Consider the following 118,113-nt stretch of genomic DNA (forward strand, 5'->3'; position numbering starts at 1 on the left):
ATATCCTACTTTAGTCATCACAGACCAATACTTTCAGTAACCGATATGTAATTAATATTAATAAAATAAAAACATCGTTATATTATTCAGTGCTATTGGCTCTTGTAACCTTTTGAAAGATAAAACTGTTTCTCGTCTTTATTACTAATAACGGGGACAGGCAATGCGTAATATTATTCATGAATTTTATTAATATCTGTAAATTAAAATATTTTTAACGCCTGCCACTGACTCTTAAAAGGCATTTTTGTTATTATTTTCTAAGTGAAAGTTTATTTGTTAAATATTATTCATTAGGAAAATATTACTTAATTTTAAAATAAAATTCGGTGTCTTATAATAAAAATATAATAATTCTTTAACTGTAATATTTTATTTAATATGATATAATATGTTAATTATGATACAATATGGACATGGTACCACGTGTTGCTATTATTGATGTAGAAGAATTTGCACAATAGCCATATTATTCCTTCAAGTTATTATTTTATAAGATTTTAGATGAGCATTCTGATCAGAAATGAGACATACTACCTTTTTTATTGTCTCTAGTACAAATTCTGTACTTATCAGCAATAAAGAATTTATTTTTTAGGAAGGTGAAGAATAGATTTTCTAGATTTTTTTCATTTTTCATTATATACTTCAGTGCTATTGGCTCTTGTAACCTTTTGAAAGATAAAACTTTCTCGTCTTTATTACTAATAACGGGGACAGGCAATGAGTAATAAAAAAAATCGATGCGTGCTCTAACAAGAACTATTTCTCGTCTTATTTTACTGATGCTGGAAGTCCATATGGATGGCTGAGTCTTAATTTCCATACGCGTGCTGTTAGTATGTTCTTGCCATATATTTTGACATATGAAGTTATGGACTTATCGTAGAATGGTGCTGAAGTCTTGAACAGGGGTATTAATATCAACTACATTTGAATTTATTGGTGGTTTTGCTAACTGATCTGCGTTTTTCATTTTCGATTATTCCAGACTAGGTTGAGATCTATCAGAATACCACAGTATGCTGCCTGCATGACTCAATTTTCATCTGATATTTTCCAACAAGGGATGATAATTGGGTGTTTCATTCTTCACTCATCTGATCGAGCTTAAAGAGTGTGAATAGATGATATGCTGTGTGCCGCTTTGAAAATCTAAGTGCTTAAGAGCTAGATAGACGGCAAAAGTTCTGCAGAGAAATTACTAAACCCTGTTGGTAGAGAGGCAGAAAGAGTGAAAGCAGTCAAGATTACAGAAGTAATCACAGAAGCACCTACTGTAAATATCTCCAGGATTGTATTTCAAAATCCATTATCTGGTGAACAAATGATCTTATCTAAATAAAAATGACTTACCACATTTTTTAATTGGGGAAAGTGAACTTGATATCATCCAATTAATTTTCCATATAAAATAATTCCCTTTTCACATCTCGAATAATTACTGATAGCGATCGACATCGGGCCGTCTGGATTTGATAATATCTTGTGATGATTTTTAAAAAACAGTTTTACGTATAAAATATATAGGAACATGCTATATTGATCATTGATTTGGTAATAAAATTTGAGAGTATACTTTTTTTTTTCTTTGCAGTAACCTTTTCCTTTTTCTCTTTAAGTTAACTTGGATTCTTCACATGCGCTCATCGATACGAAAAGTACTGCGAAGCTTAGGTACAGCCATTAAGAACAAGTGTACAGCACGCCTGCTCATAAAGGACATCATCTTTCTTCGTGACAGTGGTCATTCGCATGCAGGAAATGTGAGCAGGACTACGTTACACGCAATGCAATTGAAAGGCGTCGAGCATAAAATGTTCTGTTTATATTAAAGATCGACCAAATAGAACAATTTACAGTTAACATTCTGGTAATGAATACAACATTATTATAATCATGTTTAGGGCTTGAACCACGTCCAACTCAAACACATGGGTTGCTGCACTCTGAGTTGACCGCTCGGCTATGTCAGGCATATGACCACGGTATAAGAGTAATATCATCAGAGCTATTTACTGAAATAAATTAAAAACCTTGACTGTGACAAAACAATTGCTTAGAAAATAACATGGTGAATATGTATAATAACATTGTATTACTTCTCAGAGATGTTAAAAGAGAATAAAAAACAAAAAAAAAGTTTGAACTGAACTGAGCAGGTTTAAACAAAAAACCTCAAAATAAACGGAGATTGACTTATGAAATGTATATGGTTAAAACAGAAAAGATTTCTTCATTGGAATATTAGCTAAATATCAAACAAACACGAAAGGCCACCAATAGAGATCATAGTGACCCACTCAATGTTTTGAAATGCGGAATCCCTTTAGGACTGAAAATAAAATCTTTAATGCTTTTTAACAGCATATACAGATGGATTGAGACGTAGAATTTAACAGGTTACTAAGAGGATATAAAAATGAAACAGAGAATACGTCATATGAAATAAAAAGGGTTATTAAGACAGAAAACTGAATTGGCTAAGTCAGGTTTCCAGAAAGTTGATAGAAGGGAAGATGAAATACTAATTTTTGATGGTACTCAGTGGAGAATTTCCTGTCAAAGACAACCGACAGTGAATATCCAAAACAAATAGCAAGTAAAAGGAGCAATGTTCAGTGAGCTACCCCACATAGAATGAACCCTTAAATCGATGCACTTCTACAGGGTGTCTCAAAAATATTGGTACAAACGTTTAGGGGAGGTAGGTACCATCTAAAGGAATGTTACCTACCTGTTCAAATGGTCACGAGCACACCTATGGAAGGTGTGTTCGTGACCATTTGAACAGGCGTTTTGGGCGTCGATGGATTGGCCGTGGTGCACCCGTTGCCTGGCCCCCACGCTCACCAGATTTATCGAGCCTTGATTTCTTTCTGTGGGGGCCTCTCAAATCTATCGTGTATGAATCGCCTGTGGAGACAGAAATGGATCTCGTGGCGAGACTCGTCTGCGCTGCTGCTGCTACTGTCAAAGAAACTCCAGGTGTGTTCGACCGTGTCCGCCAATCCATTCTGCGTCGATGTGACGCATGCATCGCGTCTCATGGTGGAACCTTCGAGCATCTGTTGTAACATCATGAAATGCATCCATCTCGTACTCCATTGTTAATATTATGTCAAATAAATGTTTGCCACTAATTACTGTCTTGTGTCATTTCTGTTTCTTGTGCCTCTGCTACTACTTTCCCGTGACGTTTCCGGTTATGGGTTCCTATGCGATTCACATTCCTTTAGATGTTACCTACCTACCCTAAACGTTTGTACCAATATTTTTGAGACACTCTGTATAATAGGACATCATATGGAAAACTGAATGCCACTCGAAACCCAGGTTTCCTCATAGTCCCTAAATCCGAAATGTTATTGTAATTTTGAAGTGTTACTACTGGCTTGTAATATTGTGCTGTAGACATGAGAGTTTAATTTTCTATTTATTCTTTCTGATTACAAACAAACTTTTAGAAAATAATGGTGAACTTATAACAAATCTTAGATTTGCTAATAGATCTGACAGACTGTTATTGCTGCAACTCTTGAACTGAGATTGTCACTTTTAGGTTACATTTTATGCAGGATATTTAAATGGCGCAGGATAAAGTTACTCTCGTTTAAGCAGAGTGGTCGTTCGAAAAGTCAGAGACAGTTCCCAAGGAAGAGAGTGGAGCAAGCTGTCCTCCGTACGGCTAACACAATTGAAGGGCAAGACCATCTAGCCCCACCACCTGGAAGTGGTTCTTGCGCATCTGCGCTAGTGACCACCCAGGAAGGAAGAAAACGCTAACGCATGAAAAAAAAAAAAAAATCGAAAAAGTGGCTTCATCGAACCTACCTCCTCAAGGTCGAAGTGACGGCTGAGGCAGAGAATGGCGCCATCTGCTGTCGCTCCCAATAATTATCATCCACCACTGGATGCCAAAGCTAAACAGGTCCACCTCTGTAACTGGATGAAGATGAGAAGTAGAAATATTGCATTGAATGTGGCGCAGGATAAAGCGGCTCCGGTTCAGGCCTTAGGCAGAGGAGACGGTTCGAAGAGTCAAGACAGTCTGCTGAGGACGACAGTGGAGCAAGTAGCGCTACCCTCCGTACAACTAACACAACTGAAGGGCAAGACCACTAACCAACTGTGTGTGTGTGTGTGTGTGTGTGTGTGTGTGTGTGTGTGTGTGTGTGTGTGTGTGTGTGTGTGTGTGTGTGTGTGTGTGTGTGTGCGTGCCAGAGTGGCTCCTAGGCAATTGCCCATCTCCACCTCGAATATCCCTGTAAAGATAAGATCAATTGTAAAAGGCCTGAAAAAAGGTTAAAAATTGTTTGTGTGTAAATAATGTATGTTCTGTTGTTTGTGTCAGGCCACTTTGCTACCAGGGAGCAGCTAATACCTGGGCAGCTGGTGCCCATCCCTGGCACGTCCTGGGTCTACTTTCACAATAATAGCGCAATTTGCGCTAAAAATTAGCATCCTCCGGAGCAAGTGTAATACCGATGGATGCCTACAGAAATGCCATACCCAGGTTGCTCAGGCCTGGGTGCAAGCAAAAAAGTTAATGACCATCCTGGAAGGAAGAAAAATCCCTGGCGAGGCAAACCCTGGAGTCACCCGAGCTTTGGGAGGGCTAATAAAAAAAAAGGGAAGTAGAAAGTGGGAGAGCAGTGCAAAGTGGGGTGGAACAGAGGTTAAAAAATGGTCGGGGATGTAGAAGAAGGCATCCGCCACCAAATAAGTGGCATTCTCCACAATTCAAATTATTATGTTAAGGCCACCCATAATTTCTTACATTTGCCCGTATATGTATTTTTCCCCCAGTTTCTGGGGGGGGGGAAACCTTGCTATCTACGCCTGACCGACAAAGCCCATTAAAAAGCCCATTAAAGTTCCTCGCGTCATCGACGGGGTTCGAACCCGGGCCTTTTCCACCCGGTGTGGTGAGGACGGTGATGATACCACTGTGCTACCCACGCAGACTGGAAATGTGGACATGTGTTTTTGTAATGGGCGGCACCTGGAACGTTAGTTCATCTCTGCCTCGTATCTCTGTGAAGAATAGTACCACTGTAGAAGGGCCAGAAATGAGTAATATATGTTTGTGTGTGTTCTGTTGTTGTGTCTGACCGCTTGGCTACCCAGAAGCATCAGTCACCTGGACAGATGATTCTGGTTACTCGTCCACACCAAGGGAAGGTGGGCCAGTCTCAATACGAGACTCTGACCCACCTGATGTTGGCAAAAGATGGGCCAGTTTCCTCTGGGGGCCCACTCCAGAGGAAGAAAAAAAAATAATAATAAATAAAATAAAATAAGAGATGAAGTGAAAAAAAAGGGTAGAGGAAGAAGGGAAAAAAAGAAGAGGAAGAAAGTAAAAAAAAATAATAAGAAGAATAATAAAATAAAATAAAAATATGAAGAGAGGGAAAATATTTATCTGTATAATAATAGATAAATAAAAGATAGAAGAAGGGGGGAAAACGTTCTAATAGTGCATTTATATATATATATATATATATATATATATATATATATATATATATAAAGAAAGAAACGAAGAAAGAGAGGTTTAGTTGGAGTTAGTTTATTGATGGTTTGCAATCAGTGACTTCCGCCGGGCAAAGACGTCTGCGGCGAATGCTTGGAAGGCAGCGAGGTTAGTTGAGGTGCTGATAAGTTGATGGACCTGGTCTGGGGAGAAATCAGGGTTCTTGCTCTTGAGGCGGTCTCTGTATTCTTGATACTGGACACATTCAAATATTAAGTGGTGCCAATTTTCGCTCTGTCCACAGTAGCATAAGTTAGTATTTATAAGCCCAAATTGATGAAGTTTTTCATTACGTGATCCATTCCCAGTTAAAAGGAACGAGCATTGAAGACTGAGGGAGAACCAGATCCTATTCCTTTTGGGCATCACAAAGGTCACATCTGGTAGAAAATTTCTGGTCACCACCCCCACAGCTGAGGTGTCCCATCTGGTCTGCCACGAGTTAATATGCTCATTTAAGCATCGAGCTTTCTCTCTTTTAACGTCTGTATTTAAGGAGAGTTCTATGTCAAGGATAAAGGCAGGAATGCCTTTCCTGAGTCGGTAGCAAAGACTTCTATAAATTATGTATAAGTCTAATGGAAGTGTGCCTGCTATTACTTGGATCGCAGCTGTGGAGACTACGACAGACCCGATGGGTTGCCAAAAGCATTCCTCTCTGAATTGAATTGAGTTTCTCTCTCATTTTGATGATAGGAACCCGATGAAACCAAGTCCAAGCTTCGAAGGAGACAATTGGGAGAAAAACAGCCTTGTAGTAGAGCAGCAGAGTATGCCTTGATAGTCCCCACTCTCTCCTGGATATTTTTACAATGAGGGCTGTGAACTTCTTTTGGTCTTTTTACTGAGATGCTAGAGATGTGGGAGGAATGATAGCCGGTGGTCGGCTATCATTTTACCTCAGAAATCAACCCACCGCAATCCATCTACATGTGTGGGTGCGTGAGAGAGTATGTGCGCAGGCGTCCTGGCTGTTGTTAACAGGAAGGCAGTTTGTGGAAGCATGTTACGGTATTTAGTTCAGTCATTCAAGAAGTCTGTGTAATACTGTATGCATGATTAGCCTCGCAAAATGGGATAAACTCTAAACGTGACAGTTAACTTAAATTGTGCTTTACAACAGTTCACTGACGTTTTTCTGTAACTGATTTTAAACACACGATTCAAATAAACAGTTTTTAGCGCTAGATCATAGTACTATTTAAATTTTTTTTTTTTTTTTTTTTAACTACTTCCCAGCTAAGCAGAAAGCTCGTTTCGAATATGTGACCTCAGTGACTGCTAATTACTACAACAGTCAAATTGTTTATAATCCTTACTCATGTAATAGCTTTTAGTTGAATCGCTTTGGTACCCTCATCCATATGATTAAGATTTTTTAGTGTAATTTAGCTCCAGAAAAAAAATGATTAAATGTAAAGGGGGAGGGACCTCAACTGTGATATAACACGGCGTTTTTGTAAAGAATGTCGGTATTTCAGCTTTAAACATTTATTGAATGCTATAATAGACAACAACAAAATAAATTGTTATTTGTAAATATAATCTGTGACGTTGAAATTGCAGCACTCTGAAGGAATAAGAATTCAGAGAGGATACTTTGAGTGATGATAGAGGAGTTAAGGAGCACATTATAAAAGTTGCAACGGTAATGTGTGTGTGAACACATTTTAATGATACAAAATGCTATTTCAATGGACAAGTTACAAGAGGCGGCAGTAAGAAATCAAGATGGCGGCAATTGCTTATATAATAACAATTTCAAGATAAATTCATGATATAATTTCAAGTAAATTACATAATAAGCAGTTTGGTTAATGTGTTCACATTAGGAGACCATGTGCATCTTGCCAGGTTGCAATTTTTGTTCCAAACGCTTGATGCGAGGTGTGTGGACACGCAACTGTCATCATTCCACATTGTGGAAAGCCTTGCAGGCAGCATAGCTGCGGATCCCTACGGTCTTCTTCAGACGTCTAGTAGAGCCAATGCCTAGGCGAATAGAGGCTGTTATCTGTGCGAACGGTGGTCCAACACGGTATTAGGTAAGTGGTCATTATTCAGTGATCTGATTTTTCCTCCATGGAGAAGATGCTGAAGTGTTAGATCACGTTACTTGGGAACATTCCTTTTAAGAAGTCCAGGTTAGTGAGCTTCATCCTAAGTGGAGGGTGCTGGCTCTAGGCTTTTGGGAGTGAGATAATGTCTTTTCTGTCGATGGCGCGTCAATCTAGCCGGTTAGCAGCTTAGCGAGTGTGGACAGATTTTTTTTTTTTTTTTTTTTTTTTTGAGAACAGTGAGCTTCCAGGGGGGGGGGGTCATGCCTAGATTGACTAGAAGAATAGATTTCAATGTGGTGAACGGGTTCCCTCCCAGACGGTTCAGCCCCCGCAGAATTCAATATTCCATTGTTAGCAATCTGTTACACTGAGAGGCAGGTGCGGAGGACCAGATTTCAGAGGCATAATTAAGTGATCACTCAGTGTAAATGAACTGACATGCTAGTCACCCCTCCCCCCATGCTGTCGCATATGTATGCTACTAGATCTCATCTGCCTATAATAATATTAACTCAAGAAATCAGTTGGCTATTTATAAAACAATTATGTTAATCATCTAGAACTTGAAGTATTGTTAGTTTCTCATTAAATCGTTTAGCAATGGTTCCAATACTCACCTCAAAATCAGTATTAAAAAAATGAACTCATAGAAGGTGAAAAGAGTTGAAACTCTTTTTACTTTTCACCTTCTATGAGTGCAAAAGAGTTGAAACTCATTTCACTTTCTATAAGTTCATTTTTTAATACGGATTTTGAGGTGAGTACTGCAACCATAAGCCATTGCTAAACAATTTAACAATTATTTATAAAGCATAAACAGACCCTTAACTTTGGGTAAACTGAAATGAAAAGTAAAATAAAATAAAAGATTCAATTAGAGAGCGACCTTCAGCTTCGTGGGGGGACGGGGCATCATATTCCGTACGAGTTTCCGTCCGCGCCACCAAGAGATAGATCACTACTATCCATGCTCCCGAATCAAATAAAATTAAGCTTAATCTTTCCTACACTTGTGATGGATCACATACAGTTCTTGATTAATTCACTACAGCATTCGGGAAACCTCAATCCTACATGGTGAGTGAAGCCCTCCAGGCACTGCGTTAGCATCACATTCAGCGCCAATCAGCATACTCAGGTCATGGGCAGCGGTCAAAAAAAAAATAAATAAAATAAAATAAAACTATAATATTAGGATCACCTGGAAAGTTACTTTCAATTACTTATGTGTATTGCGTCCGTAAATACTCAGTTTTTCAGGGGAAAATAACGTTACTGTCTACTCCTGAGCCCTACTAACTCATCCATGAAATTAAAAAAGCCCATAAAAGTTCCTCGAATACGGGATTCGAACCCGGGCCTTTTCCACCCAGTATGGAGAGGACTGTGCTACCTGCGCAGACAAGAGCATCGTATCAAACTATTTATTAGGATCTCCACGAAAGTTATTTCATCTACCCGCGTTTATTGCGTCAGTAAGATTGCGTGTGTTCTCTGGTCGATTTACCTGCTTTGCTGACGTAAAACCTCGGGTTCCGGGGAAAAGGGCAGTGGACAGAGGTAATAGGCGTATGCTTTGACCCTTCTGCCAATCGGCGTGCAATGATTAGACTGGTGATGTGGTGACCGTCAGATAATAGATAATAGCATAGCTTGTTGGATGGTTGTCAGCTTGGATGTAGGTGTGGTGTAAATTTGTTGACCGATAAGACGATATTCCGTTCTCTAGTCTTCCTTCGTGCTCCACTACCAATTTGATGAGCAGTTCTACCTTTCCAAGCCACCGTACTGTTCCACTACATGGCGAAGCGACTATCCAATCTCTCGAAGGGCGATAATGTGCCTTCTGTCGAAGTCGCTGGTTTTCTGATATCGGTGTCGAATGTGACATCTCGGCATTCTTTGATTTCATCTGCTGATTTCATGCACTTCCATCATTCCTTCTGGGTGCTGTAGTTTCACTGTCACAGTGTGTATATAAACTCATGAGCCAAAACATTGAGACCACCCATGTCTCCAAGAGTGGACCCATCCCAAAGCACCTAGAAGTGACGTCCCATCTAAAAGTTTGGAATGACTTTTCATTTTTCTTAATTTTCAAAGTTTTTATTAAAATGGGACCAAATTGTTTACCAATTTTTAATAAAATATTTTCTATTATGTATAAAAACCAAAAAACTGAAATAATATCTAAGAAATATTTACTCTGATTTCTAGACAAGATTACATATCTCTATTGGGAATTAACCTGACTTCTAATCTCGCTTGACACAATGACCCCCCCCCCTCCTGTTGTTTACTTGCAAGAAAGTCTCTGCACAGCTTTAGCTCATTGAAGTCGCCTGACTTCAACTCAATAGAACTTTTATGCGATCATCCAGATAATGAAGTCTGAAGTCTGCCCGTCTTCAAAAAGTTTATGGGAAACCTTGTAGATCGCTTGAAATGACGTCAGTCAAGAAACTATTATAAAATTTATCTCCAGAATGCCACGTCTGTGTAATGCAGTGATAAAATCGCGTGGAGTATATTTTTATGAAAATTGAGTGGTTGTTAATATTAATCATTTTTGCTGAAAATTTTCAAATGCTTAATAAAAATCTTAAAATACTTTGTAGTGTGTTGTATTTTTATATTAAACCTTACATTGTCATAGCTAACTTCAAAAACTTAACGAAAACTGTTGTCATACGTAATGATTACAAATATTTAGACTGGAGTATATATATATATATATATATATATATATATAATGATGGCACGATAGCGCCTGTCAGTCATCAGCATGAAGCCCTTGCAATTGGCAAAGGGAAGGACCTGACGTAGTTTGCTAGCACCCACCGGTGCAGCACTACTTCGAGTGTGTGTGTGTGCGGGCTTCGTCCTTTTCGGGCAGACAGATTGTAATAGCCTACCTCCTGATCGTTAGGGATATACTTAGTTGTGGCCTACCTCCCCATGGTATGGGCGGACACCGGGCAGACTTCCCCAAGATATCAATTTTCCTACCCACCTTTCACTGCCTCCATAGCAAATATTTTTGCGCCCCTTCTATTTCAATATATTCTATGTCTACATAAACAGTCTCTCCTGTTAAAAAGCACAGACTGCGCTCCGAAAAATTCTACCCTATGAGCCTTGCACAGTTTCTCCAGAGCCGAATTGATTGACAAGTCTCTCAACATGTAACTCCCTCCTATCGTATCTGAGTAGGATTGCACACAGTTTCATATTTAATCCTGAATCGCTACATTTCCATGTATTTGTTAATTCCTCAGACCACCTACTGTTAAACTAATTAGTGCAAATATGTACAACGTGTACAATTTAAATTCAGAAAGGATGTTTGCTAGAAATTTTCTTTCAGTCAGCATGTAGTTGATTGTTGAAACAAACTTCCATCTAGTGTTGAAGCGGGTTGTTCGAATAAATTTAACGCAGAACTAGTAGAAAAATTATTATTAGAGGCGATGGACAGGTGATGTGAGAAGTGTTTTATTTTATTTATTTTTGGCTGATGCCATATAAATTTGCTTCCTTGCATCATTTGCTACTAATGCTAATCCTATACTTCGTTGGTCTCCTGGAAAGGTTTTAAGCCTTCAAAAATTTTAAGTTTGGAAAGTTTTGACGTGGTAAAATTTTGATAAACATTTCTTGAGCTTGAGTATGAGTCTAGTAGTTTTTAATCCACAAGGTGCGTAATTTGGCAATTAAACCCACTGAAATATTAGCGATGCCTAAAATTTTACCACACTTGTGTCAGAGGTTTTGAAAAATTTGTTAATAGCCAATATTATCAGCTATTAATAGTTTATTATATTATTACAATAAACCCTAGTACTTTTTTTTTTGTTTAATTTAAAAATATTATAACCTAATATACAATACTATGAATTTTAAAAATATTATACCCTACTATACTATACTATACTATACTATTAAATTGAAAATATTATATGTTTTCAATTTAAAATTAGAAAATAAACTGCAATCTCGGACAAGGTGACATACACATGTCTTACACAAGTGTGTTACTTACATTACACTATAGTGTAAGTAACACACAGTGAGGGTGTTATCCACACTACACTACGCTATAGTTTGAGTGTTAGTCATACAATATTATACCATAGTGTTTTGCTGCCCTATTGGGCATCACAATGGTTATAATCCACTACTCCGTCCTGCGGCGTAAAAGGCCTCAGTATGAATTCTTCAATGACATCGGAATACATTTATGAATTATTATTTTTTTAACAATAACTGATTTTCGATGGTCTCGAGCAAAGGGGTTCGAATGATTTTTTATCCCCAGAAACTTAGATTATTTGTTCAGTAAACAGGAAACTGACAAAAGGATTCACACAATAAATAAATAAATGTACATTACGTCTATCACCTCCAAGGAGTGGTCAACAACAAAAAATACAGAAAGCGAATCCTGGCTGAACGGAAAATTTAGAACTGTGCCTTGCCTTCCAGTAGTCTGGATATACTGTATATTATGTAACATATCCATCGATTACTGAAGGGGTCTCAGGTCTACAAACTCAATGTCGCCCTTCATAAGTTTGCATACGTGTTATCCTCACAACGCCAACAGTCGTACTAGCGATGTCTTGTCAGTGTTTTTCCGGACTCGCAAACCTCGCTGGATTACAACTCTTTGTTAAATAGATGAGTGTATTTCAATCTGAAGAGCGGACAGTCTGTTTTCATTCATTGCTCTTCAATCCCCTTTGTTCTATATTTAAATATTAGCCATTTTGTATATTGCTTTTGTAAATACCCTTTATCTTTTCATTTATTATTCAAATTCATTGATCCCTGAACATGTAAACCCCTGGCCCGTGGCCGTGACGGATAGGTTGCAACATAAACTGTATTTTGTACATCTTATTATTATTATTGTTTCAATAAAGATTCTCTCTTCTGTTAAACTTCATGGGCACTTTGGAAACGGCATGGTAAACGCCATGGCTGGAACTGTCAAGCACTGCATGAGAATTCTGGGAAATGTAACCAGTTTCCTTAGAAATGTTGCTTAGAAAGCCAAACCTAATATATGTTAAATTAAATCAGCGAAGAGGCAGGCCAGTTCAAATAAAATGAAATAAAGTGGACCAACAGATAAAAATAACGAAATTCCAGTAAATAAATCTATACTGTTAAGGAACGTAAGGAATGTAGTTTAAATGGATGCAGCCAGTAATTCCACTGCTTGATTTTTCAGATTTACGGTTATTACCTAACCTTTATATATCCAAACATTCACATCGAAAATCTGTTTATATTGAAGTAACCAAAGGTACTTTAAATGAACAATGAGGAAAGTTCCACTAAATCAACAACGAAGATGATATATGGTTACCCTTTGATATTGGTAGAGTGCAGTCTGAAATTCTGGTTGACATGGAAAACGCAGTGTTGCTGCATTGATCCATTCCGAGAGAAGTTTCACATATATGCATGTTAAATGTTCAGTGATATATCAAATAATAGGAAATAAATTACTAATAATTTGGCATACGCGAGTGCTTTCGAATTGGTTATCATTCTTATCACTGTTATTTATATTATACAAAGTGTATGAGGATTTTCCTAATGTGTTAGTCATGGAGTGACGTATTAGTCATTAGGGCAGTCGAGAAAATCTGAATTGAGCGAGATTAGATTATACACTGGTCTGCAAAAAAAGAAAACATTTTTTTTCTCTCTCTCTCTCTCTGTTAAAATTCAGGGTGATTCTCGTATGTTGGACGTTGCTGAATTTTAATATGGCAACCATATTGCTGTTACACCCACAAATTTTAAGGGAGAAGGGATTAAAGTCAAAAACCAAGTTTCTACTAAAAAAAGATTTCATATATTTTAAGAAAATGTTACATACAGTACTAAATATTGAACAATGGGTTCATTAACCTTTTTTTCTATTTACAAAATATTTATCTGATAACAAAACACTTATTTTGTCGTTTTTTGCCCTTTTATAACTGTCCATTGGTGTCTTCACGTACGAGATTCCAAGCAGTCCGCCAACATATTTGGACTCCATATAATATCTTTTTTTTTTTCATTTGATAAACATCTTGGTGAAGCTTTTCACAGTGTTCATCGAAAATCACACCCAAGTTTTCAGGAAAAGAGTCTAAATGGGGATGTAGGAAATGAAGCTTTAATGACATGTTGCATCCCAACTTTCTGTACACTAAAACTGCTTTCAAACTGACCTTGAATGAAGCAATGAGAAGCCTCCACTGCTCGGGAACATGCTCTAGATATAACCCTTTCATTAATTCTTGGACTTTGTTACAATAAACCAAAGCACCATCCATGGAGCACCATCCATTGTCGTTAAGTTAGATTGCCCCTTTCTATAAAGAGATACCTTGACATCCTTTCGATTCCACTGCTGAAGCCGTGATTCTAGTAATTGAGCCTTGGTTTTGGAGAGGTCTAAATTGTTGATCAAATCGTTCAATTCTGCCTAAGTGATTAGATGTGGCTTTGCAGTATCAAGAGTTGAAAAGTCTGGATCTGTATTTCTAACTCTTCCCCCCCCCAGCTTTCAGGCTCCCCCCACTCTATCTATATGCCAGCGAACACCCTACACGTCCAAATTTAACTACACCCAAATTGCTTCGCCCACAAAACCTTCTACCCCTCATTAGGTGGCATAACCTGCCAGAGTGGCTATCTTAAACTACCGTACTGGTATACTTGGTCTGCCTCCACGAGGCGAAGTGCGAGCAACGTCGGGCCTCAGCAGGAATCTGGCGGCTAAATGACCAGAGGAACAACGATACACAACACTACATATAAACAATACCCATATACTTTTAATTCTCTGGCCTTTACAGTGTTCTGCATCACAGGACAATATATACCACGCGGAGATGGGGGAGATCCCTAGTGTCGTTTGACCCTAAACACCCTTCACACTTTTCACTTTACACTTATCAGAGTCATTAATATCACACCAGGCTGACTTACGCTGGCAACCTGGGCTTGCCAAAGTTAACCAAAACTTTGGCAAAGTTAACCAAAACTTTGGCAAAGTTAACCAAACTCCTTAACCAAAAAGCCCAGGCTGGGCTTTTTGGTTAAGAAGCTGGGTGTGCTTCTTAACCAAAAAGGCAATTCGCTCTCCTCCTCCTGTGATGTCTGTCTTTTCCGTACACGTTACAATCGCCAGATTCAAAAATTTCATTCCTACTATCAGAGTTTGATACTATTTTCAGTTGTTCATACATTATCGGCATGTGATGACTTAACCAATACTTCGAATTCATAAAATATATTCACTACACTCCTATCGTTAGTGTATAAGCAAGTAAATGCCTGCCTGTTCGTGTTTTTAGCAATCCATACACTGGCCAGGTAATTGTTAGTTCGTATATTCCATGCAGGCACTGTCATGAGTTTCAGGCATGTCGCAATAGAGGAAATGCAAGGATCAATTCTACCTTTGCTTATGGCTGTCATTAAAGTATTAGGCTGTGTATCCCCCAAATTATTTACCCAAAACGAACTGGGAACACAACATTTGCGAAAATAAACTTGTGTTGAGTACTTGTGAATTTGGATCTCTAATTCAAAGCAATCATTTTAGTATTGCTCTCGATAATGAGCATCAGAAGTAGAGAGTAAGTTTTAGTTTTACGAACTTACCTATAAAGAGAGTTGCTATAGTCTCTTTATAGTCATTAATGATTTACTATGGGAAATGCAGGAAATACCAGCGAGTTAAAGAGCTATGCTCTTCAGGGTCCATGCAATGAAAAAAATGGAGCTGACACGGGTATCTGAGCAAAATGTGTAAAGACCATCTATTTTCGCGAATAATAAAAAAAAAAATCAGAAGTAACTAATGTAAAGAAGTCAGAAGAAAGGAGCAGCTCTCCACTTCAAAATATTTAAAACTCAAGAAGACAATGGCAAAATCCGAATGCAGCTACAGAAAGTTTTCTTGGGAACCACTGGTCTGTGATCATTGGTTATCAGCTGGAAAACCGCACCGATAATCGCACCATTCTAGGTGCGAAAAAGATATCTGACAATCGGATCTTAACGATTTATTTCCCGTAGAGTAAGAAAGTATCAAAAAACGACACTGTTAAAATCAAGGATACGTTCAATGCTTCATTACACTGAATTTCATCATTACACTGAATTTCACAATTCTCTCGTGTTTGTACAGGCCATATCCATTTTCAGTAGTACTGTAAGCAGCGATAGATTCCAGGAAAATCTTGGTTTGCTGAATGTACTCGACATCTTCTGCCCCTCTCACATAATCCCTGGTTTGGATGCAATCTAGAATCTGTGGGATCATTTGGAATGGAGTATCAAAAATATATGGAAAAATTAAAAGAGCATACTCTTACAGCTAACACATCCAAGGACATTGTGCACACCTTGTACAATGAATGTCAGGAAGAATTGTTGCTGGGATCGTTGCTAGAAGGAATGACCATATCTTGTCATTAACTGTCTCTCTCTCTCTCTAATATTTCGTTATGGCGGTGCGGTGTATTATTCTTTGAAATAGAAGTTCAGACCATAAGGGTTGCTTATTTACTTCACAAATAACGTAGTTTCCACGAAGACCCAAGAATAAATACGGAACAACGATTTATTCAGCATTTCCGTCTTACTAAGAAAGAAAGGCGGATTGCATCACGTTGTCTAAACACTGTTGGTAAATAAAGAAATAAATAAACGTGTGGTTGACGTGTTCATTTACACACTTTCTATAGAAATGTTGTAGAAAAATAGCAGTTTTTTCTTTTGATTTAATACTTTAGATACTAATATATTATCTTGCGAGGAAAACTTCGCTATTTTAAAAGTTTAATTTCTTTTAATAAACATAAGAAGCCATTGGTTTACACAGTGACAAATAAAAGTTATTTAAGAAGTCGCTTCTTATGTTTTATAATTGAAGACAACCAGAAAAGCTACCCTGACTAGTACAGCATCGTGTGAAATGCTCCAATAACGATAATGATTGTCGTATGGTTAAGGTACAAAAAAAATGCATAATTGTCTAATGGTGATAATACTTTTCAAACTTCTTCAACTACAAATCGAAAATTTATTTCCTCATCTATTTTGTCTGGATCCATGCACTTAGGTGGAGGGAACAATAATTTAAAATATTGAGTGCAATACTTTGATTGATTGGAGTAACAACGAAATTCAGTTCCAGTTTTTAATTTTCTTCATTTTACATCTCTTCCAGAAGCTTTAAAACTCTTCCTTGTGCCTATTCAGAGAGAGAGAGAGAGGGAGAGAGAAAAGAAAGGAACTGTCATGGGCTTTTTCCACAGTGTTAATTAATTAATTGATATCCGATGAGGGTTACAAGTTTTTCACTTTCGGAAACTCAAGTTTTTCATCCTACCTTGAAACAGGCAAATCGAACAAAAAATGGGCACACTTTACAAACGCTATAAACTGACGCCTCATAGTCTTAGATGTCTGGGTGTTAAGACAACAAAGCGTGCATAAAGCATGAATAAGGATAAAGGATGAAACATCACGAATGAGCATAAAGCATGAAAAAGTATGAATGAAAATAATGCATAAAAGCATTAATGAGCATAATACATGAAGAAGCATGAATGAGCATAAGGCATAGAAAAATATGAATGAACGTAATGTATAAAAAGCATGAATTAGCACAATTCAAGAAAAAGCATGAATAAGCACCAATACGTAATAAAGTATGAAAGAAGCATGAATAAGCATAAGGCATTGAAAAGTATGAATTTTCATTTAATTATGCCATCATTTTCATTAAGTGTAGAGTAAAGTAAAGTGTGCCCATTTCCATTTAAATTATGCCATCATTTTAGAATGTGAAATATCATTTTCGACGTTATTTCGTTCAAAATGAAGAATCAAACATATACCTGTACAGCAGTATCCAATAGAGGACAAATCATTTCGCAACATACTCGTTTAAGTCTCCAAAACACTACAATGAAAGTGTAACGCCAATAAGAATAAAATTCTGCGTTTTAAACAGCCTAAAATAAAATTCGTTCTCGACCTACAATTCATCATTAGCCCCTGTGACGTCGTAATACGTCATAAGTCGATTCAGTCTTCAGTATCGATGCTGCTCTGTGACAAATCATCCGGAGTGTTCGACACTTATCTGACATTTCTTAAGCGATCTACTCTCGTAAGTTTCCTCTTATTCCTTTCTTGCCTTCCCAGACGTCACCGCAGCCTTCGAGCAGCATATCTCCTTCCCCTATATAAATGGAGAGGTAGCGCAGATCTTGACAGGAGAACAAAACCGGGCGAGACGCTAGAGCACGCAAGAGAAAGTCTATCAACTTCCTTAGCATCTGAAACAGTACAACCGTTAAACCATGAAGGTGGCCTATATTTTGTCCATTGTGTTCGTTATCGGTAAGTAATGAAAGCTAGCATATTCGAATAGAATGAATATTATAGCTCAAGCAGCGAATTTTGCTTATATAGACAATATTAAAGATTGCTTCGCGTTTGTTTGTTTTTTTAACTGTTTCGTGTTTAAGCATTGAATTTTATCCAAATCATTCGAAAGAATGAGTTAATTTTAAAGATACCACATATTGAAATTCTACTTTTGATTTATACGGTATTTCAGTATCAATTTCCATTCTCAATAGAGAACTTCCCAAAATAATCGGGTTTTCTATTAATATATATTCAACGCATGACAGTTCCAGTGGGTGGGAAGAGACGGACACCTATATTGCTTAAACCAATACGTCGACATGTTAGTTGATGTTAGACCCACTTCGTTTTGTTTGCTCTTTGTTACGGTTGTGTATTTTATATTCCGTATTTCAAACAGACGGTGCTGATAAAGATTCAATTTTTAACTATCGAAGGGCAAGAACCAAAATAAATCCGTGGTAAAAAATCCTGACTGCACGCAATATGCACAAGCGCACAGTCCAGATTTGTAACCAATGTGACATTAATGTTTTAAAATGACGTTGTTTTAATTTGGATTGTAAAGTCAAAACAAGTATCTAAGAATGGCTCCATAAAAAGCTGACAGAGGTTTTTGAAGAAGGAATATATAGATTGCCGAAGCAATGGAACGCATGTCTAAATACCGAAGGTGACTTTAATTTTTTTAATAATTTTTTAAAAGCCTTAAATGTGCTTTAGTAGAATAGTCCTCACATATTACAATTATTATTGCTTGCACTTTTGCACGAAGATATCTGTTTGTTTTAAAAGGTTTCAGAACTACCTTTTTTAATCTGCGTTTAGAGAAATTTCTTCTTTTTCGTTTCCTCCTTCAGTATTTTTTGCGTTGACCGATGTAGTAATCATGGAATCAAAAGTTAAGCATGCTTTCTATTATCTGTATTCTCTGTCCAGATATTAATGTGAAAATACTCGTGGCTTTCTTAAGTCCTAAGAGTAATTCCTGGGACGCCAACGAGGAAAATGTTTTTTAGATCACTGGCAAGTAATTGAGGTCTTTGGAGATAATGTGGCTGTTGCTGTTATCCACACGGCTTTTAGATTCGCCCAGTAGGTATCCATGACGTTTAAAAGAGTTACAAAGTAAGCCTCAGCTACCAACTGCCCTCATTGCAAAACAATCAGTGAAAAGATACTTTCTCAGCAACTGACCATGATAACGGAACCAGAAGAAGGACACAAATTTCCTGGAACGAAAGAACCACCTTTTTACTTGTGGTATGCTGTGATACGGAAATTTTAATAAGCATAAAAGATTGTGACATTTCTCAAATCGGAAGCGAGCTTAGAAATTACCAATATCATCATTTATTTGTTAATTCTGTAATAATAATAAAAAAAATTCTTTTATTTTAGAACACGTCTATTCCTGAGGTTTTTGAACCATTTTTAGGGAGTACCTGAAAATTTATAAAGGATAATAAGGAACATATAGTAAGTGATACAACTTGCGAATGATATCACAATTTTCACTTTGGAGTAAATAGGCGATAAATTGGATATTAGCTAACAGTTTGGTTAGCTAATATCCAATTTAAAAAGCATAATTCATAATTATGGTTTATAAATTGGAAAAGCATAATTCATAATTCCTTAGCAATTGGAGTAATCGTGCATCAGGACAATGCTTGCTTCCACATTAATAGATAAACAGTGGAATGCATTTAGAAGATGAAATTTGAAACTCTAAAACACCCGCCATACAGTTCTGACCGTTCACTTTCTTATAGTCAATTCATTTTTGAAGCATATTGCTAGAGAGGCTTCACATTTCGGCTCACCATATGACAACATTTACAGTTTAAATTACTACGCAAATTTTAGATAATTACGTTTCATGTTTAATTTCTATAGCATATAATGGTCTTTACTGCATGAATGTACGAGTATAAAAAAAAATTCATTATACACACAAGCAGTTTCCCACTTACGCCAGGGGTATAGAAACATGGTGTTTTATTGTACCAACGACTGGAACTCCCACATCTAGATTTTAGTATTCTAGGTAAATTTCAAATTTTAATACTACTAATAATCGTTGCGGATATTATTACTATTGCTCTTATATTATTTCTCCCTGATTGGGGGTTCCACCTCGTGACGGGTATTGCTACCAAGTACACAGGGTGGTGGTTGTTATGTCTGGTGTTACTCTTGGTCGAGGAACTCGCTGACCATCGTACAGGTGTTCAGGATTGCGACTTTCTGGAGTCCTTGTAGGTGTTCGCTGGGAGACCTATTGCTGCTAGGCTGTTATGTAGGGTCTTTGGCACCATACCTGTGGTTGACACGATGATCGGGATTGTTGTTACTTTTTGCATATGCCACATCTCTATGATCTCCTGTCTTAGGTTCGTGCACTTCCTGATTTTTTTCCCCATAGGTTTTCTGTAGGTTGCCAGTGTTGGGTACCGCTATGCCAATCAGATAGGTAGCTTTTTCCTTCTTGTCCACAAGCATTATGTCCGGTCTGTTGTGCGGGATTTTCATATTTGTTATTATGGCGCGGTTCCAGTACAGCTTGTGGGTTGGGATCTCTAGTACTGCCTGGGGTTCGTACTTGTAGTACGGTACACTTTCTTCGATCAACTGGTATTATTATTATTATTTCTCCCTGATGGAGGTTCCATCCTGTGACGGATACTGGTACCAAGTGCACAGGGTGGTTGTTATGTCCATGGTTAATATTATGATTATTATTTAATTAATATGGATAAACATAGGCGTAAACAAAGTGTGGCAAAAAGTTCCAGGAATATCCCCGGTAAGGTGCTGTTGCCATAATAAACCATAACAGTGCCTTACATAGTACCTTAAGTTAGTTCAGTTTTTTCATTGTTTGCTTCAAAAAATTTGAAAAATTTACAGGACATGCCCGAAAGTGAAATTTATGGTTAATTTGAAGAAAATTCCAACCGAAATTTATGAATTGATATCGAAAGGACAAGTGAGTTTTCTCAAGATATATAGATGACGATTTGGACCCAGCCGTCTGACAACAGCGAAACTTATGAAAATGTTGAAAGGTGTGGAAACTTGTTCGTACTAATCGAAAGATCACACCAAATCTTTATCCATCCCCAATTGTTCTGCTATCACCAGAATGACAGCAGAACAATTGGGAATGGATAAAGACAGTGTTCGTCAAATCTTAATCATGAATCGGGAAATGAAGAAGGTATGTACGAAGGTGGTGTTAAAAAAGTTGAACCATGACGAATGACTGAGGCGAGAAGAGGCTTTCCTCTACCTTCTAGACAAAATTCAAGCAGAACCGAACTTTTTGAATCATAGGGAACAAAACATAAATATTTTATAATATAACTCCAAGACGAAACACAGCAAATAATAGAAGACTGAGTTCACCGCCAAAAAAATCACATCAAGATGCTCATGGTTTTCTTTAATAAAAAATATATACTGTCCACTCAAAGTTCATACCCAGATGGGAAACTATCAATGAAACAGCATTTGAAGGAAAAGGTTACCAAAAAAAAACAAGAAAAAGAAAGGAGTGGAGCGAATTGTAGCCAAAAAAGTGGGTGTTGTGACACAACAATGCGTCTGTTCACTCTACGTTATGGGTGAGGAAACTTCTGATGGAAAAATGGATCCTTCAGACAGAGCATCCGCCCAATCCCTTCCGAGTTTGTCTCCATCTGACGCCTATCTATTTCCCTCTCAGCGAAAATAACTTCGCTAAGAAGGACATGTTTTTGGTCTTTAGAGGAAGTTCAACAGAGTACGTCGAGACGCTAAAATGTCGATTAGTAAATGAGTTCCAGCAATGCTTCCAGTATTGACAAAGAATGGCTTCATATAATGCCGTCCAAGGAATTTACTCTGAAGAGGACAAAAACAAGTTCAGTTTTAACGAACTTATTGAATCATTCCTGAAACTTTCTAGCCACATTTCGTGTACATTTAAAATAGATACATCAATACGATAAAAAGATAAGTTTACATTAGATATATTTCATCAGATAGATAAATTAGTTCGTATTTCAAATAATTCAGTGCGTGAAAAATAAGGGAATAGGAGAGTAATTAAAGTGGCAATTATTTATTATGATAATCAGACTGAGGATCTATCGTGAGGTTAGATATTGTTTTGTATATCATTGATATATAAAAGAAATAGAATACATTTAAAAATGTAGTGCATCTATCAGTTACTTGTAGCAAATTACTAGCATAATATTAGTTTCTCTCTATATAACTAAATGGTTTTTTTTTTCATCGCTTTGAAAAGATGTTGACTGATAGCTATTGCAGGTCGCCTCGCTCTGTTGGTTTAGGACAGACGTTCCAGTTGTTCTACCATCCACCCCATTTGTAGATGAATGGGGAGGGAGGATTTGAATATGTAAATTAGGGGGAAAGAATATTTTTCTTCACTACAACCGCTCAAGATAAATGGGAAGTATCAACTGGCCTAGTTCGTAGTCCTTTAAAAGCAATTTTAACTGGGCTACAGATGTGCAAATCAGCATGGTTTGCTACTTAACTTTAAGAAATATTAATTAAAAATTGAAAAATACTTATCTAGAGAAGCTTTTGAGAAAAAATAAAATAAAGCCACAGATTCCTCTTGCTGTAAAGAAACCACCCGTAGTTTGTATTGTTAAAGACCAGTCTGTAAAACAGGACAGGGATTTCCCAGGGATTTTTTAGCCCTTCGAGCTGAATGGAAGGCTCTGTGGGACCTCGGTTATTAAGGACAAAATACTGCGGAAGACAGAAATATATTAGTCAATTCATTAACATATATTGGTCAGGCCTAAGGCACCTGATTTCCGAGTCTTCTATTTCTTTTTATTACAATATTTTATATATCCAGCACATAGTATCCTCACAAATTTTTATTATTATAATTTTGTTAAAATGGTTTCAGTTACAATACAGCAGAAGTCATAATGATTCTAGTTTTTAACGATATTGGCGATTTAGTGACTGAATAAACTTATTAAGTTTAGTCTGTTGTGTATGCACGAATTATACTGTTATTTAGTCAGGAAATAAGACATATCCGGTTGTAGATATTTTTTATCGCTCTCTTTATGTTTCAGATGGTCACGTAGGGGCAGAGGAGTTTAAAATTACACTGCAACAACTTACAAATATTTTAGGAGTACCATATTTTGTGACACGCGTATTCGATCAATGTCTTATATAATTCCATACCCGTACTCAAGGCTTCATTACGATAGTGTAACTTAGGTTGAACTATGTTGTACAATCTAGCATACCGGTTAAAGTTGCTCTCTTGCTCGACTCCAGTACATTATTTTTTCTCATTTTTTTTTTTATCATTTCTGCAAAACAGCCAAACTAGCCATGGAGTACACACAGTTTATAGACAATATACTAATGGATATGAGTTGGAGCTCGCATACCGCACGAATAGTTCAGCTTAGATTTATTTATCCATTTATTTATATTCTCATCTATTTTTTTAAAATATCGCAATTCGGGTTTAACAATGTATTAATAAGCCATGTATTGCAAGGAAGCCAATGGCTTTTTTATAAATAAATAAATTAATTAACAAATAATAATAATAATCGGACACAACCAACCACCCCTTGGACTTGGTACCAGTACCCGTCAAAGGGCGGAAAAAATCTCTTATAAAAAAGGAGAAAAAATATTTTTTTATAATAATAACAAATAAATGAAAAAATAATAAAAATATAATGGATGATATACAAAAAATAAAAGATATATAAAAATAGACTAATTATGTAATTCCATTCTTACGTTGGTAACTATCCAGTTGACCTTTAATTTGAACTTAAAATTTACCTTAAATTTCTTCAAACTGTCGGCCTCGACTACCTGCTGACTCAAGTTTTCCAGTAACTAACAACTATCGGATATAATGAGAATAATATGTAATATGATGGCTATCATTAAAGCAAGTTTCAGCTAATATTTATATATAGTATGCAAAACTTTAAATACTGGGTAGTATTTAATACAAATTATTAAAACGATGTAACAAAAAATTGTGCAACTGTTAAAAACATGCCATATGAGAAAGCAGGCTGCCTTGCTTTTTTCACAATGCAGTTCTGCCCTTGACTCTAGATTTCTAAGACTAAAGGAACGTATCTTTTCAATGCAACCTCCAGTTTTCCAGCTGCAACCTGAAAACGAACAAAGTCAACGTTCTTACGACCGATCAGTCACCTGAACTTACTTCCCGTAATGTGTAAGCGAAATTGGAAATTCACCTGAATCTCTGTACGAAGTAGGACATATGCCACAGAGGTTGCCGTCACCATGATAGCTGTATCCTAGTTATGGCACAGGTTCTTGTTGTACGCTGCTATTTCTCTCTCTTTTTTTTTTTTCGTTGTCTCTCTTTCCACTTCGTTTTCTCTCCCTCTCTCTCTCTAGATAAATCAAATATTAGTTTTTTCTTCTCCTTTTCTCGAAAAACCGGTAGATATTTTATACGTAGCAACAAGAAGAGCTAAATATAACTTTAAAATAGGACACCGGAAGAATATTGCAGTTTAATAGGGCCACAGAAAAGTGAGAAAACGGATCAGTGCAGTTGGACAGCTTCACTCTGTTTCCTTTAACCAGGAAAACAAATGTTTAAGAAAGCACGTAAGGGGAAATTTTCCATTATCCATTTCTCTTCCCCCAAAGAAAACAAAGCTATTTTCACAGGTAAATTTTTAATTTTTTTAAGCGAAATATTCTCCCAAAAGAAAGAACAAATTAATTTCCTCTAAGAAGATGGGATTGGTCAATAGTACGGGTATCATCCAAATCCTATAAAAAATTGAATGTGTGTTAATTCCTTGGAACTTTTGTCCTGCACTTCGATATATAACATGTGGAAGATGCAAAGATCACGGGTCGAATTGCACCAGCTACAGATCCAAGCAAATATTCTCGACTCCTTTATTTGCGTTTTTGAAATGCAGTGTCATAAGTATGTTATAAGGTCGATCTGTCTGCAAACAAACAGAAAGAAAAACTCGTTATGATAACTCTGTGCCCCTCACTGATTAACGGGGAAAAGTTCTCAGTCCTCACAGCATTAGGGAAAATTCATGCTCATTAAACAAGAGAGCTATTTTTAGTATAAACGTATATAATTGGTGTCAACGATGTAACCTACTACATATCTTCAATGTGTACCGTTTCAAGCTCATTCGTAAGGTTGATGATGATCCAACTGGAAATACAATAAGAATGGAACAGTTTGTTTTTTTTTATTAACTACCACATCATGCTTATATGTTGAGAAAGTTATATGAACAGTTTCATCAGGAATTCATTGTACGGTGATGAAAGTGTAACCCCCCTTATTGTAATTTCGACCAGTACTGTGATTATGTTAAACTAGTCATGATTAACTTTCATATTCTATCAGATTTCTTATCTCTGTAACTTAAATTAATGTGAGCAAGGACATATATTGGAGTTTCCATCGAGACAAGAGAAAGGATAAATCATCTCATCATTTATCATGTATTTCCCAAAAAAAAATTATATCTAGGGCGTATGAAAGTTTTACTACAGGAAATGTATGCATTTTTCACAGGAAGAACCAGTGACAGCAACAAATTGATGTTAATAGCAAACTGGACAAAATTAACGGCTATCGAAGGATGGTTCTTCCGATGTGGATTATTCAGTAGTTAGAATGTCTGTCTACACAATGCAAGAGAATGAGAATGCTCAACTGTAATACTGCATATTGCTTCTCGACCCTTGCGAGAGGCCTAGTAATTCTGTCTGCGCTATCTCCAAAACCCAGAGCCAAGCCACACATTCGTTGGCAATTTATTACGATATTAAGGATATTGGAAACGTTGGAGAGTCTCTCGCTGAATGTCTTGGAACATCCACAGAAGATTAATGGCCGCTCCACCGGAGAAGCCATTAATCTGTTCCGAAAGTAGCTCAAAAGGCAGTAGAAGGATAGAGACGCTCTCGAAGTCCTGATTTGCCACGCCGTTGATTTCTTTATGTGGAGATATTTGAAGCTGATTGTTTAACAAAACAAACCTAGGACAATCCACGAATTAAATCCACTAAAACAATCCACGAATTAAAAGATAACGTTCTAGATTCCATTCAAAAGAGGGAAGTTAGGTTAATTAATGACTCATCCTTCTCCACTGTTCCACTCTCTGTTTCATAGAACTAGGCACCTATGAAACAGAGAGTGGACTTTTTCTATACATATTACCACGAGTACTGTTCTTGTGAATTTCTAATTCTATTGCTATCTTCCAAACCAGTCCGAATACGTGCCGCAAGCAGTCAGCATCCATTCATCGTCCAAATTCACAGAACTTTTTTTTTCCCGTTTCTCATTTATTCTTTCTAATTCTCTTCTCTGGAGCAATCTTCCTTCACACGTATTTACTGGAATCTACTGAAATTCATTTCTAATGTCGATCAAATATCTTCTGTTTGTTTAACCTTCAACTCGTGCATGGTACTAAGTCCCATAATCCTGATAACTTCGTGTTTGAGGTTTTTATAAAAAAATATGAATAGGACTAGAAATAAGATATAGGAATAGTACTTATACGGAACAAGAGTAGGTATAAGGAGAAGCAGATTCCTACTACTTATAAATAGGAGTAGGTACACTGAAAAGTAGGAAAGGGCTAGCTACAATAAGAAGTAGGAATAGGACTATATGAAATAAGAAACTGCGATACGATTTGATATACAGCATATAAGAAACTGGAATAAATATATGAAGTATAGAGTGTTTTCAAGCCGAACTGCAAATACCCTTTTCACAATGGAATTGGTTTTTCGTTCTGTGAAGCTATAACAACGACTTTCTTCAATATTTCATCACTAATAAATATTTTTCTAAAGTGAAGCATATTTCTATTTGTTTATAATGCACTTCTCATGCAATGTTTTCGATAGTTATTCTTATTTCATCGCTGGATACCAAGCACCACAGCACTTGATAGCTCTTTTGCCCTATATTGCTATGAAGGCTTAATACGCTCTCTGATTGGCAATACACTTCTCGACAAAAGTAACAGAACACGAAGAAAACGTGGTGTAACTCGTGTTGCTTTCGATGAAGCGGGACAAAATTTGGTGTGGTGGTGGTGTACCATAGAATAACGATGAAATGAAGAGACAGTGAGAAACTTCGGACAGGTATAAGGGACATTTATTGGGTTTGTATAGGAATTATCAAAAAGGTCACATTTCAGAAGTCGATACAACATGCTCGGAAATATGGTCACATGATTTCAGGACGGCGTATAATCCCTTCCAACAGCTAAACAAGCCTGACAGCGGTGAACCATGCTCGATATAACGATGTCTACAAGATTCTGTGGCAACAAATCCCATTCTTCCACCAGCGCAGTTCGGTCTCACCAAGTAACCGAGGGTGGCTGCGCGGTTAGCACAGTGGTATCGTCACCGTCCTCCCAACATCGGGTGGAAGAGGCCGGCGTTCAAAAGCAGTCGATGACGCGAGAAACTTTAATGAGCTTTTTTTCAGTCCGTGACAGAGTTAGTCGGTCTCAAGCGTAGATAGCAAAGTTTTTTCCTCCAGAAACTGGGTTTTTTGCCGTCCAGCAAAACAGGCAAATCGACCAGAGAACACATGCAATTTACACACATAAATACTGGTATATGTAAGAAATTACCGGGTTACTCTAATATAATATAGTTTTTATAGCTTTTTAAGTAACCGAGGAGTTAACTGTCAGCGTGCAATGCGACCCCATATGGTGCAAGGAAGCCTGAGGCTTATGCTGCACCAGCCAAAAAAATTCACAAGTTACCCTGAGAGAGAGAGAGAGAGAGAGAGAGAGAGCCCAAAGTAGAAAGGAATCACCAAGAAAGAGAAGAATGATGATATCCAGCTCAGGATTCTAGGTGTGCCAAGCCCATACTCACCAGATATTCAATCGGATTTAAGTCTGGTGATCGTGTTAGCCACGGCAGTCGTTAGATATCTTTAGTTTGAAGATATTCCTCCACCACTTTGAACTCTATGTGCAGTGCCGTTGTCGTGCATGAAAAAAATGGACCAACCACACTTCTAAAAAGTGGCACATAAAGTTCGAGGATCTGCTCTCATTACCTCTGCGGAGTTACGGAACCCCTATCAAAAACATGAAGAGGGGTGCACCCGTTGATCATTATTACGCCCCAAACGTGAACACTGCCGCCACCATAAGTGTCCCTTTCTCTGATGGTGGAGGGATGGTATCGCATTCCTCGTTGTCTCCAGATGAAATAACGTCCGGAATCAGTTTATAGGCTAAAACAAGACCCATCAGGGATCAGATGTGTACCCCATTTGTCAGGGCTCCAAGTCACATGTTCATGGCACCATTTTCGAAGAGGTCTGCCGTGTTTTGGGGTTAATGGGATGGAAACCACTGGCTCCCTTGCGTAGAGTCTACTTGAATTTAGCCTTAACACGGTCCGGTTGGAAATGTTTTCACCTGTGGCCGCAGTAACCTCAAGAGACGGTTGATGGCAGGACATCGTAGGGTTCGGTCTTGCTGTTAGAGCCAAAAAGCGGTTTGTTCTGGTTGACGTAGCCCTCGGGCGACCTTGGCCAGCTCTTCTTGTAATGGTCCCTGTCTCCTGAAACTGCTTTAGTGCCGAGACGACGCTGCTGACACATTAAGACCTTAAGCCTGCGAATGCCCGGCTTCAAGTCCTCCAACGGTCCGCCATGTTGAAGAATCATCTAAACGACGATGACTTGCCATCCTGAGTACTGGAGTTGTGGCTATCCCACCAAAAAACGGGAATGAAATGATATGGTCTCAACTCGTGCTTTTATAGGCATGACTAATTTGCATAATGTACGGCTCTATGGGTTGGTTGATCGATTTCTATTGGATACTCGGAATTTGCATGCCAGGATGCCTATTATATCGAATATTCGCTTTCTGTGACACTGTTGACACTATCATGAGATGAGAGATGTCAGACTGGAAACGAAACGAAAATAATAATATAAAAATGCTTGTTACAAGCTTCAAATATTTGTTATCTGATATCAATTATCTTCTTTTGTAAGGCTGAACTGCTGTTGGTATTTAAAATCCACACAGGCTGCGGAAATTCAAATGACCCTCGATTCTAAACGATAACAGAATAGGATATATTCTGAAAAAATAGGGATAACAATTGCCATCATTTCCTTTCCAAGGAGGAGGAAACAACGACAAAGAATAAATAAATAAATAAATAAATAGAACTTTCACTCATATCTCCAGGAATTCCTCACACAGTTCTCTTTTTGCCATTGGTCATGCTTCATCAAGCAAAACACGTGGCAAAAGAACTAAATACAGTACTGTAAATTTTATTAATTTGCCCCGTATTGTACTAATGGGTTAATCCGCTCTCTGACGAGTTGGAAATGCTGTTGAAATAACAGTAATAGTAGTGATAGTAGTAATGGTAGTGTGCCATATCCCTAACATAATTCGTTAGGGATATGGCACACTATGCCTCTTTTTAGAGAAGGGTTTTTCGTTCACAGTAAACTAAACCTCGGTTTGCTTGGTTCATTATAAAACTAGAGAGAGAGAGAGAGAGAGAGAGAGAGAGAGAGAGAGAGAGAAAAACTACTAACTGTGCTACCCACGAGGGCTATAAAACCAGATTTTTTTTTAATTCAGAAAGAAAATAATTCTGCTATCTAAATTAATTTTATGGATGTGAAATCTCTTAGCAGCTTCTTTCTTTTAAATGGTAAAAGAATATATCGCAGAGCACACGAAGTGATATCCTCTGATGAAGTGTATGTGTGTGTGTGTGAGAGAGAGAGAGAGAGAGAGAGAGAGAGAGAGAGAGAGAGAGATGCTCGAAAGCTAATATAACTATCAGTACTCTGTAGAAAACGTAATATTATCCACTAATAATGGAGCTCAGTAATTTATCCTTCATTTTCTTGAGTCACAGACACTAAGAAAGAATATGCAGCATTTTGCGGATGGTGCTGCAGTTTTATAAACCACTGTAGTTACAGTAGACGCTTCTCACAGGTGTTATGCTATAATGTACGAAGTTGCTGATGCTATGATTATAAATCGGAGGATACTGAAAGGACAGAATTCGTGGGATACCTGGTTCCTGGGCAACGCGACGCTGTCACCCCTCTCGCTAGTGGACGAACCCACCGCTTGGCAGGTACATAGGACAGAATTACCGTGTACTGCAACTGACTTTGAAAGAGGGATGATAGTGGGTGCCCAACGCATGGATGACTCTATCGCGGATGTGGTACACTATCCTCGTTCAACATTATCATGAGTGTATCGGGAATACGACATTTCCGGAATACCATCTCATCGTGGACACCGCTGTGGGCGGAGAAAGGTGATGGATGAACGTGGCCGTCGACGTCTGTCTCGCATTGTTTCAGCCAACCGAAGAGCTACAGTGACACAAATCACCGCAGACTTCAACGAGGAAGGTGTCAGAAACGTCTCCACCAAGACCATCAGGCGATCATAAGCCACAATAGAATATGGGAGTCGCCGACCCACCAGAGTCACATTGCTAACACCATAACACAGGACTCTGCACTTCAACTGGGCGAAAGAACATCAGCACTGGACCTTGGATGATTGGAGACGAGCGGGTATCCTTGTCTGATGAGTCCCGTTTCCAGTAATTTCAAGCGGATGGGAAGGTGCGTATCTGGCGGAAACAGCACAAATTATGCACCCATCAAGTCAACAAGGAACTGTTTAGGCAGGTGGGCGGTCGGTAATAGTCTTGGGCATGTTCAACTGGCACACGTTGGGACCTCTGGTACGTCTAGACGCATCTCTGAACTGTCCAGGTTATGTGTCCATCCTTGCAGACCATCTGCATCGGCGCCTCCGTAGCCTGGTAGGCAGGAGTAGCACTGCATAGCACACGCTTCTTGATTAGACCGGGGTTCGAGCCCGTGGCCACCAAATACGGAGGATGAGGAAAGGTCAGAGATTGACCACCGCATATCCCAGGAGCAATATGGCCTTAGTTGCTCCCGGGATGCTCCTAAAAGCATCCCGGGAGCAACCTAAATAACAACAACAACAACCATCTGCATCCCTTCATGTACATCGTACACCCACAAGACAATTGACTCTTCCAGTAATGCGGACAGTGCGCTCCCCACAGAGGCGTGGTGAACATAGTTCGAAGAGCATTCCGCAGATTTTACCACCATGGAATGGCCTCCCCCATTCATCCGACGTGAACCCTGTGGAGTATCTCTGGGATGCTGTGGAAAGTTTCGTTCGAGCTTTGGATCCTCCACCCAGGAATGCGAAGGAATTATGGACAGCGGTGCAGCAAGCATTGACAGGAAATACCTGTGGGACGCTTTCGTGAACTAGTGGACTCAATGCCTCGCCATGTGACTGCCCTTATCCTGGCGAAAGGTAGGTATCCCATGATTTCAGTCCACTCAGACAACAAGTATAAACTAATCTGTCATTAAGTTACGAAAGGTTGGGTTGATAAGTAGCTAAGGCAAATTATGTGACTTTTGGTTCAGAAGGCAAAGAAAAGGATTTCTTTACTAAAGTTAATTAACTCTGGAAGGTTGGTCCACATTACATTCACACAGTAAGACATTTTTTTGGAACGGGGAATACTAGAAGGAGAGTTTATATAGCTGGGTGTTAAATGATCTCATGATAACTAACAGGATGTTGCAATAGATATTGTTAACACTAAAAGTAAATACAGCAGATGGGGCTAATTGAATCTGTCCAATTATAGTAAAAGACGCAGCAAAAAACTTTTAGCTACAATAAACAGAGCATCCTTGGATTCAGGGGATATTCCTGAATAAGATGTGCAAAGATCTCTCCTATTCGTAAAATGGAGGGATAAAAGAGCGAAGTGAGTATTTACACGTCTCTAAGTTTGAATTCTATAACAATAATAAAATCAACAGTTAGAGTAATACAGGATCATCTTAGGAGGAACAGTTAAACGGAAATCACAGCATGGATTTGTAAGATTTGTAATTTTTAATGTTGATCTTAGCTGACCAATCTGATTAACTACTATGATGCAGTAACAAAGGAACTTAATGCAAAATGTAATTTTGACATTATATACTTAGATTTCAGCAAAGCTTTTGTCACTGTTCCACAAGAAAGACTGCTGGATAAATTGGAGCATGTGGTAATTGGAGGCCAGCAATTTCTGTGGATAAGGGAAAGGTTCAGTTGTAGGAGACACAGTGTGGTTATTACCATACTCTGTCTCCTAAAGACCACTACTCTTCACGGATTAATGATATTGGTGGGGTCCCGCAGAGTTCGGTGCTGACCCCTAAGTGGTTTTAATATTTATTAACGATATTGATATAGATATATCAAGTTTAATGTCTGAGTTTTTTGATGGAACAAACGTGTACTACCAACAAACATTAAGGTCTTCAAAAGAATCAGAATAAATTATTCAAATGGGCTGGAAAACAGTAATTGAGGTTCCATATTGATTAATGTATCGACTAGTAAGCATACTGTAAACAGGTTTTGAAGCCGCATCTTGAATACTACAAACAGGTTTGGGTTCTGTAAATTATAGTGTCTGGAAATTAATAAACCTGATTAAACACTTTAATCAGATTTCTGTTAGGAGATTGAAGCGTTTAAGACTTTAAATGGTTATTTATATATGTATCTTGTATGTGTTAAGTACCAAAGCAATAAGGATATGAGATGTCACTATATTGCTTCTGCAAATATTTGCCTGCTCAATTTGCCGGTTTGCTGGACAAAAAATAAAAAAATAAAAAAAAAACATAAAAATTCCTCCTTTGATAGGATTCAAACTAGGGCTTTTTCCACCCTGTAAGGGAAGAACAGTGATTATATCCACTTGCCACCCGCAAGGACCCTTAAGACATCTTTACTCGTTTTCAGATAACACACAAGGGATATAAAATTAAACTGAGGAAGGAATGTTACAAAAGAGATCTGTGGAAACTTGTTTTCACTCAGAGAGTAACTGATTGTTGGAATAAACCTCAAGCTGATATTATGGAGATGTGTAGTTCAAAGAAGGATTATTAGAAGGGATTGGCAAACGAAATATGTATCTTTTTGATTTTTATGGTGGTGCTATTTGAGCTGCTTCTTTACATCGTTTTACAACTATTAACACTAATACTAGCAGTAAGTTATTAATGTTATTCCTTTTCCATTCAGGGAACCAGATAAAGAGAATGATGCGTAATTACATTACCTATAGATTGAACGAGTTACTTTGAAAAAACAAACATATCCGTTGAAAGAAACAGTTATTGTTGATATTCAGGCGTATCATAAAGTTTAGGCCATGTTGAGCCAACTTGCTGAACAAAATGATACTTGTTTATATGTTTTGGCCATTGTTATCCATTGCACCCATAGCTACAGGATGCACTGTGTCAATTTATGTGGATTTTATTTTATTTTCTAATTTATCTTACTTGCTTTTGAACTGTTTTATCTTTTTTTTTTGTTTGTTTTTTGTAACTGTTCGTAAATTCGTCTAGCGCCGTGTCCGGTCTCTCGTAGAGCAGCGTATGGAGAATCGGAGGACGATTATGGATGAATTAGTTTTACTTCAAAAAATTTTAATGTCGTTCCCTCCCCTTTTTGTATTTTGCAACTCGAATGTATTTTCATTTAATTTTATATTTTTCGCGTTAGTAAATGTAAAATAAGACTTATCCTCATTGAGATGACTAAATAAGGGTATACACAAAATTTTTGATAAAACCTTCAAAAATGGAAACAAAAAATTTCCGGGGAGAGGAATTGGGGATTTTAGCAAATCTAAAGGGGTGGGAGATGAGGCGAAAACAGTTAAGAACTACTAGTTTAAAATTGAAGTATTTGCTTTACTGTCAACAAATTTCAGATTGCTCCAGCAGCGAGTGTTATTTTCAGTTCGAAACACGGGGCTTCACCAAGGGACAGCAAAATATAATGGAGTTCCATTACATTAAAACAATATTACAAATTTATTGACAAATTGTGACATGTATATAAGAACTTTGATTAATATCCTTATCGGTGTACATTGTACGACCAAATCCAATTAGTTAAATTCTGAAATAGGCAATTGTAAACAAAAACACTGACGGTATCAAAGCACACAGTCTAAACATTCAATATAGTTAAAGTGAAGGGTAGCTCGATCCAAGGCCCCACTACTTACGAGAACTATTCCAAGAGGCAGACCTCTATTTTTATGGACGAGACCTGGATGTGACCGTGGATGGCTGTGGAGTTCCCTTAACATATCAGGTGACTTGCGTTTGAATTCCAATAATACTATTCCTTTTCCCATCAGAAGAGTTGGACGAAGGAGATGTTGGTCAAGATGCTGATCTGCATCTTCTGTCCGAAAAAGCTTTTTGGGATCAATTTGCAGGTGGTTGTATAAAAAATGTTATGTTAGGACTATTCTAGAATTACTTCATCTACTGTGTGTATTATGTCTATAAATTGCTTTTGTTCTCTGTTCAGTTTGCCTGTTTTGTTAGACTACAAAACTGAGTTTCCGCGGATAAAACCTCGCTGTCCGCTCCTGAGACCGACTAATTCAGCCACGGAGTGAAAAAAGCCCATAAAAGTTCATTGGACCATTGGTAGGATTCGAACCTGGACCTTTTCCAGGTTCTTTTGGTGGTGGGTTTAGATCCTTTAAACAGAAATTTACAGATCTGAATAGTGTAAGAGAAACTCCGCGCCATCGAACTTTCCATTATGGATAATGAGTATGAGACTTCAAAGGATTAAAAGGAAAAAGTAATCCCAAGTGGGTCACGGAAAGAAATGTTAGCAGCGGCGTCGAAATGGAGCGTTGGAAGTCAATCGTGGTATCGTTAGCAAATAGACATTAAATTTTAGGGCTTTGAAACCTGAATTCTCAGAAATTTTCTGATGGTGAATAACTGTTTCCGTATCTTAATTGGTGCACGCGAGTTGTCCAACTGTTTCAAATTTAATTTATACTGTAGGAAGTAGGAAGAAGTAAGTGATGTTAAAAAAAAAATTAAGAGGAATGTGTGTGAGATTTCTCTTCCTTTGGTTTATGGCTCGTGTAATTAAAGGCTATAATCATCACTGTAGATGTTTTTCTCCTCATCCAAAATAGGAAGTTACTAGAAATGATTCCCAATAATAAAATCGTTTCCCACATCATTATGTGAATCATTAAACTTTCCGACATTAATTGGGCTGCATTTTCTATACGATTATGTGAAATGAAAATAGTTCATTACACATGGGTATTTGTTTTGAATAAGTGTTCATGCTTAATTTTCACAGAATTATTAATAACATATACATAAGAAAGCTGTTTTACTCTTCACATACTCAAATGTCGTAAAACTCAGATAATTAATACGCGATAGATGGATTAATAGATATTACTCTTTGTACAAATCTAAAAATAAGTATAAATAAGCATGTAATAGGATGCAGTTTAAAATATTAGTATTAGTAATGGCTATATGGTACAAGGAAGCCTAAGGCTTATGCTGCACCAGTCTAAAAAAAAAAAAGAGAGTAAAATAATAACAATAATAAAATTAAATTAAATAAATACTTAATAAATAATAAAATAAAAGGAAAAAGACAACCTATGGATTTCCCTCCGCCGTAGGTAACTATCCAGCTGACCTTTGAATTTCTCCAAACTTTCGACCCTTTTGCAGATCTCACCAGACGAGTTACCCATCTTTGGACCCTGTGTGATTTCTTCTTCTTTCCACGTCTGAAGAAAGCTCTGAAAGGCAAGCGTTTCGCGTCCGACACAACGATGAGCAGGGCCACAACAGAAGCATTTCGCAGTCTTTCGAAAAATGGCTTGCAAGACGCATTTAATGCGTGAGTACAACAGTGACGAAAGTGTATAAAGTTCAAGAGAAAATATTTCGAGAAGGAGAAATCCACAGAAGATTCAGATGATGACAAGATAAGATCTTGCACCAGTCCGCGAATTAAGTGATCACCCTAGTATAAAACTTGTGAAATTCTGTACCTCCCACCTAGCAGAAGTTTTCTGATTTTTGGTCCGTCGAAAACCCCAATGTGGATTAGCATCATTTGTCTTAGATAATATTCACGTTATATCGAAAAAGCCATCCTCTTCCTCTTTATCTATGGCCATAACAAGCTGTTCCTGTTTCATTAGTCACAAATTTACATTTAGAAGTGGCAGAAACACTTTGCATAGAGACATAAGTGCTCATTGATGACATTTTTATTACAGGTGTGAGATTAGTTCATTTTGTTTGTTTCAAATTCATATTTGAAATCCAGAAAAGTTTGTCTGAAATCCACGTCTTTCTAATCCCATTTGAATATGGATTTAAATTTGATTATTACACTATAGCTTTGTTTTTGTAATATTCAAATTGCAAGAATAGCAATCCAATGTGTGGGCTGTGAATTCATACCACACCAAATTCAAAGGACTTTTGTCTTCAATCCACTGTCTCACATTGTCAACATACGTATGTGAGATATGAATTTTTTTAGTCACTAAAACAAGTACTATACCCTTTCTTGTAGAAGTCAGTGATTCTTCTCAGGAGCATAAAAATGAACATCATGGAACCTTTCCACATAATTGGGCTGCAGAAAAATGAATGCGGTATTAGTGGGACCTTTACTTGTAGTAGGGAGGTACAGAATATAATTCTGCATCTTAGTTAGATGCAGAATTATACAATTCTGCATCTAACTCTCCATTCGTATTGCTACCAGACTCAAGGGCCGAATTCAAACATAGGTAACTGCTTCCGGAATCAAATAAGTTCATGCTTTTCCAGCTGTGATTTTGTAATTAATGTTGTACTTTAAATTTATATATATAAAGCTGAAACTGAACACTATCATCATCAGGAGCCTGCAACCTGAGAAACTAGTACTAATTTTTGGCACCACCACTGCAAATACATTTCAGAAATCTCCACTCACCCTGAGTGGAGATGAATAAAATAAAAGCAGGCAGTTCCTTTACTTTCAAAATTCACCATAGACTTTACATCAGAATGAATCATATACCTAAACCTCTGCACAATAAGGAACCTGCCGCTCCATCCCTGAAAGATTCCCTTCATGATGTGAGGAATTTTTGTGGACTTTTTCAACGTGGCTGAGTTAGTCGGTCTCAGGCGAGGGTAGCAAGGTTTTTCTCTTCGAAATTCAGGTTTTTTGTCCAGCAAATACACGAAGAATACACGCAGTTACAGAGACAACATACTGACTCCTCATGATCTTAGTTGTTTTGGCACACACTTAACTTAATTTAACATAACTCTCTGATCGCCAGTAATGAATGCGGGAAAAAAAGGGCAATTCCTTCCACTTCCATACTGCAAAGGAATGCATTTAGAGATAGTTTGAGAATATTATCTTATGTTGGAAAATATTTTAAGAATATTTTTTCATTTTGGAGTATAATTTGAGAACATTTTCTGCTCGAAAGACTAGGAGCACCATTAGTTGACGGCTCTCAGTAGTTTGTAAACCCCTAACCACCAGAGATTCATAAGCCCCATCTGCGGAGCAAGTTTTATTTTAACTACGTCGATAGCCTTATCTGAAACAACGTTTTATCGGTTCTTACGTTCCTCATTTCGTTGAATATACTCAAAGGGATGTGCTCTCTTCTAACAAATCATGTAACTAAGCCAGTATATGCCCACATCCACTTAAATACAGAAGTCAGTGACAATATTTATGCCGACCGGGCTAGCCGAGTGGGTAAAGTACCTGCCCGGCAACCCAAAGGTCGCGGGTTCGATTCCCGCCTCGGGCTTGGATCAAAGTACTGCAAAAACCTTGGGAGGTGCAATATGGCCACAGAAGCCGATGCGCCAACAACTACCAAATCAAAAAAAAATCAAAAAAAAAAAGACAATATTTATTATGCGTAGGAAACTTAAAATGCAGAGAGGACTGTTAGCTTAAATATATAAAGGAAAGAAGGTGAAAAAAATAATAAACGATAACAGTAAACACATTTGATCTCGTTGCTGCAAACATACTACTGCTATAAGAAAATGTATCCGCATAGAATACTTTTTCTGTTGCCGTTGTTAGCGGAAAATAAATGATGCCCCAAATGATAGGAAGAGGTCAATGACTGTGCATTAAACAAACATTACCGTCAGTGAGAAAAGTAGGTAATGGGTGTGATCTTGCCTAGTCTTTCAATAACCTGTTACAGTTTACGAATGCATAACAGCTTGCTGAGGAAGTGGGCTTTGCATTTTTATTTACCAATTCGTTGTTGATTGTACAGCACACTAACTTTTACTCCACAAAAGAAGAGCATCAGTAATGATTAGAAGAAGATAGTTTTAAACGATAAGTTCTCATTCAGGAGCTAAAAATGGAAGCAATTCTTAACAAAAGAATCATCTAATCTAAATTTATCCTTAAAAGAAAACCTTCTAAGGATAAATTTTGTGTTCGTTTTCTTTAAGGCTTTCGATGCCATCACAATTAGGTCATTGTTTTTCCTTCTGAGATTTGCATACATCTGTACTGCTCGATTTAAAAGCCACCTCTTCAAAATTACATTGCAGTATCTAATTAAACAATTTAAAGGGTGAAAATAACTTAAAGATGCCAAAAATAATTTATTTTTTTTAATTTGACCAAAAACAGTAAGAATGTCCACAGGATAATGCGCGAACGTTCTGAATAATAGAAGGCAACTATAAAAAACATATAGAAGTAAGTGGAAATGAAATGAGAAAAATTATCTAGTATTTGTTTCTATTTTCAAAATAATAAATGCATTCTTTGCCCTTCATTTCGTTCTGAGGCGAGCACAAATTTCGTGTAGCATTTTTTTTTTTTTTTTTTCGATATTAAAATTTTGACAAAAATTATGTTGAAGCCATTGTAGATTGTAGCCATTGCGATTATCCATTAATGCACTTCGAAAGTACAGGTGACAATGAATCAGATGATCTCCAGAAAGCGTGAAGCGCGGTTCTGTAAAATAGGGAAAAGCAACAAAAAAGACATCTGCTCCAATTACAGTTATTTGAGAATACTGTATTTACTTTTTTGAGTATAAACTGAACATAAACAAGCAACCTGTAAGATACACAGGCATTCGGAGAGGAGAGGGTGAGTAAACGTACGTCCCAAAACGGTTCAAAAAATTTAAACCAGGTAAGGAATCACTTGATGACGCGCCTTATAAGGGAAGATCGATGGAATTGAAGATCGCCATTGAGTAGGATTCAAGCCAAACATACCAGGTGCTTGCAGAATGATTCAATGTGAGTGATGAAACCGTTTGTTTGCACTTGCAACGACTTGGGGAAGGTGCATAAATTGAGCAAATTACCATATAAACTCACAGTCGACAACGAAATCCAGAGATTGTCAATTTTCTTGTCGCTGCTTTCACTCCACATTATGAGCCATTTCTGGATGGGCTGTTCACATGCGACGAAAAATGGCTTACAACAACGGAAACACCAAACAACCGCATCATTGGTTACCATCTTGTGAAACCGCACTGTAAGTCTGGCGGAACACAACTCGTATTGTCCATTGCAAGCTTCTGACTCTGGCCAAACGGTCACAGAGGACAATGAACTGTTTTCATTCATTTTTTAACGTATGTTTTAATTCTGTCCTAAAAAGCTGCACGAACCATTTTGGTCACCTGGTAGTTTCTGGAAATATTTTACTGAAATAATTTAATAGTTAGATTTCCATATTTCTAGATATTCTCAAACTCGGGTGAAGGGCTGACTGCAAGGCCCCACTTACAGCCCTTTGACCGACTAATTCGATTATGGAGCGAAAATAGTCCGCAAAAGACTTCACAATACAATTATTTCGAGAGTAGAAGACAGACAACATAAGTGAACACAGAGGGGAAGAAATTTTTCAAATAAAATATGAGGGTTAAAAATATCTTGTTAAGTGGAACGCTTTGGGCTGACCTTCATATAGCCTTAACCTTGAATTCCGCATAACATATTTGTCATGTAAATAATAACTAATAAAAATTAGCTGGGACAGGAGAACGCAAGGAAAGAGGTAGAAAGGAAATGAATGAATATAAAGGAAACTGGACAGACATATGGAAGTAGAGCAGCAACTGCAGGGGTCCTAATTCAGTTGCGTTTTAGAGTGACTTCATTGTTGGCATGTCTACTGGAAGTATTTCTTATTTTTTTTAAAATCAGATTTAGGTGTATACCTTACCACAGAAACGGCCTGCAAGAGAGAAGGGTTTCTTTCTTATTCAAAAGGAGTGTAACATGAACTTATCTCAGTTCAGCTGCTTTCGCGCCACATTATGAGCCATTTCTGGATGGGCTGTTCACGTGCGACGAAAAATGGCTTACAGCAACGGAAACACCGAACAACCGCTCATTGGTTACCATCTTGTGAAACTGCACTGTAAGTCTGGTGGAACACAACTCGTATAGTCCATTACAAGCTTCTGGCCAATCAGCAATTACAATATTACATAAACGAATATAAAAAAATACATAAACAATCAAACATCCACATGTTTATTTAGGAAGAACCTTTCTTGTGCCCAATATCAATTGGTAGTTGTTTGGCAGGAGAATGTATACACGATGGACAATCTTGGTCTGGTGGCATTTTCTTTGCAAAATCGGTCACAGTCTATATCCAGGGTGAGGAACATTCCTATGGTGTTGGATGAGAACATCCGGTCTAGAGATTTTATCCTCTTCCTGGGTGGCTGCATTGTAGTTTGGCTATGGCGACGGAGTCTGCTAGAAGTTGGGTGGTGACAGGCTATCTCAGCAATACTTGGGATTTCTATCTTTTTGTTGATGAGTATTGAGAGGATGGATATGTTCGCTTTGATTAATATCAGTTGCCAGGGGATGCAACCAAGGTTTGCTTGAAGGATATTTCTAGAGGTGGTAAATGGTTTTCTCAGGTAACAGTTTAGCCACCTCAGACTCCAGTATTCCATAGTCGGGAACCTCCTGAGATTATCAGCAGATGCAGAAGCACATACATGGGAGACATATAGGGCAATGTGGAAACACGTCTCACCACATAGCGTGTGGTGAGACGAACCACATTAAGGAGTTCTAACCACATACGAGGTTAGAAATCCGTAACTCTGTTAGTTCCTGTTTAACACGCAACAGTGCCCAAGGGTTTTTTTCTTGCCTCTGCGAGATGAGACAAAGGTGAGTTTATCATACCCAGGTCTTTGCGTATGTGAACAGGATGCCCATATAGGCCAACACTGATGTTGATCGTCAGCCAGCCTTTTTATGAAAAGGACATATTGGAGGACATTTGAGCAATCTTGTTGCGTTCAGGGTGAGACCAATGTCTTTTAAATATGGGGCTGTCTTCGAATTGTCTGGAAGCATCCTTTGAAATTAATTGTGGGTTATGATCATTGCCGGAGGGAATGAACATCTTCATTAGTATTAGTAATGGCCATATGGTGCAAGGAAGTCCAAGGCTTATGCTGCTCCAGCCAAAAAAGAAAGGAAAAAAAAAAGAGTAATATAATAATAACAGTAAAATAAATAATAAAATAAAAATAAATAGACAAACTATGCATTTCCATCCTCCTGTAGGTAACTGTAAATCTGACCTTTGAATTTCCCCAAGCTGTCAGCCTCTACCACCCATAGGTAAATTATTCAAGTAATTTATAACTCGCTGGTTAAATGTTGGGAATTTAAAATCGCGCAAAATAAGACCAAGTAAATCATGACACTGTATAAGCTGAGCTATAATGGGACCTTCTTTATAACGTAAGTAAATGCATTATCTCAGACTTTATAGATGTTTTACATATTAATAAGAGGCAAAATTTATTTGGCTGATGTTAATTTAAACAAATATGTAAAAATCATTGTTTTTATTTTTACATGAAATATGCATTTTACAATTCATTTTAATTTTGCATCCATCAGAATCCTATTAATGAATGGGATTAGAGTTTTGCAAGATATAAAACTTAATTTCTTCAGTTACGCTGATAATTTTATTTTAAAGAAAAGGGATTGGCCGTGAAATAAAATGAATAAATAATAGTAATGTACACAAAGTTCTGGGAATCCCATTGTCGATTTTGAACTTGTGTATTTTGAACTTTAATTAGTTTTATGATCAGTTAGTAAACTATTTCCTGTCTACTGTCAATAAACACTAAAAAAGCGAAGTTTCGTCCAAATGCGAACAATGGCCTCTATTGGAAAAGTTTGGGTGAATGGCAAATGGAATTGAACAGCTCTGCCATTCATACCAATTGTCACATAATATTTTCCCCCGTGGTAGCACAGTTGGTATAATCACAGTCCTTCCCACACCGGGTGGAAAAGATCTGAGTTCGAATCGCGTCAATTGTGTTAATCCCCTCAATGACGCGATGAATTTTTGTCGGCTTTTACACATCGTGGATGAGTTAGTTGGTCTCAGGAGAGAGTTGTATAGTTTTCCTCCCTGAAACTCGGATTTTTCGTCCAGCAAAATAGCAAATCGACCACAGAAAACAACGCAGTTTAGAGACATGTTATATATGGCGCAATATGACCTAATTTGCTAATGTGCCTAAAAACCCTAAAACAACCAACCAACCACAAAACATATTATTGTCCAGATCACCATATTTATAGACAAAGTGGTCTGCACAAAGTGGAAGACATGTTCAGAGAAAGTAAGAAGGGGAGAAACCACGGAGAAATAACACGAGGTAAGAATATGGGTAATCTTTTTGAATATTATGAGACAAAACAGGATATTTTAGTATACAATACATACAATAGGTGTTCTACATAGTATGAAAGTTTTGAGACTGACTTTATTAAACTCTGATACTTTATGCTAATTAATGGAAGGGAAGAAACCATTTATGCAGAGTACCTTTATTGCTTGTGTATTAATTAGAACAATACTTCTTTAATTTCCAGTATATCATATTTGCATATATGTATTTTATTTAATTTCTCATATTACAGCTGTCCATCAAGTGTCTTCACAGTCTTGTCATTTACGTGAGCTAGATTTATGCGCAGCAACTTTAGTGTTGTTTAATCAGAACCCCACTGGTGTCGCAACAACAGAGACAGAACTTAACAGGCAGTGCACGTAAGAAAGTTTTTTAAGTGATTTGTAATATAGGCCTATCTAGAGTAAGACTTGATTAACCTGAATTTTGATGAACTTTTTGTATTATGTTAGGTAAAAGTTGTAATATCAATTTTCCAATAATTGCTGACACGATAAAATATCACTAAAATGTTTTGTAACTGTTCTAATTATTTTTCTTCACCCACGCCCACTTATTCAATATCGTTGGAAGAAAGATTTAGCAAGTGATAACGTTTGAGACCTGTTTTTTTTTTTTTTTTTTTATAAATAAATAAAAATAGACCTCAAACATTCAGACACTCTTGGCTGTGCAGATTTTTAGGTGATTTTTCCGGTTACTCGATTTTTCCTAAAGATCCTATACACTCAATCCTTTTCATCTAAAAGAAGAACAAATTTGTATTGTATTGTATTATTATGTCTAAGGTGGCACCTAGACTTCCGTCTATCTCCACCTGATAAACTGAATTTGTGCAGAGCCTCTGCGAAACAGACCTGTATGGCAGGCCTCTTCGCCACCAGGGAGCAGCTGGCACCTGGACAGCTATTCCCTAATGGCCGCCCATAGTCACTTGGTACTGGGCTTGGTCTACTATTTTAACAGTGCCTCATGCAGAAAAATCCCGCACCCACCGGAAGTAGTGCTATACCGGTGGGTGCCAGCAATCCCGCTCCAAGGCTGCCCACACCTGAGAGCCAGCAAAAAAAAAAAAAAAAAATTATATACATATACACACACATATACATACAATATAAACAAACTAAAAAAACAAACAAACAGATAATCAAAGTGTATATAACCAAATCTTAATTAGTAAGCATTAGATTATTCCAATGTCTTTTCTGTTGAAAAACAGTTACACAGAACTCTTGCAGTGCTTGAAATTTATCCTGATTAGCAATAAGATCACTTTCACAGCGTCTAACTTAATTACCAACTTCACTTTTAGCCTTTCTCTATGTTCAACATACAAACTACAATCATATAATAAATGACTCCAAGTTTCAGGCTGACCGCAAGTGCATAAAGGAGAGCTGACTAGACCAAAGTAATGTAGTTTAAAATTTAATGACCCATGGCCAGTTAAAATAAACGATGTTATCATAGAAGGAAAAAACCATTTGTTGTTACTATCATAAGTAAATGTAGCCGTTGAAATGATCAATCTAGTCACCTCCCGAGTTATACTAAGATCCCATCTCTGTTGCCACATACCAATCAACTGTGTTAGAACATTTTTCTTAGCTTTAGCTATCTCTATAATGACATCAGATGTAATATTCATGAAAGAAACCACTATGCCTTTTTTTAAGTAATAACAAAAGGCCCGATACACAATGTGCAAGTCTAGAGGCAAATGCCCGGCCAAAACCTGCACAGCATTCGTTGAGACTGTTCTGCACAAATTAGAAATAACATAAAGCATTGAGCGCTGAATCGATAACAATTTCTGTTTAAATTTAACGTTAGTAACTCTGAAGTACCATGCTGATGCTTCGTACGCAACTATGGGTAAGAAGACTGCCTTGTAGTATAAATTTAAAACTCTCCTTTTCAACTGGGTCAATCTGACCTAGTTAATCGAATTATTGTTGCACTAAAATTTTTAACTTTTTCGTGTAAGTAATTTAAATGTGGAAAAAACGATAATCTATCATCAATTCTTATACCTAGATATTTCACCTCAGATACTAGGGGAATCTGCCTCCCCTTAATTAAAGCTTTTGGCTGTCGCGCATAATTTAGTTTCCCCTTAAGAAGCATCATAACAGTTTTAGTTGTAGATATCAATAGTTTATGCAGATCAGCCCATAACACTAGACTTTCTAATACTCTTATTTCAAGCACAGACCTGGATTTACCAGTAACACATAAAACCAAATCATCCGCATACAAGTGCATTTCGTTGCGTCCATGCTAGATGTCTCGTTTCAACGCGCATGCTCCGGGACGGGTCGCCCGTCCTTAGTGTCGTTCATTCGTCCGTTTTTTTTTTTTTTTTTTTATGAGAACCCCAAACACGAGAGGTATTAAACCTATAGTACTTAGTACCGTGCTTGGGTTGGAGGTTGAGAAGACGAAAGAAGATATTTGTTGATATTGGACTTGAACTTCTGTAGATTGTAATTTTCAGGAAATACGTATGAAGGAAGGTTGTTCCAGAAAACGGCAGTTGAATGAATAAATGAGGAAGATGAAAAGTTGGTTCTGTGGGTTTGAAGTTGGACAGTAAATGGATGTTGGCTGGTGGCGGCACGTGTTCGGACTGTTTTGAAAGAGAGAGCGGGAATTATAGAAGCCAATTCAGAAGAACAGTGCCCATGGAAGTATCTGTAGAAGAGGCATGCAGCAGAAACAGTGCGTCTATGAGACAGCGAGTGGAGAGACTCTGTTAGAGATGAATCATTAATTAACCGAACTGCCCTCTTCTGAATGGAATCAAGAAGCCTGAGAGAGGTTTTGGGGGCACCACCCCAGATGTGGGAACAATATTCCATGGCAGGGCGGATTTGCGATTTATACAGAGTGAGCAGCTGTTTGGGAGAAAAGTAACGCCGAGAGCGAAAGAGAAAACCAAGTTTTTTAGATGCAGAGGAAGCAATATTTGTAATGTGCTTGTGCCAAGAGAGATTAGAAGTCAGGGTAATCCCCAAAAGAGATATATCATTTTGCCTAGAAATCGGAGTGTCACTAAAGATAAGCATAGGAGCAGAAGAATCCTTTTTGCGAGATATAAGACAAGATTGAGTTTTAGAAGGGTTGAAATCAACTAAGTTGTCTTTGCCCCACTGGAGAATTACCTGAAGATCGGCATTTAAGGAATTGGCAGCAGATTATCGAGAACTTAAAGCTGATTGAGCTGGACAAGGTTTCTCAAAATGGAAAGTGGAATGCAATGTGCTATCATCGGCAAAACTATGGATAGGATTTCCAGTCAATGGAAGAAGGTCATTGATATACAAGAGGAAAAGAGTGGGGGAAAGAACTGAACCTTGGGGGATACCGGCATTAGTGGAGAAGTTAGAAGACAGAGAGCCATCTACCATCACCCTCAGTGAGCGATCAGAGAGAAAACTGGATAACCAATTACTAAAAACAGTTGGCAAACCATAAGATGGAAGCTTGTTTAGAAGACCTTTATGCCAAACACGATCAAAAGCCTTTGAGATGTCAAGAGCAACTACTTGTGTTTCACCGAACCTTTCCATTGAATTAGTCCATAAATGGGTAACATAAGCCAGAATATCACCAGTGGATCGACACTGACGGAATCCATACTGGCGATCGTTGATCAGACGTAAAGTTTCTAGGTAGTTTAAGAGTTGGCGGTTAATTGATTTCTCCATTACTTTAGAAAGAGTAGAAGTAATTGCAATGGGACGATAATTGGATGGGAGGGATTTGTCACCCTTTTTAGGAACTGGCTGGATATGAGCAAATTTCCAAGCAGAAGGAAAAACACCTTTGGAATAAGAAAGTGAAAAAAGGCGGCAAAGAATAGGAGTAAGTTCAGGAGCACAGGTTTTGAGAACAAGTGGAGAAATACCATCAGGACCTGGAGCTTTCTTAGCATCAAGATTCATCAAAATCCTTCTGATATCCTTTTGACGGAAGACCACAGGAGGCATTGAATGGAGCGTGTTAGGAATGGTGGGAGGTGTTTTACCAAGATCATTAATACATGAACTCAAAGAAAAATGGGATGCTAGCAGGTCAGCTTTATCCTTGGCTGAAGTGACAACAGAACCATCTGGTTTGGACAGAGGTGGGAGCAGAGATGGGCAAAAGTTGCGGCCAATAGCTTTGGCAAGAGACCAGAATGCTCGGCTACCATTAGGGCAAGAAGCAAGTTTTCTACTCTTAGCCTGTTCAAACTCTAGTTTGGACTGATTAATAACTGCTTTACAATTGTTGCGAGCTTTGGTGTAGGCAGAAAATGAAACTGAAGAATTAGAAACAAGCCAATTACGATATGCAACGTTCTTCTCTTGGACAGCCTTAGCACATTTATTGGAAAACCAAGGTTTAGATAAAGGACGAGATTTTAAAGTGGAGTGTGGGATAAAGGATTCCATTCCTGCAAGAATAATTTCACTGACACGATCTGAGCAAACGTTGACATCAGAAGTTTTGAAACAGTAATCAGACCAAGGAAAAGAAGAAAAGAAGTCTCGCAGGTCATCCCATTTTGCATTCTTGTAATGCCAAACAATATGAGGTTGGGAATAGCCATGAGATAAAGGTTCCATTGGAGAAGAGGCAATCACCAAGTTGTGATCTGAAGTGCCTAAAGGACCTCTCACTTCAACCTTGTACTTAGAAGGGTTGTTTGTGAGAAAAAGATCAAGCGTATTGGCTGTATGATTAGGATTGTCCGGTATTCTTGTAGGTAAATGAACAATCTGTGCTAGGTCATTAGTAATTGCAAAAGCCTCAGCACCTCGACCTGCTGGGTAGGTGTGACTAGAAAACGGAAGCCAGCTGGAGTTGTGAACGTTAAAATCACCAAGGAAAATTACCTCACTGTTAGGAAAGTTGGACTGGAGAAAGTCAAGTTGCAAAGAGAGGAAGTCAAAGAGCTCCAAGTGATTAGTGGAGTTGGGAGAACGGTAGAGACAACAGATGAATTTTACACAATGAGGTAGGGAGATTTTAAGCCAGAGAAGATCAAAGAGAGGAGATTCCAAATTGCCAAGTCTCTGACAGGGAATATCAGAACGGACATATGCACAAGTACCACCTTTGAGGCGAAAGGAATCATACAGCAAATAATTTGGACATCTGAGATGAGCAGTAGTTGAATCAACTGATAACTGAGATTCAGTCAGAAAAAGTACTTGGGGTTTGGAAGACTGCAAGTGGAAATGGACATCGTTGAGATTAGAATTGAGACCACGTATATTTGTGAAATGAATTAGGAAGTCCTTGGGAGGTTTAGATCTTTACGCAGATAAGCTTGCTCTATTATTTTGACAATTCATGGTGTATTCAATAGTAAGAAAAAGTGGGTGGGACATGCTGTATGAAGTAATGAAATTTTTGGATATGGCGTACATGTGGTAAGAATATACCCAGATCCTTGACATAACGTGGCCTCGACAATGCTCCCCGCATACACACTACTCGGACTCCCTCCAGTCACTATCTGGCAGAGTAGAGGTAGCAAGATTATACACTAGCTGATCCGGAAGCTTCCTAGGGAGTTACCAATAGGTTCAGTCCGGTGTACTAACTAGCGGCCGGCCTGCGAACACCGTTTTAGAGCTGTACCCTCGAAATGTAAGGAATATTGGATCTCGCCACGACATTCATCATAACCTCAAAAATCATCAATCATACTGCATGATGGAAGAGATAGGGAAGGGTTGGCCGGAACTTAGCTCTAGAGACTAAACATGGGTTCCACCACTTCAAGCCTCCAATAAGCAAAGTGGTGGTATTTCACCGGTTGATGAGAGTCATCTACCACCTAGTACTGCCTGGTAACATAGAGGGGCGGCGTTCCTCCATGTGGTGTGGGCGCCACACCTCGACCCCTGCTTACGTTGGTTCACACCTGGGTGGTCACCCACCATGTACTTGTGCATGAAGGTTATACCCAGGATTACTAACAGTCCCACCATCGTGAAGGTGCAAGCAGAGGATTTGGCTGTCATAGACCGTCCGGACTTCGCCGAAATTGGGTCCACTTTGACTTGAGTGTCACCCGAATATCAGTTCCATCAGCGTTTTAGACTCACAGGTAGCAAGAACAGCTTGTCTGGCATATCTGAGAGAATGTCTGTGACAGCCTCAAGGACCGTTTACCAAGGTTGTGTCACCGGGGTTCACCAAATTACTAAATGCGATTCATTTTCGTGTTATCTTCAATAAACTTCACTTCTACTTAATAAATTACTACTTATCGTCGAACAACCATGTCACAAGAAAAGAAAAATTGAAGAAGAAAAGAGAGTGTATCAAAGACAATGGGAATCAGGCTATTTGATTACAAACAACAAGAATAAAATTCAATGTCTTGTTTGCATGCAAGTTTTGTCAGTGCCTAAAGAGTATAATGTGAAACGACATTACACAGTAAAAGATTTGAGATGTATATTGGGAATCAAGAAGCACCATTATTGTGGAATATGAGAAGAAATTGATACATCAAACGAATTTTTTTGCTAAACTTAGCATTGCACAAAGTTCTAGCCTTGACGCTTCGTACAAAGTACCATTGGAGTTTGCGAAAACAAAAAAAGGCTTTTAGTCACAGTGTGACTGTGAAGAAATGTGCAATTGAAATGGCAAAACAATCTAATGCGCCGAAATTAGCCGAGAAGTTCGAAACAGTGGCATTATCTCATCAGACCGTCTCAAGACGTTAGAACACATGGATCATTACGTTTCAAAAAAGCTGTGTGATTCAATTGCAAAATGTGGGTACTTTTCATTGTGTCTGGACGAAAGCACTGATCAAGTAGACGTAAGTCAACTTTTAATTTTTGTTCGAACTATTCAGGAGGACTTTACTTTTAATGAAGAACTGCTCAGTCTTATATCTTTGCATGGGACTACTAAAGGTACTGATATTTTCGAAGCAGTTCAAAACTCTGTTATAAACTATGGAGGATTCGATAAATGTTCTTGCATTGCCACTGATGGGGCCAAAGCTATGACAGGTACTGGAATCGGGTTTTGTGGACTATTGGAACAAAATAATATTAACTGCCCTACTATTCATTGCATCATTCATCAAGAAGAACTCTGCGGCAAATCTATACGTCAAGTCAATGCCATGAAAGTAGCTGTAAAAGTAACCAATATTATACGAGGAGGTTATAGATCTCTGACCCATCGTAAGTTTCGCGATTTCTTGAGCGAAATGGATGCTGCATATGGCGATTTGCTCCTCCATTCTGATATTCGCTGATTAAGTGCCGGAAAATGTCTGGAGCGTTTTTTTGCCATTCGGAAAGAAATACCCATATTTCTTAAAAACGAAGTAAAGTCTAACACAACAGAACTTGAAAATCGAATGCAACATCCCACCTTTTTATCTGCCCTTGCATTTTTAACAGATATGACCAACCATTTGATTGAGTTGAACTTAAAGCTGCATGGCAAACAACAGAATACTGCAAAGTTATATGATCATTCGAATGGTTTTAAAAGTAAATTGAAGCTTTTGAAATCAACATTGGCCAATAATCTTTTTACTTTTTTTTTCCTAATTGCAAAAAATAATTTGAAGAAATGAAGAATTTTAAGAGAACATCATTTTCAGCTCATATAAAGTGAACTGAAACAATCATGGAGGACTTTGAGAATCGATTTGGCGATATTAAAGAAATTGAAGAAGATATTTCAGTTTTCATTCAACCACTGACTGTCAGCATTGAAAACGTAAGATCTGATCTTCAACTGGAATTGTGCGATTTGCAATCCAACCCTTTTTATACTGGCAGAATCGAAAAAGGGGAAGATTTTTTTTAAATTATTGCCAAGAGAGCACATTCTGAAATTCAGGGATTTTGGACTCAAGTGTTGATTACTCAAGAGCACATATCTTTGCGAAAGCACTTTTTCAACGATGAAATTCATAAAATCCAAATACAGATGTTCATTGACTGATAAATCACTTTCACATTTACGGCGATTGGCAATTACAAGCATCGATATTGATATAGCTACGTTAGTAAATGAAAACGAACAACCTGTGCTCACTCCGTTGCATGAACACTCCGTTGCATGAACACTCCTGTGCATCAGGCAACACAGAGGCAATCTCCAAGGCAGAATGCGCTGGTCCCAAGGGAACTAGTTATTGTTGGTGACTCTATTGTCAGGGAGACGAGGAATATAATACGCAAGAAGGATAGGTGGAACAGGACCAGGGTATGTCTGCCAAGGGCAAAAGTGGATGACGTTGTAGAGCAGATATCATCTTTTAAGGGCACAAAAGGCGATATTATTGTACACGTTGGAACTAATGACATTAAGAGTAAGAAATCTGCAAATTTACTCAACATGTACAGATCAATGTGGAAAAAAAGTCGCGAGTTAGATATGAATGTGAAACTGTCTGCAATTCTGCCCAGACACGACAAGAGGAGTATATGATGAGAGCTTTGTAGATCAATTCATCCCTGGAGAGATTATGCAAGGCTCAAAGGGCAGAATATTTTTAAGCCTGGTCTCTGCTCCTTGACAGGAGAGACTGCTTCTACAGGGATGGGGTACACATAAATAGAAAGGGTGCAAGAATATTTGCTGATGCTATCGAGGGAGTGTTAGGTGGGTCGGAAAACTGCCAGCTTGGGAGGATACACAGACTAAAAGGTTAACAGTGGCCGCGGGCATAGGCAAAAGTGATTCTTACACTGGAAAGGAGGAGGGATTATGCTGTTAGTTAAGAAACACAAAATCTAACGAAGTGCATCCAATTGATTTTGGTGGACAATGCAATGTTGAGTCTGTTTGTTGTGACATAAGCACTGGGAAAGAAAAAATGAGAGTAGGTGTGTGTTATAAGTCTAATAAACCTGATGAGTATAATGAGCAATAGTGAAGAGAAATAGAGTAGGCCAGTAAATCTAAATGTCTTATAATGGGGGATTTTAACTTTCCAGATAGTGACTGGAACGTATGGATAGGTCATTCGCACACTAGCAAGACTTCTGTGGATTTATTGGTTGACTGTTTTCTACAGCAACATGTTCGAAAGGCAACCAGAGGGAGTAATACTCTTGATCTGATTATCAGAAGTGATTATTCAGGCATTAAGAATTTGGAGATAAAGGAACCACTGGGTGACAGTGATCACATGTACTGATATGGGAATTACTTAAGGATGTAACTATCATAAAGGCTAAAGGGAAGGGCTTTTGCTTTCGTAACGGTGATTACATGGAGTCTCAGAAAGTTTTTAAATTCGAAAACTGTCTGAGACCCCCATGTTCGAAAGGCAACCAGAGGGAGTAATACTCTTGATCTGATTATCAGAAGTGATTATTCAAGCATTAAGAATTTGGAGATAAAGGAACCACTGGGTGAGAGTGATCACATGTACTGATATGGGAATTACTTAAGGATGTAACTACCATAAAGGCTAAAGGGAAGGGCTTTTGCTTTCGTAACGGTGATTACATGGGATCTCAGACAGTTTTTAAATTCTGTACAGTGGGATCAACTGATTAGGTTACCAAAGTTTAATTCTAAATGAGAAGCCTTCACGGATATAATTTTGAAGGCTACTAGTCTTTTCATTCCAACTAAGAAATACTGTTCAAGGTTTAGGCCTAAATGGATGTCAGATGAACAAATGAGGCTCGTGGTAGAGAAGAAAAATGTATGGGATGCATATAAATTATCAGGTGACACAGAAGCCTATGGTAGATAGAAGCTTGTCTGTAGTCAAGGCACAAAGGAGGTTAGGCAGGAAAAGGCAGATTACAAGAAATTGTTGGCAAAGGCTGCAAAGAAAAACAGGAAAGAGTTCTTTACTTATGTAAACTCTAGAAGGAAACGGATGAATCAGATCGGACCGCTTAACATAGATGGGATGACTATTGATGATCATGCTCAGTTAGCTGATAAACTGAATGTGTATTTTGCATCTACATTCACACATGAGAAGTTATTCAATGAGTGGGATGCCAGAAGTTTATCAAACTTTAACATGGAGCTAAGTGATTTTGTAATAACTGAGAGTAAAGTGGAGGAGAAATTGTTAAAGTTAAACAAAAGGAAGGCACCCGGGGTGGATAGGAACTATCCAGTTATATTAAAGGAAGCAAGCAAACTCTTAGCCATAATTATGAGAGCTTCCTTGTACTCACGGGAGGTCCTAATGGACTGGAGGTCTGCAAATGTATCACCAATTCACAAAGGGGTTCAAAAAGCGACAAGTAACTACAGACCTGTTAGTTTAACTTGTGTTCCAGGGAAAAATAATGGAATCACTGGTTAAAAAGGCACTGCAGAATCATTTAGACAAGACTGCATTAATAGTTAAGACACAGCATGTGTTTGTTAAAGGGAGGCCTAGTCTGACCAATTTGATTGGATACTATGATGTGGTCACAAAGGAACTGGATGCCAAAAATAATTTGATATCATATACTTGGATTTCAGGAAAGCTTTTGATACTGTTGCACATGGAATACTGCTGTACAAATTGGAGGGGTATGGCATTAAGGGTAAGTTGCTACAATGGATAAAGCGATGGTTGAGTGGGAGACGACAGAGAGTGGTAATCAATGGATATCAATTCTTCGTGGACAAATTTTATTAGTGGAGTTTCCCAGGGTTTGGCCCATTTTTTTTTTTTTTTTTTTTTTGTATATTTATCAATGACATTAATGAAGGTTTGTTTGTTATTTGGTTTTTAGGAGCATTAGCAACTAAGGCCATATTGCTCCGGGATATGCGGTAGTCATTCCCTGACCTTTCCGCATCCTCCGTATTTGGTGGTCACGGGCTCGAACCCCGGTCTAATCAAGAAGCGTGTGCTACGCATTGCTGCTCCTGCCCACCTGGATTAATGAAGGTATATCAGATTTAATGTCCAAGTTTGAAGATGATACAAAGGTTGGCAGGGTTGTTAACGACAGTAAAGACAGCATGCTACTCCAACTGGATCTAGATAAGTTGGGCAAATGGGCTGAAAAGTGGCAGCTGAAGTTTAACATTGACAAGTGCAATGTACTCGATATGGGTTGCAGTAACCCAAGAGAAACGTACCGTCTGTGTGGTACTACACTCAGGGAGGTGGAGAATGAGAAAGACTTTGGGGACAATTGTGCAGTCATATATGAAGTTCTCTGAGCAGCGCAGACGAGCTGCCAGAGCAGGTTATGGAGTTTTATCAATGATATATAGGAATTTTGCTAGCAGGGACAGGAAGGTGATTATCCCGTTATACAAGGCAATGGTCAGGCTACGCCTAGAGTACTGTGTGTGCAGGTCTGGAGGCCTCATTTTAGGAAGGATGTAGAGTTGCTAGAACGAGTACAAAAAGGACAACAAGACTGGTGAGAGGAACAAAGGGGTGCTCTTACCAAGAAAGGCTTAAGGCTGCAAATTGCAGCGCCTGGAGAGTAGGCACATGCGAGGTGATCTGATTGAGTTGTATAAGGCCTTGAATGGGTTGAGCAAGCTGAATGCTGATGTTGATGGGATTTTTCCTCTTTCTCAGTTTAAGACCCTGAGGGAGCACAGATTCAAATTGAGGAAAGACAGTTGTAGAATAGATGTGCAGAAATTTGCATTTAGCCAGCGGGTAGTTGATGGTTGGAACAGACTTCCATCTTTTGTTGTGGAAGTTGATAGGCTAAATAAATTTAAGACTGAGCTGGATAGGCATTTGGAACGAATGGAGGGGTGAAGTGGAAGTTTTTTTTTTTTTTTTTTTTTGGCTGATGCTGAATAAGCTTGCTTTCTTGCATCGTATGCCTCAGCTAATGCTAACCGCAGAGCTATCATTAAAATGAAATAATAATTCTAAACAATTGTATCTTGTCTACTGTTTCAATAAAAACTTTTATAAGCAACATGATTTTCCTTTTTTAGCATTAGTAGAGGCATATGATGCAAGAAAGCAAGCTTATGCAGTATCAGTCAAAAAAAAAAAAAAAAAAACGAAAAAAAAAAAAAAAAAGTCCCATTTCATCCCTCCGTTCGTTCGAAACATCTGTCCAGTTGAGCCTTAAATTTATTTAGGCTATAAACTTCCACAACAAGGGATGGAAGTCTGTTCCACCAACCAACTACCCGCTGGCTAAAGGCAAATTTCCGCACATCTATCCTACATCTGTCTTTCCTAAATTTGAATTTATGCCCTCTCAGGTGATTATTCTGAGCAAGATGAAGAATCCCATTAGCATTAAGCATGCTCAACCCATTCAAGACTTTACACCTCTATCAGATCACCTCGCTGGTGCCTAGTCTACAGACACTGTAATTTGCAAAACGTAAGAGCCTTTTTACATAGGAGCAACCCTTTGTTCCATTCACTAATCTTGTTCCCTTCTCTGTACTCATTCCAGCAGCTCTACATCCTTGAAATGAGGCCTCCAGACCTGTATACAGTACTCAAGGTGTGGCCTGATCATTGCCTTATACAAGGAAATAATCACCTCCTTATCCCTGCTAGAAAAATTCCTGTATATCATTGACAAGATACCATGAGCTACTCTTGCAGCCCATCTGCACTGCTCAGAAAACTTCATATCTGTCTGTACAATTACCCCCCGGTCCTTTTCATTCTCTATGTACAACTGTCAGTGTATTACCACAGAGTTGATACGTTACTCTGGGATTACAGTTTCCCTTATGTAGTACTTTACATTTGTCAATATTAAACTTCATTCGCCACCTCTCAGCCCATCTGCTCAAAATTTCCAGATCTGTTGCAGCAGCATACTGACAGTAGCGTCCTTAACAACCATGCCAACCTTCGTATCGTCTGCAAAATTGGACATTAAGCGTGATATACCATCATCAATATCATTTATAAATACAGAAAACAAAAAGGGACCAAACACTGAACCCTGGGAGACTGCACTAATAACATTAGTCCACGATGAGCAGTGTCCATTGATTACCACTCTTTGTCTTCTCCCCCATAACCATCCTTTTATCCATAGCAGCAATTTGCGTCCAATGTCACGCTCCTCCAATTTGTGTAGCAGTCTTCAATGTGCAACAGTATCAAAAGCCTTTCTAAGATCCAAATATATAATATCAAAGTTATCCCCTGCATCCAGTTCTTTTGTGACTGCATCATAGTATCCAATCAAATTGGTCAGGCAAGACTTCCTCTTATCAAAACCATGCTGTGTCCGAGTTATAAATGAAGTCTTGTCTAGATGATTCTGCAGTGGTTCTTTAACCGGTGCCTCCATTAATTTTCCGGGAACAGAAGTTAAACTCACAGGTCTATAATAACTTGTGTTAGCCTTTGATCCTCGTTTGTGAATTGGGGTCACATTTGCACAACTCCAGTTTACGGGTACCTCCCCTGAGTCCAATGGAGCTCTCATAATTATGGCTAAGCGTTTGCTTACTTCCTTTGCTGCCTCCTTTGATATAACTGGATAGATCCCATCCACCCCGCGTGCCTTTTTTATGTTTATTGTCAACTATTTCTCCTCCACTTTCCTCTCAGTTATTACAAATTCATCTAGCTCACTGCCAGAGTTTACTTCACCTCTGGCATTCCCCTTCCTGAATAACTCCTCATGTGTGAATATAGATGCAAAATACTCGTTTAGTTTGTTAGCCACCTGAGCAGCATCATCAACAGTTGAACCATCAATATCTAGCAGACCAATCTGATTCATTCCTTTCCTTCTAGAGTTTACATAGGTAACGAACTCTTTTCTGTTTTTCTTTGCATCCTTTGCCAAGGATTTCTCATAATCTGCCTTTGCCTGACTAACCGGCTTTGTGACTTGGTTACAGACCAGCTTATATCTATCATAGGCTTCGATGTCACCCATTAATTTATATGTATCCCATGCATTTTTCTTCTCTGCCATATGTCTCATTAGTTCATCTGACGTCCATTTTGGCCTAAACCTTGAACAATATTTCTTAGTTGGTATGTAAAGCCTAGTAGCTTCCAAGATAAGTTCTTTGAATGCTTCCCATTTTGAATTTGCTGTTGGTAACATCATCAGTTGGTCCCACTGTATAGAATTTAAATACTGTCTCAGTCCATCATAGTCGTCTTTACGAAAGCAATAACCCTTTCCTTTACCCCTGATGGTAGTTACCTCTTTGCGTAAATCCCACTTCAGCACACTGTGATCACTGCCACCTAGTGGTTCATTTATCTGCAGATTCTTAATGCATGAAGAATGACTGCTGATAATCAAATCAAGAGTATTACTCCCTCTAGTTGCCTCCCGAACATGCTGGTGTAGAAATCAATCATCCAATAAATCTCCAAAATCCTTGCTAGTGTGTGTAAGTGACCAAACCACAAATTCCAGTCAATATCTGGGAAATTAAAATCCCCCATTATAAGACTCTCTGATTTACTGGCCCACTCTATTTCCCTGTACAATTTCTTGTTTTACTCATCAGAGTCATTTGGCCTATAGCACACTCCTACTCTCAATTTTGATCTCCCAGTGCTTATGTCACACCAAACTGACTCGACACTGCACTGTCCAGCGATGTCCACTGGCTTCACTTCCTTGGATTTTATGTATTTCTTAACCAATAGCATAACCCCCCCTGCCTTCCTATCCTGTTTATCCTTTCTGTAGACATTGTACTCCCCAAATTCCAGTTCTACATTCCTTATATCTGTGTGACACCACGTCGCTGATATCCCAAAAATATCCCCTTTGATGTTTTGAGCAATACCTCAAATTCATCAAATTTATTTACTAAACTCCTAGCATTAGTATACACGCAAGTATACATGCACCTGTTCCTATTGTTAGCTACCCTAACACAACCGATGTGTTTACTTGTACCGCAATGACTCCCAGCAGTCTCTGAAATACCGCGCCTCTTGTTTTCCAGGCTGCTGCTCATTACAATAGAAGCAGTGCAACAATCACTTTCACCTCTGCCAGTGGCTACTGTTAATCTATTAGTCCTTGTATCCCTCCCCCCATGCTAGCAGTTTTCCGATCCACCTAACACTGCCTCGATAGCATCAGCAAATATTCTTGCACCCTTTCTATTTAAGTGTATCCCATCCCTGTAGAAGCAGTCTCTACTGTTAACAAGTACAGACCAGGCTGAAAACCATTCTACCCCTTGAGCTTTGCACAATCTTTCCAGTGCCGAATTGATCGACAAGGCTCTCATCATATACTCCGATCATATTACTAAATTTTAGTTGTGCTTGCGATACCTAACGGTAGGACTCTCCAAATATTTTAATATCTGTATTTATTATTCTGGATGGGGCCCTCGGATTGGTCTTCTTTTTTTTTTTTTTTATTGTAGCCCTCGGATTTCCTAAGGTTGGACAGCCCTGAATTAGATTATGGAAAAAATTAGTGAAAACGTGCCTAGACAACTTTTTTTAAATTTTAATTAGAAAGTTATGCTAATTATTCGTAATTTATAAATATAGGGGGTTTTAAATATAGTTGTAAATTGAAAGTGCCCCTGGGGAGACGGAGTCCACATCCAAAATTCGAGTTTTCCCTCAAGAGGTATCAAAAATAAACAGTATTTTATATGCACTGCTCTGCAAAACTTAAGGACCAGTCAGGTTTTCACCTGTAGCTTCTCATAGGATATGGGAAAAGCATACCAAAGGAACCTCATGAGGTACAGAAATGATGAAAGAAACAACACCGACACAACAACAACGGAAACAAAACGGTACAGAGGGACTTTATTCAAAAATGGCAACATAGCACTGGCTGCCATGATGCAGATACATCACTGTTAAAGGTGAAACAAAGGGAAGTGGTGGTCCTCAGTAGAAATATAGTTATCCCTAATGTCGATGCAGGCTTTGCACTGCCTGTCCATACTTAGAACAATGTTGTTGATAAGTTCTTGTGCGAACATCGTCCATTAATCTGTCAGCACCATCTTCAGCTGGTGAACATTTTCTGCTGGGTGTGAACGTGCCGCTAGGCTTCTCTCCAGAGCGTTCCATATGTCTTCGATGGGTGTGAACGGGCAGGCCAATCCATACCAACAATATCCTCACTTTACAAAAGCATATCAACAGCTGCAGTGCGATGGGGTTTGGCGTTATCATCCATAAACACGAACTCGGGGCCAATGGCACCTCGGAACAGACGCACATGGGGAAGGATTACCTCAGTACAGTAGCATGCACCGGTTACAGTACCGCCTTCCAGTATCTGGAGTTGTGTACGTCCATCCAAGATAACGCCTCCCCAGACGAGAACACCTCGACCGCCATATCGATTCCTTTCAGTGATGTTTGCGGGATGATACTGTGTGCCAATCTCTTGCCAGATTAGCTGACGTCCAGAATCGCTGCTCAGACTGAATCTACTTTCATCAGTAAAGAGTACCTTACCCCACTGCGCTGCTGTCCAGTCCTTGTGTTCGATGGACCACTGTAAACGGTGTCTCCGATGGGCAGGTGTTAAACGGACACAGCGTACTGGCCGTCTGGCAAACAGTCCACATTTGTCGAGTCGCCTGGCCACAGTCAACCGCGATATCCTCCGTCCTGTGCAGCTGGTTTGCAATGGATCCCGCTGTCTGGTGTTGGTTCCTCTTGACCTGTAGGAGTATATAGCGATCATCATTGGGCATTGTTTTTCGTTGACGACCACCACTGGTACTTCGAACAGCAGTACCTGTCGTTCTTAAGGCCGACCACATACGTGTGACGATGCTAGGAGCGATACCGAACTCTACACTCCTCGCACTTCGACATTCCTCGAGCTTCCTAATTATTCGACCCCGAGTAAAGTCATCCAGATGTTGTATACTGGCCATTTCGTTGTACTTAGTACTGTATGAAACCAATCGAACGTGTATAACAATCGTGCTCACCATTCGGTAATTTGCATATAACTGCTGACCCGGTTTTTTCTGTTTATGTGAGCCCTCTCATCACGATTCAAATTTTGCATGTGCACCAGCTTTCTACTGTAGGCCACAGTTATGCAAATCGCCACAGGCTGTTTCGTTTGATTTTGTGGTTGTAACCTATAGAAATAGTGTTGGTCCTTAAGTTTTATGGTTAGGTAATACACACAAGTGTATTACATAACCGTATATGCATACTTTATATATTATTTAATATATTGGTAATTTATATATTTATAGTTTATACATTATCTTGTATCACTAAATAGCCGGCGCCTCCGTAGCCAGGTGGGCAGGAGCAGCAGTGCGTAGCACACGCTTCTTGATTAGACCAGGGTTCGAGTCCGTCACCACCAAATACTGAGGATGCGGAAAGGTCAGGGAATGACCCCCGCATATCCCGGAGCCATATGGCCTTCGTTGCTAATGTCTCCTAAAAACCAAACAAACTAAATAGCTAGCCATCTGTCTTAAATCAGCACCAGAACAGTACATAAGTTTCTTCTCTCAGAATAGACGCAATTGATACATAATATACTAACGCCTCATAACGCGACCATCTGTGCTGATTAAACTGTACTCCTGGGTGCCGACAGGATATTTTGCAAGGTGGTGCATGTGGGAATAAATTTTTTGTTCACTAAATTTTCGAATACGTGCAATTTCTTATGTTTCAATAAATTAATGAAAATATTAAAAATTGGATGTATTACTTCGAAATCCAAAGATGGTGCACTTGCATCACCTTGCATCATGCTGTCGGCGCCCATGGCTGTACTGCAAGTATTCTGATTCTGACTGTTCTTTAGGAAGTTTCGTTTGGAAAGACACGTGAGAGGTGCAACAGGACCATTATTACCATGTAGATTAGTCCTACTAATTAAGAGATTCGAAACAAAACAGGACACCAGAAAATTCGTTCACGAAGTGGGAATCCATCGACATCCACTGGGATGGTGTTGTGATCTCAATAGCAGTTGTGTCTGTTGCTGGAGAGCATATCGATGAATTGGGTGCTTAATCTACCCCAATGGCTTGTATGTGTTATCCAGTTAGAAGGAAACGCTGAGCTGAGCTGAGCTGGAACACAATGTTTACACCTTGTAGTACGCATAAAAGAAGAAACGGGGCAAGATGAAGTAGAACCGATTTAAGCACATCTACCCAGGACAGAGCACAATTTTGCTGTCCTTTATTTGAAAACATCAGAGTAAAAATAAAGTAAACATCATGCTGTAGGTAAACATAAAGACGACTACCCATCATAAAATTGTAATGGGAGAGTTCAATGAGAGAATTGGTAAGATCCAACATGGGAAAAGATCTGCCTGCCCGTGTGAAACTAGAAGAATTTGCACAGGAACAAAATGTGTTCATCATGGTCTCATTCTTCGAGAAAAAGACCCAACGAAAATGGACATGGACAAGCCCTCTTGGAAATACTAGTGAAATTGACTTCATAATGACAAACAATAAAACGATATTCACTGACTGCTCAGTTGAACCATTTTAATGTTGAAAGAGACAATCGGTTACTAAGAGCAAAAATCAAAATTGATTGCAGGAAAGAACGAAAGAAATTGGTCATATCAATTAAAGTGAAGAAGATCGACCCTAACCAACTATTAAAAAATCGTCAAAACTTTGAACTAGAACTGTCCAAACGTTTTTGTGTGCTGCAAGACTTTCCTGATGCAGATATTTTAGCCAACCCGAATATCAAAAGAAACAATTGCTATGATCAAAAAGTGACGAAAAATGAAACAAAGTAGTAGCATAAAACACAAAGTAGAATATGTAGAAATGTGCAAGACCATAAGAAAGAGCATAAAAGAAAAAATGCGCAAGTTCAACATTGATCTCGTCAGAAGAACCCTGGAAGAAAATCAATGACTAAAGAAGGCAAAACAAAAAATGGTTACACACAAGAGCCAAATGTTTGCTTTGAAGTTTGAGGATTGCGCAACAAATACTAAAAGGAGTGGAAGAATTTTATTCAAATCTTTATAAGAATAAAGGACAACAACTGGATACAACACCAGATGCAAAAGCTGTGCCAGAAAATTTGGTAGAAGAAGAAGATGATGCTATAAAATCAATGAAAAATGACAAAGCAGCAGAATCCGATGAAGTCACTGTTTAAATGTTGAAAGTTGGAGGCCAGCCAGTATGTAAAGCTCTAACCAGACTATTTTCAAAATGCATTCTGCTTAAACAAGTATCTGTGGCATGGAAAAATGCAGAAGCTATCCTGCTGCACAGAAAAAAATAAATAAAAATAATAATAAACAAATAAATAAAAATAATAATAAATAAATAAATAAAAATAATAATGATGACGTTTAATAATATGAAGTTGAAATTATACACCAAGAAATAAATGAACATGCACTACTTCTCCACAAAGTCTCCAGTTTTATGAATGCACTTGTCCCAACAATGGATCAGTTTATCGATACCAGTACTGAAGAAGTCCGTGCCCATATGCAGTAACCAACATCGCACCGCCTGATGAACTTCCTCATCCATGGTGAAATACTTTCCTGGAAGGTGTTTTTTCAGAGGGCCGAACAAATGGAATTTTGAAGGCGCTAAGTCTGGGCTGTAGGGCGGATGTGACATTCATTTTTCATTCATTTATTAATTACACACAATATAGTCTCAACATTATGTACATAAAAGTATATACATGATTTATATTATATACAAGATATATTTACATATAATTATATGCTCTGACAAACATTAAACTCTCATGTGTGTGTGCAAGTGTGTTCTTATTCAGGGTAGCTCCCAGGCATAAGCCCAAATCTACCTTGAGAACTTGGGAATATATAGTCTTTACAAAGCAGTCCTTAAAAAGTATGTTAAATTACTTGAGTCTGATTTTACTGTAGCGCTATTCGCACTTGAAATCCCGCACCCACTGGAGGTAGTGCAATACCAGTGAGTGCCAGCAATCCCGCGCCCCGGGTTGGCCATACCAGGGAGCCAGCAGGGAAAAAAAAAAAATAATAAAAAAAAAAAATATATATATATATATAATAAAACAACAATAATATTCAATAGTCTGGATGGCACAACTATAAACTTCAAAAATCACAGTTCAATTGAATATTTCCTCAGCTGCTGTTTCACATGCACTGGAACCTCCAAAACCAATAACGGTACTATCCAGCAATCTCCAACTGTACGCCATGGATAATAGACGCTTTAGACCACCAGACCCGACGCAATGAATCTGATCCAGCACGGCAGAATCCAGAATGGAGTATTCATGATTGCAGCACAAAAGACAACCAACCAGAGCACCAGACCCAACACCATGAATCAGGTCCAGCACCCCAGCCGCCAGCCAGATGCAGAAACCAATAGTGAAACTCCATGAAGACAATTAAGACACTAGGTTTGCCTCTGAAGAAAGGCTCTGAGAACAGTTCTTCTTGCAAAAACAGCAGCTGAAAACTCCTGAAATAAATTAAAACAGTCACGATTTGCAATAAGCAAATGCACTGTATCAAATGATAAGTCAGGAATATGCGCCATCAAAATCCGCCTTTGGTCTTTATACTCCCGACATAAAAAATTACATGCATCCAAGTCTCCTGCTCGCCACATGTACAGAAAGGATCTGTCTCCAACCCTCTCTCATATAATTTGGCCCTAAGTGAGCCGTGTCCTGTTAACAAATAAGAAGTGTACATAGAAGGCGTAAACCAAGATGCCACGGTTTTTGCCAATGCATAGTTCACCTGGGGAATATATTTCCTCGTCACAGCTCCAACATCACCACTTTCCCATCTGGTCTGCCATAAATCCATTAATTTGTTCCATATTCGTTGTTTTTCTTCTTTAATATTATTCTCCAAATCAATTGTAATATCCAAAAACGTTACTGATGTACCCTTTTTCAATTTGTACAAAAACCCTCTGTAGACAATAAATAAATCCAATGGTATGGTACCAGCAATTACCTGTAGGGCGTTTGTAGACGCTGTTCTAGGTACTTTCAATAAAGTTAATAACATAGAGCGCTGAAGCGATAAAAGTTTCGATCGAATCCTAGTTTTAGTTACCACAGAAAACCAAACAACAGCCGCATATGCCACTATCTGGAGAAAAATAGTCTTATAATACAATGACAACACTCTCTTATTCAATCCCCACTCCTTACGAGAAATCCTAGCAATGGAGCCTGTAAAGTGTCTTACTTTTACATTTAGGTGTGAAACATGTGGGAAAAAGGAAAGTTTGTCATCTATGATTAATCCCAAATACTTAGTTTTAGCAACATAAGGAATTTGAACACCACCTAAAAGAACTCTTGGAGGCCTGCCGTAATCAAATTGTTTCTTAAAAACCATAAAACAGGTCTTACTTGCAGAGATCTTCAATTTGTTCAAATTGGCCCACTCCATTAAATCATCTAAAACTGACTGTATTTTTCTTTCCAATATAAGTCTGGAGCGCCCAGAAACTCCAATCACAAGGTCATCAGCATAAGCTATCTTAGCAACCTCTGTACTCTCCTTAACAAGCCACTGATCTTAAACTGCATTCCAAAAGAGAAGTCCCAAAACCGAACCTTGAGGACAGCCTCTCGAGACACTGGCACTATATGACAGATGACGTGCACGCACAGTAATAAATCTGTCCTGAAAGTATGACCTTATAGTGTTAAATATGTAACTATTACACTCTGCAAGCACTAGAGATCGAAGGGCACTTTCCCACCATACCGAATCAAATGCTCCTTCGAAGTCTATAAAGACCATAAGAACATATTTCTCAGAAGAATCCTTAATGTACTTTAAAAGAGATGTTATGGCGTCCTCTGTAGAGTGCCCCTTCTTAAATCCATGCTGATCAGCAGAACACAGATGCTTATCCTCTAACATCGCAGAAATTCTGTGAGCAAGTAACCTTTCATAAACCTTACCCATGTTCGCCAAGAGAGAAATTGGTCTGTATGCTCTCGGATCAGTCCTGGGCTTACCAGGCTTATGCAATATCTTTAGCAGTGCCATCTTCCACGGTCTTGGAAAAGTACCTTCAGTGAAACATTTATTAAACAAATTAAACATAATTTGAGGAAAGTAATCATAAAACTTAATGATTACTTGATTTTCAATTAAGTCTAAACCTGGACATTTCTTAACGTTCAATTTAGCTACTGCTGCACCCAACTCCACCAAACTGAAGAGTTCAGCTTCAGCGTCACCTGCTCCTGTAAACTCAGAGTTCATCCGGCGTATCTCCGTTTGTTCAGGTGAATCATCTTGAGGAAGATCCTGAGGAAATAGTCTTCTAACAATCGTTTCCACAGTAGAAAACCAATCCAATGTCTCATCATTATTGTTCAATACAGTGTTGTATATTTCTCCACAAAGCAACTTATTACGAGAGATTTTATACACGAGACCCCAGGGATCTCTGTTACCAACTTCATTAACCAAATTTTGCCAACAAGTTCTCTTGCTCTCAGCAATAGCCTTATGAAAGGCCTTTCTTCTCTCTTTATAGGCATTTTTAAATGATTCCACATCAACACTAGAGAGATGTCTATTTCTTTGGTATACTTTCCTAGCCTGGCATACCTGAGACCTCAGAGAAGACAAAGCAGGAGTCCACCACGGCACAGACAACTTTTTAGTCCTTTTTCTCCTCGTAGAGTGCACACAAGCCTGGAAAATATGATACTGTACATAGTTTACATATTCATAAGCTGTCATACCATTTAAACTCTCTCCAGGTATCGCACAATTATCACTATCGAAAACTGTAGTCAAATAATTTTTAAAATTGTTCCAGTTAACACGGTCCATAGAAAATCTAGACAGATCACTCGTAGCGAAGCTCTTTTCCCTTACTTCGAAACAGAGATCAAATGAAATTGCACGGTGATCACTATTTACTAAACCAGAATTGACTTCCCAATTCAAAATAGAATCGCACATACGAAGAGATGTCACAGTTACGTCAATATTAGACTCTCCATTTACAGTTGAAAAGGTGAACGGCTTATTTGGAAGGTTTTGAACAACAAGATTATGAGATAATAAGAGGTCTTCAAATTGGTTCCCTCTCACATCAGTATATCCACTGTGCCAAAAATGTGATTTTGCATTAAAATCAGCAGTCACAATGAGATTATGGGATGCATATCTTAAACAAATATTTTCCAAATTATGAAGCGCTATCTGAATATTTTCCGATGGAGGACAATACAGTGACACTAGGCAGAAAGAAGAAACTTGTGAAGACACAATAATGCTTGTCATACACGCCGAGCACAAACCCGTGATTGACGTTACAACAAGGTCTTGATTAAAAATTACAATAGCGGATTTTGGAGGAACATCCACAGCTGCTACTATTCTAGTAGAAGAAGGAAAAACCCATAATCTTATGAGCTGCCCCTCCCACTTGTGAGGAATAAAATGGCTCCTGTATACAAACAATATCTATACAATGCTCCAAGGCAATCACCCTTATTTCATCAGCAACTGCCCGACAGCGCTGACCATTTATTTGCAAAATTTTTAAATCTCTATGTCCTTGCAAAGCTCCAGAGGTAAAATCAGAGGAGTTATTATCCATGATTGATGCGCATGTTTGCTAATTCCACTGCTCTCATGTACTCAGGACACTTAATGTCCCTTACGGAGTGATTACAATCTCTGTTTCTTCTCTTACAATTAATACATTGTGGAGGATCCTCCTTGTGAGGGCACTCAGCGAAAACATGACCCCCATTAGCACAGTGACCACAAGAAACAGTCTTGTGTGAACATGACTGTGCACCATGTCCAAAACCCAGACATCTAAAACACTTGTTCACCACCGTGAATTTCCGAAACCTATGTGAACCGAATCCAAGGAAAATTCTTTCATTATGAAACAAGCATTTATATAATCGAGGGCTGAAACCAATGACCCAATTAGTTGCATTAGTTCCAGATCCAGAATTAAATCTGAATGTTACTTCATCTTTTACCTCATCCTGAGTAAATTCATAATCTTTAAAATTTTTATAATATAAATCCTCCAGGATTTCATCCTTTGTAAACTCCTTGGGAACCCCGTATACAAGCACTGTTGGATCTGACATTTTAGGCCTCTCGATCGATATACCAACCTCCTTTAAAGCTGAAACGTTCCCTATCCTAGTTGCATCTTCTGAGTTTGTGGTTTCTAATAAAACCCCTTTATTCCTCAGGAGACGAATATTTTTAATTTTCATATTCTTATAATCCTTCTTAATTGCGTCTGCCACCGCATTCCTGACGTCTTGGCTTGAAGCCAAAGCAGAATTCTCTGTTGGTCTAAGTATAACAATATTCTTAGGGTCCGAAATACCACGAGGACTAACCGAGGACACATGCACAACCTTATCTGCAGCAGCAACACCCATTGCGCGCCTCTCAGTAGCCTCTCTAACAATAGTATCACCATTTAAATTCTCACAAACCAAATTCTGCCTAACAGCATCAGCAAAAAATCTATGAGGAGCTGCCCGTTTCTCCATTAGCTGATTAAAATGATTTGCTCGAATTTCTAGTTCAACTGATTTAGCTTTTAATCGCTCATTGTCAATCAATAAAGCTGTTGTGATTGCCTCCAAATCTGCCCACAAACTATGGATGCGATTTGAGGCCAACTTTGTTACTTTGCTTGAATCAGCTGACATTACCTCACCCAAAGCCTTTCGGATTTTGGCTACCGCTGAATACACCGCAGAAGCCTCTATGGACCCACCAAGGTCCAAACCCTCGGTAAATGACGAATCCCGAACCACATCATTTCCACTAGAACTATTTTGATTATCCGTATTAATCGTAGTAGTAATTAGATTAACATCCGTTTCTATTGATGGGGTAGACTCTTCCACCCACACCTGAGGATTTTTATCCTTATCCTTGTCTTTAACTTTGTCCAACCGAGGAGCAAGCACTCTGGGCGTTTTAGGTGTTTTTTTACCTCTAGACATTTTTACATTGTCTGAAGATTTCTTTCTCCTCCCCGAATCCACTAACTCCGATCCAGAAGACGAATTCTCTGCTTCAGAATGTCTAGTTAAAGTTTTTTCTAAATCCGTATCCATGTTTAAGAGTGTATGTTTCAGTGAAGAAACAAAAGCCATAAATAAAAAATCTTATAGTTGGATAGATTTCTCTTCTTCAAAATATCCCGAAAATAATCACACAACTTCAAAATATGTAAATTTTGAATTATATTATATTTAATATTATTCAGTACTATGTATTTACTGAGATGGCACTAGTTATTGTTTTCCATCTCCATGGATATTTTTAAACAAAATTTCTCAGGTAGCCATTTTCTCCCATGAAAAGTCTATGGGCTAATGCTAAGTCTATGGGAAATTTCAGAACGGTATATATTCCAGTGTTAACTCTATGTATAGTATTCAAATAATGAAAGAGAATACTTCACTCGATGATATCAGCACAACCCCACGATTTCGACACCCAAAATTTAACAGAACAACTCACCAACTCTTCGTCTTTAAGAAGCACATAATTTAATAGCAGGGGGAGGCTTAAAAAACTTTAAATAATCTTAAGAACAGGCGCACATTTTAACGATTAATCCAACCAACAATCCCTCTAGCGGTCCTAACTCTACCGTCTATAGTATAGGGCTCCTGTACCGGGCGGATGTGACAGAGTTTCCCAACAATTACGGTGCAACCACTCATGAGTGATGTTGGCAGTGTGTGGAGTTGCGTTGTCGAGCAACAAAATCAGGCCGCTTGTCAGGAGTCCTGGTCGTTTGCGTCGAATGTTGGCTTTCAGTTTTTCCAACGTTGAACAGTAAAGCTGTGCATTGATTGTTCCTCCCTTCGCAAGAAATCCACCAACAGGACGTCTTGGCGACCCCATAACACTGCGGCCATGATTTTTAAGACACCAGGAACAGTTTCGAATTTTTTTGCGCACAGGAGATTGTGGATGTTTCCAGGTCATGTAGTCTTGTTTGCTCTCCGGGGTAAAGTGATGAACCCACGTTTCGTTTTCTGTGACTATGCGAGCGAGAAAATCCTCTCCTTCGTCGTTATATCGCAAGAGGTTCTCTAGACACACCCCCATGCGTTTTGCTTTGTCCTTCTCTGACAATTGTCGTGGCACCCAACGGCAGCACACCTTTCGAAAGTCAAGGACATCGTGAACAGTCCACTTACTCACGTTCACTATTTTCGCAATTTTGCTCGCCTGTTTTCAAGAACGATGCCCTTAATGCGCGAAATGTTATCTTCTGTCTTGTTCGATGAAGGTCTGCCCACTCGATGTCGATCTTCAACGTTAACACGGCCCGCTTTAAATTCATTACACCAAAAACACACCCGTTTCTTTCTCGTCGCCTTTCGCCATATACAGCAATCAGTTCACGGTGACATAGTGTTTTTGACAAGCGGCACCGGTGCTTTCGCACAACTCCCCATTTGAATCTCTTGTGAAGTAAGACAGTACTGTCAAGGCCAAATAGCATATGTTAGTGTATGTTCATGTTTACTTAGCGTGGGTTATGTTGTTCATCTGGCTGCTTAGCCTAGAGTCTGTGGAGCAGCACAGACCGCTAGTTACCGTCACTGTGAGCCGGACCAGGTAAGTAGGAAAAGAACTCTGGCTGGCCAACCCAGGGGTTAGCCTGAGCTTCCCAGGGAGGGCCTAAAAAAAAAAAAAATAAAATAAAATAATAAGATTTTTTTTTTTTTAAATAGGAGAAGGGGTGAGAGACTGAGGAGAAGAAAGCAGGTAATCAGAAGAAAGAGGGCGAGGTAGAGTGGGCTTTCCCCCCCAAAGGGGGGGCCTACCTTACCTCAGGAAAAGGAGAAAAGATTGTGAGGTCAAGTGACCCACAAAGTCAGGTTGTGCCTAATGGCATGACTCTGCATTTGACAAGTCAAATGCCAGTCCCACTCCCGGGGGAGTATTTATGTGAGTTCCTACTCAAGTAAGAAAATCAGATATTGTTCTACACCTCGAAGAGAAGAGGTGTCAGCAAGTGAGTGGATCCCACACTGGGCAAGGGCCCGGCATCAGCAATTAAATCTTCTTCGGCCAAGGATAACTTGTAGGCAATGAGCAGTGTCCCAGACTGGGCAGTGGATTTAGATCATCTTCTCAAGTTAGGGGGATGAGAGGAGGCACAGGGATTCATGAAGCTGAAGGATTGCTTGGAGTTCTTGTGTCTATTGTAAAAAAAGTCCTTTTGGGTTGGTGGGTTTGTAGGAGAATATCCTTTGTGAACGCCGAGAGATTCCTGTTATGTCAAGATCAATATCCTGTTGGTGTTTTCTTTGATTCCATTAAGGAGATATTCTGTAAATTGAGTTTTGGGTTCATTATAAGATGGGGGTGCACTGAACAGTTTGCTGCAGGTAAATTTGATGCATTTCAAATACATTCTGGGGAAAAGTAGTGAAGGCTTTGTAGTGGGTTTTCTCAATTATGTAGAGATTTTCCTGCCCATGGATTATATTTCCAGTTCTGGTAATTAGGAGACTTCTGGGTAAATCATAAAGAGGGCAATTATACATGAGGTGAATCCAGTCTTCGTTGGCACCGCAAGGGCAGAGAGGAGAATCGGTGAGACCCAAGGCATGCAGCTTGGCAACAGGTTCTCCAGACACACCCCCATACGTTTTGCTTTGTCCTTCTCTGACAATCCATGACCAGTGAGAAAGAACGAGACGTGAAGGTCTGGTGAGTACCACGGCAGAGGTTTTGGTGCAGTAATCATAACTTGTGGAAGAAATCTTTTAGTTGTTTCACCTTTGGCTGTTTGCTCCCAAAATCGTTGCCAATGCTGGAAGAGCTTAGAGGAAATCAGTTTCATTTCGTTTTTTGGATCATTAGCTAGATCGAGTGTTATATCCGGAATGGTGGTGGGAATTCCTCTCTTAATGAAGTATGCAAGGCCACGACGAATAACCTCCAGGTCCAGAGGAAGCATATCTGCTAAGACCTGCAGGGCAGGATTACTGATTGTGCAACAAGCTCTGGTCACAGTGAATAGGATATTGCATTGAATTCTATGTAGCTTTGCTTTATTACGTGCAATGATGGCACGAGGGAACTATATGCCTGCACCATTGCACACAGCTGTTAAGAAGATGGTTTTGTAAAGTAGCATGAAAGTCCTCCTCTTCAAACCCCAGTCTGCCCTGCTAATTCTTGCGATCATGGCGGTATAACGACGTATTTTGTTGGAGAGGTAATTAAGATGAGTTAAGAATGTTAACCGGGAGTCAAAGGTTACTCCTAGATATTTGAGTTCTGTTTTGAGTTGCAATGTCTGCCCAGAGATTTTAATTTTGGGGTAGTCTTCTTATGTCTAATGATCCTTTGAGAGGATAGTCTTCGTTTTTTCTCCAGAGATGACTAACTTGTGGTTGTTTGCCCAATTTTGGAGGATCATTAAGGCAAGGGAGGCAATTTGCTCAAGCTGAGTTCTAGAATCAGCTTTGATAGTAGGATGAGGTCATCTGCATAGGCCATGCAGTCCACAGGGCCTAGATCCATAAGAAGAAAATCATCTAGTATTAAGTTCCAAAAGTAGGGGGGCCAAGAACTGAGCCCTGTGGACAATCTCTAACTAGTCGGGAAGTTTTCTGAAAATTTGTTTGAACAGTTACTGAACGATTGAAGAGGTAGTTCTGGAGACAGCAGTAGAGTTTGAGTGGAACACTGAGTTTACGTAATCACCTGACAATGCTGGGCCACCAGATGGAAATGAAGGCACCAGCAAAGTCAATGGAGATAGTCAGTAGATATTTTTCTGTGGTTGAGCTTGCTGTGTTGAGGATATTGTTCATAGCGTCTTCAGTGGAGCATCCTGGCTTAAAGTCATACTGCTTCGGAGAGGCTAAGTTGGCTGTCTGGGTAGTAGGCAGATAATCTGGATTGAAGCAGCCGCTCCATTACCTTGACCAAGACTGGAGAAGAGCAATGGGGCGGTAAGATTTGGGGAGAGTGGGATCTTTGTCTGGACCTTTTAGGATGAGTCGAAGTACCGACTATTTCCCAGAATCAGGAAAAATTCCTTTCGCAAATCTGATAGTGCTAATAGGTGGTTCGGAAGATGTATAGCTGCTTTCTTGATGACCTCAGCCTCAATATTATCGTTACCAGGGCATTTCTTAATTTTGTTTTGTCAAGTACTTTGTTCATTTCCTCAGAGGTGAAAGGAGGTTCTGTTTTATTGTTGGAGAAGGTCCGGTTGTCTTGTTTGATTTGCTTTTGTTTATCATTTATGGGACTCTCATTAGTCTGAAGTACACGCTCATGGTGAATGTCGCTTGGTGAAGATCCTTTTGCTTGCAAAAAAGTGAATAACTTCACGAACACCTGTTTTGGACTACACTCGCACGGTAGCCACCATATTGCAACTGGAATTTGCTGTGAGGCGACAGTATGGCAATATTGCACTGGCGGTCTTTTTTGAGCGTTATTAACGGGTCTATCTGTCCATCGCGTTTCATCTCATTCCCTTTCACCATTATTAAGAAAAAAATGTGTTACTTTTTTTTTTTGTCTGCGTGGGTAGCACAGTGGTAGCGTCACTGTCCTCCCCACACCGGGTGGAAAAGGCCCGGGGTCGAATCCCGTCAATGACGCGAAAAACTCTAATGGGTTTTTTTTACTCCGTGGCTGAGTTAGTCGGTCTCAGGCATAGATAGCAAGGTTTTTTTCTCCAGTAATGGGGTTTTTCGTGCAGCAAACAGACAATTCGACCACAGAACACACGCAATTAACAGGCATTAGACACAGCACGGTTGATGAATTTAATTATTCGGGTGGCCTAAATATAATAGTTTTGTTTTATTTTGTAAGTTACCTTACTTTTCGGGAAACCCTACAAGGTTTTCACAAAGATACTTTCAATCAAGAAAAATAGCCATAATATTTGATGCGGCACAACTCAAAGAAAAATCAGGTCTCACAAGCGGCTTCAGTGCAATGGATCACATCGAAACAATGCAGCAACTTATAGAACAGCGCAATGAACACAAACTTCCATTATGCATAGCCTTCATCAACTTTGTCTTACCAGCATCAACTATGCTGGTAAGACAAAGGCCCTGACAACAGATGGGTCGCAAACCACCATCTATCTCGAAGGCGTCCAGATCGAGCAAGTGCAGGACTTTAAATACCTTGGGTCGCTGGTCCAGGAGAAGAAAGTTGCATCCACCATGGAAATCCACAGCAGAATTGGACAGGCGGCCACTGCGTTCGCCTCGCTCAAATGGTGTCTATGGAAGAGGACCAACATTTCCACAAAGACTAAAATCCGACTCTTCCGGACTTTGATCCTGCCCATTCTTCTTTACGGATCGGAAACATGGATTTGTCTCAAGTTAGATTTGAACAAACTTGAGTTGAGGTATTCCAAATGCGATGCCTGCGGCAGATCTTGGGCATCTCTCTTCGCGACCGCATCACTAATGATACCATCCGCGCCAGATGCCAACAGCAACCAACCATTGCCGACCAAATCCAGAAGCGAAGGCTCAGATGGTTTGGCCACGTATGTAGAATGGGCACGAACAGAATACCATCCACACTCCTTTGGAGACAACGACCCACCCAATGGAGCATCCAACGGACCGCGCCTAGGAAAACGTGGGCCAAGCAAGTGGAAGATGACTTGAAGAGCCGACGTCTCGACCTTAACCAGGCCAGGACTGAAGCCATGGATCGTAAGGTATGGAAGAACATCACAGAGCAAGTCCGAAACCCTGCGGCACCTACAGCAGCATACTGGTTGCGTGGCCAACCGCCTCCCCCAGCTGCCAGCTAAGGACCAAAGAAGAAGAAGAAGAACTATAAAAAAGCATTCGACTCAGTCACAAAACAAGCAAAAAACTAATATAGAAATTGATTCTGCCATTAATACCCTTACTATTGGCAAAAGTCCAGGTCTGGACCTCATGGAGGTTTCTGTGATTAAAAGAATCTGGAAAATCAAACCTATCCTTATTTCTATCCTAATGAATTCTTGCCTTCGGTTTGGTGTTTTCCCTGATCGCTGGAAAATTGCCAACTTAAAAATCCTTCCCAAGAGTCCTGGCAATCCAGTTGCCTCTCCTTCTTCTTATCGTCCAATTTCCCTTCTTCCTTTTCTTGGCAAGTTGTTGGAAAAACTTCTGGTTTCACGTTTCAAGGGTTACTATAACTCAAAAAATCTTTGTTCTTCTTCCCACTTTGGTTTCACGCAAGGTAAATCAACTACAGATGCAATTAATCTTCTCCTGAGCACTGTTCGAGCATCTCCTTCTAAATACGTTCTCGGTCTCTTTGTAGACTTCAAAGGGGCCTTTGACACCTTATGGTGGCAGAGTGTCCTGGCGAGGTTTCGGGAGGCCGAGGTCTCCTGTCCTATCTACAAACTAATTTCTAGTTATTTCGATAATAGATGCCTTGTGGTCTCCTCCGGTTTTTGCTCGGTTACGAGGCCGGTTTCTAGGGGTTGTCCTCAGGGATCCGTTCTTGGCCCTGTTTGCTGGAACGTGGTCCTTGATGGATGGCTAAATGTCCCTCATGATGATATTGTCAACATTGCCTACACCGACGATCTTGCCTTGCTTGTACCTGGGAATTCTCGTCTAGAATTGGAAATTAAAGCAAACCACATCTTGGATGATCTTCACATGTGGTGTTCCCTCCATAAACTCTCCATTTCAGTCCCTAAAACTAAACAGGTTCTTCTGAAAGGCCTACTGAATCGTAATCGTCCCCCTGTGGTTAAAATTCTTGACCAGGCTGTTAAATTGGTAAGTGAATATAAATACCTTGGGGTGGTGATTGATGATCGTTTATCTTTCATTCCCCATTGTAAGTACCTTCGGCAGAAAATCCGTTCTCTTACCGGCTGGCTGTTGCGTCTTGCCCGTTCCCTCTGGAATCTTAAGTCGTCTTCTCTTGGTCTTTACTACAAGTGTATCTTCATCCCCATCGTCTGCTATGGTGCTGGCGCTTGGGGGTTCAGAATTCTTAATTCACTGGTCCAAAAATACCTTCTGCAGGCGCAGCGGTCCTTCCTTCTCTATACTTGCAGGGCATGTAGAACTGTTTCTACTGATGCCCTGCTTGTTATTAATGGTCGTCTCCCTATCTACCTGGAAATTATATTGCATTTCTTGTCTTACCATAGGAAATCTCTCTCTCCTGCCTCGGTGGGAGATTTTGCTAATAATTATGAGAACTCTACAAATGTTGATCTGGCCAGACTTTCCAATCTTGCTTTGGAAGAGTGGCAACACTCTTGGGATGATTCCTCTCTCGGCAGAATCACATACGCTTTCTTTCCTCGTGTTTTTATTAAAGATAAAAACTTTAACTGGCTTCAACTTGGGTTATTTCCCACTTTCTTAATCACGGGACATGGAATTAATTCTCGTTTATATAGATTTGGACTCGTCCCCTCTCCTCTCTGCTCTTGTGGCTCTGAGGAGACGGTTGAACATATTGTCCTACATTGTAATTTATATGTGGATTTAAGACAACAATTGTCTATCTGTACAAATGTATATAATTTAGATGATTTTTGGCGCCTGGTTGGGTCGGCGGACTCTCTTTCTGCCTTCTCTTCTTTTGCTAATTGTGTCTTCCGGAGAAGAGCGGCTTTATCAAGGAATAACCCTTGATTTCGTTATTTGTAATTACTGTATTGATTTTTTTTTTTTTTTTTTTTTTTTTTCGAGAGGAGTTTCTTCCTTGCCTAAATTGTCTTGTGTTTTGGACGCAGAGTTTTTGCGTCTTTTTCTGGAGACTTGTTTCAGGTTTTTGCCTGGCCGAGTGGGAGAGATGGACCTCCTCTCTCCCACTTCGAACTCTGCCCGGGTTGCCTGAAATGATTTTCTGTGTTAAATTGTATGTATTTTGTAAATACTGTAATTATCTTGTTAATATCATGGTGCTTTTGTTTGATTTGTTGTTTGCTCTCAGAATTGAGAGTAACTGATTTTATTGTGTTTTAAATCAGCAGTTAATCTTAAATGTTTATATTGTACATTACTTGTGTAGTTAGCTCATTATTATGTTGAAGAGACAGTTTTTCTCTTTTTGCGTTGTCTGTTTGGCTCTGAGGAGTGGGATGGACCTCTCCCTGCTCCCTCAGATCCAACCTTCAGTTGGCTGTTCTGGTTGAGTGAGATGATTTTCCTCTCTAGCCTGTCTTACTGCTGGCTGCTTTTCTTGCTGCTTGTGTTTTGATTTAATTTTGTTTTCCTGCGGGGCTGATTATTTGTTGTATTTTTCTTTCCTGCCTGATTGCAGCTGCAATCAGTTGGGTTTTTGCTAGTACCATATAGTTCTTAGTCTAGCATTTTTAGTTGTAAATGGGTTTTGGTTCTGAGGGGTGGGATGGACCTCTTCCCGCCCTCTCAGATCCAATTGCTTTGTTGGCAATTGACATCCATTTTTTTTTTTTTTTTTTTTTTTTTAATGCTTACCTATGCATTATTGTTAATTCTACGTGTCTTGTTATTTGAAACAAGTTTTGTTTTTCGCAGCTTGTGGTAGCAGCTTTGCACTTGCTGGTTATGTACATATGTTTATAGATTAGATTACTTGTGCAGAGACATCTTCTCTGCATATTAATTAATTATTGTTTAATACTTAACTTATTATTTTGATCTGTTATACTTAGATTTAAATTTAGAATTGCTTTTGATTCGGTTAACTAATTTATTTGTACAGTATTTATTGGTTTTGCCTTTGGCATATATTTGCCTTGGGTGAGTTCTGTTTGTCTCTTTGTGTTTTGTATATATGTTTCTGCATTTCTTCTGGTTGACTATTTCTGTTAATTTCTTGGTTGACTAATTTTTCAGCCAAGATTTTAATTACTTTGTAAATATTGTATATTTTACTCTCTGCTTATGCAGTGTAATTTGTTAATATGTTTACTGCTATGTTTCATATCGGTGACATAAGTATTTATTATTTATCTTAATTTATTCTTTTTTTTTTAAGTGGCTATCTAATAGCCACTTAGTGGGATTCCACTTGTTGGAATCCCACTAAGTGTAATTTAGATAGTTCCTGGAGCGCCTCCTTAGTGGCTAGGGACGGAAGTCGGGACGCAGGTAGCTTGCTCCCTGCCTCCCGGCTGCTAAGACTCCAGGGCCGGCAAACAACAACCATCACAACACACATATATACTTACACACACACACACTTACACACACTTGCCGGCTATAAATAACCTACAGATGCTACAGCGGTATATAGGGGTAACCCTGGAGGCCGCAATCAATACAAGAATACCTTGTCCCTTGTCCCTTGCCCTAATCAACTAAAATGTAGACAGAGCTTACGTCAAAATTTTCTAATTCTTGCCTGACCAATTTTATTGGATACTATGATGTAGTCACAAAAGAACTGGATGCAGGGAATAACTTTGATATTATATATTTGGATCTTAGAAAGGCTTTTGATACTGTTGCACATGGAAGACTGCTGCACAAATTGGAGCAGTGTGGCATTGGTGGCCAATTATTGCTATGGATAAAGGGATGGTTGAATGGCAGAAGACAGAGTGGTAATTAATGGACACTGCTCATCGTGGACTAATATTATTAGTGGAGTCCCTCAGGGTTCAGTGTTGGGTCCATTGTTGTTTTCTGTATTTATAAATGATATTGATGATGGTATATCAAGCTTAATGTCCAAGTTTGCAGACGATACAAAGGTTGGCAGGGTTGTTAAGGACGCTATTGACTATATGCTGCTGCAACAGGATCTGGAAAGGTTGAGCAGATGGGCTGAGAGGTGGAAAATGAAGTTTAACATTGACAAATGTAACGTACTACATATGGGGAAACAGCAACCCCAGAGCAACGTATCAATTCTGTCGTACTACACTGACAGCGGTAGAGAATGAAAAGGACCTGGGGGTAAATGTGCAGGCAGATATGCAGTTCTCTGAACAGTGCAGATGGGCTGCAAGAGTAGCTCATGGTGTCTTCTCAATGATAAACCGGAATTTTTCTAGCAGGGATAGGGGGGGGGATTATTCCCTTGTATAAGGCAATGGTCAGGCCGCACCTTGAGTACTGTATACAGGTCTGGAGGCCTCATTTCAAGAAGGATGTAGAGCTGCTGGAACGAGTACAGAGAAGGGCAACGAGGTTAGTTAACGGAACGAAGGGTTGCTCTTACGAAGAAAGGCTTAACTCTTGCAAATTACAGTGTCTGGAGACAAGGCACCGGCAAGGTAATCTGATAGAGGTGTACAAAGCCTTGAATGGTTTGAGCATGCACAATGCTGATGGGATACTGCCTCTTGCTCAGAATAATCACCTGAGAGGGCATAAATTCAAATTGAGGAAGGACGGATGTAGGATAGATGTGCGGAAATTTGCCTTTAGCCAGCGGGTAGTTGGTTGGTGGAACAGACTTCCATCCCATGTTGTGGAAGTTGATAGCCTAAATAAATTTAAGGCTCAGCTGGACAGGTATTTCGAACGAACGGATGGGTGAAGTGGAAGGGTTTTTGTTTTTTTGGCTGATGCTGCATAAGCTTGCTTCCTTGCATCATATGCCTCTACTAATGCTAATGCTAAAAGGCAATTTCATCGATACCGTCAACAGTGATAAAGTTCAGATGAACACTGAAAAAGGCGTCTGACGAGAATATAGAAAATAGTTTTAGGGAGACAATCTCCCTAAGACTACACTGGTGTGCAAAACTTAAGGACCGACACTATTTCTAAAGGTTACAACCACAAAATCTTTACTTAAGGTATTCTTTACTGATGAGAGTAGATTCAGTCTCAGCAGCGATTCTGGACGTCGGCTAATCTGGCGAGAGGTTGGCACACAGTATCACCCCGCAAACATCACTGAAAGGGAGCGATATGGCGATCGAGGTGTTCTTGTCTGGGGAGGAGGTATCTTGGATGGACGTACACAACTCCAGATACCAGAAGGCGGTACTGTAACCGGTGCACGCTACTGTACTGAGGTAATCCTTCCTCATGTGCGTCTGTTCCGAGGTGCCATTGGCCCCGAGTTCGTGTTTATGGATGATAACGCCACACCCCATCGCATTGTAGCTGTTGATCTCAGGGCCCTGGGTGTGCCAAGCCCATACTCACCAGACGTGAGCCCTTGGGGGAGATGATCAAGATGCTGAGAATTTTGCAATTTCTTATACACTGTTCGTATGGATTGGCCTGCCTGTTCTGCCGATCTAAATCCCATCGAATACATACAGTACACTCTGGGAAGATGCCAAGCGGCAAGTCCACACCCACCAGAAAATGTTCACTAGTTGAAGATGGTGCTGACAATGGAATGGACGATCTTACCACAAGAAATTATCAACAACATTGTTCTAAGTATGGACAGGCAGTGCGAAGCCTGCATAGAAATTAGGGGTGGCCACATCTCTACTGAGGACCACCTCTTCCCTTTTTCCATCTTTGCAAGTGATGCATTTGTACATGGCAGTAAGTGCTATTTTGCAATTTTGAATAAAGTCCTTCTGCACCATTTTGTTTCCGTTGTTGTGTCGGTGTTGTTTCCTTCATCATTTCTGTACCTCACGAGGTTCCTTTCGTATGCTTTTCCCATATCCAGGCTACTCCTATGAGAAACTACAGGTGAAAACCAGACTGATCCTTAAGTTTTGCACAACAGTATATTTTCTGCCAGATTAGAAGAAATTTTTTGCAAGCTAAATTGGCATAATAAAAGACTCAAGATAAATGGAAATTACCTGAATCACTTACGATTTGTAGATGATATTATTCTCGCTGCCGATGATCCAGAAGTTTTGTAGTAAAACATTAAAGAATTTCAGCATGAAAGCAGGGAGTTCGGTTTGAAAATGAATATATGAACAAAACACAGGATATGTTCAACAAATTTACCAGACAAAAGAAAATCATGGCCAATGAACAAGAACTTGAAGAAGTGAAACGGTATGTTTACCTTGGGCAAGAAATTTCAACAGATGGAAACATCATGATTTGAAATTGAACGGCACATAAAATTTGGATGACAAGCATTTGGAAAGCTTAATATAGTTTTCAAGAAAAAATCTGCCACTCTGTCTGAAACGGAAAGTTTTTGGTCAATGTATCCTCCGTCTCCTAATATATGGTTGTGAAACATGGACATTAAATGCCAAAGCTTTTCAAAGACTGAGTATCACACAGAGAAGTATGGAGCACCGAATTTTGAACCTAACCAAAAGAGACCGAAAAACGTGCATGGATTCGCCAACAAACTAAGGTCTGTGACATTACTAAAACAATAAAGAGCCTAAAATGGAAATGGGCAGGTATTATATATAGAACTGACGATAGATGGACCAAACGAATTTTGGAATGGATACCACTTGACTCTAAACGCCCAAGAAAAAGACCAAACATGAGGTGGATCGAAGAAATTTGCTGGTGTACAATGGCAACAGAAAACAGAAGGCTGCAGTTGCTGGAAACCTGTTGAGGATACCAACTTCCTGCAATGAATCAACAAGTTGAAGATGGTGAGGTATACATAAAATTGTACACGGCAAGGCAATCCGGTCGTTTTTGGCTGGGGGGATAAAACTAATTGAACGTTGAAGGTTGCGAGCCAACATGGGTTCTCTCGGTCCTCATAAAGTTCTTGATCACTAATTATGCATCTTTCAAAACAGGATTGAATTTTTCTTGATCAATGTGGAAATATACGCATTGATCGACAAAATTTAATTTTTTTTACATGTAATATGAAAATCTGACAATGTTATTACATGAAAACTAATAACATCCTCTAGTCATCATCATCATCATCAGCCATTTTCAATCCACTGCAGGATGAAGGATTCTCCAGCAACTTTCCAGTCCCTTCTGTTTTGAGCACTGGCCATCCATTTACTACTCAAAAACTCATGAATTTCATCTATCCATCTCCGCCTTTGTCTTCCAGGTTTTCTTCTAGCTCCTCTTGGGTACCATTCTGTTATTTTCTTAGTCCATCTGTCATCATGTCTTCGAGCTATGTGTCCTGCCCAAGACCATTTTAGTTCTTTAGTTTTGATAAGAATGTCCTTTACTTGAGTTTGCTGCCTAATCCATGTGTTTCTCTTCTGAACTAACAGTCTGATTCCCAATATAATTCGTTCCATTCTTCGCTGTGTAGTTCTTAGCTTCTCTTCCATTCTTTTGGTGAGTGCCCAAGTTTCACTTCCATTAGTCATGGTGAGGAGTATACATTGATTCATTATTTTACGTTTCAGACAAACTGGGATATTGCTCTTCAGTATGTGACTATTTCCTGAATGCTATCCATCCAAAATTTATTCTTCTCTTGACTTCCAGCCATTTATCATTATTACAGCTAATAACTTGTCCCAGATAAGTATGACTCCACCTTTTCAATTACTGCTCCTTCAATCATTATTTCCCTTTCTGTGGCATACTTGTTCATCATTACTTTTGTTTTCGTCATATTCATCTTTAGTCCAAAATCCTTACTAACTGTGCATAACTGATTAAGATTTTCCTCTAATTCTTTGGGATCGTGGCTTATGACCACAATGTCATCTGAAAATCGTAAATGGTTTAGGTACTCTCCGTTCACATTGACTCCTTTCTGCGACCAGTCTAATCTTCTGAAAGCTTCCTCAAGGGCAGCAGTAAACAGCTTCGGAGATATTGTGTCTCCTTGTCGAACTCCTTTCTCGATTTTAAATTTGCTACTGTCTTTGTCTAGTCTAATAAAGGATGTAGCACTCTCATATATTTTCTTCAAAATCATAATATATGGAGTATCCTCTAGTACATCCTCTAGCGCGGAAGTTGGGGAGGGGAGAAACATGGCAACGGGCCGCACCTAATGAAGAAATTGGCCATAAGTGGCTCGCAGGTTGCATTGCCTGGTAATATGACCTTTATATAAAGAGCAGGCTTTATTGTAATTTTCCACTGATTTTTAATTTTTTTTTTTTAAATTTCCCATTATTTTTTGCCCTCCACATATGTAAATGAAATGAAAGTAAATTTTGGGGTTCCCGTATCGTGGTGGGAGCCTAGCATTGCCTATTTCAACACACACCCTTAAACGGGCCCTGCTTTAAAATGAAATTTCAGAACCCGTCTGTGCTGTTTTATACCTTATATTATGTTTTGTATACATAGAAAGCCCCTTTGAATACGTATATACTGTATATGAATATGAATGAGTATGTGCTTGTCGGAAACAATTCCCACACACGGTGGAAAAGAATTGAGTTCGAGTCCGTCGATAATGCAAAGAATTTTTATGGGCCTTTTTCACATAACTGAGATAGTCTGTCTCAGGCAAGGTTTTTTTCTCCCGTAAACTCTGGTTTTTTGTCCAGCAAACAGAAAATCGACCCCAGAACACATGCAATTTACAGACAATACATACAGAGCAACAGGGCTTTATTCGCCGATGCTCCTAAAAACTCCACAACTTGTCAGGAGCAACAATTGATGTTACCAACATATTATAATAAAATGATATATATAAATTATACGTGGATATGTAAACCTTATATTTGTATATCTGTGTATGTTTCACACCCACCCCCTAGTCAATAGCTGTAACGGGTGTCTTAGGAGAAAATTAAGATAATAATAATAATTGTCATATTTTAAAGGGAAGGGTAAAGAGAAACAATGAGAGAGATATTATTCATCTGGGACAAACGATATTAAACGAACCACGACCTGACCATTTGTTGGATATAGGACCATGCTAAAAAAAGAAATGCCGCAAGTTAGATCAGAATGTGCATGCGTCCCCAATTCTTCCCCTCGCAATATTCTGAAAGCTTTGTGGATTAGCTGAAGACTTCAGGAAATCTCTGTGGATTAGCTCAACTTCAGGAGTACATTTTTATCAATATGGCCCACACATATAGAAAGAATCAATTTTGTAGAGATGGCATGCATTTGAACAAAGGTAGTTCAAGGATTTTTGCCAGTATCTGAGGATACCGTAAGGGTTCAGAGAAACTATTATTTAGGAGGGAGAAGAGTAATATAGATCCGCACTTATCTAATGATATTGGATGAGTACTTGCACTCATCTCAAGAATTCTTGTTTGGTTCTGCAACAGACGATGTGAGCAAAATGTTCTGAAGGTAGCAACACTTCAAAGGAGCAGGATGATAAAGATAGGGGAAACAAACTTAAATAACTGCAAGGGGAGGTATGTCAGGGTAGTAAACTATAGAAGAATATTTAGTTTTAAGTGTGTAATGTCATGAGAGCCTTATCGATCAATTCAGCATTGAAGAGATTGTGCAAGGCTCAAGGGGTAGAATTTTTCTCAGCCTGGTTGTGCTTGTTAACAGGAGAGACTGCTTCTACAGGGATGGGATACACTTAAATAGAAAGGGTGCAAGAATATTTGCTGATGCTATAGAGACAGAGTTAGGTGGGTCAGAAAACTGCCAGGATACTGCCAGTCAGTGTATCTTTACCAGGATACACTGACTAATACATTAACAGTAGCCGCTGGCAGAGGTAAAAGTGATTCTTGCACTACTGCTATTGAAATGCAATTGGGCAGCAGCCTGGAAAGCAAGGCAACGGGAATTTCCAGGACTGCTGGGAGTCATAGTGGAACAAGTAAATACACGGACTGTGTTAGGGTAACTAAGAGTAGAAACAGATGCACGTACACCAATGCTTGGAGTATAGTTAATGAATTTGATGAGCTTGAAGTGCTAGTCAAGGCATCAAAGGCAGATATTGTTGGGATATCAGAGACATGGTGTCATACAGACATAAGTGCAGAACTGGAATTTGGGGAGTACAATGTGTACTCCCCAAATACACAGGACAGGAGGAGTTATGCTGTTAGTTAAGAACACAAAATCTAAGGTGCATCCAATTGATGTTGGTGGACAATGCAATGTTGAGTCTGTTTGGTGTGACAAGCACTGGGAAAGGAAAAATGAAAGTAGGTGTTATATGCCTAATGAATCTGATGAGTATAATGAGCAATTGTGCGGAGAAATAGAGTAGGCCAGTAAATTAGCGTGTCTTATAATGGGGGATTTTAATTTCCCAGATATTTACTGGAATTTGTGAATTGGTCACACACACTAGCAAGGGTTTCGTGGATTTATTGGATGATTGTTTTCTAGAGCAGCATGTTCGGGAGGCAACTAGAGGGAGTAATTCTCTTCATCTGATTATCAGTAGTGATTCTTCATACATCAAGAATCTGCAAATAAAGGAACCACTAAATGGCAGTGTTCACAGTGTGCTGAAGTGGGATTTACTCAGAGGTAACTACCATTAGGGGTAAAGGGAAGGGTTATTGCTTCCGTAAAGGCGACTACAATGGACTGAGACAGTATTTAAATTCTATACAGTGGGACCAACTGATGATGTTACCAACAGCAAATTCAAAATGGGAAGCATTCAAAGAATTTATCTTAGAAGCCACTAGGCTTTTCATACCAACAAATAAATATTATTCAAGATTTAGGCCTAAATGCATATCAGATGAACTAATTAGACATGTGACAGAGAAGAAAAATGCATGGGATACATATAAATTAACATACGACACAGCAGCCTATGATAGATATAAGCTGGTCTGTAACCAAGTTACAAAGGAGGTTAGGCAGATTATGAGAAATCTTTGGCGAGGATGCAAAGAAAAACAGCAAAGAATTCTTTACTTATGTAAACTCTAGAAGGAAGGGAATGAATCAGATTGGTCCACTTGATATTGAGGTTCAACTGTTGATGATCCTGCTCAGGTAGCTAACAAACTGAATGAATATTTTGCATCGACATTCAGGAGGAGAATGCCAGAGGTGTATTCAACTCTGGCAGTAAGCTAGATAATCTTGTAATAACTGAGAGTAAAGTGGAGGAGAAATTGTTGAAGATAAACACAAGAAAGGCACCTGGGATGGATGGAATCTATCCAGTTATATTAAAGGAGGCGGAAAAGGAAGTAAGGAAACCCATAGCCATAATTATGAGAGTTCCCCCTGGACTCAAGGGAGGTACCCATGGACTGGAGATGTGCAAATGTGACCCCAATCCACAAAGGAGGAACAAAGGGAGACACAGGTAATTACAGACCTGTTAGTTTAACTTTGGTTCCAGGAAAATTAATGGAGGCACTGGTTAAAGAAGCATTGCAGGATCATCTAGACGAGACTTGTTATAGCTGGGCACAGCATGTGTTTGTTAAGGGGAAGTCTTGTCTGACCAATTTGATTGGATACTATGATGTAGTCAAAGGAACTGGATTCAAAGAATAACTTTGATATCATATATTTGGATCTTAGAAAAGCCTTTCATACTGTTGCACATGGAAGACTGCTGCACAAATTGGAGCAGTGTGGCATTGGAGGCAAATTTCTGCTATGGTTAAAGGGATGGTTGAGTGGGAGAAGACAGAGTTGTAATCAATGGACACTGCTTTTCATGGACTGTTATTAGTGGAGTCCCTCAGGGTTGTGTTGGGTCCATTGTTGTTTTCTGTATTTATAAATGATATTGATGATGGTATATCAGGCTTAATGTCCAAGTTTGCAAATGATACGAAAGTTGGCAGGGTTGTTAATGACAGTACACTGCTGCAACAGGATCTAGAAAAGTTGAGCAGATGGGCTGAGAGGTGGCATATGAAGCTTGTTTGTTATTTGGTTTTTAGGAGCATTAGCAACTAATGCCATATTGCTCTGTGAATATGCGGTGGTCATTCCTGACCTTTCCGCATCCTCCATATTTGGTGGTGACGGGCTCGAACCCCAGTCTAATCAAGAAGCATGTGCTACGCACTGCTGCTCCTTCCCAACTCGCTACAGAGGCGCCTGCAAATGAAGTTTAACACTGACAAATGTAAAGTACTACATATTGGAAGCAGTAATCCCAGAGTAATGTATCAACTCTGTGGTACTACACTGAGTGGTAGAGAATGAAAAGGACCTGGGGATAATTGTGCAGGCAGATATGAAGTTTTCTGAGCAGTGCAGCCGGTGTGCAAGAGTAGCTCATGGTGTCTTGTCAATGATATACAGGAATTTTTTTAGCAGGGATAAGGAGGTGATTATCCCCTTGTATAAGGCAATGGTCAGGCCACACCTTGAGTACTGTATACAGGTCTGGAGGCCTCATTTTAAGGAGGATGTAGAGCTGTTGGTGATTAGTGAATGGACAAAGGGTTGCTCTTATAAAGAAAGGCTTATGTTTTGAAAATTACAGGGTCTGGAGACTAGGCACCTACGAGGTGATCTGATTGAGGTGTATAAAGCCTTGAATGGTTTGAGCATGCTCAATGCTGATTGGATTGCTCTTGCTCAGAATAATCACATGAGAGGGCATAAATTCAAATTGAGGAAAGACTGTTGTAGGACAGATGTGCGTAAGTTTGCCTTTAGCCAGCGGGTGGTTGATTACTGGAACAAACTTCCATCTGTCATAGAAGATGGGTAGCTTAAATAGATTCAAGGCAGAACTTGACAAACATTTGGAGCAAGTGGATGGGTGAAATAAGAATTTTTATTTTATGTCTGATGCTATATAAGCTTGCTTTCTTGCATCATATGTCTTTGCTAATGCTAATTCTAATAAAATGGCTGAATTTGAACTCCTGGTTAGGACATCTTATGCTGACACAATAGGGCTAACAGAAACGTGGTGACACCCGAAAATTGAGAATGATTAGTTCCACTATAGTATGTAATGTATATAGGAAAGATACAGAAGATAGAAGGGGGGGGGGATGTCATGTTTATCAAAAGCAGCCCAAGTGCAAAAAGAGCTTTTACTGTCTGAAGTTACATGTACTAGCAAAGAATCTGTGGTCTGAGTTAGTTGGCAGCAAAGGTATGAGGGTAGGAATAATCTAGACCAAAAAATTGTGTAGAGTATGATGATAGTCTCTACATGCAGCTGGAATGGGTATGCAAGCAAATGTCTTATTATGGTGACTTCAGTCTGTCCCTAATTAATTGGAATAAGTGGGAGGGAAACTTACTTTGGGGAAAAATATTTCTAAATAAACTACACTGCTTGACGAAATTGACAGAATGTATAAAAAGTGGTGTAACTCATGGCACTTGTGATGAAGTGGGACAAAATTTGGTGTGGTTGTGTGTACCATAGAAAAACAATGAAATGAGAAGATAGCAAGAAACTTCGGACAGATGTAAGCGATATTAGTTGGTTGGTTGTTGGCGTTTAGTAGCATTGACAACTAAGGCCACATTGCTCCATGTATATGTCTGCACGGTAGCACAGTGGTATTGTCACCGTCCTCAGCATCCCTGATGGAAAAGACCCGGGTTCATATCCCGTTGATGAAGCGAGGAACTTTTATGGGCTTTTTTCACTCTGTGGCTGAGTTAGTCAGTCTCAGGCACCGTAATTGAGCTGCTTGAGTAATGGCACCATGTGCTCTTCACAGAGTTCAGGTACAGCCTGCAGTCAGATTCTTGTTAGATCTTAGTGTGTTGTGAAAGAGGAACCATAAACAACCATGTAGTACAGAAACATAACCAGTTTGGGGAGACAGATTACTGCTATGGGGTGGCAATAGTCCCTGCTCTAAGGAACTCCATCATCAGAAGAGAAACCTGACTACATACATACATATATAGAGATGAGATTCAGTAACACCTACGGTCCTTTCCTCTACTGGCACTTTAGGCAAAAAAGTTTGTTCTCACAGATGGCAATATTCAAGCCCATAGGACAAAGCTAGTCAAGTTGGAAGATGACATGATATCATAGGACAAAGCTAACCATGTTGGAAGATGAGGTGGTAATGTCTGTTTGAAATGCCATGCCTATTCCCCTTGACGTGAATCTCATCAAACACCTCTGGGATATCCTAAAATGTACTGAAGCTTATTCAGTGACAATAAATCAACTGGCAACTGATTCCACAACTTGTCAATAGATCAATTTTATTAATGCAGCTCAGGTGCAAAACGTATTTAGTGGTTGCTTCAGCATAGTAGTCATGTTTGTGCAAGTGCTTCCCCCAACAACAACAAAAAATGCTTTGTTCTTATGTGCCATGTTCTAATAAAGATGCAATTGTTAGCAAATGTTTTCAACATATGCTAATCATCACTTAGCTTCAACTACATCATAAGGTACATTATATTTACAAAATATTTGCACATATTGTGATCCCCCAATTTCTGACTATTGCATTTCAAGCATTTTTAATGTCATACTGCTGTTAATTATTTTCTGAGCATTTAACTGTTGAAACTACTTTCATTATAACTTTTAAATATATCATAATAGGTATATTCATGAAGCTAACCAGTGTTTCCAGAACTTCACTCACAGATGCATGACTCCATTGCAGAGGGAACTGTTAGGTTTTGTAAGTGAAGGGTCAGAGAAGTTGCTAGATGAGTACTGTACCTCTGGAACCGAACTGAGAGCCAGTAAGTTAATTACGTGCCTTACAATTGTGGTACTGTATCACATTATGAGTCAAGGAAGCCTTTTATCTATCTTTAATGAGTTTAGCATTTTATTTTTTAAACATATTAAAATTTCTTATATTGCTTCATTGTATGAACTGCAGTCTTCCCTTTGACAAACTCACCCTTAATAAGCATTGTGACTTCACCTTCCCAGAGTTTACAGTCCTGAGAGGTGATATGACTGCACACAATACAGACAGCTACATCATTTAATGTGTACAAAATAAAATTTAATTTAAAATATTCAGCATTAGAAAGAAATTTATGTACATAACTGTATTATATATAATTTCATTAAAGATTGCTTTCCAGTAGATTGGTCATGCTTTTCCAACTGGATTTTATTATTGCTGATCCACTCTTTAATGACATATATGAACTTTGCCAGGCAGGGACAGAGATGACTATCCCATTGTATAAAGCAACAGTTAGACCATTATCTGGAATACTGCAAACAAGTTTGGAAACTTCATTTAAGGAAAGATGTCGATCTGTTGCAAATGATGCAGAGACAAACAACATTAGTTGAGGGGAAAAAAAAGGATATTCTTACCAAGAGAGACTAGGGTTCTGTAAAAGTTGCAAAACTAGGCACCTGTGGAATGACTTAACTGAAGTGTTAAGGTTTTAAAAGAGCTAACTAAACTAAATTCTGATGGCATCTTTAGCCTTGCTTCCTTGCATCATATTGCCAGTACTAATACTTAATTCAAATAGTGTTCCTTCTATAGTTTTGTGATGTTAATCAAGTGAGATATTTAACAAATATAATTGAGAAGCCTCTTCAGGTAACATTAGGTTATGTTGCAGGAGGAACAGAATACATCCTTGTTTCAAAGCAATACCTAATTATGAACATTTCATAGTCATCATTGTTAAGCAGCCCAAAACCATACTCCAAAAACAGCTCCAGATTCGCTTGACAGAATGTTTTCAGTGTCAATTCCTCCACAACTAACTCTAGCACAACTGCACCAGTCAAAGTGTTGCACTGTTCAAATTGTCAAGTTAATCAGCTATATTAAGAAGAGATTAAATGGATCCAAATCACAACAAGTTATATGATTTGTCAGTGTGAAATATGGGCTTTAATTATCTAGGCAATTGCACTTCAATCAACTTTATATTATCATATAACATCAGTATCAACTTTTAACATTTAAGGCCATCTTGGCAGGGTCTAGTGCATTTCACTCACTTAAAAAAAAAAGTTGCACTTTGGTGTGAAATGGTGCTTTTGGGAGAGTAACCGTCATAGGCAGAAGCACACTTAAGATAATCCATATTATCAAACTTTTCATGAGCTACACTCAAAGATATGCTCCTAGTTGATTCATTAAGGTCTGCAGTTGGTGCAGCAAACATCCACGTGTATTCTTTCTGATCACCTTTTGGAGGAAATGTCTAATACTGGGAAGGTCTGTTTCCTGTTTTTTTTTTTTTGGCTAATGCTGTATAAGCTTGCATTCTTGCATCATTATTATAATTAACTATATGGTGCAAGGAAGCCAGAGGCTTATGCTGCACCAGCCAAAAAAAAAAATTAAATTTTTGAATTACCCAGAGAGAGAGAAAAAGAGTCAGAAGTAGAAGGGCATCACCAAGAAAGAGAAGAATGATGATATCCAGCTCAGGATATCATCATTCTGGGTATGCCAAGCCCAATACTCACCAGATATGAGTCCCTGGGGTAGTCATATGCCACTCTAATGCTAATCAGCTAATTATAGCTGTTATTGATGATTAAGAATTCCTGCTGCTTCTAAGAAAATTCAAACCCACAAACCTTTCCAAAAGGGAATGGCAGGTGATGTGGGAATTTTTTTTTTTTTTTTGGCTGACTGGTAACAGTATAAGCTTGTTTTCTTCCATCCTTCCTTCCTTCCACTACTAATACTAAAAAGATTAACAGGCAGCAAACACCATTATAAAAAGTAATGTACAATAATAAAGTACCAGGAAAAGCAAGAAATAGACAATAAAGAAGGCTGCCCACAAGGACATGGGCAATCATATTGGACAAAGATACTCTATATATAATAGTAAAAAAAAAAAGTAATCGCCTTTAAGGAAATGAGAAAGCTTCATGGAAATGAGAAAGCTACAGAGAAAAGGTCATCCTCTGGATTCTTTTCAGCATCAACTACCACAAAAAGTGGATGCTATTAACATGGCAATTCTTGGCGTAGGTTTTGTACACAGTGAGTGTCCTAAACATTAATAAAAAGTTGAACTGGAATAGACAATCAATTAATATAAATATCAGTCTAATCAAATTTTTTCAGTAGTGACACTCCTCCTGTGAAATGTTCATCACTTTGACCCTGAAAGTAACATGCAGAGGAAAGAATAGAAACTGTGGTCCACTAAGATCTAAAAAAAAAAATTGGATGCAGTAGTTAGTCCACCAAATAGAGGATGCGGAAAGGTCAGGGAATGACCACCGCATGTGGCCTTAGTTGCTAATGCTCCTAAAAACCAAATAAACAAACAAGCAGTAGTTATAGCAGGCAAGATGATTTGATTCTATGACCTGCTAAGACAGTTTGGGTAGTGGGTTGCCTGAACAGGGGTCCTACTACAGGAGTATATTATGTTAAGCTGATGTATATATCACTGAATGCTGAGGTATACTGCTTCACAATGTGTCAGGGAGCAGTCCAAAAATGTAATCTGAAATGCTTTCCTTCACCTTCTCTCAACCTTTTTCTTAAAGATAAGTGGATATTAATATATTGACCTTGTTCTCTTAGACTTCTATCCATTCCACAGGAAGGGCTCTCCCTGAATACAGACCTTTTTTCACAGATGAGGAGTATTTATGGAACAGCAGATAAACTAGAAATGTATCCAGGAGACTTGAGTACTAGAAAATTAAACTAAATGAACTGCCACTGGGGCAAGGATATACTGAAAAATATTTATATTAAAGACTGAATTTTTAATGTTACCAATTTTAATATTTAGAGTCCACTTATCCACCTAATTTTGAATTAGGTGGATAAGTGGATTTTGTGGCATTTATTTATTTACGCTTAATATCAAAAATAAAACATATCTGTTATTTAGAACATTTAACCTTCCATCACTTGCACTCTCAATTTAACAAAGATGTTAAATTGAGAGTGCAAGTGATGCTTGTATGGCATCTGTATGATACCAAATTTTGTTTTAATTATAAAAAGTTGATTTTTAGCTTTTTTACTGATTTCAAAACAGTGATCTATTAATTATGCTTCTGCTAAACCCAATTAAAAACATCATATGAAAATAAACAAGAAAAACCAATAATAAAGTTTTTATTGTAGAATTTTCAAAGTCACTGATCCTCCCGATTGAAACACAGATGCTTATGTGGCATCTGTACTTTTGTTAGCTGTTCGCATATAGCTGGAGAAATCAAAACTCCATGGCAAGATTAGAAACCTGTTTCTGGTGTTTCACAGGTGCTGAATGGGAATTGCCACAAGAGAGAAGCATTTGCACACCTGGAGTCAGTTAAATGCCACACAAAAAATTAATGTCTCATAATTCATAGTATATCAAAATGAATAACCACTTAGAGAATATTGGTGGGAAAAAGTACATGGGAGGATCTGATTTCATTTACAGATTTAATAGTACATATTCATAATAATTTAATAGCAGACAATTTTATGCTTAAATTGATGTTCTATGTGTAATCAAATGCTGGAATATCCATTCACAGAGGGTCACAAGTGTCTTCATTATTATCTTCCTTATTTTCTGGTTTTCGCCAAAAATAAAGATGCAACTTGTGACCCTCAGCAAATAGTTACTAAAAAATTGGTGCTTGTAACTGAAAGTCATTTGGGAATTACTGATGAATATTCTGTGTGGGGGGGGGGGGATATTCCATCAGTTGCCAAAATTTAGCTGCATACAAGATATCAATTATCATTAAATTCTCTAAACAATAGATAAATTTTCTTTATGGAATACTAATAAATGAAATGAAAGGCAAAAAAATCCACTTACCTTTGATTCAAAGATAAGTGGATTTTTGTTGTAAATTAAAAGAAAACATTTATGTTAATGCATACACTACACTATTATATCACATGGTAAATTAAATAACTTATTATCAAAATGGTACAATTTTAAAGGAATTGAACCACCTTAATGCCAAGCATTTAAGCCTATGTTTCGAGAACTTACTGTTTGCCATTTCAGGCTTGTTAATGTGCCTGAAGACGAGAAACAGTGCCAACACTCGGATCATGCTAACAGCCCTGAAGTGGAAAACAGTGAATTGGAAATTTACTGTTTTCCACTTCAGCCTAACTGAAGTTTTCCACTTCAGTTAGGCTGAAGTGCAAAATTTAAAATTGCATCATTTTGATAATAAATTACTTAATCTACCACATGATATAATAGTGTAGTGTGTATTATTCATTAATATAATAATGAACAATCACATAGACCCTCTCTTCCAAGTAATTAAAAAAAATTTCTACTAACAAATTTGAGCCAAAAATAAAACTTTCATTTCTAATATTCCAAAAAAAAAAAACGTGTGGTGCATGCATACATAGTGTAGTGTAGTGTATGCATTAACATAAATGTTTTTTCTTTTAATTTACAACAAAAATCCACTTATCTTTGAATCAAAGGTAAGGATTTTTGCCTTTCATTTCATTTATTAGTATTCCATAAAGAAAATTTTATCTATTGTTTAGAGAATTTAATTCATATATATTTTAACTTATAGAAGCAACATTTTCAGTCAGACAGGAAAGAAGGGTTTGACACTTACATTTTGTTTGCTTATTCAAACCATTATTATTTTTATGATGTTAATTACTAAATGTTTATGGTTAATTCCAGATTACCTCCAACATGCATCTTGTCTCAATGATGCTAATAATGAGCAAAAGCAATGTCTCACAGATCTGCAGGCTGCTTTAGAAGTAATTGGTAGTGCAGAATTCCAAAACCGCATACCTGCTGCTTGTTGGTAAGTATATTTTTAAGACTTATCATTTTTCGAGTCAGCAAATTGGTTGCCTGCTTTTTTTTTTTTTTTTTTTTTTTTTTAGAGTTTATTGTGTATCAGGTTTGTGTTCACTGGCTAGTTTGCATGTTGTGCATACTGAAAAATCCAAATAACTCATGGGGGATACCTCACTCCTACCTGAGATCATTTGCTATCCCATAAACTATTATATTTCTGAACTCTGACATATTTATTTTACAATAATACTTCAATCAGATCTACATACAGGTTAGTGACAAATAACGTGTGCTGCTTCAGAGGTGTATTGGCACAACAGATAACTGAAACTTCAAATGAATGAAATCTACACCATGCAAAAATTAATGGGATGAAAAAAAAATTGTTCACTAGAGTTAAAATAGCACTGAACCTAGATAAACTGCAAATCAAGTTGATATGTCATGCTATGTGGACATTCAAGATTGGGTGGAGATGGGGAGGAATATAAGAGCAAGTTGGAACAGTTGCTGTGGATGCAGTGAGAATTTGCTCTGCCATTCCACGAGTTTGTAACTGTTTCACAGGGTTAGTTCACCCCCCTTTGAGTTAAAGTCTGATTAACTCTGTGAACAGTTCAGTTTTTTTTTCTAGTTTGCAGGGTTGGTGAACCCCACAAAGTTTAAAAATCTGACATTTTAAAATATAGTTATGGCATAACTATATTTTGTTTTGAAAATACAAGTTTAAAAGAGAAAAATAGTACAAAGCATACAGCAGAAATGATAAAAGAAAACAAATGGAGATATGCTGAATAAATGGCAGGAAACAGCACATATCAGAACACAGAGCAACAGAATGGACACAGGGAGTAAAAAGAGAAAGCAAAACCAGATGGTGAGATGAAATCCAAAGATAAACAGAACTGCAGTGGATGGAATGCAAAAAAGCAGATAATATTAGAAGGCTTAATCCTACAGCAGATGCTGATGAATGAAATGGTTGAGGTCCCATGGTTACCCATCTGCATGAGAAGCACATTGCAAGGTTAAGGCTTGTATGCTATCACAAAAAATGCCCTACATTTTTTGGCTGTTTTAATCATACTAAAAAGCACAACCCATTCGTAACTGCAACACTAGTAACGTTGGTCAACATGAGATTTACTAAGGAACAGTGGCTGAAACATACCAAGGTGATGAGGTCCCTAGGGCCAACAAGATTACTATTGGTCCAAGAGAAACTCTGCAACCTTATTTTTGGGGCCTTTAAAAATGGGTACACCGAGGCCTTGGTCTACCCAATTCCAACATTGATAGTGACTGCCAAAAACAGTTATAATGAAGTGTAAACTACTCTGTTATCTTGCTATATCAGAGTATAAAACAATTTATTTATAAATAAATAATTGCAATTTAAAATGTTTAACTGCAATAAAACAGTTGAGATGAAGTTATGAACTCCTCTGGTCCCTTGGGGCTGTAGTGGATTATAAACAGAAATGTTGCCTTTAAATTCAATACATTGTTCATTGAAATAATTGACTGTTTGAGGTTATTTTTGGGAAAAGTTAATTGCGTAAGTCCACCCACCAAGGAAAGGCCAAGCTTTAAACGGTGCCATCTGGGTGGTGGTGGTGGTATCTGATGAGAATAAGAAACAATAGTCTTCTCCATTCGCGAAGCAATTATTTGAGGTAGTGCAATATCATGGCAATTCGTTGTGAAGATAGCCACAATATGAGATATACTTAAAATGATGCAGTTTTTAGCTATTTTAGAGATTGCTACGTATTAACACGATGCTCTTGCACTAACTTGTGCATCAGTTAAACTTTCACCTAAGACTGCTCTAAAATGTGTTTAGTCCAATACCTTTAAGAATGCTTTTTTGGGAATGACAAATGCAAAGTGTAATGCAGAAGTTCTAGCATGCCAATGCCACTTCTTATGTGTTGCAACACCCTAAGGAGCTGCAGCATCCCGGTTGAAAGCCACTGCTCTAACAGGTCAATCAAGTTTTTGAGATCCTCTGTAAAATATTACGTTACTGCATAAAAAATAGCTAGATAAAATAAATAGCATGCAGGTATGTCCTTACCTACCAAAAATTCTGAGTTACTTGAATACTTCATAAGTATTTTTAAATAAACATCACAAAGCTTCAGCCCAAACATTGTACCCATAGCACTACTGGTTCTAATACCTTCTGGGTTTGACTCACCATTTAAAAAAAAAAAAAAAAAAAATATATATATATATATATACACACATATATATATACATATATATACACACACACTGTATATAGGAATAACTGACAATCATGCATTATAGCAGTACAACAGAAATCAAATTATCAGACTTCTATATTATACTTACTTCAGCAGTTTCACATTACATTGACTTAATTTGAAGAAATAAATTTGGTGGGGAAAGCCTGTCTGAACAAATTTTTAATAATGGGTTCAACGTTCAGCTACTGAAATCTGTTGAATATAATGGGGTGACTGTAAGCGGATCACATGCTGTGTTTTCAATTTAATTAAGAAAATAGCGGAGTGTAATAAATGTTGAAAAGAAATATGTTAGTGAAATAACAATTGATGAAAAATAGTAACAAATATGAAAAAATGCAAATTCCAGAAGAGGAATCTGCAAATATCCGATTTGACTAAAATAAGTATTATATTTGACTAATTTGACTAATGTGAGGTAAACCTCACATTGGTAAAATTCAAGCTAATTAAGTAACTTTTTCCCATAAGCACAATGTTATAATGGTGGTTTCATTTTGATGGACTTTGAGGGGGGGAGTGCATTTTTATCACAGAAAATGATTTGAACAGTAAATTAACAGGGAAAAAGTAAAATAAGCACACAGAGAAATAGAAATTCAACATATTTGAATTCTATTATCAACCTAAAAGTAACAAATGGTTTAAACCATACCTCCAAAGATGGTAACTGTAAAAGACAAGTAGCACAGTTTGGAAGCAGATTTCTGGCATTCTGTGAAAATTAGCCAGCAAGCCATATTTAAAATATGCCCATTCTAGCATTTTCGTATGAACTCTTTCTGATTTATTACTAATGTTCAGTTGTTAACTAATTTAATTTATAAGCTCTTTCCCCAGCAATAAGATTTCTCATTTGTATCAATAATATCTCTACTTTATTACTTTTTTTTTTTGGCCAAAAAGAATTAGAAAATAGAAAACAAAAACATATCACTCAAAGTTGGATTTGATTCCTAAATAAAGTGGTAAATATGTACAGAACTTATTTATTCTCACAATGTATTATGCAACTTTTTACTAAACTGACTAAAACATTAACCGAGACCTACTGCTATGCCTTAATACTCAAGCAGTTGACTTATAAATTTGTTCTCATTCAATTACATAATTTTTTAATTATATATTCTTTATTTAATTTTGGTTAAAATCAGACTCAATTCAGTGTCAAGCCATTTTACACAACAAATGATCCCTTTGAAAGTGCACAATTTAAGGGTAAAGACTGTGGAAACAGACATTCAAGAATGGCTTTGATAATGTATAACAGATTGATTTCCTTGTTTTTCTCAGCAGTTCTTAATCTTTCTTTAGTCAGTTGTGGAGCCCAAATTATATTGATCCTATTTACATCTATGTTTAGTTACTCAAGTTTACAGATATTGTTTAAAATTAACTTAACTGAATACTACTTTTTGAATTGAAAAATTGTTTAATTTAAAATAAATTTCCAATTAAAAGTTTAAATTTTACACTCTAAAATATACTTTCTGTGAAACTATCACATTACTTTGTAATGTTCAGAAATGCTGCCTGGCCTACATTAAGTTTAAGAATTATTTTAATCTGCTTAGCTCATGCATAATAATGTGCATACATGCACACACACACACACCAATAACTAATAAAAGGGAAACCCAATCAACATTAAAATATTGGTACACATGACTGGAGACTGTTACCAATGTACTAAATGTTCGCACCAGTTAAAAATATTAATTTTAATTAAATAAAATAATAAGAAAAATTCAGTTGAATTCCTATTAATCAAAGAAGGTTATTTGGTTGTTAATTTTTTTTTTTTTTTTTTAGGAGCATTAGCAACTAAGGCCATATTGCTCCGGGAATATGCGGTGGTCATTCTCTGACTTTTCCGCATCCTCCGTATTTGGTGGTGACGGGCTCAAACTCCAGTCTAATCAAGAAGCGTGTGCTACGCACTGCTGCTCCTTCCCACCTGGCTATGGAGGCTTGCAATCAAAGAAGGTGCAGGGGTGTACTTTCAGCCAGAGCAAGAATGTCTGGAAGGCAAAAACAACATTTAAGATTCATCACCCTAACTTATTGTCACTTGCATTTTTAGAACATAAACTAACTGTTCTGAAAACCATATGATTTGAAACCAAGGAAGCAAATTCAGGAGTCCTCAAAAGAAACTTGCTGTTTTTTTCCCACTCACTTTAAAAAATTTAAAGTTTTAAAAAATTAGTTAAATGCCTTTGTGAACTCTGAAATTCATTATACAGTTTAACAGTGGCAATTACTTTTGTCACTTTACTTTTGTCCCTGTTAAGTGAATGCATATGCTAAAAAAAAAAATATGCAACACCAAAAAAGTATAACCAGAATTTTCACTGCACAAATTTCTGAAAACATGTTTGAGGAATCATTTTTAAAATTATTCTGAATGTTTTCAGCAGTACAGATTCATTCCATAAAGTACAGGGTTGTTAAAATTAAAGTATCCCTATGTAGAAGGCTCTGGAGCGAGTTCTAAGGCTCATACTGAAGAGAAATTTGGACAACAGGTACAATGAAGAATGCATTTGCCGTTTATTAGGGAAAAAAAAATTATTACAAAATTTGTCACTGTATGGCGTGTAACTGTCTTAGTTACGATTATGCAAATAACTTATGTTATTTGCATAATCTTAAGTTATTGCCACTACTCAGCTCTACTGTACTGTATAAAAGCAAAGCAGTCTCTTCAAAATCATACAATAGATGTTTGCCTGCACTACAGCAGCAATGCCAACAACATTGCAGGAATAGGTGCTATTAGTGAAGCTGTACTATCAGCTTCACTAATAGCACCTATCAGAACAGCAACAATGCAGCTGCGGCTATCAGAGAATTCCAGCATCAGAAGAGTATAAGGCGTGGACCTATGACTGTTTGTGCTGTCCACAAAATGATTGAAATTTGAAGCGACAGGACATTTTGGTGTTCAACCAGGTAGAGGTTGAAAATGAGTAGACTCCTCTCATGTTTGAAGATGTGGCTATGGCTGTTGTGGATTTATCAAGTCAATCTCCGTGTGGTGGCACAAGTGTGCCAGCTGTTTCTCGTGAAGTGGATATGACATATTCCACTATAAGGCTAGTAATGTGGCAGGTGTTGCAGTACTATCCTTACAAGATGCACATGCTACAGCAGCTAAAGCATGGTGATGCAGATATTCGTTTCACATATGCACTTCAGTTTCTGGCACGAATGACAGTGAATATCACTTGGCCATGGAACATCCTTTACAGTGATGAAACCCACTTCTGCTTAAATAGACAAGTGAATATGCACAACTGTTGCATTTGGGCAACAGAAAACCCTCAAAACTGCTCATCGTGGACTAATAATATTAGTCCATGATGAGCAGTTTCCATTAATTACCACTCTGTCTTCTGCCACTCAACCATCCCTTTATTCATAGCAACAATTTTCCACCAATGCCACACTGCTCCAATTTGGACAGCAGTCTTCCATGTGAAACAGTATCAAAAGCCTTTCTAAGATCCAAATATATAATATAAAAGTTATTCCCTGGATCCAATTCTTTTGTGACTACATCATAGTATCCAATCAAATTGGTCAGGCAAGACCTTGCCCCTTAACAAAACCATGCTGAGTCTGAGCTATAACTGAATTCTTGTCAAGATGATCCTGCAGTGCTTCTTTAACCAGTGCTTACATTAATTTTCCTGGAACAGAAGTTAAGCTCACAGGTCTATAATTACTTGTGTCAGCCTTTGATCCTCCTTTGTGAATTGGGGTTACATTTGCACATGTCCAGTCTGTGGGTACCCCCCTGAGTCCAAGGAAGCTCTCATAATTATGGCTAACGAATTGCTTACTTCCTTTGCTGCGTCCTTTAATATAACTGGAAAAATCCCATCCACACCAGGTGCTTTTCTTGTATTTATCTTCAACAATTTCTCCTCCACTTTACGCTCACTTATTTCAAGATCATCTAGCTCACTGCCAGTGTTTACTTCATCTATGGCATTCCCCTTCCTGAATAACTCCTCATGTGTGAATGTGGAGTTATTCAGGAAGGGGAATGCCATAAATGAAGTAAACACTGGCAGTGAACTATATGATTGTTGAAGAAAAATTGTTGAAGATAAACATAAGAGGCAGCCAGGGTGGACAGGATCTATCCAGTTATATTAAAGGAGGCAGCAAAGGAAGTAAGCAAACCCTTAGCCATAATTATGAGATCTTCTTTGCACTCAGGGGATGTACCCATGGCCTGGAGATGTGCAAATGTGACCCCAATTCACAAAGGAAGATCAAAGGGCAACACAAGGAATTATAGACCTGTTAGTTTAACTTCTGTTCCAGGAAAATTAATGGAGGCACTGATTAAAGAAGCACTGCAGGATCATCTAGACAAGACTTCAGTTATAGCTCGGACACAGCATGGGAAAGGGAAAGTCTTGTCTGATCAATTTCATTGGATACTATGATGTGGTCACAAAGGAACTGCATGCAGGGAATAACTAATATATATTTGGATCTTAGAAAGGCTTTTGATACTGTTGCACATGGAAGACTGCTGCACAAATTGGAGCAGTGTGGCATTCGAGGCAAACTGCTGCTATGGATAAAGGAATGGCTGAATGGGAGAAGACAGAGTGGTAACCAATGGACACTGCTCATCGTGGACTAATGTTATTAGTGGAGTCCCTCAGGGTTCAGTATTAGGTCCATTATTGTTTTCTGTATTTATAAATGATATTGATGATGGTATATCAAGCTTAATGTCCAAGTTTCCAGACGATAAGAAGGTTGGCAGGGTTGTTAAGGACACTAATGATGCTATGCTGCTGCAACAGGATCTGGAAAGACTGAGCAGATGGGCTGAGAGGTGGCAAATGAAGTTTAATATCGACAAATGTAAAGTACTACATATGGGAAGCAACAACTGCAGAGTGACATATCAACTCAGTGGTACCACATTGACAGTGGTAGAGAATGAAAAGGACTTGGGGGTAATTGTGCAGGAAGATATGTAGTTTTCTGAGCAGTGCAGATGGTCTGCAAGAGTAGCTCATGGTGTCTTGTCAATGATATACAGGAATTTTTTTTAGCAGGGATAAGGAGGTGATTATCCTCTTATATAAGGAGGCAATGTTCAGGCCACACTTTAAGTACTGTATACAGGTGTGGAGGCCTCATTTCAAGAAGGATGTAGAGCTGTTGGAACAAGTACAGAGAAGGGCAACTTAGTGAATGGAACAAAGGGTTGCTCTCACCAAGAAAGGCTTAAATTTTGCAAATTAGTGTCTGAAGACTAGGAACCTGTGAGGTGATATGATTAAGGTGTATAAAGGTTTGAGCTTTATACACCTCAATCAGCTTCAATGGTTTGAGCATGCTCAATGCTGATGGAATTGTTCCTCTTGCTCAGAATAATCATTTGAGAAGGCATAAATTCAAATTGAGGAAAGACAGATGAAAATAGATGTGCAGAAGTTTGCCTTTAGCCAGTAGGTGGTTGGTTGGTGGAACAGACTTCCATCCTTTGTTGTGGAAGTTGATAGCCTAAATAAATTTAAGGCTGCGTTGGACAGGTTCTTGGAAATAAGCTGAGGGGTGAAATGGGAGCATTTTTTTTTTTTTTTTGGCTGATGCTGCATAAGCTTGCTTTCTTGCATCATATGCCTCTACTAATGCTAATTGATTATGACTGCTTCCAAAAAGATATTGTAGTAGACTTTACACCTCTTCAGAAATGTTGAGGTCAAAGTTTTGTTTAAAACAATGGCACTGCTCTTCAAACTTGGCTATCAAGAGCATTTCCAAAATTGAACCAAAAAGAGAAGATATAAAATCAGGTTTTTTTTTTTTCTGTTTAAAATCTGATTGAATATTCTGACATTCAGCATTGATATAAGAAATTACTAAAATTCCAAGAATTACTTGGGTTAATTTGTTGCATTTCATGCTTCGGTGTGTACTTATCAGTTCCCCAACCAAATATCACTGTACATGAATTCTTTCTTTCATAGTGTCTGACACTGAATGAAAAACTGTTTCTTCAAAATATCTATTTCTTTACCTTCTTTTTCTCTAAAAAGTGCTACTGGATGACTAATTGATTCTCCAAATGCTTATATATACACAAACCAGCCAAAAAAAAATAACGAACCACTGTATTAAGACAGTCACAGACAGAAGAAATGCAAATAAATCTGAATAAAAGCAAATACGTAGATGCAAATAAAAAACTGACATGGGGTGACAATGTGTTACTTTGTTCAGTATAAAGACTGCACAGGCTCTTTTGACTACAGTAATCTGAAGCCAGAATGGGGGAAAATGCACAACCTCTTAGACTCTGAAAAGGTCTTATCGTGGGTGCATGTTTCAAGGAACCACAATTCAAGAAATGAAAGATATATAACTGGTTTCTCAAAAGCATCCATCTCAAAGGTTTTTAATGACTGGAAAGCAAGTGGTTCTTCCACATCTCACTTGGCAGAAAAACAATACTTCAAGAGCGTAGCCATCATACTCTAGGAAGGAAAAAAAAGGAGATCCGGTGTGCAGCAAATAACATCTGAATTCAACAAAACCCAGTACTTCCCTATATCAAACCCATGTCAAGCATAGGAAATTGTAGAAACTGAGTATTGGCAATTGCCTGTCTCAGAAGTCATTTGTTTCAGAGAAAAACAGAAAAATCCATTTGTAGAGGTGCTGAGAACACTGTGATTGGATAGTGGAAAAATGGAAGAAAGATATGTAGTAATTTTTGCTATCACTATGCTTTAATTGCAGATTCATTGTTTTTGATATCTAAGTATCAAAAACAGTATATGAGTCTGCAATTTCCCACTATCCTAGGTGGTACTACAATTCTCCAACTACCCTGGGTTATACTACACTTAGGGTAGTGGAGAATGAAAAGGAACTAGGGGTAATTGTGCAGTCAGATATGAAGTTTTCAGAGCAGTGCAGACAGGCTGCAAGAGTAGTTCATGGTGTCTCATCAATGATATACACGAATTTTGCTAGCAGGGATAAGGAGGCAATTGTCCCCATGTATAAGGCAATGGTCAGGCCACACCTTGAGTACTGTATACAGATCTGGAGACCTCATTTTAAGTAGGATGTAGAGCTGCTGAAGCAAGTACAGAGAAGGGCAATGAGATTGGTGAGTGGAACAAAGGGTTGCTGTTACCAAGAAAGACTTAAGTTTTGTAAATTGCAGCTTCTGGAGACTAGGCACCTGCAAGGTGATCTCATTGAGGTGTATAAAGCCTTGAATGGTTTGAGCAAGCTCAATGCTGATGGGATTCTTCCTCTTGATCAGATTACTCACCTGAGGGGACATAAATTCAAATTGATAGAATATAGAATAATTGTATATTGTAGAATATATGTATAGAAATTTGCCTTTAGCCAGCAGGTGGTTGATAGTTGGAACAAACTTCCATCTGTTGTAGTGGAGGTTAACAACTTAAGTTCAAAGCAGAACTAGACAAAAATTTGGAGATGAATGAGCTTCCCATTTTGCTAATCTGTGAAATGGGAAGGGATTTTTTTTGGCTGATGCTATATAAGCTTGCTTTTTGCATCATATGTCTCTACTAATACTAATGCTAAAATTTCAGTATGATACTCTCCATGCCTTTATACTGCTGACCACTAGATCGTATGTATAGGTTAGCTTAACTGCTAACCACATACACTGGTTAGCAAGATGCCAACCCCTTTACATCCATGAGTTATCCTTGAATATTAACCATCTTTCTCTATATTAGCATCCGACATGGAGCAGAAATCTGGGTATCAGGTGTCCAATACTATTGTGAAGCATATTTATGCTCAGGAACTTTGATTGATGAAGTGAGTCACCCACAAATTATATCTCCCCTTCCACAAAAGCTAGCTTCAGTACTCTGAGAATGGATAACTCAGCTCACTTTCAGGCTTGACTAATTGCATCTGCTCACTGTTTACCACTTGTGACTGATTCCTTTGCAGTCATTACCTGTTACTGCAATTAAATTGAAAGGCATAATATAGCCTGAGTGGCCTTGCATCATGAAACCCTCTAACAACAACAACAACAGTGTTGCTTAGGCAGGGCTGGTGCTATCATTAGGCAAACTAGGCAGCCATCTAGGGCACAGACCTCAGAGGGGTGCAGTACTAACCTCAGCCTACACTTCCCTTGGAGTCTGGGGATGCTGACTTCATGATCTGCTTAGGGTGCCAATCATTGGTGGCTAATCTAGTGCCACCCCTGTCCTTAGGGCTCTTAAGTCTCCTCCATTCCTCTTATTAACTCATGTTATATACTCCTGCCATACAAATAAGTTATATGCATTTTGTTATTTTATTTATGAATTAACTTTTTTTTTTTAAACATGCATGCTTTGTGTGCAAAAAAAAATTCACTAATCTGTAAACTGTTTTACTTGGAATTTTTTTTTTTTTCCATACCCAGTATAAATTACGTTTTCGGTGAATGTGATAATTTTTCACGTAATGTTCAATCAAGTTATTTCAGTGACAATTTTAATGATGTCATGTGATTTTTCTTTCTTGGTAGCTCTTACCAACGATATATCTCCTGTGCTAAAGGCACTGTGGAAAACAAATGTGGCAAGTCAGCTGTTGATTTCATGCAGCTGCTGATGAGAATGGCTGTTTCCCGTCTCCCTGACATTATCTGCACAGGATATGGTGAAAATAACAAAGAATGCCAAACTCTTCTCCCTCCTCCAGGAACACCACCTCAGGGTTCACGTTCTGACAGTGTTCTTTCTCGTCTTTTTGCAGCATATCTTGGGAATTAGTAACTAGGAAAACTTGTCATCTATGCATCACAGTTCAAACTTCAATATCTAATAGGCTGTGCCCGTACCTTGTGGCCTACATCCATCATCACTCTTTTTGTCTATTTTCATAAGGACGCTGATGTCCAATAAGAAGCTGTGCTTTAATTTTGTGGCACATCGCTGACTCTTATTTTGTACATCCCTGTAATTTACCAATGTAATTGATAAACTGTGAAACTTAAATTTAAGTTGGCATAATGAATGTATATTGTAATACAACACTCAGACTAGAAGTCAGTTTCATTAATTTCTTCCATTTGCACAACACTGAGAAAACTTACAGAAAAGGAAAGCAGAATACTATTTCTTATTTTTGAAGAATCCAATAAAGGTATTTAGATACTGTGTATATAATATGTATAAAGTGAATAATATTGTTAAAACCACACACAACTAATTAGACATTTGAATAAGCACTGAAAGTATGGAACAGATAGCTAATGATTTTATTGTACACTTTAATATTTATAACTATCCAGATAAATATAATAAATATATATAAAACTTTCCAGATATTGACTGGAACTTGTGGGTTGGTTACTCACAGACTAGGTTACTCACAGACTAGCAAGACTTTTGTGAATGTACTGGATGACCGTTTTCTACAGCAGCATATTAGTGAGGCAACAAAGACTGCAGTACAAATTGGAGCAGTGTGGCATTAAGGGCAAGTTGCTGCAATGGCCAAAGGAATGGTCAAGTGGGAAAAGACAGAGCAATAATCAATGGACATTGCTCTTCGTGGACTAATGTTATTGGCGGAGGCCCCACAGTTCGGTGTTGGGTCCCATTATTGTTTTCCATATTTATCAGTAATATTGATGAAGGCATATCAGGCTTAATGTCCACGTTTGCAGGGCAGGGTGGTAAATGACAGTATGCTACTGCAAAAAGATCTAGAACAGTTAGGCAAATGGGCTGAGAAATGGCATTTGAAGTTTAACATCGATAAATGAAAAGTACTGCATATGGGTAGCAGTAACCCCAGAGTAATGTACAAACTGTGTAGTACTATACTCAGGTTAGTCGAAAATGAAAGACCTGAGAGTGATTGTGCAGTTAGATAAGAAATTCTTTGAGAATGCGGACAGGCTGCCAGGACAGTTCATGGGGTTTTGGCAACGATTTATACAGGAATTTGGCTAGCAGGGATAAGGAAGTGATATCCCATTGTATAATGACAATGTTCAGGTCACATCTTGAGTACTGCATACAGGTCTGGAGGCCTCATTTTAGGAAGAATGTAGAGCTGCTGGAATGAGTACAGAGAAGGGCAACAAGATTAGTGAGAACAAAGGGGCTCTCTTACCAAGAAAGGCTTCAGTTCTGCAAACTGCAACATCTGGAAACTAGGCATCAGTGAGGTGTTTAGGGCTTTGAATGGATTGAACAAGCTCAATGCTGTTGGGATTCTTCCTCTTGCTCAGGCCACAAATTCAAATTTGGGAAGGACAGTTGTAGAAAGATTTGCAAAAATTTGCCTTTTTCTAGCAGGTGGTTGATTGCTGCAACAAACTTCCATCTATTGTTGTGGAAGTTGATAGCTTAAATAAATTCAAGGAAGAACTAGACAAACTATTGGAGGGAATGAATAGGTGAAATGGGAAGAGAGAGATGCTGTACCTTACTTTTTTTACCATCATTTGCCACTGCTAATATAAACAGCAGAAATATGGTGTTGTTCTGACACAATTGATGCAAAATTTCAGTATGTACTGGAATGACAGAAAGGAAGGAGGCATTATACAAAGTACATCAAAAAGAATATACAATCTAGATGATAACTGTCAAAATATTGGAGGTTCCCCCCCCCCCTCTTTGGTAGTTATTGGCACATCTGCTTCTGTGGCCATAATGCACCTCCCAAGATTTTTGCAGTACTTTGATCCAAGCCTGAGGCGGGATTCGAACCCGCGACCTTTGGGTTGCCAGCATATTGGAGTTAGTCCAGTGTTATATAAGAGATGGGAAAGTAAAAGAAAGTTGGGATTCTGACCAATGAGTGATAAAATTTATAAACAAATGGAGCAGGCAAACAAATAGAAATGCATTATCATGAAGAACATTAATTCCTCAGGAACAGACCTTGTGAATCGGGCACATTTACAAGTATGTTTCTCCACTGACTAGATGACTGCTTCTTATATCAAGATGTTACACACACAGAACAGTAATCTCATTTTTGCATTAAGGAACAACTATCACAGTGGTTTCCAACCTTTTTTTTTAATAACAGCACCCCTAAGTAATTTATTTTATTTTGCAGCACCCCTACTCAATTTTCTCACTGTTAGATCCGATTCTGTGTGTGTGTTATGATATTTTACAATAATATAATTATAAAAATTACATTTCATATATATATACAGTATATAATTTTATTCTTTATACAGAGGTACTAAGTAAACATCAATTATAGATCACCACAAAATTAAAAAGATACTGTACACTTTTTTATAATGAAATAAACATATAAATTAAAAAATAATAATAAGTTTAAATAACTTAAACCCAAATTACGTGGCACCCCGGATGAAACCACTGAACTAGCAGGTAGTGTGAATCAAGCACATTTACAAGTATGCCTCTTCATTGACTAGATGAATGCTTCTTTATATCGAGATGCTACACACACACAGAAAAGCAATCTCATTTTTGCATTAAGGAACAACTAGCAGGTAGTGATCATGTTATTAAAGTGGAATATATCTAAAGAGTAGTAGTAATGGCAAATGATGCAAAAAAGCAAGCTTATCACCCCAAAAAAAAAAAAAAAAAATTTACAGTTCACCCATCCATCCACTTCCACAACAAATGGAAGCCTGTTCCAACAATCAATCACCCTCTGGCTGAAGGCAAACTTACACACATCTATCCTGTAACCATCCTTCCTCAACTTGAACTTATGCCCCCTCATGTATATAGTCTCTGCAAGTGGAAGAATGCCATTAATGTTCAGCCCATTAGATAACTGACATCAATCCAGAGATAATTGTTATCAAGGGTAAAGTGAAAGGTTTTAATATTTGCAAGAGAATTTGTCTACAGGTATTATGTGAATTCTGTTCATATAATACCTATTGAAATAGTTTGGGAATCTAACAAGTACAAATGCAAATTGGGAACTAATTTTAAAAGTTTGTTTTTTCATTCCTTTCAAGCATTATTGTTCCAGGCATAGACCAAAGCAGGTGACCACTGGGCTGATAAAGTTCAGTAGTAGAAAAGAAAGTTGCATGGCATATATATAAATTGCCAAGAGATACCAAACACTATGACAAGTCCATAATAAAATTAGAGGGTTTAGTTTCAGATCCTCTAATTTTATTAGTTAAAATTAGAGGGTCTGAAATTAACCAAGAAAAAGTAATTTGACATTTTCTTGGTTTACTGGAAATGTGCTCATAGCCCAAGCTAACTTGTAAACTACTAGAGAAATACATTTCTATGACATGATATGCATTGTTATTTGTAAAAAGTTAAACTAAAGTTATCTCAAAACAAAAATGCAATTTTGTAGTTAACGTTGTCTGACACTAAGCCCTTGAATTACACAGGGATTAAAAAAAAAATATATATATATATACACACACACACACTACAATCTGTATATATAATGCTTAGGTATGCTGCCCAAATTTTCCAGCTGCTGTTCATCTCGTATGACCACCATACCAGGCATTCTTTAATTTTTGTACTAATGTTTTTCGAATGAAGAAAGACAACCTATGCCTGAAAGCTATCGATGTATGTTTATTTTATCTGTCTTCAATTTTAATAAACCGTTCTAAAGTTTTAAGTGTAAAAATGGCTGTAGTGTGTAAGAACTTTGAGAAAATGTAGAATAAATACTAATGAAACACTAGAGGAGAGATCTAATAGACTAAGAGACCGAAACAAGACTCTACGACTACAAAGACAGACAGAAAACATTGAAGAGAAGCAAGATTGGAAATGAGAAGACGGGCGAAACGCCACAGGACTAATCAAATAGAAGTACTGGATGCAAAAACTTAATTAACAAGCTGTAATTAATGTGGAAGAGCATGACATAGGAAACATGTTACAACTGTGAGTATTGCAATGCAAGATATTCGGGACATGAGTCAAACACATTGAATAAATACACTAAATGCTGTCATGATGGAAAGGCTTCACTTGACCCACTGTTTGAGACACCAACTCTATTATGAGAGCTGCTTACAGGGAACACACGTGAAGCAAATAACTACAGAGAACATATGAGAGTACAACTCAGCAATGACATTCGTATCAATGGGCACAGAGATTAAATCACCGCCTGGAAATGGTCCATACTGTTTTAGAATACATGGCCAGATTTACTATTTGGTCTCGTATATCCAAATGAGGAAAATAAGCCAGGATATGGACAACTTTGTTTTCAATTCTGCTGAAGCAACAATAAAATGGCTGAAAAACAATCAAACCAAGGGTGTCTAGCCAAAGTAATGCAATAATTGAACAAGATGCTGCGACAAGTTAACCCATTTGCTGAGTCATATAAACAAATGCAAATAACCCAGGCCAAATCCAACAATGAATGTGCGCATGGCATTTATAGAAGACCCGGACTTAGATAAGAGACTATATACTGTACCTACATCCAAAACAGAGGTTGCTGCAATATTTGTTGGAGAAGACTGGGAACCACCTGCAAATAGAGAGGCATGAATATATCCCACAGGCGACTGCTGTAGAATTATATCACCACTAAACAAGAATGGTGAAGACTGAAGGATCTAGATTAAAACTATTCATGCCATAATCAGAAAGATGGAGTATGTTACGCTGGGTACAACTAGTATACTTTGAAAATGCACTAGCAAAGAGAAAAAAAGAGACAATAATAAAGAATTTTTTTGCATATGAATACACAAGAGACTGAACCATGCTGATCCATTACAGAATAGTTTCGGTAACATTATGATCCTAAATGGATAGCTGGTGAGCTAAATACATCTTTTTACATAAAGATTTCACTGTGAGCATTCTTTTAGGATTGGCAGTATTACTGACCCTATTATCAGGAACTAGACAATTGTTTGATCACTGAGAATGGATTGGTAAAGAAATTGTCATGCTTGAATATTAAAAAAGCATGAAAGTTGATAGGATTTATCTAATGGTATCAAAGAAAGCAGAAAAACAGAAATGTCAAAAACTCCAATCTATTATATTTATTTGCATATCTGTACTCAAGCTCCAGCAGATAGCATATTTGCAAAATTACCCCAGTTTACAAAAATGATTCCAAAGGTGAAATGGGTATAGACCTATAAGCTTAACCTATGTGACAGGGAAATTATACGATTTATAATTAAGGATGTGTGCAAGGTCATCTGGATAGAAATGCAGCTGGGTCTGTTAAAGAAATATCGTATCTGACTAATCCGATATGTTGTGAGGTCGTCACAAAAAACTGTATGCAAAGAATAATTCTGACATCTTATATTTACAATGCAATTTTAAGGCAATTTGGTACTAATCTGCACAAATGCTTTTTATATAAATTGGAACAATATGCAATTAGTAGGAAAGTACCAGTTAATGACATTATTAAATACTAAGAGTTAAAAAATAAACAATTTCTCTTCATTTGTTTTTTTTAATATTTATTGTAAATTCCTCTTTATACAAAACAATTTACAAGAACACTCCAATACATTTTTTTATTACAATAAATTACTTATTTTGAAAAATACTGTACACACATTAGCTCTGGTACTAAAAATTAAAATACTGAATGCTACATTGCTATGGTAAACAACATAGCATAAAAATAACATGATGAATTAACAGCTGTAGCATTACTTGTTGTAAAATTTGTTTTCCATATGGAAGACTGAATTGTGTCAAGAGATGAAAATGTTTTTAAGTTCTGAATATTTATAGCTAATAAACAAAGAGGTGGCATTTGATTTTGCTACAAGACCTATGTCAAACTGAAATCTTCTGTATAAAATAATATTATGATATGACCTATAACAATAAGTCAAGTATAAATGGAAACAGGTCTACAGTCTCAAGATCCATACTAAATACAATAATGCAGTATTGCTGAGAAAAACGGATAAAATAAAAAACAGGTTGAAGTAAAAATTCCTTTAATAAACTTGGAATTATTAAAGGAATTTTACTTCAACCTGTTTTTTATTTTATCCATTTTTCTCAGTGATACTGCATTATTGTATTTAATAAGTCCAGTATAACAATATATGGAAATTCTTTAGTAAAAATGGGTGAAATATGAGGCTTTGTAATATAATGTGTATTTTAGCGTTTTAAAACTGGGTTCCACAAAGTGATTTCAATTGGTTCTGCAAATTTTCATTTTATTTTAATACTGATTTTTTATTTAATTTGTACATGTATATTATATTAATGGTATTGAGATTCCTATGAAAAATCACTTTTTTAGAAAGGTTCTGCAGCTGAAAAACACTTAAAGCTTTGTTTATTTAATGTAAATTTATCTTTTAAATGTTTCTGCTGATATTCATTTCTTGTTTAATTTTAATTGATGCTGATGCTACTCAGCATGCACTATCATATTTTTGTTCTTCAAAGTAATGGAAATAAGTCTGCAATTAGAGCATGGGGCAAGAACAATTAAAGTAATATAAATTGACCTGACCTGAATGGCCTTTGTTTCCGCTTTTGTCAGTCAGTAATACTTGGAAATGTGGTTCTTGTTAAAATCTCTCAAAGTTAGTTTTTAGAGGAAAATGTAAAAAGAAGAGTTTAAATAAATCTGGAGATAGACAAGAAACAAAGGAAAACAAAAACAACTTAAATGATAAGACACAAGAATAGCAGTATCAAAAAAAGTAAAAATTGGTAGGAGGTATTGTTAATCTCCAGCATCCTTCATCACTGTTCTTGAGAAATACAAATTTTCTTTGACAACGTTCCAAGGAAGAAGAGGAAAAAATTTTTTACTTCTTCCTTAGAGCATTATCACAGAACTCCCATATCAACTGTATTTATAACATGTTCTCAGTTTGTTTTTTTCTTGAGCAATTATGCAATTTTTAACTTGTAATTTGGTTATAATAAGAATCTGTTATGATGAATATTTTCTTTAAATATTCTGTTCATACAGTGGAACTTTGCTACTAAGTTTTTAACAAAATGAAACAGCTTAATATAGTATAATTAGCCCATTCAAACTGATAAATCCAGAGAATTATTGATATGTCATGTCTTAAATAAACACTTGTACGTAACCTGATAATGAGATTAAGATAATACATAATATACTAAACCATTTTTAAGATATAAATAAAAGTTGCCACTAATCTGAATTTGATATAGTCTCCAGGTTTAAACATGCTATTTTCAGGCTCTGGGTTTTGCTATAATTTCTCTGAGTCATAAATGGCAGCATGAAAATAAAATTTCCATTCCATTATGAGTTGAATGCCATATTATTGTGTTATTATATACTTTTTTTAGAATTTATTTAACCCAGCAGAGATGGTCCCCGATTTATTACAAAGATGGTGGCAGGGCACCTGACAGGTGCCCATTTACTTTTTATGGAACATTTTAGGTTTTTTTTTTTTTATTTTACTTGAATAATACTAATATTTCATCTTTTATTAATTAATTGCATATTTATTGTATGAAACTTTATTTCACTGAATTTCATACAATAAGTTATAAAAATATATTAATTTTTAAAACATGAAGTGTGATTTTCACCTTTTATTTCAAAAAACCAAAAGACATTTAATTTTGCTAAAAATTAAAAAAAACATCTTGGACAAAATAAAGTCCTGCAGTTGCTTCCATTTTCTAATTAAAAAGTCCATTAATTAAATGAAATTTCAAACTGCACATATGCTGTTTAACACACACACACACACACACACAGTAAACACCCGCTATTCGCGGGGGTTACGTTCCTGAGAAATGTCGCGAATACCAAAAACACAAATATTGAGTTACGGCTCCCATAGTAATAAAGGGGTTCCGTTCCAAAGTATGAAATATATAAGAAAAACTAGTCTAAAATTTTGTCTATGTATGTATTATATGTACCTTCATAATATGACTATGTACATAGACAGTGCATAGTGAAATGCAAGCATATGGCATTGAAATGAAAATAAGAAACAATTTAATATTTAATGTAATATTTATTAGAAATTTCAAACAAATTTTTCAAACCAGCACCTTTGCTAGAGAAAAAAAAAAAAAAAAAAAAAAAAAAAAACTTATCCCGCCAGTGCTATCACCAGTTTTGCTAAAGTGTTGATAAAGGAGTTTTGCCTTTTCACGAATGATGAGTCGACTTAACGGAATTTTATTTTGAGTTCGCTCTTCTATCCACAGATTTAAAGCTTTTCCATTTTTTAAAATTTAACATCACAAGTTACAGAGCAAAATTTTTGAAGCAATTAGCACGTTTTCACGGACACTACGGCGGATTTTTTCTTCTGATTTCTTGATTGAGCGTACCGTTGACTCATTGATTTTATAATGTTTTGCCACCGAGAAGATTAGAAATTTTGTCTAATAACTCAATTTTATTAGCTAATGTCATTACCTTCTTTGATATTTTCACATTTCTCTTGTCCACAATAAAGTCACTTTCGTCTGTTAACATGCTCGAAAAAGTCTGTTTTACACTGCAAAACGGTAGATTTATCACTTTTGTAAGCATATCAATTTATAAATTGATAAATTTATTCAATTTATAAGCATATAAATTAAAAGCAAAACGACAAAAACTTCCATAACAAGCCCATAACACGTACTGAACAAGGATTAGCGAAAAACATCCATGCTCACGATTTTGTCACCCCTCTCCCCCCACCCACTGAGCACTGTTGACCAGGAAAGATAATTTTAGCCACGCCCATGTTTTTTTTTTATGGCGGATAATATTCACGGTGCTTTAAAATTCATTTTTTTTTAGGTTTCATTTTATATTAAATCAGCGATCGCGAATATGCGAATAGCGGGGGTTTACTGTGTATGTATATATATATATATATATATATATTTGATACTATTAGTTACTTCCTTTTTAAGCTTATTTCAAAATTGATTTTTCAAAATTTAGTGCCTTTCAGAGTGTGCAAAATTTTAAACTATGTTGTTTCTTCTCAGAGTAGAAAGTCATTCTGAGAGAATACCAGGGTTTGTGTTATCATCTTTATGCTGTGAAAACAAATCAATATTTAATAAACTAGGATAAAAAGGTTGATGTTTATTAGTGGGAGATAATAAAACAAGTAAACTGAAACTTAACACAAACATAGCATTGGTGCTTGTCTGTACCATGCCATTCTTCAAGCAAAATCAGTGGTGGGGCACCTGAAAGGTTCTTGTGCTGAATTTCTCTAAAAGAATCATAAGAAAATCACTTCAGAAACTACTGCAATAAAAGTTTGACTATTTAGGAAGGCAGAAAAATTTTCAGAATTTTAATTATTGATTAACAGTGTAGGAACATATAAGGTGTGTCTTATATGTTCCAACTTTTAGGAACTAAAAAGTCAATCGGCCCTAAAAAGTTTTAGGGCCGATTTTCTTTAAATGACAATACTAGCGTTATACGGCGGCCACCATTGAAACTATTCATTATCAAGTCTGGACTGGCTCTGTGCCAAGTCTTATCAGTGTGTACAAAGTGTTCTACTGGAAAGTCATGTTTAAGTTGGCCCAGTAAAATCATGTCATTATGGATTCAAGGACTAAGCCAAAAGTGGCAATAAAATTTTATTTTTATAACAACATCCACTGCTGATGTTTCTAAGAAACATCAGCAGTGGATGAGAGAATGTTTTAGTAATCTTAAACTGAAAATCTTTTAGCATAAATATGTTGAGAGAGAGAGAGAGAGAGACACAGAGCACTCGAAAAAAATAAAAAATAATGGGGGGGGAACCAAACACATCCTTCCTTAAAAATGTATCAATAAATTCATTGTATTAACATAGTATGAACCATAGCTGTAACACTCAATGTTCTATGTTGATAACAATATTTGTAAAATAATAAGAGAAGTTTACCTCAATATAGTACATAGAACACTTCCGTATAGTAATTTATGGAGAGTATTATACGGAAGTGTTCTACGTACTATATTGAGATAAACTTCTCTTATTATTTTACAAATATTGTATTAACATATAGGTTAGTGCAAAAGCATTATTATAACATAGGCATCTGCAAATTGTTATATTAATTATTTAAATTGGCATCGTTTTGGTTGTATCTCCATTGGTGAAGTGTTACTTATTTGAGGTAGTACAATACCATGGAAACTCGTTATGAAGGTATTCACATGAGATAACCAAAACGATGCCAATTTAATTTAACTACTTTGTAGATGGCTATGTTAAAATGATGCTTTTGCACTAACCTATATGTTAGTCAGTCTACCTCGTAGCATGAGGCCTTTGCCCTTAAATATTTTATAGTTTATATTCATTGTATTATCAATGAATCTGAAATCAGACTGCTTCAAAAAGATGGCTAGTGAAAATTCACTCAGCTCTAGAGGCCTTGCAGGCTATTGCTATCAAAAATTCATTTGTTTCCAAGCCTGGAAACAAATTATTTTATTTAATGCAAATAAAAGTGAAGTACATTAAAGCTTTAAATACTTTATAATACTATTTCAAATTTAATTTACATAAAACATGCACCCTTCATATATGTACACAGGATGCAAAAAGTGAATATGAGGGAATTACAAATGTATTGAATTTACACTACATTGCATTGATATTTGAAATAAATTTTTAGAAGTACTTAAGAAACTACATCAGCTTGCTGGATAAAGTGTAAAGTGTTTTTGTGTCTAACAGCACCAAGGGTTTCCCCCATTTTATACATTATGTGTCACAGTTCACTGATGAGACCAGAGATTTAAAAGTCTGTAGACTGTATAGTGTAGTGTTATGTACTGCTGCTCTTCTGGCCATTTAGCCATTGGATCCACAGTTGTCTACACTTGAGCCCATGGAGGCAGACTGGGTACCCCAGTAGCTCTATATTTTACTCTGGCAGGCCCTGCCACCTAGCTTGCTGGATATGAAAAATAAAATAGAATAGAATATTTTTTTTTTTTTTAATAATTTTTTGTTAGGAACCATGCCCAGCATTGAGAAAAAAAAAAAAAAAAGCGAAGGAGCATAACATTTCCAGTAACCATCATACCCACCACAGGGCTGAGCTGAATGGCTGTGGCCACAAACTTTGGAAATCAAAGTACTGTACTTACCAATTTTAGAGCTGTAGGATTAAAAAAAAAAAAGCCTTCATCAATAAATATTTTCAGACAGTGCCCTCTAGATGGAAAAAAATAATCAGAATATTGAAACAAATAATTTATAAGGAGAAAAAATAAAGTTCATAAATTAAAAAATAAATTAATATGAAACAAAACTTAATAGAAAATTACCTGTCTATTTATGAAGACCTTAAATTTCTTTCAAATGTCAATGCAGTGTGGATTTATCAGTAAATTTGAATTTCTAAATTTCCTCACTTGTAAAAATGTAAGTAAGTAATATAAATAAAATTATCTATATAAAAATTTTAAATAATCAGGAAGAGTTGAAATTTAAGTGAATAGAAGAAAAACATTAAACTAGCCACAGCATTCCTAAAAAATTGTTAAAATTTCAAAGACAATTACTAGGGTAAAATCAAAGCATACATATTTTATAATAATACTGAATAACAGCAATTAGTTATTTATTAAAGAACAAGATGTCAGAATTAGTTTTTAAAACAAGAGGAATGCACTTTTTTTTTTTAGGCACTTTTAGATACACTTTGGTTTCACTAAATGGAAGGATTATGTATTTTTTTTAATGAAAAATTGTCTCCCTCTCACATATATCTTAAGAAAGAGACTGAAATTTGGCTATTATAAACTAGAAGATATCCACATTAAAACTCATGTATTATGTGATTTCTTATATTTTTTTTATAAATAGCATGTGTGTGCATTCTGAATGTGAGATTAAGAGAAAAATAAACATTTGATACATATCACTTATGTCGAATAAGCATTAAAAAAGGTAAAACAAATATATCTACCCCTTCAGATAAAAAGTTTCTATTCAACCTTTGTGGTCCTGTGTCATGCCCTCACCACAACATCATAAAATACTGCTTCCAGTCCAATGGCAAGTACAGTGTGTTCATTAGCATTTCCAACTACCGAATTTGTTTTCCAGCTGTACTGGTGCAATTACTGTACAGTTGTGCTGATTCGTATCTGCTGAAAGAAAAATGAAAAAAAAAAAAAAAAAAACTTAACGCGTACTACTCGCGTGTCCAATGCGATGCTTCCCTTTATTTTTTTACAATTTCGCATATGGTTTGGTCACCAACATTATAATGGTTCTTTAGAGATTTAATGGATGCACCGTTTTCAAACTTTTGAATAATTTCAAGTTTTTGTTTAATTTGAAAGCACAACTCTTGCATTTGCCCATCATTTTTGCAATTTCTAAACAAAAAAATAAATAAATACTTTACTATAAAAAAAAAAAGACATCCCTGACATAAATAACGAAAAAAAAATTTTTCCTTTTGCAGTGCAACGGAACACAACAATCAACGTGACGTACTAAATCAAACTAAACATTTGGTCTTTTTTTTATTTTATTTTGAGAGGTAGGTGTGAAAACAGCGGGGGTTGCAAGATAGTTACATTAATCTCCCAATGACGATTTATAATGCTGGTTTCTTGTCGCTTATTTACAACTTGCAAAATATGTTTATACCTATTCTAGTTATTACTTGAATTTTTTTTTTTTTTTTTTATAATTTGGAGTCTTGAAGTGTTATGGTTAATCGAATCCTGGTAAATTGAGTCTGCTGTACTTTATTATTACCGTATTTAATGTTGATGTCTTACTGTGTTTAATTTATCAATTAAACTTTATTATGTATGTACAATAAAATCACGTTATATATGGGGTCAGCAGGTGTTCACTTATATCCGCGGTTTCAGCCATCCATGGTAGGTCTTGGAACGTATACCACGTGGATACAGGGGTCTTACTGTACTACCATTTATTTACATTTCATGTAAACAATCTGAAAAGCTAAATCCACATTTGCTGATGTTTATATTCAAATTATTAGGTGCATGTGGCATTTTTTTTTCAGTCCTCATTCAGTAAGATGTTATTGGTGCCAAGAACATTGGCATTTCCAATTACGAAATTGGTTTTCCCTGGCATACTGCCATTTACACTTTATATAATCAGAAAAATCAATTTTTATATTCCAGAGGTTCCCAAACTTTTATGCTGTGTGCCCCCTTAAAACATTTCCTACATTTCGCATGCCCCCTCCATCTTCCAGAACAAATGGAAATAAATATATTTGACAAACTTTAGACATGAGTATACATACTTTTATAAATTAATAGATTTAATCCCAAAAACTGAAATAAAATACATTTTGTACCTGAATTAGTGGATGGTTTGTTCATATTTTGTTAAAAACTGCTGCATAAAAACAACATGCACCCCCAAAACAACTAAGTGCAACCCCAGGGGGGAATGCCCTACACTTTGAGAAGCCCTATTATATTCAATAGTTAATGGCAGAGTGTTTTTCTTTTTCTGTGCTCCTCAAGTTCAATGTGGAAACTAGTGCGATTGTCAGCATTTCCAATTATACAATGTTTTCTCACTGTACTGCCATCCATTTATACTTCATATAAACAATTTGGAAAACTAAGTCAATGTTTATTAATGTTAATATTCAAGTGTTAAGG

At 37.7% G+C, this 118,113-nt stretch overlaps 1 protein-coding gene across 1 annotated transcript; it reads left to right on the forward strand.

Annotated features, from left to right (window-relative positions):
* Positions 1-17,911: 17,911 nt before the first annotated feature.
* LOC150080168 (uncharacterized) lies at positions 17,912-104,469 on the forward strand. Its single transcript, XM_090381743.1, has 5 exons — positions 17,912-18,024; positions 43,094-43,223; positions 88,047-88,192; positions 93,083-93,212; positions 104,045-104,469. Exons 1-5 carry the CDS (start codon positions 17,985-17,987, stop codon positions 104,289-104,291), a joined length of 693 nt encoding a protein of 230 aa, XP_090237869.1. The 5' UTR covers positions 17,912-17,984; the 3' UTR covers positions 104,292-104,469.
* The last annotated feature ends 13,644 nt before the right edge of the window (positions 104,470-118,113 follow it).

The sequence above is a fragment of the Mastigoproctus giganteus genome, chromosome 9 (assembly GCF_048544385.1).
Source record: "Mastigoproctus giganteus isolate SK-2022 chromosome 9, ASM4854438v1, whole genome shotgun sequence".
NCBI classification, from domain to species: Eukaryota; Metazoa; Arthropoda; class Arachnida; order Uropygi; family Thelyphonidae; genus Mastigoproctus; species Mastigoproctus giganteus.

Coding starts and splice junctions, on each gene's coding strand:
- LOC150080168 (XM_090381743.1), top strand. CDS start 17,985: ATGAAGGTGGCCTATATTTTGTCCATTGTGTTCGTTATCG. Junction 18,025..43,093: donor GTCCATTGTGTTCGTTATCG/GTAAGTAATGAA, acceptor CTCATATTACAG/CTGTCCATCAAGTGTCTTCA. Junction 88,193..93,082: donor TGGAACCGAACTGAGAGCCA/GTAAGTTAATTA, acceptor GGTTAATTCCAG/ATTACCTCCAACATGCATCT.